The 144179-nt window shown below is 43.3% G+C and overlaps 1 protein-coding gene across 1 annotated transcript; it reads left to right on the top strand.

Moving 5' to 3' along the window:
- Positions 1-37774: 37774 nt before the first annotated feature.
- LOC148017929 (uncharacterized) lies at positions 37775-109704 on the top strand. Its single transcript, XM_087661988.1, has 7 exons — positions 37775-38099; positions 74285-74534; positions 104824-105267; positions 105373-105468; positions 108069-108176; positions 108310-108570; positions 108871-109704. Exons 1-7 carry the CDS (start codon positions 37951-37953, stop codon positions 108949-108951), a joined length of 1389 nt encoding a protein of 462 aa, XP_087518114.1. The 5' UTR covers positions 37775-37950; the 3' UTR covers positions 108952-109704.
- Positions 109705-144179: the final 34475 nt, after the last annotated feature.

Raw genomic sequence — 144179 nt, 5'->3', positions numbered from 1 at the left:
ATCTCTCATCATGCATTTCGTTTTGCACATCAATTTGATATCAAACACAAAAGTTATGGCCAAAATATTGAAGTGATATCAAGCTCCCACAGCTATCCAAAAAACTGAAGTGTTGTCAAGTTTCCATGTCTATCTATGACTTTTGTATGGTACTCTATATTCACTCAAAATGGAAAGAATGGCTCCCAAGTGAATGCTTGAAAGATATTCTCATTTTCTTCTCTGCTATACACACATTTGAGAGGAGGAAACTAGAAGAGAGTGCTAATTTCTCTTCTCTTGTAAAGCTTCAATCCTACTTACTCTCTCTAAGCATTCAAAAACAAGCTATTTGACATGAAAGTCAACCATCAATGCTCAATCTCTCCTCAAGCTAAAACATGTGTTTGAGTGAGATATAGAGCTCGATAATAAGAATAATACCTCTTTAAGATGCAAACAATAAGCATAAATGTCATAAGAAAAACACAAATCCTCAATCTTCTTGACAAAGTTTTTATGTTCCTTGCTCCCATCATGAGTGCAATCAAGTCCAAGCACTACGACCACAGAGTAGAGTGTAGTCATACTCAGAGCCGATATAGATGGACATCGATATCCTACAGTACAGTCAGCATTCGGTATATGGAACTTGACATAGTTAGAAAAATGGGAACATGTGCTAAAAAATACTCAACCAAAGAAATTCCCAAATGTGTATTGCTAGAAAAAATCTGTACAATAGTCTCAATAGAGACGAAAATGATAGTGGCAAAATACTCAACCAAAAAAATTTCCAAATGTGCATTGCTAGACAAAATTCGTACAACGGTCTCAATAGAGATGAAAATGATAGTGGCAAAATACTCATGAACAATCAATAGAGAGATAATATAGACTTAAGACAACCAATGATACAAAGATGATGGGAGTACTATTACAAAAATTTGTGACTCAAGACATAGAAAATAGATAACTCCACTATTGTTGTAGCATTTAGGACGCCAATCAAAGGACTAGTCAAAGGGACATACAAAAAATCTAATAATCAAGCCGTGATCCCTCGGTCCCTTCTACTTGGGCAAGTCTCTCCTTTATATAGCCTACTACTAGCTATAATATTATTTATGTCTATGTGTTGTGCCAATGGTCATAACTTCTCCTGCACCCATCGGCTCATTAATGTGCCACTAATGGCCCTTTCTTTAAATGCTGCTACTATTGTTGTCTTTAACACTGGCACACACAATGGACTTGGATCCACCAAAATTACTCACTTAATGTCACCTTCACCCTCTATCTTAGTGCATCACCTTGTTGGAGTTGGTCCTCGTGCAGAGGTGGGGCAATGAGGACCAAAGAAGGGACAATAGGTAGTAACGAGCAGGATGGGTTGGGATTTAGTGGAGGCTAGAGTCGCTGGGCTAGGTGGTTGGAGTCGCAATGGGGAAGTGGGTTGTATTGGAGGTGGTGATAATGCAGCTAGAGATCCATTCGGGTCCAAAGGGGAGGTTGCCCATCATTGTGGAAGATGACCTCAACTGCGAGCTTTTCCAAGTAGATGGCTTTGATCAAATTTATTGTAGGAGTTGGTCACACTCAAATGTAATCCTGGCAAGATGAGTTTACAATCCATTGAGTTCAAGTTTGTGCACGGATGACTTGGCACTCAAGAGGACATGGATGCAGTGCCATTGCTTGAGGGAGAGGGCTTTAGATTTGGTCAGGCGGGCTCGGAGCTAGTTAATACTAGCCAACTTCGTGATGTTTGGGGTGGGAGTGGAGGGGTATTTAGAGAATGGATCATCGGGTTTAGAATCTCCATCTCCCTGACCTTTGCTTATGTCATCAAGATTTGGAAATCCTTCTCCTTGATTTGGGCAAGGTTCCTTCTTGGCTCGATCTTTGCACTAGAGGTGAGTACTCCATTGGCATTTGGGTGAAGGATGTAGGTCTAGTGAATCCTGACCAAGATAGGGAATATTTACCTTCTTCATTTCCCTGACTGCTATGGCCCACTATTCCTCTAGAATGTGATGCCAAAGAAGGTCAGATTTTTCCTTCCACTCTTAGTTTAGGTCTAGCATGGCCTACATCAACACTTGACTCCACTCCCTAGTCTCATCACTTTGCTAATCCATCGCTTAGCAGTGCTCTACCATCATTTTTCACTTCAAATTTGCAGAGATAATGCCAACGGAGAAGTCAAAGAATCCCAGAGCCGATGGTTTTGGTGAAGCATCCACCTCGCTCATGGCACTGATGAGCTCCTCGCTCATGGGATTGACGAGTTCCTCACTCATGGGACTAATAGGCTTCTCCATGGCAATCTCCTTTCCTTTTCCTATGGGCATGGGGCACTTTGTTGCTATTCCTTGCTCCCTAGGAAATCGATCTATGAGCATTTGGATTGTGGGCAATTTGGTTTAGGGTAAAGCAACAAGTTTGAACTTAACAGTAGAGCTAGATGTAGAGTGATGGGCAGAGCTAGCAAGGAATGGGCTAGGTTGCCATGGCTAGGGGTTGAGTAGAGGGGGAGGACTTGGCATCAAATTCCAGCTCATCCAACATGTTGGGTAGAGGTGGAGCTTCGAGTAGGAGTCCATCATGGCAGCCAAGAGTTTCCATTTAAGATTTTCCCATCAATTGAGCCACTCCTTTTCATAGTCATGTTGGAGTCTCTCAATGATCTCCAAATAGAGTAGGTTGCACCATCCGAGTGCTCTACTCTAGTTGTATGAACTTAGAGAAAGACATTCTACCCTTCTAGTTTCTAGGCTCTTCCCCGAATGTCATGTACAAGGCTAGTTGTGCCTACTGGCATGTCTCTAGCCTTTGCTGATGTTGGCAAAGGGCAGCATCCTTCTAGCAGAGTTGATTGGAGAGGGCAATGTTGGTGTGCTTGAGGCAGTCCACTTGGGTGGTGGATTTTTCTGCTCATGCTACTATTGGGTCAAGAACCGATTGATGAAGTTCAATGATTGATGAGCCGTTTCCTAGCTAAAACTTGCTAGGATAAGAACAAGTTACTAGGATAGATTGGTGAGGAGAGGTGTGGCAGTAGAGGAGATGCCATTTGAACTTGTGAGATTCATTATAGTAGAGTTGGGTGGCGTGTTGTTTTTCTAAGGCTCCTTCTCCCACTAGTGCTTTTGGCCTTTAGACTTGAGGAGGGAAAGTTTGGCAAAGAGGCTAGTGGTGGTAGAGGTGGACTTTTTGGGTGATTTGGAAAGTTGGCATTCACAGGGTAGTAAGTCTTGCTCAGAGGTCTACTTGTCAATGTCTTTATTTGTTTGGTCCTCCTTTTTGAGGACTTGGTCTTCAAGGCATTCCTCCATCGGGTCTTGGTGAGGTTTGGGGCTAGGCTTGTGCAAGGTTTTAGTCTCAGGTCATGAAGTCATCGGTCATGAATGCCATATCACCATGACCGATGACTTCTAGATCCAAGTCATGGGCAACCAGTGGGGAACAATATATGGAATTCGATCATGAGGGAGTGATAAGGGAATTTGGCTCAATGGGGAATAGGCATTAGAAGTCTTTAGCATGATAATGATGTAGTTAGAATCCATTCACAAGATTTAACAACAACTTACCTTGTAAATCGGTCAGATAGAAGGAGTTAGTTCCAGAATCATGAAAGGCCTAGAAAGGACTACTTTAGCTAAATTTGAGCTTGCTCAAAATCTTACTCATCTAGGTCTTAAAGTCTAGGACAAGTTGGCCCTTGTGGAAAAGTGGTTTCTTGGAGAGCTTTTCCACTTGATGATTTTGCTAGGCTTAAACTTCAAATAAAATGTAAGCACTACAGATCGTCTTATTCCAATTGTGCGATGGCTTCCATCCAGAAAGGAAGAGAGTCCTCCAAGATGAGTTGACATGGTACTATGATCTCTAAACTAGGTACTACACATACTCTAAAGGTATAACGACTTCCAAGATGAATACTAATTTGTAAGGGATCATTCTGGTAGCGGCTTTGAAGGAGGTGCGGAAAGCCCATAGTGCCATCAGAAGCTTGCTATCCTAGTCTTCTTGGTTCTGATCTACCAACTTGGCTAAAATTTATGTAGCACCTTGTTGGTTGATTGTGCTAAGCCATTACCTTGCAGATAATAAGGGGAGGATTTTCTATGTACAATGAGGAAAAATTATATGAGTTCTTTGATGACCTTATTGACAAAATGTGTATCTCTATTGTCGTGCTGACCAATTCAATAGAGGTATCATAACAAGTGAAGATATCTCTGAATAAGCATTTAGCAACTGATTGGCAGTATTGTGTAGTAGAGCCCATGCTTCTACCCATTTTTTGCGATAATCAATTGTTATTAGGGATGTACTTGTTGCTTGTATAAGCAGCCACCACTAGTGAGATCAGACCAATAAAGTCCATACCCCATTTTTGGAAGGGCTCTAAAGGAAGGATTGGCTAGAGCGACAAGCGACCTTTGGTGTCAAGTTGACCTAGCCTTTGGCAAAAGTCACACTACTAGACCCACTTGCATGCATGACCATGCATGGTTGGCTATTGCAAGCCAGGTTGCTAGATTTTGTGGATTGTCACCTCCGTAGTAAAGTGGCCTTTGAAAATCCCCTGGTGAGCTTTCTCTAGAACTGCAAGCTATTCCATTGGAAGGACTACTGTTTGTAGCACTACAGAGAGGGTGCAATAATATAACTAGCCCATAATATCCTCAAAATGTCGACTTTAGGGAGCTAGTCATTTTCATTGATCCTTCTAGAGATGGGGCAGTGGGCTTCAGGAAGGTCATCCTTTCTTCATACCATGTCGAAAAAGGGTTAGGTGGCTCAGGCTACTTTGGTACATCCATTGTGGCTACAAATAAATGGGCATGTAGGAATCCATCTTCGATACTAGTTGGGGGTTCTTCAAAATCAAGGCATGATAGAAAATTTGCAATCACATGCTAGGCTCTAAGGTGATGTGTCACCTTATGTTCAAACTCTTTTGACATTAGAATCCATCTAGCTAGTCCTCTAATCACATTTGGTTACTTAACCAAATAAGCTAAAGTTGACTGATCCACATGAAAAACAAAAGCATACTCGAGCAAATAATGTCGAAACATTTTTATAAAATAGATCATGCCAATGCACTCTCTTTCCATGACTGAGTAGTTCTTCTCTGCATTGAACAATCTCTTGCTTGCATAAAATATTGGGCTAAACCATCCACATGCATCTTCTTGCATAAGCACACTTCCAATAGCCATATCAGAGGCATCAACAAATACATGAAATGTTTTCTCCAAATCTGGTGGGATCATGATGGGGGCTTTAGAAAGCAACATCCTCATGTGATGAAATACTAAGTCCACCTCATGATTTCATTGAAAGATAATTTTCAATGCATGTGCCAATTTGTTCAAGGGGATGGTCAAGTGTGCTAAGCTTTTATATTTAATTTATTCCTTTCCCCTTTTCCACTTGCCTTGGACTTTTGAGTTTGCTTCTTGTGCTTTTGGCTCTTTTCCTCCTCTCTTTTTTCATTGGGCTGCCTTTTTCCACTCTATCCTCTCCATCTTTTTAATTTTCTTTGCTTTCTTTACACTTTCTTTGCACCAGGGTTAACATTACCCCCCTCTTAGCTAGTGCCATGGCACTTGTTGGTGAGGGCTTGAATGGTTGAAGGTTTGCTATGGGTTGATGATGGGGCTTTGGGGAGATTGGCTATGGAGAAGAAGCATTAAAAAATGGATGAGAGGTTGTGGAGGCTAAGGATAGATTGAGTAGATAATGGGGGCCTTTGATGTTAATGGTTGATTGCAGGTTACCAAATGTACCTGAAAAGGAAAAGGAAGTGCACTACTTGGGGTGTGTCTACCTCATTGTGCAATGCATGGCGTTTGTACATGAACTGGGTCTTTTAGGAAGCCATGAATGGAGAATCCTTTCAGTGAAAATCAAGCTTTCTTCAGGGATTGAGGCATTTATGTTGTAGATCGGATGGAAGCCATATCTACCATGCATCTCCCAGTTGAAATCAACTCCAATCCTTCTTGGGTAGGGCATGTAGATATAGGATCACCTCGTTCATGGGGTAGGGTACTGCAGAAAGAGATCCAGGCCTCAAAGCTAGAGTCCCAGATGTTCCTACGCCACCTAGGCTATGCTTCATATCCCTCCACCCTTCACGGTACCTCCACTACCTTATCTTCTCAGTAGTTTGCAGGTTCCTACTACGACCTTGTGGGGTGTCTCATTCATTCCTCTAGCCATCTCCTTCCTAGACTTATTGAAAGTTTAACGACATCCTCCACCAACCTGAGAGATAGTACTCTATCCAATGTATGAGGGAAGGTGAAGGAGAACTCGAAGGGATGTCCATGGTTTTCCCATTGCTCTCACACGACTACAAGTTCCTTGCCCCCAATTGATAGGGTCACGCTCCTCGTTTTGAGGGATGGCCACTTGTGGAACTTGTAGTGTCTTGGCTTAAATCTTCCTGTAGGCATGTTCCACTTTCTCTTTGCATTTGTGCCTTATCTCCACCATCCATTCAGGTGGCCTAGCTTCCTCCCCTTCTTGCTCTTCTAGTTGTATTTATAGTTGTAGAGGGGGGTCCAGTTCCTGCACTCGTACTTCCTCTATTGGTTGATTTCAAAAATCAGGCCCTTCTTCCTAGACTTGCTCTAGTGGCTCTTGTTAATGTGGCTGCATTTACTGTTCTAGCTCCCCAAGCCCTAGTAGGGTGGGAGCAGGGTGAGTTCTTGTGAGGTTAAGCTAGCCCAGATTAGGTGAGTACATTGCTCCTCTACTCCCAAGCTAGTGCTAGGCTTGGTTGCCTTTGCATGGAGTCCATGTTGCAGCACCCTCCTTGATAGTTCTAGTTTTGCTCTTAGTTGGTCCAATGTCTCTTCTCCTCTCGACTGTGTAACATTCAATACTGTGCTAAAAATTATGTGTTGTTGCTCCAACATTCCTGTCTCGACAACTAGATGGCTTTGCTTTCCTCTAGGAGGCGTTCACTCTCAGAATGGACTAGCTTGTGAGCTAAGTCTTTGATTATGTCTTCATTCTTAGTTTCCCATTTCTCTCCTTTTTCCTTCATTTGCTCTCTAGCCCTTGATTTTGTTATTGGGCTAGGGTGGCAATCACTTGCTCATGTTCTCTCTACATTGTGTGCATTTGTTCTTGCTCCTGGTTTTTATGTTCTACATGTTCCCTCAATATGGCTTGCTTATGGAGAGTTGATTGAAGTTGGTTGTGCAGCTTGGTCATCTTTTTCGTAGTCTCCTCATCTCTTTGGTTCCTTGCCACCTGTAGCTCTATCCTTGCCTCTTCTCTTTGCCTCTTCAACTCCTTTATTTCAAGCTTTAGATGTCTATATTCTCCTAGAGTTGAAGGTGCATATATTTTCTAGAGAGATACGGTTCTCTCTTTGTTCATCATACAACCACTTTAGAATCTCTTCTCCCTCCCTTGCCTTTAAGGCCTCTTTTAGTGCAATTGCCTCCCTATTTATGATGGCCATCACTTTTGCTTGTTCCACCCCTATAGACTACAAATGCAATCTTCTCTTCTTTGATCTTTGCAAGTGCGGTATTTTTCTCTTCTTTTGCCTTGTTGAGTTGGCTTTGAAGCTCCTTTACCAGTTCATTCTGATCTTCATCGTTGAGCATGGCTGAAGACACCAAAATGTGGAAAATATTTGATCCTTGGCGTGATTCTACGTCCATTGGTGATGCTAGCCTCTTTGTTCCTACAAGGGGGTCTCCTTCGCTAGGTGTAGGGACAATTTCTTGTACTTTGCTAACTAAATACTGTGCCCAAGCCATGATGTTTCTTTCATTGACTGCCCCTTCCGCAATTCCTTGTGTTGGGGTGATTGTTGGTGTGACCATGACTAGTGGGATTGGGTGTAGAGGGGCTTTACCCTTGCCTTTGGCCATTGGTCTTGGTCCTACCTCTTCGTCTTGCTAGTTGCACTCGTGCTTGGCACATCACCTCGTGTTGGGCTTATCATTGCCAATTCTTGAGATCAGGAGGGTTGCTCCACTGATCTTTGAATGGTCAGGGGAATCTCCTCCTCCTCCTGTTGCCCCGATTGTTCTTTCTCTTCTTCTTGTCTCTTCTTGTGCTCTTCTTCTTGTCTCTTCGATTCCTCCTCTACCCTTTGTAGTTCTCTCTTTTTGTGTGAGTTGGACCAAGTTCTTCTTATGGGGGTTTTAAGAGTGATTTTTTTTCTCCCCCCTTGGCTCGACAACTTTGAGCCTTGTTTCTCACTAACTATCCTCTCGCTCGAGGCTTCTTGTTGTTGAGAGGGTTGATCCTTCTCCTTTTCATTAGCAACTCTTTCCATATTGTCCTACTGTTATGGACTTCATCTTCCCCATGTTCTCCTACTGAAGGTGAGATAGTCGAGATTGCTAGGGTAGGGGAGCGACGCTGCTCTCAGATAGGTGATGGCTCTAGGGTCTCCTCTACTACTTCTCTTTTTTCTACCCCATAGATTCTTGAATGATGGCCATTAACACTCCTCCAAAGCCTACAATCGAAGCCTTGGAGATTGGTTTTTTCCTTTTGGACTCCATTGAGATAGCTAGAGACTCTCCTCCTACTACTCTTGGTGATGTGGCTAGTACCTTTGCCGATGCATGTATTGTCTTCTAGATGTAGCTATTCCAATTCACCTCTTCTAGGGCATTTACTACAAGGCTCTCTAGCAATGGTAGGCCTATTCTATGCATGAGAGCATTATATCTCTGGCTTGAGAAAATGTTGTTGACTATTTTTACGTACAGTCAAATGGTGGGTTCTGGAATGTTAGCTGGGCTGATTCCATCATTTGTGTAGACCTTCTTTTTGTCCATTCCTAGTATTTCGTACACATCCCTCTTTGGCCTCTTCTCTGGCTTCTTTGTTAATCCCAATGCCTTCTCCACAAACTCTGGATTAAGGGCAACTTCCACCCTTCTAGAGATTTCGCCTTGCCTGATGGTCACTGTGCCACTGTTTCTTTGGATATCAAAATTTCTCACGAATTCTGTATATTTGATGTGGTCGATGACTTGTCCTACCTTTTTCAAGTACTTTGCAAGATTACATTATTCTATCATCTATGCCACTGCCTCTTTGGATGTCACTACTCCTTCCAGTTTGTGGATGTTGCGGTATTTTAATTTATTAAATGCTCAGATCTCCATTGCTAATCCATATATTCTATGCTCCTCCTTCGAGAAGGGGAACCTATTGGCTTTATCCTGTTGACCTACCATTTAGGTTCCTGATGTTGCAAAATATCCCACAATTAGTTTTCTTTAAGGGACATCTCTTGCACGGAGAGTAAAATGACTAGAAAGATTAGTGTTTGACAATGAAGAATATAACCCACAAAATGAGAATTCTCATATCAACCAATCCGCACACTTTTTACACATTCATTCTTTCCTTTTAAAATTCAATTTCCATTTTGAGTTTTCATCCATTATCCCCCTTCTCCTTGGAAAAGCTGAAAATCCTTCTTAGGATTATGGAAATCAAGGTATATGGGCATTTAGTGCGTCCATGTTGTGTCTCACTTTCTCAAGAGATAGGCGTAAAACTTGGGGTTATACTCAAGAGTTGCATAATGGTCCATATCCTATGGGTGAATGTCTGCTTGCATTATATAAGTTAATACATCAGTCAAGAGGTCAATGGAGTTGAGTCGACTTGTAATGTGGAGTTCCTTCTCTGTTAGAATCTTATCTTAGTATGGGTAAAGCATGATATTGTCTTCTAATGGCCGATTCCTAGTTATGACTAACACTCTAAATGAGGTGGGAGCCACATAGATCGAGTTGTACTCCAAAGTCTTGATGGCATGTCATTGCTCCACATTGGTCAAGATTTGGTAACCCTCTTGAGTCCATGAAAGGCCCAAATTATACCATTTGCATAAAAAATTGGACTCAGACTCAACTAGTCATTGGGGTTCAAAAAGTTCTTGTGGTCACATGTAAATTTTACTTTTCTTATAGGATGTGATCAAGCATTGGCTTGCGACCTTTTGTCGTGAAATTTCATTGCCAATCATCTCATTTGTAAGAGTGGAAGTCTTAATAAAAATGAATTTGTATTCTTTCCAAGAACATGGCAAGGAACGTACCTCATTTGCTATCGGTTTGCCAAGTAGGCCTAGGTCTAAACATTTGTAACTTCTAGCAAATAGTGTGAAAGTTGAATCCAACGATCGGATGCATGTTGCCAAGTCATCCCCTATGTTTATGGCCATGTTGGTGGCAGGCTTACTTTGCGAGGTTTGGCACTTAGGCCTATTGGATGAATCCTTCGCAGCCAAAGTTCAAACGATGCCTTGTTCTTGGGAAACGTTTGAATTTGCATTTGCAAAAGCCCCTACCTCTACTACTAAGTTGCTCAGCGGTGAGATCTCAAAAGAGCAAGTAATCAAACAACGCCTCATCACATCGTATGATCAGCGAACCACCTCTGCCATCACTGACCAAGAAGTGGCAGAGTTATCAAAACTTGCTGAGACAAAATCCTAGTTCTTAAGGCAATGGTACGATCTTAGACTGCAATGGGAAGTTGAAGGATGCCGAGTAATGACCAATACCGAGCAGCGACGCGCTATCAAAACGGCAGAGTACGACCCAACATACGTCACGCCGACATCATATCGAGTGTTAACCACGCTATGGGGCCGTCTTATAGAAGACCACATCAAGGGACACCCCTACCTCGACCACCTGTTGACCGAAGAGGAGTTACACATTGCTAGCCGAGTTAACTCGGGCAACTTCCTGACTGACGTTCTCACATACATCACCCAAGTGGGGATTAAACCCTCCGATCTGGATCGCGAAGCCCATTTGGAATACAACCCCAATTTCTATACTTGGCTCCTTCACAAGTAGCCCCTACACCTCCATGCCGAAAGCCCTACACCTTCTAACCCTCATCCTAGGGACTTTCGTTGAAGAAACCTATGCCCTCTCCTTCTAGGGTTTCAAGTTTTACATTTTCCATTCTATTGATATTGCAAACCTTGAAGGGTTCCAATCCTCCTTAAACTTTATTTTCTGCTTGTATCCATTGAGAGAGTTAAGCAAAACTAAGCCCCCTTGCCCAAAGTCTCATCGTTTGTCATATTTGTCAAAACAAATCTTACATTCTGCTTTTACATAAATTAGGGCATGGATTGCAATGAGACAAGTGTCAATTAGACGTTCCAACTCTACTAACCAATTTGTCCCTGCTTCTTGGCTCTCCCATCTCTCTTGGGTTGCTATTTTCAAGCTTGGAACAAAGAATTCCATTGGCCAAATAGCTTCAGTTCCATAGGTCAATCTAAATGGAGTCCGTCCTATGGCTACTTTGTAGGCTATTCTATATGCCCATAAAGGCGCCCTAAGCTTGTTGTCCCAGTCAATGCACTAGTAGATACCTCTTTTGTTAGAATACCCACCAAGATCTTGTTTGTGGATTTGGCTTGACCATTGGCTTGAGGATAATATGGAGAGGAATTTTTGTGGATTATTAGAAAAGTTGATAACAAGTGAGCAATCACTTCATTGATGAAATGTGTGCCTTGGTCACTAACCAACTTTGTGGGGCAACTAAATCATGAGATCACTTCCTCCCAAAGGAACTTGGCCATGGTCCTCGTGTCACTCTTACAAGTTGCTTGAGCTTCTGCCCACTTGGTGAGATAGTCTATGGAAACAATGATATACTTGACTTGGGAGTCTTGAGCTGCGGGGTTGATTGGACCGATGAAGTCGATTCCCTACTTTTCGAATGGTTGGCACACGATCACCAAGGTCAACTCCATTTTGTCTTATGAGTAGGGATTTTGTTTTGTTGAAACTCATCACAATGCTTCACAAAATTAGCTACATCACGGAATAGAATTAGGTCATCACTAATTCCCTATCCAATGGCTTCTCTTATAGGTATGCAGGATATATGATCTACCATATAATGCTACTTGCCCTTGCGTGTACGAGACCATAGAGAAGTCAAATTCCAAAAGTAGAAGTAACCATTGAGCAATGCATCCCATTGCATAGGGTTTTTTCACAAGATAAAGCAATGCTTGATGATCTACAAAGAAGGTGAAGGGTGTCGCTAAAAGATAGTGTTTCAACTTCTTTATAGCGAATACCATGGTTAACCCTTCCCTCTTTGTTGTGGACTAGTTCATTTTTGTCTCACTGAGCTTGCGGGAGCTTTCGCTCAACCGCCAAGACCCATGGACTGCTTATTGTTCAAGTATTCCAAGCGAGCTCTAATGGCTATCCCTTACCTAGCCGATGCACCGTTGATCCTACAAGTGTAGTAGCTTACCTTAGTGTCGATATGAGTTGCCTCCTCTCTTCCACACACCGATAGCTCCACGATCCTAGATGCTAGCTCAAGCATCCTCAAGCCTCCTCCACCTCCAAGCTCCATCCTCCATAGCCGTGCACACAAGAAGAGAGAAGGGAAGAGAAGAAGAAGAAGAGAAGATGGTGAAGAGCTTCACCCTCTTGATCCCTCACTCTCTCACACACTCACTCCCTCACACTCTCACACTCCCTCTCTCAAGAGCACACACAAGCAAGAAGGTGAGAAGGAGAGAAGAAGAAGAAGACTCCTTTTGCCACACACCAAAGAATGATCTCTTATTCACTTTTTGAACTTTATATATACAAACCCTAAAATCCCATGGGCACCCATCCCTTTTTTACATGACCGGCCCATTGTGGCAAGGTCCTTTTTCCATTTTCCTCTTTTAGCCCCGTGCCTCTAGCCTACACCCATCTAATATTTTACAATGTGTACAGGAGGGAGCCTGGCGCTCTTTTACAAGGATTTTCCGAGTTTTTTGAGGTGCCTTTTCTTCTAAGGTTGCGCTTTTTGCCTCAGTTCATCTTTAGAGGCCGCTTGCATGTCTTTGCTCTTTCTCCATCTTCCTTTGCTTTCCCTCCATTTTTCGCCAGCTTGACTTGGGGTTAACATTACCCCCTCCTAGACGGGTGCCAGTCCCATGGCACTTTGGCATGGGTGTAAGGGTGAGGGCCACATGTAGACTCAGGTGCTTGTGGAAGCTCAAGAACGAGGTTCGTTGGAGCAGCTCAGTGGATTGCATGGGTGGACAAGGGCCTCCGAAGTTGGTGGTTGGGCATTTGTGGTGTACCTGAAGAAGAAGGTGCGGTGCTCTACCTAGGGGGGGCGCCGTCCTCAGCGTGTTGGTGCAATGTGCTCGTGCTAGTGAAATGGGGAAGTGGGTCTAACCGCAGGCAAACTCGGGTGATGTCCCACACTTGAAGACCCCGTTTGTGTTAAGGGGGTGTGGTGCCAGTGGCTTAGGGTGACAGATTGAACCGTAGGTGAGTGTTACCTTCCTAGGTGTGTCCTGCCGTTGATTTGCCCTAAGCGTGACGTGGGGGATCAAAGGGCTACGGGGTTAGGAGCGGAGCCAGCCAACCAAGGTCACTGGACACACCTAACTTAAGGACCCCTAGGTGCAGTGATCGTGGCCTTTTGTGTGTGTGTGTGTTTTTTTTTTGGATACATTTCGGGATAGTATTACCTAAGGAGCAAGACAGCCAAGTCTAGTTCTCGTCGTTAGAATGAGGGGGGGAGGGCGGGCAGATGGATTTGCGTAAAAATTGGTGGCTCTGCATGTACCCTTTCAGGTTCATGTGGACATGGAGAGAGGTGGTGGACAGCAAGGGGTGATTGCACCTAGTGAATTGGCTATCGCTCATATCCTCTAGGAGCGCTAGGCAAAATGAAGGTAGTAGGCTAGCCCTCATCATTAAGTGGGTCATAGCGCAACTATCAATAGCGTTAGGATCAAAAAAGAGGGGAGGCAAGCCGCTTTCTTGTGGTGCCAGATCTTGCTTAAGTAGGAGTTTAAGGAGCCTAAGGTAATTACAGGTGGTTATGAATGCAGGATCTGGGCACGAGGAGAACTCAGCGAGGAAACGCGTCATGGAGGCGGGCAGGCTTCCTAGGTTAAAAAGTAGAGCGTCCTCAAAGGAAGTGGCGTTGGCATTGTAGATGACGGGGAAGTCATGCCTCCCATAGAGGGTGGCGACAAAATGCACGCCTACCCTACGGGGATACGCTATAAACGTGGGGTCGTTCCGCTCGTAGGGTAGGGTGTTACAAAATTCCATCTAGGCGAGCATGTTGGTATTACATATTCGCCTCCTCCAGAGGGGTTGGCAGTCGTAGCCCCTTACCATGTGTGGCACTTCGTATATTTTGTCTTGCAAGAATTCGGCCTCTTCCGTGCCCCACAAAGTGGGGGTCCTTGCCTTGTCCTCCAGCCATCTTTGGCCTAGTCGGCTACCAGCCGCGCGATCACCTCCTCCATCACTTTGATCAGTAGGACCCTTCTCAGGCTATCAGGCATAAGGAAACTGAAGGAGAAAGGGTCCTTTTCCATTTCTTGCCGTTCCTAGACCACTAGTTCTGCGTGGAATTGCATTGGGAGGTCTTCGGGGCATGGTGGGAGGGGGGCAGATGGCTGCACCACTAGCTTGGCCTGCAGCCTTTTTCTGGCCTCTTCCACCATCTTTTTCCGTCGCTCCTTGAGGATGGCCTATCTGTCCAGGGGCAGGTCGGGTTGTTGGTGATCTTGTTCGTGCGGCGAGGGGGGCTGCGGGATTACATCTTCTCTAAATCTATTCATGTCGATTTCGAATTCGACTTCCTCCCCCTGCCGGTTTTCTTTTAGTGTTCTTTCTTCAAAATCGAGGGCACCTATCTCCTAGGGGGTTAGGCCGGCCAGTAGTAGATACTTTCGCTGCTCCTCTAGGCCCAGCCGTACCTCTGCAAGTTGGGGTGGCATCTACAGCCCCACATGCAGGGCTCTGCGTGCGATGCTTAATTTCTTCTTCACCACCTCCAATGGCTCTGTTCCCTCTGGTTGAGTTGTATCCAGCAGCGTATTGGGGAAGGCTTGTTGTTGGGCAGTGAAGGCTGTCTGGGCGGCATCCACTTTGCTTTCTGCCAAGATTTTTTCCTTCTCCACCAAGGCGAGGCACCGTGCCAATGCCTTCACCTGTGCCTCGTTCTGCGTAGCCCATTCCTTGGCCCTTTTGCTCATTCCTTCCATGCTCTCCCCCTGCTTTTGAGCTAGGGTTACGAGCTTCTACTCCTGGTCCCTGAGCTCTTTGCTCATGTTGTCTTGTTCTTTCTTCCCGAGACATAGCTGACCAGTCATAGACTCGATCTTCTTTCATTGTTGCTCCCTCTCTTGGCTCCTCTCCTCTTCCTTGGCGTTCAGCTCCTCCATCATCTGCTCAATGGTGGTGGTCTTTGATTCTAGTTCCTTATACTTTGACTCCAGTTCCTTATATTGCATCAGGAGGAGCTTGTACTCCCGCTGCATCTGCACGAGTTCCTGATTCTCGTCCTCTAGCCGCTGCTTGTAACTTTCTTCCCTATCCTCTTTGGCTTTCAACTCTTGCTTGAGTTCGAATATTTGGCATTGCTGCATGGCGATGATGCGGGTTTTTTCCAATTGGAAAGCTGCCACTGACTCTTTTTCTGTCATCAACTCAGCCACCACAGCCATCCTTTTTTCCTTCTTCGCTCTCTCCATTTGGGAGAGCAGCTCAGCGACGTATTCATCGTAACTGGCTGGTGGCGTCATTGTTGTGTGGGTGGGGGTGGTTGAGGCCTCCATGCGCGGGCGCTTTTGATCCTGCCTTAATTCAGCATCTGCAGCTGGCCTTTTTGGTCCCGTGATTATAGTTTCCGTGCTTTTCCCTTGGGCCATTTCCTTGGTGCTGATGAAGTATTGCATCCAGGTCACCAGGTTGGACACTTCCAAGCTGGTGGGGATGCTAGGGGTGGGCGTAGTGGGTTCAGCGGGGGGTGCCATGAGGGTGGGGATGGGATGCAGAGGTGCTTTGCCTTTTCCTTCTAGAACTGCGGGGGGCATGGGTTCTAGGGCCTACATGCTGGAGCTAGGCCTCTCTTCCCTGGGCTAATTCCAAGCTTCTAGCTCATCCGCCCTGCACTGCTGCTCGATGGATTGGCGTGTAGCTTCGGCCAGGTCCTCCTCCTCTTTTCTTCTTAACTCCTCGTCCTCTTAGCTCAGAGCTAGTGACACAAAAGTAGCATCTAGTCGCTTAATGCAATCCACCATGTCATCCCCTATTTCCTCAACTAAATCAGCTGCTAGTGAGAGAAAGGATTTCCTCTCGTAAGAGGGCCTAAGGCTTGCGGGTGGTTGGGGTTTGGTAGGACTTGAGCCTTTGACGACGGAGAGTTGCTGAGGTAGGACTTCAAGAGCTTGCGATTGGGTCGCTGGGATAGAGGCTAGGTTAGCACCAGCCTCGAGTGATGGCCTATTGCTTTCAGCATGGATTTGGAAAGCCGGATCATTTCCTGCTTGTGATGATGCTCAATCTGGCGGTTGTTGATTGGTCCGACATGCTTGGCTGATTCATGTAGGTTCGCGCATGGATGAACTTGATGGTTGCGGGTCGGGGAAGCTCTACAACTTGTGGTTTTGAGGTCCTACAGTTTTTGGGATGATCGAGCTTGAGGTTGGCGTACGAGTGGTGCCTCTGGCCGTGTGGGGCTTAGGTATCCATAGCCAAGCATTGCCCTCATAGTAGCCTTGTGCGCGCAAGAGAGCCTTAGGGACCCATCTTTGACTGATTACACATCTATTCTTGTGACTGTGTTTGGGCCTCCTAGGTTTAGAGTTTCTAATCTTATGAGGGTAGGAGCGTCGACTCCTAGGCGACTGTTGCGGTTGTTTAGGCACCCATTGAAGGCGAGGCTGTGGGGCCTTAGCTTTGGCCGGTATGGGTTGCGGGCGATGAGACTCGGGGAGTGGCAGTCGCACACTACCCCCTCCTTAGAATTGCCTACAGGTGTTTCTATCAATGGTGGCTGGGTGGCCCGTGATGAGGTTCCATAGCCCTTGCTAAATCTGTAGCAATGCGAACGTTGCCTATTGCTAGGTGGATGCGCTGCGACGCGTAATCGACATTGCAGTGGGTCTGCTTTTTGAAGGTGCGCCCCAGCAGTGACTCTATGCTTGCGTTTTTAGCATTTGGCAGCACGTAAAAAATCAATGGAATAGTCTCAGACTCGATAGAAACAGATGCCTTGCACTTGTCGAGTAGTGCATAGGAATGAGCCCCATATGGGCTTAATTTTGCAGTGGTGGGTTGAAGTTGTGGCTGGCCAAGTTGAGTCCAATGATCATAGGTCAGGGCATTGAAGTCTGCTCCCTCGTCGATCAAGGCGGTGAAAGTACATACATGTTTGTTTTGCCATGACCATGATACGAAGGTATGTAGGCTCCACGGCCTCCTCGTCCTCGTCGTCGATTTCAATGATTGTGGCTACTCGTACCTTGACAGGCAGTTCTAACATCGATGGTTCGTGCAAAGGATGTGTAGGAGGGTAGTACTTCTTGATACGACTGCCATTGAATAAGCCTATTCTTTCACCGTTTAGGGTCTCGAGTTCGACGTTGCCTGTTTGGCTGATTGCACGAACTTTGAAGGGTCCAAGACCTCTAAATTTCATCTTTTGCTTATGCCCTTTAACTGAGTAGAGGAGCACTAAGTCACCCTATTCGAACTCGCGCTGCTTGACGTGCTTGCCAAACCAGCTCTTACATCGAGCTTTCTCACAGATCAGTGCATGGGTGGCAAGAAGACGAGTCTTCGAGAGACGTTCGAGCTCAACTAGTCATTGCGTCCATGCCTCCTTCCCTTCCCATCACTCTTGAAGCACTATTCTCAGGCTAGGGACGAAGAATTATAATGGTAGGATCACTTTTGTCCCATACGTCAGCCTAAAGGGGGTTTGACCGATAGCCGTTTTATAAGCGGTTAGGTAAGCCCACAGAGTCGCCATCAACTTGTTGTCCCAGTCGCTATGTGAAGCAGAGACAACCTTGGTTAGGACATTGACAAGAATCTTATTTGTTGATTCGGCCTGGCCGTTTGCCTGAGGGTAGTATGGCGAGGATTTGCAATGGATGATGAGGAAGGTGGACAGGAGATGCGCGATCACTTCATTGATGAAGTGTATGCCTTGGTCACTGACCAGTTCGATGGGGCAACCGAATCGTGAGATTACTTGCTCCCATAAGAATTTAGCCATCGTTCTAGCGTCGTTTTTTCGTGTGGCTCGTGCTTCTACCCACTTAGTGAGGTAATCCGTGGCCACAATGATGTACTTAGCCTGCGAATACTGTGTTGCAAGATTGATGGGCCCAATGAAATCAATTCCCCATTTTTTGAAGGGTTGTCGAGCAATAACCGAGGTTAATTCCATTCGATCTTTGCGAATTGGGACCTTCGTCCTCCGCTGGCACTCGTCACAGTGCTTGACGAATCGTGTTGCGTCGCGGAAAAGCGTGGGCCACCACAGTTGAGACTGCAACACTTTTCATGCTGTTGTGTCTCCGCTAAAGAGCCCTCCGACAATCCCGCCGTGCGCTTCTGAGAGCACATCGTGCGTCTCATATTTGCACACGCATCTGCGCAACAATCTGTCTTGCCCCAACCTATAGAGTTGGCCTGCAATCAATTGATAGGGCTAGATCTTAATTATTAATTGCCTAAGCCGGGCTTTTTCTATTGGTCGATCAGGTAGTCCGTGCTCAAGCACTTGGACTATGTCATCTACCCAATATGGCATTAGATCAGTCTTAAATAGGTCTCTCTCACTGGAGAGGTTAAACAGATGGGTGTCGGGCAGTTTATCAATAACACCTTGTCCAATGGCTTCTCCGGTGGGAATAGGAGACATGTGATCAGCCACGTAATGCTGTTTTCCCTTCCATACCACTACGGAGAAGTCGAACTCTAAAAGCAGAAGGAGCCATCGAGCTATGCATCCAGTAGCACAAGGTTTGTTTACTAAATATAGCAAGGCTTGATGGTCCACAAAGAAGGTGAAGGGTGTGGCTAAAAGGTAATGCCGAAATTTCTTTACTGTGAATACCATGGCTAATCCCTCTCTTTTCGTAGTTGAGTAATTCATTTTCGTCTCAGTGAGTTGTCTGCTAGCAAAGCTCACTGGATAGCCTAAATTGTGTTTGCAAGGCTGGCACAACACTACCCCCACGGCAAGCTTAGAAGCGTCGATATGAATGTGGAAGGTGATGGTCCAATCTGGGGCTTGTAGGATTGGTGTTGTGGTTAGAGCCTTCTTCAACTCTTCGTATGCCCTTTGGCATGCTTCAGTCCATTCGAAGACTATAAGCAACTTGTACAATGGTCTGGCGATCAACGCATGCGCCGATAGTACCCACTATGGCCTAGGAAGCATTGAACTCCTTTGCAGTTGCTCGGGGGTGGAAGGTCAACAATGACCCTAACCTTTGAGAAGTCAATGGCAATGCCGTTCTTCGACACCATGTTCCCCAGAATCCATCCATGCTTCACCCAAAACTAGCACTTTAAGGGGTTCAAGGAGAGACGGTATAACGACACCGCTTAAAGACTACTTATAGTTTGTCTAAGTGTTCGATCCAAGTCGAGTGGACACAGAGGTCGTCGACAAAGACTTCTAACTCCTTGCGAAGCATGTCCTTAAAGATGGTGCACATGAGGCATTGGAAAGTTGCAGGGGCATTAGTCAACCTGAAGGGCATGACTATGTAAGCAAAGACGCCCCACTCAGTGGCGAAGGCAGTCTTATGCTTGTCCGCAGGATCCACTTGTACCTGATTGTACCCTGAGAAGCCATCCAGGGAACTGTAGGCTTCCTTGCCTACCACTCTCTCAAGCATGTGCTCGGTGTACGGCAACGGATAGTTGTCCCTCTTGGTGGCCGCGTTTACCTTCTTGTAATTGATACACACTCGGATTTTTCCATTCTTCTTCATCACGATGACTATGGGCGATATCCAATCTGTATGCTCAATTTCATAAATGAATCCTGCTCTCATCAGCTTATCAATCTCCTCCTTGACAGCATGAGCATGTTTTGGATTCATAGGGTACGGTCGCTACTTGACCGGTATTGCATCTGGCATCATGGGTATGTTGTGGGTTATGACACTCGGATCTACCCCCTTAAGCTCTCCTAAGTACCAGGCAAACATGTCTATGTACTTTCGCAAGAGAGCGACAAGACTCGTTTTCTTCATAAGTCAAGTCATCAGCGATGAAGACTGGTCGAGGTGGTTCCCATTCTTGAGCTAGGTCCACCTCTTTGACCTTGGCTGGTCCCTCGATTGGTTCACTTGTCTGTGCTTGACGTTTGGCACCTAGCAGAACTACCACCCTATCCCCCTTTTTGAATTTCATAAATCATTTAGGGAGGTCCTGCGGTTTTTGTTGTTCTTCCGTTCGAGCATCCCTAGGTTGTTTTGCCTTTTCTTGTCTCAATTGTCTGCGCCTCAAGTGGACAGGTAGGTCCCCCTTGGTGCGTCTGGTTGTGGGCGGCCTAGGGATCTCTGGATCACTATCCGAACTAACTTCTGATTCAAAGTTGAATCCCCCTCCTTCACTAGAAGAGGTGGTCTCCCCTAGTGGGCACAGTTCAGATGGTGATTCAGTTCTAAATACAGATGTCATTCTTGGCTGGGCTAGTCCTGCTTGCTCGAGGTCTATGGCTCCTACATGTTCCAACCAGGAGCGGTCACATTCCACGCTCATGACTCCTCGCTCCATTCGGAAGATACGCTTTCTCTGCGGCTTGGAGTCTACTTGTATTTGCTCTATTTCTTGTCCTTCAGTGTCGTATTCCATGGTATCTACCTCACCCTCACTTTCATCACTGAAGGACTGGCAGTCTTCGTATTCGTCATTCGAATTTTCTTCATCAGACTACTCGTCATCTCCTAGGGCTCAGTCTATCCCTGGTCGTTGGTCAGGCACTAGGGCCCAATTATACATGAGGTTTAAGTCATGCACTCTAGTCCATTGCCACTTGGATTCATCTACGAGATCCTGGAGTGGTTTGAGATTTGCAGCTGGATTGCCAGCTAGCTTGTCCGATAGATATTTTAGTATCTCTTGGAGTTCCCTTTTGTTGGTTGGGACGTGGGAGTTGACGGGCTTCAGCTTCCCTTGAAGGCTTCCTGCCATCATGCAGACTGGCACAGAGGGTGTGTCGTCAGTCTTGCCGATTGTTTTGATGGCTTGCTCATATGCTTCGTGATCAGAGAACGGCAGGTCGATTGTAGCAAGGACATGCATCCAATCCCGCTCGTCCTCTAGGCATGGGATATACCTGGTCAAGGGCACGTAGGACTTCTTGACCTGAGCGTTACCCTTGAGCATAACAGAGATGGCATCTAAGTCGACGGATGAGGTCTTCTAGGTGTCCATCTCTACTCTCACAGCGTCTGTCCTATTGCCAAGGAAGATTAAGCCGTTACCCCAATCTTCGATGACCCTAGCGTTGCGCATCCAGGGACGGCCTAGTAAGATGTCGTAGTCTACTCCCTTCATGACTATAAAGTCAACGGAGAACTGGACACCTCCGATCTTCACTGGCCAATTCTTAAGCACCCTGAATGGCTTGACTCTCATACCATTTGCTAGTGTGACATTAAACCTAGCAGTCTCAACAGGTGGGTTTCCCCAAGTCTGAAGCACTGCATGGCTAAGCACACTAATCCCAGCCCCCGTGTCTACAATTCCCTTCCTCGTTGTATCGCCTAGGGCTAAGACTGGTAAGACTGCATGCATCTCGGAGCCTTCCCAAAAGGCATTGACGTGGACGGACTTAGGCGTAGAGTGCAGCGTCAAACTTGGTATTTGCGTTTCTGCCTCATGGTCATGAGGGTCTGTCGTGGCCTGCTCTTGTGACCCTTCAACCCACTGCTTAAGATCCTGCCATAGGGTGGGGTGCTGCCTGAGCAGATCTCCCAGGCTAAGTGTTACAGGGGTAGTCACTAGTGTGGTTAGGAGATCATTAGGCGTTCGTCTCTCTCCTAACCTGGATTGTCCTGGCCAGTGGCCGTGACTAAACCGCATCCCTGTAGCAGCACCGAGGCTTGGCCTTGGTGGCACCGCTTGTGGTGTAGTTGCTTCGCTGTGGGAGCGAGGTTGGCGTACTTATGCTGGAGAGATTATCAATCCCATCCTCTATGATGGGCTCAGCGTCTTTTAGGTGTTCTTGGGCTTCCCTCACCCATTCTCTCACCTTTTCTATAGCCTCTAGTTGTCGCTTCGGGTGCGGGTATTCCCCTACCTTAGCGCTTCCCTTTTCGGCCGTCTTAGGGACTGACGTCTCTGCTTCTACGTTGGAGACCTTCTTTCCAGTGGGCAGAGTTGTAACACTCTCCGTTTTTAGTGCGATTTTAGCTTTCGACTTCCTCTTCCGCCATCTACGACTCTTCTTCCCTATCGAGGCTACATCAAGATTGCTAGGTCATGGCAGAGAGATGCCAGCCTGCTTTGTTTGGGCACGGGTCATGACCCGCAAGGGGATAAGTGCAGCCTCCCCGTCATGGTTCTCGACACCGAACAGCCCCAATGGGACGGATGGTTCGTTGGTTGAGCTAGACGACGGTTTTCGCCTTGGGCAGTCGACGAAAAGATGGGTGATTCCGCACTCAGCACACTTTTGGTCAGTCTTATCTCTGTTTTGCTGCTCCCTCTCAGGGCAGCGCGATGAGACATGACCTAGGTGGCCACAGGTCCAACAGGTGATTGGATCGTGCGTCTGCCCTCCTAGGCCCTTACCTCGTCCTCTTCCTAACGCCATCACCGGGATGGGGTGATAGTCCATGAGGATAGCGTTGCCCTCGTCGTCATGCAAAACGTAAGGGCATATGTAAGCTTCCTCCTCGTTTGGCTCTTTCACATAGTGGATAGAAGCATCACTCGGTGGGTGGGTTACGTAAGGACCAGGCGGCCTAGGAATGCCTGTAGGATTTATTTCCATCCTAGGAACGGCCAGCTTAATGTCGTTGGGCGCGGGGAGGGCCAATGGGACTCCCCTTCCGAAAAATGGCTGCGGCCTATTCACTAGGTAAGGCTAGCTATACGGTTGTGAGTATGGAAGTCTCCTTGGCAGTCTACAATACTGTGACGTCATGACCGAACCTACCGCAGTTAGCGCAAGGTCGTGACCTAGGGTCTTGACACTCGGCTAGCAAGCGGTTTCTGCCACAATACATGCATTGGACGTATGGGCGCATTGGTCGTCTCAACATATCTTGCAACTTGGCTAGTTCCATTCTAATGTCAACCAAGTCTTGATTCGTTTCGGTGGTTTTCCCCTTATCCTAGGATAATGGTGCTAATCACTCACTCGAGGTTGATGCTCTCTTTGAGCTTCGCGAGTTGGTCTCCTCTAGGTTCGCGCTTCTGGAGCTCCGCTCCTTCAGCTGATCGTCAACTCGGATGGCCCCTCAAAGACCCTGGCTAGCACGTCTCCCTGCAAGCTCGAGTTGACATGTGGGTGTGTTTTGAGTGAGAAAAAATGGAATGCCTTACATGTTATTGAACAAGAGTCATGGTGATGCTAGGAAATTTGTTGAATGTCATGGATGTATATTATTTTATGTTGGGAGTGTTGCAATCCACTATTCTATGTCCCCATGATTGTTCATGAGAGATTTCATCAATTCTTGTGAAAAATGATATATTTGGTTATTTTTTTGTGATTTGAATCATGATTGATGGTGATCTTTTATGGCTAGTAGGCCTTTATACACAAAATGATTCCTCGCATCATCATGATTTATGGGCTCATTTGAAAGCACACCCATCCCTTGGTAGACTAAGCTAGATAATGGGTGACTTTAATATATGTGTTGCTTCTTGGTAGTCTAGCTCTAACCACTCAATATAGCGGATACATCAAGATTTAGTGCTTGGGATGATTTTGCATCGGTCATTCTGAAACGAGATCTCTGGTCTTGGTTTTGACCATTTGCTTTGGGTTTTACATTTCATTCAACATAGCATATAGCAACTTGGAGCAGTTTCAATCACGTGTATGTTATGCAAGATTATGCTTTCTCACTCAAAGAAGGTTTAGGACTCCTCATGGACTCTTGTAAATCTCTTGTTTTCAGAGACCATGGCATACTTCATGTTGTATTCATACAAGAAGAAATAATGTAGTATGCTAGTTTATTAATCACACTTGTACATTCTATTAGTGCTAGTAGTGAGAGTGTTAAAAGTGTTTTAAAGTAAAATTAAGCAAAGTCTATTGAAGTTTAACATCTTTGTTTGTATAGATTTTCATTCCTCTCATACACCATCACCTCCGTATTACAACCATGGAGGTCCTATGGTTAGTGTTATTTAATCTTATCTTTATTGTTTTGGATTCTTATAGCTAGGTATGTCAATAATACAATTATGCGTTTCACATGCACGGATATGCATCTCTAGTTGATGATGATGAGGTGCTATCTATGGTTGAGATGCTTGTTGTTCTCGCATACAACATGGTCAAGCAATTGAACAATTACAAATGGATGTCTTGCGACAACCTTTGCCTCCCAACCTTAAAAGTGAAACTCATGGCAATTATGTATTGCCCAATTGTCTGCAATCTCTAGTGCAAACATATAATTGCAGACACCATGGAGGATAGGATGGGTGAGAGCTTCCTACAAATGGAGAGGTTTTAGCTTTTGGGGAGCTTCTTACATGATAGCGCCTTCTAGCATTCCAGGCGCATGACATGGCCTATTCATTGCTAAGGATATCCAAGTTCCACAACATTCAAAGGTGACCCTTATGTGCTTATGTGGACCCATATATAGATGGGGTCCTTGGCATCATGTAACATGCTATGTCTGTAGCACAAGCACTTATGGTTTGTGTCTTAGCATAGTCTCTCTTTCAAATAGAGTCGTTATTCATGCAAAGGACTAGAGACTTTATGTAGATGGCAAGTCGTATACACAAGGTAACATAATAGGTCTAATAAAGAGTAGTTGAGAAAGGAGCGCAAGAACCAATTTTACATTTGTGGAATGCAATAATAACCATGAACCAGGATACATGAGCAAAGATGTTGCAAGATATATTCTTGTAAATGCTATTCCATCATTACATGTTGTTGATGAACTATTAATGAACTATGGATTTTGTAGGCCTAAAAGAGCATCTCCACCTCTGGACTAAAATTAAGCTGGTTTTTCTCTCTTGTGCTAGTCTTATCATATTCATTAGGACCTTGTGTTTGCAATGAATTATATTGGATATCATTTCATTATGAGTTGAAGGGATAGCAAGCTGTCACAATCCGCTATCAAGACCTTATTTCTTGTTCGAGCATTAGACATGAAAGTAGATAATATTTTTTTTTCTCTAGAATATTCATAAAGGAAACCCTAATGCATCCTTAATCATCACATCCTAGTTATTCAATAAAGACACCAGATATTTGTAATAGTGACAGGGTATTGGCTTCAGATTGGCTATGTCCATTCCTTGAGAAAAAGTAGCTTAAGGAGTATTTGAGCTATGTGTGTGTTGAGTAATCTCCTCTTACAAAGATTTGCATGATAACAAAATTTGGGACATGGTTTCTGCTTTACTAGTAGGATAGGTCGTATCATGATTTCTTGGACTTATTCATATGTCAAATCTTTATCATATTTAATCAAAATTGTTATTTTGAATGGGTCTAGCTTGTTTAACTTTGAGCTTGTAGTTTCAACTACTACATAGGAGCTTTGTATAGCTAATTTGACATTGAGGTTGAGATGTGATCATTATTCAATTCTAGCTTGTGCTTGAAACTAAGTTTTGGCTAGTAAGTAGAAAGAAGAATGTTGTATAGTATTATTAGGACCTCATAAGACCTATCACCATATTACATATTACTCCATCAACTATGCTTCATGTACATTACATAGATCATGACAAAGAGTAGCACATATCCACATCAAGGGAAAATGATAAAAAGTATGAGTTGCATGTCTAATTGATAAGTTTACTACTTAAGAGAGTCAATAGTAGCTAGTATGTATGTTCAAGTTTTAAACCAATTCATGGCAATAGGTAGAAAGCAACATGCATGTTTCAAGAAGAGTAGGTAAAAGTGGTAGGTCTGCTTAAAGTTCTGCAAAGCTACATACGAAGCATATAGTATTCAAAAGGTAGAAAATAGTATGCTATTCAACTAATGTTTATATTGAGCCCAATAAGAGAATGTATTTCAAGGAGTTGCGAATCTACATAGTCAATACCATAAGTTGTGTACCACCAACAAGGCCATAGGATGTGTGGGTCCAAGTTAAAGGAAAATGATAAAAAGTATGAAAAGCACATCTACTTATGGAGTGTAGTGCTCAAGACAATCAATAGTAGTTGGTTTGTATGATAAATTTTAAACCAAGTTATGTCAATAGGACAATATGGTGTGCAATACCAAAAGGACAATAGCCTCTTTTGATCCAAGTGAGAATCAAATGAGAAAAAGAATGGGCAGCATGTCTACTTGAGGAATTCATTATCTAGGACCATCATTAGCAATTGGTATGTTTGATCAATATTTATCCTCAAGAAGAAATCAGTTGGTTTGCTTTAAAACAATAGTTAGAAATCAAGAGGTTTGCTTAAAAAAAGCATTTTTTACCTAAGTTAGGGAGAGAGCATCTAGTCTACTTCAAAATAGTAGCTAGAAATCAGTAGGTCAGGGAGAAAGCTAAACAAATCCAATCATTGTTCTACTAAAAAAATAAATAGTTACATGATCATTATCAACAACCACATAATTTCCAACATGACATAAGAGCAAAAGTTCATAAGCTCTCACACACGCACACATGCAGCAAGAGACACTAACCATGCATTCATACAAGTTGCATCATCTCACTCAACACTCTCATGTGGCTCCATCCCACTCTGAACTCTCACTCTAGCTGGGCAATCATAGACTTCTTTTCAAGCTTTAGCTAGTGTTTGCATTGCAAGAAGATAGATAGAACAAGGTGATATTATTTTACTAGTATGTATTGCTATTGTACGTGGACTCAGGGAAAATAAAGCTCTACTAGGTGTCCCATGTATTGACGAAAGATCCATCCACCTTCAAGGGGAAAGATCCACCCATCTGCATTGATGCCACACGTGACTCCATATGAGCCCACCCAGGTGCTGAATGGTTTGATCTCATCAAAAGGCCCTACTGAGGGGTGGTAGACAAAGAGGGTGTTGGGGTCATAGATCAAGATATATGTTAGATATGCTCAATGTCCCACCCTCATACGGTGCCACCAATGATCCATGGTGCTCAAAGTTGTAAGGCCCCCATTATGAGGAGAAGCCATATGTGAGCCCGATATTGGTTGAGTCCTAACTTGTATGTCAGATGAGGTCTATGTGATTGGATGCCAAAAAGGTGGCCATTGTGGGTCTAATCTTTGGGTGAGACAGAGTAGTTAAGCTGGTAGCAACTCGAGGCACATTGCATTGAGTTGCAAGGTAAGGAAGTTATCAGGGGCCGCTATTTTGGGGTCTGGGGGCCTTGAAAGTGACCACTGGCCAGGGAGGGAAATTCCCCTGGCCTGACGGTAAAGGAGAATATTCCCTAGAATATTCCCTAGCCAACTAGTGGATGCTCATATGGAAGGTCAGTCAGGCTGACCTAACTGCCTTTGCGGGCTATAAAAACTAAACCCCTTCAGAGCCATCTATCATCTATCTTTCACCCAATTAGAGTGTTCCAGCTACCCTTAAGCTCTTCACCTATCTTCTGTCTAGGTCTCCATCTAAGCTTCACAATGGAAGCGCACGGGTGGATAGAGCTATCTTTGTATCAATTCTTTGGAGCTAAAGTTTTTTTTTTCTCCTCTTATCTATTGTGTACTCTCTATCTCTTTCTCAGATTCTATCCGATGCGCTGTGTAATGTTTACATGGTATCAGAGCCCAAGGGGCTCTAGGGATCAGAGAGTGTGCAAGAGGCAAAGGCTTCAACATCAAAGAGGAATGATGTCATCTTTCAGAAGAAGCGGTTCTGCGCATCAGGAAGCAGTGCAGGAGGTGGTGTTGATGTACCAGCTATTCAAACACTAAGGATTCATCCACCAACCTTCAATGAAGGCAAGTTAGATGGTACAAACTACACCTTGAGGAAGTTCAAAATTACAACTATCCTTGATTCTTATGAGCTTTTGGAGACTATGATGGGGACTCCACAAAACCACAGCCTACCCTTGACCCATCAAATTCTAGTGTGATGATTCCTCCGAATGCGGATCTTCTACAAGCTTGGAAATGAAGGAATGCAGATGCATTGTGTGCCTTAGTTACAAGCTATTCTAACTATGTTCCGGCATGCAAAAAAAGTATCAGAGGCTTGGAATGTACTGAGGAGTTAGTATGAAACACGAAACCAAACAAGGATTCAAAACTTGGAGAATCAATTAGCAGCAGATAAGTTTGTTGAAGGAGAGACTATTGAAGCATTCGTCACTCAGATTAAGGATATGCACGACCAGTTGGCTAATGTTCGGATACAAAAGACTAGCGAGGAACTAGCTCGGAGGTATCTTCAGATTTGTCCACAAAAGTTTGATGGACAAATAACTACCCTTAATACCCAGGTGAGACCTCAAGCTTTGACTTTTGAGGAGTTTTATGCATTATTGATGGAGGAGGAGTTGAGGCTGAAAGCCCGAGAAGGAAGCAACAATGGAGATGTTGCATTCTCTGCCAATGCAAAAGGCAAAGGTGGTTCCTCTACTAAAAATGATGGTGACAAAAAGAAGAAGGGCGGTAAGAAGAAGTTTCAAGGAGAGTGCTTCTATTGCAAGAAGAAAGGGCACGCAATTGGAGATTGTCGTGTTAAGAAGGTAGATGAAAAGAATGGTACCCTTAAAAGTAAAGGGAAAGAGATAACCAATACAGCTAAAGCAAAGTTGAAGTTAATCATGGTGACCATTGAGGAAGTGTGCTCCTCGATGCAAGAAGAATCTACCACTGACTCATGGGTGTTAGATAGTGGGGGCCTCCTATCACATGACCAACAAGAAAGGTCTATACAATTCTATGTAGTCTCTATAAGAATCCATCACTGTGGTAGTTGGAAATGATGCAAAATGCCTTGCTATGGGCACATGTATACTATTTCTTTTATTGCTGTAAATGGTGAAGTCAAAAATATTTCAAGTGTGTTATATGTTTCCAAAATTAGGAGAAATCTATTATCAGTTGCTACCATAACTGATCTTGGTCATGAAGTGAGGTTCAATAAGACATTGCATAAATTCTCGATAGTTCTGGCAAAGTTGTGGGCAAAGGAGAAAGAAGGAATAACCTGTATGAGCTAAGTGCTCTTAGAGCCACCGTTGGAGTGGGCACAAGTAAGCTTTGGCATGAAAGGTTTGGACACATTGGATTTGTAGTGTTGAAGGAGATGCATAAGCAAGGTATCGTTGCTCACCTACCTGCAGTGAGTGAATTGAAGGAACCATGTGAAGCTTTTATGATAGGCAAACAATAGAGAAAGGCATTTCCACATGAAAGCAAGAATAGAGCACAGGCTCCTCTAGAGTTGGTGCATGCTGACTTGTGTTGTAAGATGCCTACACAGGCCATGGGGGGATCTTCTTATTTTATGTTGATTGTCGATGACTACAACAGGAAGATGTGGGTGTACTTCCTTCATGATAAGGCTCAAGCTTTTGCTAAGTTTAAAGAATGGCTAAAACTTGTTGAGAATAAAATAGGAAAAAGTGTGAAGAAATTTAGAACAGATGGTGGTGGTGAGTTCAACTCAAAGGAGTTTGAAGACTTTTGCAAGAGCAAAGGGATCAAGCGTCAATTGACAATGCCTCACACACCTTAGCAGAATGGTGTTGTGGAAAGCAAGAATCACACCATTGTGGAGATGGCAAGATGCATGCTAAAGGGCAAGGGATTACCTAACCATTTTTGGGCTGAAGCTATTGATAATGCAGTCTACATTCTAAATCGGAGCTACACAAAGGCTCTCAAGGGAAAAACACCTCATGAGGCTTACACTAGTAAGAAACCATCTGTCTCACATTTCAAAATTTTTGGATGTGAATGTTATGCACATGTTCCAGATGAGAAGAGAAAAAAGTTAAAACCAAAAAGCAAAAAATGTATATTCTTGGGTTATAATGATGAGCAGAAGGCTTACAATTTGTATGCCCAAGAGGCAAAGAAGATCATCGTAAACCATGATGTGGTGTTCAAGGAGCAGTCGCATACAGTGGAGGAGAAGAAGGCGAGTCCTTCCACTTTATCATCAAGTGAAGTAGTCCACTATGAACCTATCCCGAGAGCTGTCTCTATCCTTAATGAGGAGAAAGCATCATCTTCAAATAATGAGGAAAAAGTTCACCAACCTGACATCACCCCACCAGAAAATCCATTGCTGCATTGGGTGAAGTAGCTCTATGGACACAATACTCATATGCCTACATCTGTTGAGAAGAAGGCAAACAGACCAAGGAGGTCTCAGAGAATAGAGGAGCAAAGGAGGCTTCTACTCACATAGTCAATATGGCCTTAATGGCTAAGATTATGAGAGAACTACAAGAGCCAACTGACTTAGAAGACACACTTGCAAATCCAACATGGAAGGCAGCTATGCAAATCGAGTATAACATAATGAAGAATGACACTTGGGAGCTAGTGGATCAGCTAGCAAAGTGAAAGGTTATTAGCACCAAGATCTAGAAGGTAAAGTAAAAGGCTCATGGTACCTTAGAAAAGTACAAAGCCAGACTGGTTGCACATGGACTTTCACAGGTTGAAGGGTTTGATTTTCAAGATTCATTTGCCCCAACTGCTAGAATGACCACTATTCACATAGTAATTGTAGTGGCCGCCCAAAAGCTGTGGCCAATTTACCAAATGGATATTAAGTCAACATTCTTAAACTGTGACCTCAAGGAGGAGGTGTATGTGGCTTAGCCACCAGGGTTTGAGGCTCCCCATTCTGAGAACAAAGTGTGTAAGCTGAAGAAGGTGTTGGATGGGCTGAAACAAGCCCCCAAAGCATGGTACTAGCAGAGAGATATGTTCCTTTTAAGCTTAAACTTCAAAAAGATGTGTCTCAAATGCTAACTTATATATTTACATGGATGGTGAAAAGTATGTAGTGATTGTCCTATATGTGGACGACCTTCTTATTACAGGTGACTATGAAGATATGATCAACCAAACTCAAAAGGCTTTAAGTTTTAAGTTTGAAATGACAGACTTTGGCTTGCTGCACTATTGTTTGGGGATTGAAGTCTGGCAAGAGCCAAGAAAGATCTTCATCTCTCAAAAGAAGTATGCACGGGAGATCTTGAAACATTTGACATGACCAAGTGCAAGGAGAGAGCTACACCTATGGAGGTGAATGCAAAGCTATCTATTGAGGATACATCAGCACTAGCAAACATTGGGAGGTACAGGAGGTTGGTCGGCAGTCTGATCTACTTGTGTAACACCAGACTAGATATAGTTTTGTTGTTGATGTTTTGAGTAGGTTCTCAAACAAACCTCATGAGAGTCATTGGAAAGCTAGGATGCGGGTGCTCAGATACTTGAAGGAAACTCTTGACTATGGTATCATATTACAGTTTTGGAACTTCTCTTTTGGAGAACTATGACTTAGATTGGGCAGGAAACAGTGATTCTAGGAAGTCAGTTTTTGGTTATTGTTTCTCTTTGGGTTCATGAATTTTCTCTTGGATTAGTAAGTAGCTAATAGTGGTATTGTCTTCTACCAAAGCAGAGTACAAGGCAACTTGTTTTACTGCATGTGAAGTAGTATGGTTGAGAAGGATCCTATGGCATACGGGAGTGCAGGATGAAGAACCAATTGTGTTGAGATGTGACAATCAGAGTTACATCGCCATTGCCAAAAATCCAATATTTCATGCGTGCACCAAACATATAGAGATCCAATGTCACCGTGTGCGTGATTTGATCAAGGATAGGATAGTGGAACTAGTCTACTGTCCAACAGAGAATAATGGAGCGAATATTTTCACCAAAGCACTTATGAAGGATCTGCTTTAAGTTCATCTTCAGAGACTTGGCCGAGGAGATAGTTCACCTACGGGTGGACATTGAGGGGGGTGTTAGATATGCTCAATGCCCCACACTCACAAGGTACCACCAATGATCCATGGTGCTTAAAGTTGTAAGGCCCCCATTATGAGGAGAAGCCATATGTGAGCTCGGATATTGGTTGAGTCCTGACTTGTATGTCAGATGAGGTCTATGTGACCGGATGGAAAAAAGGTGACAGTTGTGGATCTAATCTTTGGGTTAGATGGAGTAGTTAAGCTAGTAGCAACTCGAGGCACATTATATCGAGTTGTGGGGTAAGGGAGTCATTAGGGGCCCCTATTTTGGGGTCTAGGTCCAGGGCCCCTAGCTGAGGGGATGGGTCCCAGGGGGGACAATGCCCTTGGCCCAACAGTAAAGGGAATATTCCTTGGCCGACTAGTGGAGGCTCATATGGTAGATCGATCAGGCTAACCTGACTACCTTCGCGGGTATAAAAGCTAAACCCCTTCACATCCATCTATCATCTATCTTTCACCCAGACAAAGTTATTCCAACTAGCCTTAAGCTCTTCACCTATCTTTTGTGTAGATCGCCATCTAAGCTTCACAGTGGAAGCACATGGGTGGACAGCGCCATCTTTGTATTAGTTGTTTGGAGCTAAAGATTTTTTTTTTATTCTTATCTGTTGTGTACTCTCTATCTCTTTCTCAGATTTTGTTCGCTCCACCGTGTAATTTTTACAATATAGTCATGAAGGTCTATCATCATCATCGGGAAGACTCATTATACACATGAATAAACAAAAAGATAATTAGAAAAAGATTGTTTAGATCATTATATGTCAAAGTAGTTATAGATAAAGTCCTAGCGTGTACCAGGGTCCTACTAAGTGACATTGCCTAGTGGATGACCCTACTTTGTCATGTTGCCAGGCTTTGAAGAGGAGTCTTGTTAGATCCATAAGTTACAATTTAGGAAATTGGATATTTCTATACATATACATACAAATAATATATTTTTAATGCAAATTAAGATTGAAAAATTTTTGCTTGTAGTCTTACAAGTGATCTCGTGACAAGCCCTCCTCTAGGCATATACGCCTCAATGCCTAATGTTGTGCTAGTGGTCTCCAAATCCTGGGTGGGGAGCTACTCATACTCGACAAACTCTTCCCATATCTACTTCCTTGGAATGCCAACATCTCGTAATAGGCTCTTCAAGGGCAATAATAATCCCCCTTAGTTTGGGGCCCTAGCCATAGAAACGATATTTGAAGAGAGAAAAATATTTAGCACAAATTGGGTAGTTTGTTTCGAATCTTGCAACTACTTTAATGGGCATATTAATATAGTTTCAAGATTAACTTCAAATCTTGATAAATTGGTTTTCTACAGTTGACATTCAAGAATACTTCATCAAGGGGAATGCCTCATTTTTTCCTTATGTTCACCACAAACAAGGTCACCAGTCCTAGGTGGGCCGAGATCGACAAGTTGGAATGCATCGTAAAGGAGTTCAATCATGAATTCTCATGGAAAGATTGTCCAATTGAGTGCAGTAGCCTCTTTCACACTAGGTTTCATCTTTTCTTCAGCCAATAATCCTTGGAAAACCTGTATGCGTTGGGCACATCCAGCACCATGTCATTAGGTATGAGATCCAAACATAGGGGCTCCTTGCATGCACACATAATCCTATGGCTACATGAGGTAGACGTTGCAAATACGACTAACGAGATATGTGTGTACATTCCATCCAATGATGATTGGTGCAGTTTGACAAGAAAACTAAGAGCCCTCATCATGGCAAAGCAAATTCATAGGTGTCATCATGCCTGCTACATAAGCAAAAGTAATGACCACGGTAAATACAAGTACGGATTTTCGCACACCTCACGTGATGATCCGAAACCAATAATAGACCCTGAAACTCAAAGATACATCTACTACAGTCATGGAGATGAGCACCAAAATGTTATGCCTTATCACCCAACGTTACTGCTCCTATGGAGAGCGCACATGAATATTCAAAAGAGTAACAAACTCTTCCATCTCTTAATACTTGCTCAAGTACGCAATGAAGGCGAAGTTGATCACGAAGATAAGCATCCAGACAAAAGATGCCAATAACTTGGATTGCAGGACTTGGACTCAAACAAGTAGAAATTAATTTCCGCCACAATATTGTGCAAGCTAGTGTCATCCCACCAAAGTGGTGCTGAATTGCTTACAAATTCTAATAATCACAAGAAGCGAGTCCATCGAGTATATTGATAGCTCCCCTCCACAAATACGACAACAGAAGCTCACAAGGATAGTGAATATCGTCATGCACCCTATAGACCTTTATTGTGCCTTGCCATCGAGCTTAGAGCATTTAACATTCTACTACTACCACAAAAACTACAACATCACCAAAACCACTACTACGTTTGATCATGAATCCACTCTCCACAATGCTTATGGCAATATAGTGTAGGAGCATACGAGACTGGTATGTTTCATTGATTTTCACCCAGGCAACCAAACTAAAGGTTTCTTCTTCAACACATTACTGCAATGAATAACTTTCAAGTCAAACAACGAACTAATAAATGCCAAGAACTCAGCACAATCATACTACATCGAGTGCCAAGTCCATGGTCTCATGTCTGACGAGGAAGACCTCAAAATGTACATCACGGACTACATGCAAAGAAACTTGCTCACCTTGGACTAAACCCACCAACTGATGAACACGATCATTCAAAAGATCCCTTTCATCAAAGACAACCCGACATTCACATTACCTCCAACAACTTCTGACTGCAAAAGTACCGTCACATCAATACGGTTAAAGATGTTACAGCTTATGAAAGAGTTTTGAACAATTCCTGAAAGTACTCTAATAATAGAATAATAAGCTATCTACAACCACCTCATCAATGCAACATACTGCCTACACATCGTCAGCGGCACACCAGGCAATGGAAAAATTTTCCTCATACGTTACTACAGCTATAACCTCATTGCCAGGAATAAGAGCGTGTATTGTTGACAACAAGCACAAGAGTAGCTACAACTAGACTATGGAGTCTATCCACCATGGTCCACTACTAGTTCAAGCTACCACTACGTGCACAACAATATCTAGTACAATTGCAAGAGATGGATGAATACTACATTGCAATAAGAGAAGTTGACACAATCATCATCGATGAGATGTCCATGTTAACAAGAACATCGTTCAATATATTAGTACGTCAGATAGTGAGCGTCTACTAAGGCTCATTGCTCAATCCATTTAGCAAGAAGCTCATGATACTATTTGGTGATCTTACACAGTTACTGCCTATTTGTAACCATCAAATCGAGTTCTGCAAACAATGTCACATTACATCCTCCTCATACTGGGCACATGGAAAGCAACACACTCTCCAAACCTTAGTTCGGTGGCACACACGCGACTTGCTGTTCCTATAGTTCCTACGAGTGATCATGCATTGTTGTCCAACAAAGCGAGAGATACATGAATGCTTATGTCAATGCATGATCGACAAGAAGGATGTCCTAGATTTCATTGACCAAAAAACAACAATCATATGCATACACAAGGAAGATGTTCGTAAGTACAACAACCAAATTCTACATAAATACTACACAACTGAACGGATTTGGACCATTAACGTTCAGATGAATGAATACAACGAGCCAGCATTACAGACTTGGCTACATGACAATAACTTCCATGAGATAGAGAGATAGCAGTTGAGGCAATTGCAATGAGAAACCGAGAGCATTGACCTCACCATAGGTGCAACAAATAGTGAGATGTGTAAGATCAATAGTATCGACACAACAAACGACAAAATAATATCAGGAATCCAAGTCACGATCCTTTCAACAAACCAATAACTCACCTTGCAGCGTAGCAAGCACCAACGTAAGGCACTGAATAGCAAGTGGTACCATAAATCCACATTCTCATTGACCCCCGCATATGCGATCACAAGTCACAAATCGTAAGGAGCCACTATGAACCAAAAAATACTTCTACACAATATTAGAAGCATGTATGCATCAGGACTAGTGTATGTAATGCTCTCTCGCATAATCGAAAGAAGAAATTTACGTATCATCAGCCTTCCAGATCTATTTGCCTTTGCTTTGACACCTTTCTTGATACCATGACTCAAGTAAAGAAACAACATAGCTCAACCAAAAAAAAAGAAGAAGATTGAACACAACACATTCTATCACACAACAATCTCATACAGTTCTTGTAGCAAGTAATAAACCAAACTTCTATACCTTCTTTCAAACATTGTTTGTTAATATACCAAAAATCAAGTCAAAGATGACTCCTGCAAATACACAGAATCGCAGGTACGTAACAACAAACCAGATGAGAATGGAAAACGTCATTGGGCAAAAGCCATCAACATGTGTCAATGGCTTCGCAATGTACAATGACCTCAAAAAACTGATGGCCACATGCACTCAAATTTTCGACAACGAACGACATCTCACATCAGATGACAAGCTTGCAATTGGTACACAACCTCCACAAACAACAATGCTAACTCACATGCACTTAACATGTTGGATTCCTTAAATACATACTTGACAGACTCGAACTTGAGTACAAAGACATGGTTGACAATCCATTACAAACAAAGCATGGCCCAAGTGTTACTGGACACAAGAACAAATGGCATCAGAACGTACCCAATTGAGTTGCTGCATTACAGATTTAACATCTCACTCACCTAGTTGGTAGAAGTCACGAAAAAAGAAGGCAAGGACATGCTAGAAGATTACATGAGAAAAAACCAATACAATCACAGTTGTGACAATCATGCAATAACCATCTAGAGGGTCACATATCTACTGAGTAGAGAGATCTACACCTAGAAACACGGTTCCAACTCCGATCCATTTAGTGACATAACCTACGTAACATGCAAGTTCTCAAATACGACTTTTTCTTAAACATTTAAAAAAAACTAACAATATCAACTTCTCTCGTTGTAGAAATGCAGATAGAAGCAAACCAAGAAGAAACCAAACTTCTGCCAGCGCCAAACTTCGAGCCTCAACCACTGCAAGTCTAGCCACCAGCTCAAGTACTTCCATATCATCTAGTACCATCTGCAACCAAGACCCACGATCCAATCCAAAAACGCCAATGCAAAGACACAAAAGCAAGTACTTCATCTACAACATAAGATGTAAGAAAAATGGGAAGGAGTACGTAGGATAAATGACAAACATCGAGAAAAGAATCCAACAACATCGAAGAAATCCCGTCAAGAAAATGAAGAAAGACATATAAACATTCCAGTTGTTCAAGGATAACTTCAAGGTTAACATAGAAGCAATAGAGTTGATAGCATAGACAAGGCTAGGAATTTTGAGCAAGCCACCATGTGTAAGAAAAATGCAACCGTGTCAGGGTACAATAGCCTATACAGATACCCAACAAGATGTGAAAAGTATTATTTTTTGAAAAGAAAAAACCTCATTCAACATACCAAAAGAAATGTGAATGTTCAAAATCATGACAAGTGACTCGAATTACGTATGCATACATATTCTCCTTTCGAGATTCACCATGAATTTAAACAATGCAAAACCTTATCTACAAATATACTTCGCTTTGAAACACGTCACATATCTAAACACCAGTAGTAAAACTGCTACATAAGAAACATGCAAGAACTACATATAGAACTTTATACTCCTTTACCGAGTTGCAACTATCAACCTAGTTCCAAACTCAGAATATGTGGGAGAGGAAAAAGAGGAGACACAAATTTGCTTACCTTGCAAATTGCAATGTCACTTTGCGCTTGAAGCGGGTTAGCGAAATCTGTCACCCAAAGTCTTCACGAATCACCGCGGAGCTTTTTCGTGGGAGAAACAGTACATTCCCTACAAATACAAAAGAACTAACCTCAAAGCCTGAAACGTGTGAAATATCGATGCGAGTCTTCTTGGATGCGCAACAAATGCATTGATTGATGATACAAAAGAAGATAACAAGAAAGAGGACGTGGTGGTGGTGGTGGGAAAAGGGCAATGGCGGATAGCGGTGGCTCAGTCATAGTAGGCGGAGGGCCTTCTGGGCTCCTTCTAGCCCACTTGATATTGGCACAACCACCCCGACCGGACCTCCTCCCTGTGCGCGTCTTCGAGTCTCGTTCCGACCCATGCATCCCTCTGCCCCTGTAAGAAGTCAAATGTTTAACTCCCTGGTTGAACTTCGCAATCTGATTAATTTGGACTGACTTGTTATTTGCGTGCCCTTACATAGCTTTCCTTGCTGATACATTACACCTCAAGACTAGTCATCTTTGGCTGAGACAATTGTCTCGAAATGCTTGCATCTTTTGAGTTCATTATGACAGATTTGGTTTTGTATAAGTGCCCTTGCGTACTAGATAGGCCAGGAGAGTATGGGAGAGACGGACTACTGGAGTGCAGTCTATATACATAGCCACATGCAGGCATTGATGTACTCCCGCTGGGAGGAGCAAGAATGCCACCTCTTTTTTGGCCTGAGAGAATTAGTTTCTATCAATAACACCTCAAGAAAAAATCTTCCTTGAGGTCAAATACAAAGTACAACATTAGTCCCACAAAGGACCACAAAGTACATCAGAAATACAAGGGCTGAGTAAACTGCCAGCCCAGTAGGGGGTAATGCCAAATGTCTCGTTACTCTTCAGCATCTAGCTCCTCATCCTTCAGCTGCCACTGCCATAAGCATGACTGCCCCTGCAGCCCTTTTGACTGCTGTTGCTGCCTAGCAGAAGTAGCATCAGCTGCTGCAGCATCATCCACCCTGCCACACTGCTATTTCTGATCAAAATGTACTTGCGACAGAGGAGGCCTTCATAGCCTTGCTGGAGGGTTGGAGTCAGAGTTGGAAGACAATGATGACGATGATGACTCATCAGAGGAGTCCTTACTCTTCTTCTTCTCTTTTCCTTTGATTGCTGCAATGCTGCTAGTTCTTTGCATTCCTTTCGGAGATGCCTCTTTTTGCCAAAATGGTAACATTGTGTTTTCTCCTGCTGTCAACCCTTTCTGAAGTTGCAAATGCTTCATGTTTGTCACCTTATCAAGATGATAGCCTCCCTATAAATGCAAAGAAGCCTCATGATCAAGCATCATAGAGGACATAGGCTCAAAACTAACAAATGCTGCCGATATCTGGATTTGTAAGGTGTTGGCCACACCATCAAGCTTTGGAGGAAGCTCGTAGAGAATAGTCCCTGCAAGATGTGTTTCTGGAAGGGCAGATTCCATGTGTTGAAGCAGATTTTATATTTGTGTCACACAAACAAGGAATGAGAATTGTATCAATCGCCTTAAAGTTTCAAACTTGATGGTTTGTAGTTGATGGTTTGTAGTTAGTCATAGAGGGTTAGAGCTTGCATGGTTGATAGAGTCTCGTATATAACATGTAACTTCTCCCATGCTTTTGAAGCCATCTTATAGGAGGTAACCATTGGAAGAACATCTTTAGACATGAAGTAGAGAAGAGCAGGATATGTGCTGAGAATTGCTTTCTCATAATTGTCTCTGTCCCAATCTTTTGGAATAGGAGAGGGCATTCGGGGACATAGGATGTCTCTTCAAATAATGTACTGTAAGTGCTTTTGTACAAACCAAGCTTTCATGATAGCACTCCAAGTGAGATAGTTAGGTCCCCTAAATTTATCAATATTAGAGCAACATGGAGGTGCTGTTTGAGAGGAGTTGCAAAAAAGATGAAATAAAGCAAGAGTTTGGAGGGAGAGAGGACATGCCAAGACTCAACCCAAAACCACGAGTTCAACTGTGCAAACAATAAAGCTCAAAAGATAAGAGGAACAAAAGTGAAGAGAGTGTAGTCATAGAAGCACGATGATCGACATGTGTGGTCCATCCCCTTAAGTGTGTCCAAAGCAGGCCGAAAACGCAAACTTGTTGAAGATCTAGACTACCAAAGAGCATATCTGAAAAAAAAAAGGGTTTGAAAATGGTTGTGCAAACAACAATATCTCAGCTGTACCAGCAAATAGTCAGCGAATCAGTCAATAACATCAGCTATCTTGATGAAAATGGCAGCAAATCTGATCCAAACATAGGCCAAACTGATTTTGCAAAATCTGCTGCAAAAAAGGCAAAACACAGGTGTAAAGAAATACTCAAACCCAGAATATAGACGAAAATGCATGACAAAGCACAAAGTGAACAATAGAACTTAGTTGTGTAGAGTAACTCAGAGACAATAATGATGGAAGAAGAATGAAGAATGAATAATATAATGTTCAATGTAGTAAATACACTATGCTAAGTGAATGCAAAACCTTGAACTCTCATGTCTTTGAAAAGACTAAAGCAGAGAGATGAGTTGGAGAGTGTGTCGTACTTTGAATGGATCTCGAATTGCAGCATATAGTCTCCAGACTGTCTGACCAATTGCTGTGAATGGCTAAGAACAGTTATACAGGCTACATTGTCTCAAAAACCATAGGGATGAAGATGTCGATGACTAATCGGTAGCAAATATAGTAGCAAATGGACATTGGACAGCGCTTTGAGACATTGTGGATGTAGGGCAGGAGCTGCAGCTTAAGAATGCAGCAATCTAGGATGATGAAGATGGCTGGTTGATTATGTGGCAGGAACATGGAGATGGCTGACTGCAAAGTGCAGCTTGTATTGATGGTGATTGGTTGTAGACAAGTTGCCAATGGATAATTTGTTATTAGAATAAGAGGTATACTCCGATACCATCTTAAGAAATGATTGTTGTGAAAACAAACGAGAGAGATGGTAGGGTTTGCAGGGAGAAACACAGAGTGTGTATGGCAAACACTAAGAGAAAAGAGAAACTTAGAAAACACAGAAGAAGAAGACGATGAAACACTAAATCATACTATCACAAGGACATGAACTTTTATTGTTTTGCTTGCATTCGATTAAAAGCTAATCAAATGTGCATATGTGACTTGCACATATGAGGTGTACGCCAATTATTTCAGAGTGTGGGACTTAGGATCGTGAGATAAAAGTGTGAGAGTGCGCAATGGAAGAAGAACACGAACACGGAGGAGAGGAGAGAGAAAGCAGAGAATGAAGGAAGAAAATCTGCACTGACTGTAATGAATGCTGAATACAAAACTGTGGACTGATCAGCCCCTGCACGCAGCCCAAAGCGTCAGTGAGGGCACCAGATCAGGCTGATGACGACGGCAGCACCGAAGACGGAGGAAGATGACGGAGTCGGAGTGTGCACCTGCCAAAGAAGGAGGGAAGTTGATAATACAACTGATTGCCAAGTGGGAAATGGCTATAAATAGCCAAAAAACCCGCAAACTGGCCGACCTGAAATTTGAGGCCATAAATATGTCCGACCAGCATTTAATGCTGATCTGACCAGCATTTAATGCTGGTAAAAATGCCAGGAATGCTCAGAAAAATCCCGGAAAGGGTGGACAATGTCCGGCAGGTGAGGCAGGCTGAAGAATGCAGAAACTGCCCCGGGAAATGCACATCTGAGTGCTCTAGAATGAGCTACCTCCTCCGTCAAAACAAGTGATAGACAAGTCAGAGCTCCTAATGTCCTCGTCTGACTCAGACTGAGGCTCACAGGCAGGAGATGACAAGGCATGACAAACATGACTGCTAACACCCCCTCTCAGATCTTGGATGTGGCGGAAGGCCAAGGGAGAAACGGATCCTGGGGTGGCAAGAGGAATGCCAAGGTCGATGAAGTCCGTCGATGTAGACTGCTGCTGAAGGAGCTCCTCACGATCCTGGGAATCCCCCTCTAAAACACTAGGGGCCAGGGAATTCACAGCCGCATCACCGAGATTGTCCCCCTCTAAAAGGGATGGGGGGTACGAGGGAACCACCGGAGGAGAGGGTGGGGGATGGGAAGGAACCTGTGGAATAGAAGGTGCATAAGCGGGAACGGGTGTAGCAATAGACTGCCTCGGAGGACCCTGCATCAAAGAAGGGGAATGGAGCCTGTAAAGCCCGCTCTCCTGCCAACCTGTAGATAAGATAGCTCCTGTAAAAGAATCCTCAATAACAACGGCATGCTCGGTGAAGATCACTCGTGTGCCAAGCCTCGTAAGGCCATAAATTGAGAGGAGGGGAAGGCCCAAATCCGGAACATGTAGGGCCTGTGAAAAGAAGCTCGAAGGTCGGTCGGTAAACAAAGGCAATGTGCCAACACCACTAATAGGCACTGATAAAATGTCACCAACAGTGACTGAACCCTCTGATGGACGGAGATCCTGTAACAAATCACCTCGGGGAGTCATATGACTCGAAGCACCACTGTCCACTAACCAAGGCTGCGCAGAAGACACTGCAGTCACGGAAGAAGGATCCTCCTCCACAGCATGGATATGAAGGAACACTGACTCATGGGTAACAGCTGGTGTAGAGGTAGAAGAAGGCTCCGATGTAGATCCACCCTTCGCTCCCGGACGAAGGTGAGGGTACTTCTTCCAACATTTCTCCTCTGGATGTGTCCCTTTCCCACAGTGTGGGCACTTCGGTCTCTCTGAATCTGAGTCAGATCCTGAAGAATTGTCCTTCTTCTTAGCCTTTGACTTCTTCTTCTTCTTCTGTCCTCCCGAACCTGCAACAAAGGCTCTAGTGGAGTCGGATCCACTAGCACTGACCTCTCTGAGTCGCTCGTCATGCTCCAAGACAAGCGGGGATAGCTCCTCCCATAGAAGCTTCTCACGGGTCCTCGATGTAAGAAGGCTGGTGTAGAAGACATCAAACCGAGGCGATGGCAACTGAGTCAAAACAATCATAGCCATGTCTTCAGAAGATATCGTCCAACCGAGGGATGCAAGCTCATCGCTCATATCCTCTAATCTGTTGATGTGGTCCTTCATGGAAGGACTATCATCAATAGCGAGCATCCGCAACTTCTTTTCGAGAGATATCCGGTGGGCAAACGTCTTCTGTTGATAGAGAGACGCGAGCTTTCTTCACACGTCTGCTGCAGTCTTCAACCTGTGAACATGAACAAGGACAGAATCCTGCAAACTCAGAAAGAGGAAAGATCGGGCTCTAGAATTGAGCCGATCCCATAATGCTGCACGATCCATAGATGTCCCATCTGCGGGATCCACCTTAGGCCGGGGAATAGGAACAGAAACAAGCTCCCAAAGATCGAAGGAGCCCAAGATACACTCCACCTTGCAGGACCATAGAGAAAAGTTGGAGCCATCCAACCGGTCCTCTTTGGGCAGCTGAGGAAGTATGGGTACCTGTACAGGGGGTACCAAAGGCTGCATCTTCGGCCCACTGGAAGAGGCTCGCCGAGATACATGAATAGAAGGGGGACGGGAAAGAGGAATAGACTCCGGACGACGGTCCTCGTGATAGAAATCACGCCTCCGTTCAGATGAATGTCGAGACAAAAGCTTGTCATCTGAATCATCAAAACCTGTAGACTGATGATAAGACATCTTCTAAATCTGCAAAATACCAAACACCAAAGAAAACTGTGCCGATGCCGAAGAATGACCACCAGAAGGGTCACCAACCACTAGAAGAACCACCAAACTCCAGGAAATCAGGTCGCCTAGCACCAGAAGGTGAAAATGCAGCTGTGTAGGGCACAAAATCCGGAGGGAAAGTTGCCAGGCACCAAAACGCAGCCAAGAAAAGAAGCGCCAGCTGGAGATGAGCCGCCAGGAGGGAATACGACCACCTTGGATGCAAAACGCAGGCTGTACTGGAGGCGCCCAGCTGAAAAGAAGGCCACCCAGCTGAAAATGCAAGGAAACAGGGGCTGGTTGATGACGTGGCAGCCTCTGGAAGGGGCTGATGCAGCAAACGCAAATATATAGACCACCTGGAGGGGCCGCCTGGCTGTTGGAGAGAAGGGGGGCCAGCAACAGATGATAGGTGTGGTGTCTCTCCAGTCGATGAAGACCTCCGTGCTCTCAGTTTGGCTCTGATACCATGTGAGAGTGCGCAACGGAAGAAGAACACGAACACGGAGGAGAGGAGAGAGAAAGCAGAGAATGAAGGAAGAAAATCTGCACTGACTGTAATGAATGCTGAATACAAAACTGTGGACTGATCAGCCCCTGCACGCAGCCCAAAGCGTCAGTGAGGGCACCAAATCAGGCTGATGACGACGGCAGCACCGAAGACGGAGGAAGATGACGGAGTCGGAGTGTGCACCTGCCAAAGAAGGAGGGAAGTTGATAATACAATTGACTGCCAAGTGGGAAATGGCTATAAATAGCCAAAAAACCCACAAACTGGCCGACCTGAAATTTGAGGCCATAAATATGTCCGACCAGCATTTAATGCTGATCTGACCAGCATTTAATGCTGGTAAAAATGCCAGGAATGCTCAGAAAAATCCCGAAAAGGGTGGACAATGTCCGGCAGGTGAGGCAGGCTGAAGAATGCAGAAACTGCCCCGGGAAATGCACATCTGAGTGCTCTAGAATGAGCCACCTCCTCCGTCAAAACAAGTGATAGACAAGTCAGAGCTCCTAATGTCCTCGTCTGACTCAGACTGAGGCTCACAGGCAGGAGATGACAAGGCATGACAAACATGACTGTTAACAAAAAGTTGGTGCCATAGACAAAAGTTGTAATAAGTTATGCTTGATAGGTACTAGGTGGTACTAGGTGTCAGAACTTGGCCTAGAATATTTAATTATTCATTAGTGTTAGTGGTGACACTAGGGAATTGGCATTACTGCAGTAATGCTAGTTCCGAGCTAATGAGTGCTCAGGATCACTTGGGTGATAAATTGGCCTAGCCAATTTAATTGTTGGCTAGTTAGATTATTTTTCTAGGCATAGAAATAATTATCAAAATTTATATTTTGAAAAATAATATAATGGGTTGGATAATGCTGGAAATTCAGTTTATAAGGTTGCCACTTGGCAAAACTTGCCCATGTAAGTGCAGTGGTCCCCCCTTGGTATAAAGCAATCCATGAGTCCTAGTATTTTGCAAGTAATGGAAAACATGCTTAACAGCTTGCCAATGTAAGTTCAGTGGTCCCTTCTTGGCATAAAGCAATCCTCGAGTCCTAGTACCCTGCAAGTAACGGAAAACACGCTTAACAGCTTGCCAATGTGACATGTGTGGCTGATGTATATATCTGCTTAGGGCGGAAATTGCAAATTGTCTGTCTGGTCTTGTGTTGCATAAGTAAATAAGACATCCAACTGCTGGAGCATATGTATGGATATCAAACAAATCATTGTCATCATGCAATGACAGCTTCAGTCCAGGTTCCATTGGTGTACAAACTAGCTTGAAATCTTGTAAGCCATACCTCTCAAGAAGTTTAGCAATGTATCTAGACTATGATAATCCAACATCTCTAGCATCATGAATGAACTGAATGCTCAAGTAATGGCGCAAAAGCCCTAAATCTGACATCTCAAAAGTTTATCGCAAATTTTGTTTGAATGCTGAAATCTGATCATGATGTATCCATGTAAGCAAAAGATCATCAACATATAGACATATGACCAGCAAGGATCCCCCTTATTTACATACGTAAAGGGTAGACTCTGATGAGCTGTTTATGAACCCTTGGCTGATTAAAAAGGCATCAATCTTTGCATACCAAGCTCGAAGTGCTTGCTTCAAATCATATAAAGCCTTTTTTAGCTTGCAGACCAAGTGTTTGGATCCCTCAATTGCAAAACCAATGGGCTGTTGTACATACACTTTTTCTTGAAGTTCCCCATGTAAAAATATAGTCTTTATATCAAGCTGATGCACACTCCATCCATAATGGGCAGCCAAAACAACTATAGACCTAATGGTAGTTACGCGGGATGTTGGAGCAAATGTCTCCTCACAGTCTATGCCTTTCTTTTGTGCATAGTAGCCCTTGACCACAAGCCTGGCCTTATTTTTGTTGGTGGATCCATTTGCATTCCTTTCCAGCTTATCGACTCACTTTGTACCAATGGCTTTCTTCCCAATAAGGATATTAAATCCCATGTTTGATTCTTTATGATGGAATTAAACTCAACTTGCATTGTTGCCATCCAATGCACACTATGTTGTGCATCCTCAAAACACTCAGGCTCCTCATCATCAAATGTATGTGCTGCCATAATAAACCCCATGGTATGTGCACCATCATGCATATCAGCTTGCCTTCTAGTACGACAAGCAATAGAAGCATCCAAATGACTATCTTTCATAGTCTGCAAATACCATCTAGGCATCTGCCTAGCCTCCTGATTGTGTACAAGCTCTTGCTGAATTTCAAGTTCAGCACCTTGCTGAATATTTAGAATAGCCATGGGCTGATTTTCTGTGTTACCCAACGAAGCAGCTGGCTGAACATTAAGTTCAATTGTTGAAGCTCCAGCTGTATCATTGAAAGAAATGGGCAGCAAGTTAGCAACCCTTCAAATACACAATTGGTAGCTTGATATGTCTCAAAACCAGCAAGGGATAATTCTGATTTTTCATCGAAAACCACATCCCTACTGACAAGTACCTTTTTAGAGACAGGATCATATAATCTATATCCTCTTCTCTCATTGCTGTACCCCACAAAAATTCATTTAACAACCTTGCTATCTAACTTCTTCTTAAGTACCTTGGGAATGTGTGCATATGCAAGACACCCAAAATTACGAAAATGTCCAACAGAAGGTTTCCAACTGTTCGAAGCCTCAAAAGGTGCGACATTCTTTAATGCCTTGGTTGGGCATCTATTCAAGTCATGGCAAGCGCACATAACTGTTTCCATCCAAAAACTGTGTGGCAAGCTCTTTGCTTTCAGCATACATCTTGCCATCTCCATGAGTGATCGATTCTTTCTCTTTGCAAACCCATTTTGCTGCGGAGTATAAGCAGTAGTCTATTGATGAACAATGCCTTTCTGCTTCAAAAAGGAATTCAGCATAGAAGTCATGTATTCGTCCCCTTGGTTTGAACGGAGATCTTTTCCCTGTAGCCAGATTGATTTTTAGCAAGTGCTACAAAAGTAAAAAATGCATCATTTTCACCAAAGAGTAGATCATAAAAAACGAGTAAAGTCATCAATGAAAGTGACAAAATAGTAACAGCCACCCAATGACTTGTCTACATAGGGCCACATACATCCGAGTGCACAATCTGTAATTTGGCAGTTGCTCTAAAAGCATTTTCCCAAAATACATCTCTCGCATATATGCTTTAGGAGGTCTCTCCAAGAGAGGTAGAACATCAAGCATCTGTGTACACTACATAAGCATCATCCTACTGTAGTTTACATGCCCCATGCAAGTATGCCATAACTCCGCCTGTGATATAGCAGGAGTGAGAGTAGATGCTAGATAGACCGATTGATCAACTGAAAAAGCATCCAACTCATATAACCCATGACATAGAGTGCCAATCAAAACCAAAGTCATGTGTTCCTTATCTTAGACCATACATTTGTCATCATTAAAGGTAACCTGTAAACCACACCTTGCCAAAGAAGAAATAGATAACAAATTCTTCTTTATGTCTGGCACAAACAAGTCATCTTGCAAGCGGAGAATAGAGCCGTCAATGCCTGTTAACATAATCTCCCCAATGCCTCTAATAGGGTATGATGCATTGTTGGCACATTGTATAGACTTGCCAATCGGGGTTGCAATAACAGAAGCAAATAAATCTCTGTGAGGTGTGCTTGGAAGCAAGAAGAGTTGTAATTACATGTGTAAAAACAATAGTTCTATCTGTAACAAAGGACGTGGACTCAATGGCAGCAGAAGGTACATAAGAAAATAGACATCCCTAACTCCTTTTTCTCCTTGGCTATGTGCTTTCTACATTCAGTGATGTGTCGTGGCTTTTTGCAATAGTGGCACTTGCCCTTCTTTGTTTCGTGCGTCCCCGCGCCCGCCTCCCCCGTTTCTTGCTACTTTGTGAAGCACCTGATGTTCGAGAGCTCTGAGGAGTATTTTTAGCTTGCTGCCCTTGCCCTTCTGCCATGCCATGAAAGCCTGCTGAGAGGCTATGACATCCACACCACTATTCTTTCTTGTCTACTCTTCCTCTGTAGAAGCGAGCTCAAGCTCAACTGCCAAGATTCACGGACCGCATATTGTTCAAGCATTTCAAGCGAGCACCAATGGCTACCTCTCATATAGCCGACACACTATTCCTCTCTACGAGTGTAGTGAGCTTACTTTGATGCCCGAATGAGTTACTTCCTCTTTCAAGCACTTCGATAGCTCCACGATTCGTGATGCAAGCTCAAGCATCCTCAAGCCTCTTTCTTCAAGCTCCACCCTCCATAGCTACACGCGAGACGAGAGAAGAGAAGAGAAGAAGAAGAGAGGAGATGGAGGAGGGCTTCACCTCCAAGATCCCTCATCCTCACACACTTACTCCCTCACTCACACTTCCTCCCTCAAGCACTCATAAGCAAGCAAGAGAAGAGGAGAAAAAGAAGAGTCCACTTTGCCGCACACCAAAGAATGAGCTCTCATTCACTTTTTGAACTTTATATACAAAACCTAGATCCCTTTTGGGCGGTCATCCCCTTATCCCCTTTTTTACATGGCCGGTCGTGGCCTAGGCCCTTTTTTCCATTTGTCATTCTCTCTTTCTAGCTTGGTCCTCTCCTGTCCATTCATGGTAACAAATTGCACAGGAGGGAGCTTGGCGCTCTTTTACAGAGGTTTTGGCTATGGTTTTATATTTAAAGGTGCGCTTTCTTGCTTTTGGCTCCTTGCAGCTTCCATGGTTGCGTCTTGGACTCCTGGTGGTTGTTCCCATGCTTTTAGATTTCCTCTGAGCCCACTTTTTTGTAGGGCGCATTTCCTTTTTTCCGCCTTACGCTTTTCCTCTTGATGTCTCGTTTTCCACTTCCTTCGCTTTGCAATATACATTACCCCCCTTCTTGTTGAGTGCCAGTTCCATGGCACTGCTGGGTGGTGAGTCGAACGGTGTTGCTAGAGTAGTCGGGTGGCTTTTTGAGTTTGTATATGAGCCTTGGTGGATCGTGTGCTGGAGAGATTTATGGATCTGGAAGGCCCTTGAGTTTGCAATGAGCCCTAGTGTTGGAGGGATTTATGGACATGGGAGGCCCTTGAGTTTGGAATGAGCCTTGGTGTTAGAGGGATTTATGGAACCGAAAGGCCCTTGAGTTTGGATTGAGCCTTGGTGTTGGAGAGATTTATGGAACTGGAAGGCTCGTGAGTTTGGAATGAGCCATGGTGTTGAAGGGATTTATGGACTTGGAAGGCCCTTGAGTTTGGAATGAGCCCTGGTGTTGGAGGATGTGTTGGGGGGATTTATGCCTTTGAAATTGAATATCGTGTTGGACGGATCCCTCTGTTGGCCCTCCATGCTTTCCGTCTCTTGCATTGTTCCAAATGAGCTTCTTCATTCACTTTTCGACTGGGGCTGTCGCGTTCGCCCCTTGCTTTGTTGTGCTTGCATAGGGGCATGTCGCATAAGATGGGAAGTGCATTGCATGGATGATGGGGCCTTTGGAGCTGGTGGTCGGGGCCTTTGTTACCTGGAAAGAAAAGAAGGTGCACTACTTGGGAGTGTTTTTGCCTTATCGTGGAGTGTGTGGTGCCGGTGCTTGTGGAACTTGGAGATGGGTTTAACCTTGGGTAAGCCCTCAGTGGTGTCCCACACTCGAGGACCCAGTTTGTGCATAAGGGAGGTGTGGTGCATGGGGCTTAGGGTGACAGGTCTAACCATAGGCAAGAATTACCTTTCTAGGTATGTCCTGCCCTTGATATGCCCTAAGCATGTGTCGTGGGAAATCCAAAGGGCTCGAGGTTTCTGCCGACCGAGGCCACCGGACGTACCTAACTTGAGAACCCTTAGGTGTAGTGACTATGATTTATGTGCAACTTGCAGGTTTCGTGTGGGGTGTGTCTTTGTGGGTTTTTTTTGCCCAAGTTACATAGTCGTGACAGAAGTTAGTCTTCGTCATCAGAGTGAGGTGGAGAAGGGGGCTTAATAGAGTTGTTAAGGAATTGGCGGCTTTGGAGATACCCCTTTGAGGTTTAGGCGGACCTGAAGGGCAGTGGTGGAGAGGAATGGATGATTGTAGCAGGTGAAGGCGGGGTCATTACAAGTAGTAATGAAGGCGGGGTCAGGGCATGAAGAGAATTCGTTAGTGAATTGGATTAGGGTATTATACAAGTTCGCTGATGTGAAGATGAGGGTCTCTTCATATGTAGTACAATGAGGATTGTAGATTATAGGGAAGTCGTAGTGGTTGTGGATACTGGAGTCAAAATCCACTCCCACCCTTCGAGGGTAAGGCAAGTGTCTAGGTTGGAGTCGCAGACCCTTCTTCTCCATTTAGGTTTACATTTGTAGCTGACCACAGACCTTGGCACTTCAAAAACCTTATACTGCCGAAACTCGGCATCTTCAGTGGCCCATAAGGTGGGATTTTGCTCTCTCTCCTCCAGCCATTTCTTTCCAAGCTTGCTTCCGATATTAATCACCTCCTCCACCACCTTGATGGGCAAGACTCTACGCAAGGTGGTGGGGAATTGGAGGTTAAAGTCGAAGGGGCTCTTGGACATTTCTTGCCTCTTCTAGATTACAAGGTTGGTGTAGAAGCTCACTGGGGCATCATCCTCGCATGGTGGGATAGGTGCATGGGATGCCCTCACTCCCTTGGCATTCCATTTTCTCCTTGTGTTCTCCACCATTTGTTTTCTTCGTTTCCTCAGTGCCACCTTTCTTTTTGTGGAGCTGTCTGCGTGTTGTTGCTTTCTGGGCCGTGGGGAAGGAGGCGGTGGGACAAGCTCTTCTTCGTGCGATCTCATTTCAAAGTTCACATCCACCTCCCTCTCCTGGCTTGGCTCTTGCTACTCCTCTTTGAGAAACCCGAGTGCGTCTACTTTTTGCGAGGCTAGGCTTGCCAATAGGAGATAATGGCGTTGCTCTTCTAGGCTTGGGCCAACTCCACTAGGTTGTGGTGGCATCTGCAGTCCTGCTTTCAGTGCCCTACGAGCCATTTCCAGTTTCTTTTTCATTTCCTTTATGGACTCTCCCTTCTTTGCTTGGGTGACGTCCAATAGGGTATCCAGGAAGGTGCGTTGCTGGGTTTGGAAGCTCACTTGGACGGCTTCCGGTCTGCTTTTAGCAAGTATCTTTTCTTTTTCGACTTGAGCAAGACGGCGTGCCAAGGCTTTGACTCTCTTTTCGTTTTGATTAGCCCATTCTTCTGCCCTCTTGTTCATATCTTTGAGGCTTTCCCCTTGTCTCTGAGCCAGCATTGCTAGCCTTCGTTCTTGATCTTCCATTTCTGTCCTTAGCTTTTGCTGCTCTTTCTATGCCGAGGCAGCCTCTTGGATTAGTTTCTCCACCTCTCTCTCATACCTGTGAAGTCTTTCCTCCCTTAGCTCCTCCAATTCTTTGGTGGCTTTAGTGATTTTCTCCATTTCAGGTTGCAAATTTTCACTTAGCGTCCTTTCGCTGGATTGTGACTCCTGTTCCTTGTGAGGTGGCGACCGACTTGGCGCCTCATCTACTCCTTCTCCAGCTTCTTTCTACCCTTGTCCCAGGGCTTCCCTGATGATCGCGGTGAGGACTCCACTGAATCCAATGGTTGCAGCCTTTGAAGACGAAGCTTTCCTTTTAGCCTTGGTGGCAGGAGATCCTCCTCCGGCAGGTTGTTTTCTTGTTGCTAGAGCTTTTATCAAGGTTTCAAATCACAAAACCGTTGAGGTTCACCTCATCCAGTGACCTTGCTGCGATGCTCTCTAGGAGGGGGACGCTGATGTGGCTCATGATGGTGTTGTATCTTTGACTAGAAAACAACTCGTGCACCATCTTGGCTTGGAGTTGGATTTCGAGGTCAAGAATATCCGCCAAGTTGATGTCATCGTTGGTTTGGGCCATTACCTTGTCCATTCCTAGCAATGCATATACATCTTCCTTTGGCTTCCTCTCTACTTTGCTCACTAGGCCCAATGCGTTTTCCACTAGTTTTGGGGTCAGTTTAATCTGCACCCGCCAACGAATTTCCTCTCCCTCATGCACGGTTATGGTGCCTCAGTTCCTATGGAAAGTCCTAAAAAAATTTGCACAGTGGAAGCAGTCTATCCCCTGGCCTACTGCTTCCACATATTTTTGCAGATTGCATTGCTCGATGATCTGCCTCACAGCCCGTTCTTCGATGGCCATGTCTTCTAGGTTGAAGATATGCGAGAACTTGAACTGGTTGAAGGCTCATGTCTCCATTGAAAGGCTGTACTTTGCCTGCTCCTCTTCTGAAAAAGGCAAATTGCCAGCCTTTTCTTGGCTTGCCATGATGGGTGCCTGTCATGAAACCATAGTCACCATTAGTGTTATTCAAAATAATCACACAGAAAAAGGGAACGATTACTTATTTGCTGAACCGAATTGCTTGAGTGCAAGAACCGACTTTTCTCTCAATTAGTCTGGTGATTGCAAATTTTATTGACCTTTTCTGCACTCACAAGTTGTTCCATCCTACTAATATGTGCCTTTCCTTAATTGTTTTCCTTGTATGTTTGGTTTGACTTACCTTGTATGTTTGGTTTGATTTACCTTGCCCTTACCTATTTTACTTTCGGATGAGCCAAGCATAAAAGTTTGGATTATATTCCATGTGAGCATACTAGTCCATGTCGAAAGGTGGGATGTCGAGGTGGGTGATATAGGTAAGGACACTGAGCAAGAAGTCACTGGAGCCCATGCAACTAGCGATATGGAGTTCTTCCTCGGTGAGGATGCGATCCAAGTAGGGGTGTCCCTGAATATGTTTTTCCATGGGTCGGTCACGAATGGTCATTAATACCCTATAAAATGTTGGAGCAACATAAATTGGGTCATACTCTGATGTTTTGATTGCTCGTCGTTGCTCGGCATTTGACATGACCTGGCATCCCTCAAGCTCCCATTGGAGGTGAAGAGTGTATCATTTTTTCAAGAAAGGGGAGTTGTTGGTTGCAAGCTGTTTCAAATCTTCTATTTCTTGATCGTTGGCACAAGCTGCGCGCTTGTTATATGTAGTGATGAGGCGTTGTCACTGTGCTTGTTTGCGGGAGACCTCGGTGGCAATTAGCTTCGCAACTGCTTCTGAAGCTTTAACAAACACGAATTCCGATTCTTCCCAAGAACAATGGAGTGTCCGTATTTCCGTCGCCAAAGGTTCATCCAAGAGCCCCAAGGCTAGGCAGTCATAGCTTTTAGCAAGTGACATGAAAGTCGTGCCTAAGCGTCTAAGGCAAGCAATCAAGTCATCCCCTGTATTTTCAGCTAAGTCTGCGGCCAAGGTTAGAATTGATCGCCACTCATAAGAGGGTCTAAGGCCGGTGGGTGGTTGAGGCTTGACAGATCTAGAGGGTTCAGCGGCTACTGGTCGCAGCTTGGTTTGCTCCTTAGGTTATAGTTTGACCTCATGTTCAATGCGTTTGGTTGTAGTTGCGGTTATCATGCTACTAGATACATTTGAGATTTGAGGGGTATCATCAGTGCTAGATTTGGGTGTTTTATTAGTAGTAGGCTGCGATTTTAGGTGATAGATTGGTTTGGGCGCTACTGGGCTAGGTTTGATCAGTTTTATGGACTTGGTGGCCCGCTTCTTTTGTGGTCTGAGGGTCTCTAATTCATTGTTTTATGTGGCCAAGCTTGAGGGTGGCGTTTGAGTAGCAGTTTTGGTTGTTTTGGCTTTAGGTAGCCAAATCCAGGGATTACCCTCATAGTAGCCTTGCGCTCGCAACAAGATTTTGGGGACCCATCGCGGTTTGACCGTGCATCGTTGGTTACAGTTTCATCTTGGCTTTCTCGATTTTGAGTGTGGGCCCTTAGCACCACAAGGGCGTGGGGGTTTGCCTCCAGGTGGTAGTCCTTGATGCTTAGGTACCCATTTGAATTGGGGTTTCTTGGCATCAGTGTTGGGTTCAGTAGGTTGCCAGCTTGGAGGTTTGGCGGGTGGTGATGAGTCACGACCCCTCTCCTTAGACTTGATGGTGGGGTTCTCTACCAGTGGCTTTGCGGACTTGGAAGGAGTCACGCCGCCCTTGCTGAAAGATGTAACTATTCAGACGTCACCTATGGCTAGGTGGATACGTTGCGACTTGTAGTCGACAGTATAATGAGCTTGCTTCTTGAAGGTTCGTCCTAACAACGATTCTGTTTGTGCATTCTTAGTGTTGGGCAACACATAGAAGATTATCGGCACGCTTTCAGACTCCATAGAAACTGGGTCGATAGAAGATTATCGGCACGCGTTTGTGTCTTGCCTTCTCGTATATTAGCGCATGAATGGCTAGAAGCGGGGTTTTCGATAAGCACTTGAGTTCAATCAAGCATTCTGTCCATGTCTCCTTCCCATCCCATCTTTCTTGAAGGGCTATGTTGAGGCTTGATACGAAGAATTCTAGAGGAAGGATTGCCTCTGTATCATATGTCAATCTAAAGGGGATCTATCCTACACCTGTCTTGTAAGCCGTGCGGTAGGCTCACAAGGCCACTATCAGCTTGTTATTCCAATCACTGCATGAAGCAAAGATGACTTTGGTCATGACGTTTACTAAGATTTTATTTGTGGATTCGGCTTGACCGTTTGCTTGAGGGTAATAAGGCGAGGATTTCCAATGGATGATTAGAAAGGAGGACAAGAGGTGAGCTATCACTTCGCTGATGAAGTGTGTGCCTTGGTCGCTAAGTAGTTTGATGGGGTAGTCGAATCGTAAGATCACTTGCTCCGATAGGAACTTAGCGGTGGTCCTAGTGTCATTCTTTCTCGTAGCTCGTGCTTCGGTGGCCACAATGATGTATTTGGCTTATAAATATTGTGCCGTAGGACTAATGGATCCGATGAAGTCAATCCCCCATTTCTTGAAGAGTTGTCGTACGATAATTGGGGTTAGCTCCATGTGATCCTTATGAATCAGAACTTTAGTTCGTTGGTACTCATCACAATGCTTCACAAATCATGTCGCATCTCAGAAGAGGGTAGGCCACCACAGCTGGGATTGCAGCACTTTGCGGGCTGTCGTGTCTCCACTGAAATGTCCTCTTGCGATTCCGCTGTGTCTCTGTCAGTACGTCACGCATCTCATGCTCACACACGCATCTGCGCAGTAACCCGTCTTGCCCTAGCCTGTAACGTCAACATGCTATCAACTGATATGGTTGAATCTTCAGGATGAGTCGCCTAAGTTAAGCTTTTTCTATCGGTTGTTCTGGCAGTCCGTGCTCAAGCACTTGAACTATGTTATTTGCCCAATACGGCATTATGTCAGCTCTAAACAAATATTTTTTGCTAGATAAGCGGAATAGATGCGCGTCTGACAGTTCATTCACAATGCCTTGTCCAACCGTCTCTCCCATGGGGATACAAGACAGATGGTCAACCATGTAATACTGCTTTCCTTTACGCATCACTACGGAGAAGTCAAACTCCAAAAGCAGAAGAAGCCATCTAGCGATGCGTCTTGTAGCGCATGGTTTGTTAACGAGATACAACAAGGCTTGATGGTCAACAAAGAAAGTAAAAGGCATAGCCAAAAGATAATGTCGAAATTTCTTTATGGCAAACACCATGGCCAAGTCCTCTCTCTCCGTTGTCTAGTAATTTATTTCGGTCTTAATGAGTTGTTTGCTAGCAAAGCTCATTGGGTAATCCAGGTTGTGTTAACAAGGTTGGCACAACATAGCTTCTATGGTAAATTTCGAATTGTTGATGTGTACATGAAACATGAGTGTCCAATCAGGAGCTCGTAGAATTGGTGTTGTGATCAGAGCCTTTTTCGGTTTCTCATATGCACGTTGCCATTCCTCGGTCCATTCGAATATGATCAACAACTTGTATAGAGGTCTAGCAATCAATGCCTAGTTTAACATGAACCATCGATAATACCGTGTGTGTCCTAAGAAGCATTGAACACCCTTGAAATCAGTTGGGGGTGGAAGATTGACAACGACCTTGATCTTTGAGAAATTTGTGGCAATGCCATTCTTCGACACCATCTGCCCTAGGATACATCCATGCTTTACCCAAAACTGGCACTTCAAGGGGTTCAATGAGAGACGGTATAGTCGACATTGTTCAAAGACCGCTCGGAGTTTGTCCAAGTGTTCTCGCCAAGTAGAGTGAACACACAAGTCGTCCATGAAGACCTCCAACTCCTTCCTTAGCATGTCTTTGAATATTGTACACATCAATTGTTGGAAGGTGGCTGGCGCGTTAGTCAACCCAAAGGGCCTGACTATGTATGCAAAGATGTGGCGAATGCGGTTTTATGCCTATCGTTAGGATGTACTTGCACTTGATTGTATCCAGAGAAGCCGTTCAGGAAGCTGTAGGCCTCTTTGCCAGCCACTCTCTTGAGCATGTGCTCGGTGTACGACAGTGGGTAATTGTTTCTCTTTGTAGCTGCGTTTATCTTCTTGTAATTGACACACACTCTAATCTTTACATTTTTCTTTAATATGATGACTACGGGGAAAACCTAGTTCGTGTGTTCAATTTCGTAGATGAATTCTACTCTCATTAGCTTGTCGATTTCTTCCTTGACAGCACGGGCGTGCTTTGGATTCATGGGATACGGTCGCTGCTTGATTGGTGTTGCATTCGGTGTCATGGGTATGTTGTGAGTCACCACACTCGGGTCTACCCCTTTGAGCTCTTCTAGGGACCAAGCAAAGACATCTACATACTCCTGCAAGAGAGCAATGAGACATGTTTCCTCTTCCTTAGTCAAGTCATCGGCTATAACGACAGGTCTTGGGATCTCCCCTTCCTTGGCTAAATTGACCTTCTTGACCTTGGTGGGTCTCTCAATTGGTTCGCTTGCTTGCCCCTGTCGTTTGGCTCCTAGCAAGATCACTACTCTATCTCCCTTTTTGAACTTCGTGAATCGTCTTGGTAGGTCTTGCGGTTTTTGTTGCTCTTTTGTCTGCGTTTCTTCAGGTAGCTTCCATCGTTCCTTTCTTAACCGTCGATGTCTTAGGTGGACGGGTAGGTTCCCCTTGGTGCGTCTAGTTTTGGGAGGTCGAGGTATTTCGGGGTCACTATCTGAGTTGACTTACGACTCAGAGTCGAACTCTTCGTCTTCGCTAGAAGAGGGGCTCTCTCCTGGTGGTTGTAGCTCAGAAGGTGAGTCCGTGTGGTGCGTCACTCGGTTGGGCTAGGCCTGCCTGCTTGTAGTTGATTGCACTTGTGTGCTCCAATCAAGTTCTATTGCAGTCCTTGTGTCTGACTTCTTTCTGTATTCTAAGGGCACTCTGCTTGCGTGGTCTGGAGTCTACTAGTATTTGTTCGATTGTACGTCTCCCAGTGTCGTATTCTATGGTATTGATTTCCCTTTCGCTCTCATCACTGAAGGAACAATAGTTTTCATATTCATCATTAGAGTTGCCCTTGTTCGGTTGCTCATCATTCTCCCGGTTCAAACATTTCTCTTCTTGCTGGTCTAGGATTCAAGCCCAATTGTATCTCAAGTTTAAATTGTGCACTTTGGACCTTCGCCATTCAGGCTCGTTTAAGAGGTCTTGGAGTGGCTTGAGATTTGTGGTTGGATTGCCATTCAATTTGTTTGTCAGATATTCTAAGATCTCCAGAAGCTCTCGTCTATTGTTCGGGGCTCGGAACGTGACTGGGTTGGATCTTCCGTATAGGCTTTCGATCATTATGCAAACGGGCACTGAGGGTATATCCTCGAGTTTGCCAATTGCCTTGATGGCTTGTTCGTACTCCTCAATGTTTGAGAACGGTAGGTCAATAGTAGCAAGAACATGCATCTAGTCTCACTCGTCCTCAGGGCACGGGAGATACTTGGTAAGCGTCCCGTAGGATCTCCTAGTCTGTCCATCGCCCTTCAGCATGGTGAAGATGGTATCCAGGTCGACAGGCGTAGTCTTCCATGTGTCCATCTTTACTCGTACGGCCTCTATTCGATTGCCCAGGAAGATAAGATCGTTGCCTCAGACCTCCATGACTCTCGCGTTGCGCATCCAAGGTCGACCTAGCAGGATGTCGTAGTCCACTCCCTTCATGACTATGAAGTCAACAGAGAATTGGACTCCTGCAATCTTTACTGATGAGTTTTTCAACACTCCAAACGATTTCACCTTTATTCCGTTAGTCAGTGTGATGTTGAATCTAGCAGTCTCGACCTGTGGGTTACCCCAAGTTTGGAGTACCACATGGCTTAGCACACCCACTCTTGCCCCCGTGTCCACGATTCCCTTTCTGGTAACGTTCCCTAGTGCTAAGACTGGCAGGACTACATGCATTTCCGTGCCTTTCCAAAAGGCATTAACGTGCAAGGATTTAAGCGTGGAGTGCAGTGTCAGACTTGGTAATTGAGTTTCTGTATCATGCTCAGGCAAGTCTATGGTAATTGGCTCATTTGGTTCTTCAACCCACTGCTTCAGCTCTAGCCATAGCGTTGGATACTGCCTAAGCAAGTTGCCTAAGCTTAGAGTTACAGGGGTGGTCACTAGTGTATTGAGGAGGTTGCTAGCCACTTGCCTCTCTTCTAATTCTGCGGTTCTTGGCCAATGGCCCTGGCTGGTTTGTTGGCCCGGAGTATTAAGACTTTGTCTAGGCGGCCCTGTTTGTGGTGCCATCGTCTCCCTTGATTTTGGTCGTGGGAGAGAGATTGGCGTGCTTATGCTTGAGAGATCATCGATCTTGTCTTCGAGTATGGACTCAACGTCCTTTAGGTGCTCCTGGGCCTTCTTCACCCATTCTTTCACCTTCTTGATGGCTTCGAGTTGGCGCTTCGGGTTGGGATACTCTCAACCTTAGCACTTCCCTTTTCAGCTGTCTGTGGAGCCGACGTTTCTTCCTTTGCATTGATGAGTTTCCTTCCAGCAGGTAGTGTTGGCACTTTCGGTTTTGAGGGTGATCTTAGCGTCTGGTCTTTTCCTTCGTCGTCGACTCTTCTTTCCAACTGAGACTGCGTCAAGGTTGCTGTGCCTTGCAATGATATGCCGGCCTGCTTCGTCTGTGCGTGGGTCATGACATGCAATGGGATAGGTGTGGCCTTCCCATCGAGTGTCTCAACATTGAACAACCCCAATGGAACCGATGGCTCGTTTGCTGAACTAGAGGATGGCCTCCGTCTAGGGCAGTCAACAAAGAGGTGAGTGATTCCACACTCAACCCATCTCAAGTCAGCCTTATCTCTATTTGTTTGCTCCCTCTCGGGATAGTACGAAGAAATGTGTACTGGGTGACTGCAAGTCCAACACACGATTGGCTCTTGGGTCTCTGCTCCTAGACCTCTGCCTCTCCCTCTTTCTAACGCCATCAACGGTATTGGTCGATAGTCCACAAGGATAGCGTCGCCGCTAGGCTTGTCCACATAGTGGACTAGATCGTCACTCGGTGGGTGGATCACGTAGGGTCCCGGTGGTCTAGGGATACCTGTAGGATTTATTTCCATCCTAGGGGTGGACGGCTTGGCGTCGTTGGGTGCCAAGAGAGCCAATGGGGCTCCCCTTCCAAAGAAGTTCGGTGGCCTATTTGCAAGGTAGGGTTGACCGTAAGGCTGTGGATATGGGAGTCTCCGAGGTAATTGAATTAGTGCAAGGTCGTGACCTAGGGTCCTGACACTCAGCTAGCAAGTGGTTTCCGCTACAATGCACACATTGGACGTATGGGCTTGTTGGCTGTCTCTTCATCTCCTGTAGTTTGGCTATGTCCATCCTAATCTTTGCTAGCTCTTGTCCCAAATCAGTGCCCTTCCCTTTGTCCTGTGCACTTTGGGTTTGCTCTCTCACTCGGCGTTGAGGCCCTCCCGAAACTCTTGGCACTGGACTCTTCTCGATTCGAGCTTTGGAGCCTTTTTGCTTGAGCTGGTCATCCACTCTAATAGCTTTTTCAAAGACCCTTGCCTGTGCGTCTCGCTGTAAGCTCAAGTTGCCGGCCAAGGCTTTGTAGAGCTCTTCACTTCGTATTCCGTTGATGAATACCGTGGATATCGCTATCTTGTTTGGTTTCTCGCCCCTGGGGATTCTTTTGGAGAGGCTCCTCACATGGGTCACATAATCTCGAATATTCTCTCTTTTTGCTTGACGTTCATGAGTCACACTAGTAGGTTGTCGAAGTACCCAGGTTTGGAAAATCTCTTGATGAAGAGATTTTTCAAGCCATTGAAATTGGCATGCTGTGCAGCATTTTAACTTGTGTATCAAGTCCGACCCTTGTCACCTAAACATAGTTCGAAAGCTTGGGAGTGTTGAGCAAGATCGGTGAGGCCGTTGGTCTTGCAGATCTGCTTGAACTGTTCCACAAAGCTGTACGGGTCGTTGTTTGCTTGGTATTTGTCCAGTTGCTTTGCCACCATAGGAATTTTCAATTGGCTCCTAGAGTCTTGGTTAATCCCTAATCCCGCTAGTAGCGATGGTGCTAATGCTGCATGCTTTGTTTTACTGTTGTGTTATTTAGCAACCGCTTCGTCAGGAGCTCGCTTAGTGTGAGGTTCTCTTCTAGCACTCTCTCGCTCTTCGGTCGATTGCTGCCTGCTAGGGTTGGCACTCTCTGGATCTCTCGCATTTCTAAGTTCTAGTGCAAGCTCCTAGTTTGCTGGTCTTGGTTGTATGCGGCTAGGCCTTTCAAAGCCCTGCGAGCCAGCTTTCTCTCTTCCTCGAGGTTTGCTATGATGTCCTCTATAGGTCTACTGCACTGTTCTAGCCAGGTTTGAGCATCGTATTTGTTAACTAGCTGATGGACAGCTTTAGGTAGGTCTCCTAGGTAGAACTCCTCGTAGTTTCTACGGCCTGAGCTGCCCTTTTCCATGTCTAGGACTTCCTGTTGCGGCAAGTTGTCGATCAAGTTAATGAGGTCACGTAGATCCACTTCCTTGATAGGGTCGGGTCCTTGCTATGTCTGGCTTTTCGGTCACGTTATTCGCTTGGTCCTACTTTTGGAGATTTAATCACCCTTCTATCCTGGGATCTTCTCCTATTGGTGGGTTCCTTCAAAGTTTTATTTCTGAGTGAATTCCTTATTAATTGCAACCAATTCTCAACTTATCCTCACTCCATGCGTGTGCATGTGGGTGTATTCTTTTAAGTGTACTATGCGCAACCAAGCTTTTTGCTGTCCTTAAGTGTGTTTCAAGTGTTGGAAGCAAAGTGAGTGAGAAATTAAAGTGTGTGTAGCTTTGGCGCTCTTGTCTATAGGTTGACTTGATAGGGTTGTGTGTTCGGTTTCTAGCTGTTCTGGCCGGCTTTTAGGGTATTTCGCTACGCTATTCTGTTCAGCTCGTTCAGGGTCAAGTTGGGGTCTTACAATCAGCCCACAACACCAGACACAATTCCAGACTGTTCGGCCACGATTACTAGGTCTGTAACTATGTGTGAGGCGTTTAGTGGGTTCTTCCGACGCGGATTACGCTTCTCATTAGCTGGGGTTTGTCAGTTTTTCAGATTTTCTTTCTCAGGTTGTGTTCGATTTCGAAAATCGGATGTCCAATTTACTAGTGTCCGATTCTAGGTCGGGTCTGATTGTCACAATTAGACAGGGTCGGGTCCTATTGTCACAATCGGACAAGCTGTGTCCGATCGGGCGGCTTGAGTTGGTCTGATTGGGATATGTTTGATTCTCGGAATCAGATTGGCGTGCTTGGTCCGATTCAAATGTATGTTTGATCGGACAGGATACTGGGTCTAATTCTGTGGTTTGATTGCAGCGATTAGATAGTTGAGCGTGCGATCAGATGGGGTAGTGTGTTCGATTCTCGGAATTGGACAGGGGTGATGTGTTTGATAAGGAAGTGGTCCGATTTGGAGTTGGTCGATTTTCAAAATGTTCGATTTCCAAAATCGGACGGTTAAGTCCGATCGGATTGGCCGGGCTTGTTCAAGTCCGATTCTGGAAATTGGACTTGTCACTAGGTCCGATTTTGGAAAGTGGACACGGTGGAAAACGTTCGATTCCACTGGCCGAAACGTGTGTCGATCACGTCTTGCCAAAAATCTCAACTTTGATGTTGCCACTACCTACAAAAACTTCCAAGAATCAAGTAGAGGTGTAGGCCAAGGGCATCCTATACTTGAATCTTGCAGAAAGCCTTGATATGATCCGATCAATCTGACGTAGACTCGTGACCTGCAAGCTCTCTCTCTCTCTCTCTCTCTCTCACAAAGCTAGGACTGCAAATGAGGCTTTCCTTGGTCACCCAGGACCTTAAACCCTTGCTGGCCAGCACCTTAGCCTTCCCGATGACTCCTCTTGCGACTCCTATACCTTTGAGGCACTCTTTTTTTTCCCTTTTTTTTCTCCTGCTAGTGCCCTGTTCAGGATTGTTTTACAGCAGTGAGCCTTAAGCTTTCCACTGTGATTTCTCTCTTTTATCTTACTAAATGCGACAAAAATCAGAAGCAAAGTATTTAATTGATTTCTTCTACTTAACTAATAATCAAAAATAAAAAATACTTGTAGCACAGATTAAAAACCCAAAATCTCCTATCAATCTCAAGCTTCGGTTCGGGGATGAAACCCTTACTTCGATGCTTCGATTTGAAGCGCGCAAGCACTCGAGCTTGAATCCGTTGGTCCTAGCAACGGAACCAAAATGTAGAAGCAAGCTTAAGCTCAACCGCCAAGACCCATGGACCGCTTATTGTTTAAGCGTTTCAAGCGAGCACTAATGGCTACCTCTCATATAGCCGACACACTATCCCTCTCTATGAGTGTGGTGAGTTTACCTTGATGCCCGATTGAGTTGCTTTCTCTCTCAAGTACCTCGATAGCTCCATGATTCATGATGCAAGCTCAAGCATCCTCAAGCCTCTTCCTTTAAACTTCACCTTTCATAGCCACGCGCGAGACGAGAGAAGAGAAGAGAAGAAGAAGAGAGGAAATGGAGGAGGGCTTCACCTCCAAGATCCCTCATCCTCACACACTTACTTCCTCACTCACTCACACTTCCTGTTAACCGTCAGACGAACAAGGTGGAAAATCTGGAAAAGCTAAAGCAGAAGACAAAGGCCAAGGCAAAGTGGAAAGGAAGACGAAGGCGTGCCAAGAAAAATATAGAAACACAAGAAGCGCAAAAAGGTCTAAATAAGGAAAAAAGGCGCACAAGAAAAAGCGCAAGTCAATACTTTTGCAAAAGAGCACAAGCGCATCATGATTTAATTTAAGGAGCGCCGGGCTCTCACCCGTGCAATTTGTAAATGTAGATGGACGGTGGAAAGGAAGCTAGGAAGATAGGACAATGGGAAGAAGGGCCTAGGCCACGGCCGGCCATGTAAAAAAGGGGATAAGGGGATGACCGCCCAAAAGGGATTTAGGGTTTTGTATATAAAGTTGAAAAGGGAATGAGAAACTCATTCTTGTGTGTGGCCAAAAGTGGCTCTTTTCTTCTTCTTGTTCTTGCTTGCTTGAGCTTGTGCTTGAGAGAGGGAGTGTGAGAGTGTGAGGGAGTGAGTGTGTGAGGGTAAGGGACCGGGGAGGAGAAGCTCTCCATCTTCTCCTCTCTTCTTCTCTTCTCTTCTCTTCTCTTCTCTTGTCTTGCTCGTGGCGATGGAGCTTGGAGCATGGAGCTTGAGAATGGAGCTTTCTTGAAGCTTGCACTTGGATCGTGGAGCTACCGGAGTGCGCAAGAGAGGAGGTAACTCGATCGGCATGGAGGTAAGCTCACTACATCCGTAGATATGGATGGCGCGTCGGCTATGTGAGAGGTAGCTATTAGTGCTCGGCTTGGAACGCTTGAAACAATAAGCGGTCCGTGGGTCTTGGCGGTTGAGTGAAAGCTCCCACATTTTGGTTCCGTTGCCGAGACCAACGGATTCAAGCCTTGAGCACTTGCGCGCTTCAAATCGAGCATTGAAGTAGGGTTTCCCCTGAACCGGTGCTTGAGGTAGATAGGTAGGAGAGTTTGAAGAGATATTCGATCTCCTTAGCAAATAGGTTTTTGTTGTTTTGGACTTGGGAAAGCATGATGGAGTAGTGTAGGTATTTTCCTTAGTTTTTTCTTGCATTTAGAAAGGATAGGAGAAAAACGTTGGAGCAAATAGTAGGGTTTTCTGTTGCTGTATAACAAGCTGAAACAGGAAAAAGAAAGGCAAGAAATGAAATTTTGGGTTAAATGTTAGTAAGGGAAGCAAGATTGAGGTGAGTGCAAGCCTGGACAGGGTGATAAGGGGCCAAGAGTGGCAAGAAAGGCCACATTGTGCATTGCAGGGTTTCAGGAGACCAAGAGAGAGGAAGAAAGCTTCATTGAGTGGATCCGCTTCGATCTGGCCATCCGGGAGTTATTTGCCCAGCCTAGGTAATTCTACACATTCCCCTATATGAGTAGGTTGGATCTGGAGCTGCTCGACCAGTGGGAAGGTCTCCAACGCTTGGCGCGGCGAATTTTGTGAAGTCCGGTGAAAAAACGCGCCGCGCTCGGACCGCTCGGAAATTCGGCCCTCGGCCCTGTCGACTTGACCCACTACCACTCGGACCACTCGACTCGGCCCATGCGACTTAGACACCCACCGGTCGGCCCGTCCGAATTGAGCATTCGGACCAACGTTGAAATTCGGCCCAGCCCACTTGACTCGGCCCACCTGACTTGGCCCTCGGCCCACTCGGCTCTCGAACAACTAGACTCGGATTGGCTGAATTTGACATTCGGACCAGTTACATTCGGCCCTTTCAACTCGGCCCTTGGACGGGCCGAATTGGGCACTCGAACCCTGCAATTCGGACCTGTTGGGTCGAATTTAGACTTTTTCAAATTTTAACCTGTAGACCCTGAAACTGACCAAGAGACCGTATAGAGCCGAAACTACCTCATAGATCTATCACTGGGCTGAAATCTAGAGCAAGTAGTTCGAAACTTGATAAAAACGGTCCTTCAAATTGCGCATGGCATTTACCATAATAGCCTTGCGGGCCGGGAGAGACTACCTCCTTCCCCGGCCCCCCCCCCTTGCCAGACCCCCGCAAAGGGGGCTCTGCCCCCTCTGCACCTCCCCCAAGTAGGTTGGAGAGAAAATGCGTGCTGTGACAGGTCCTCCAAATTGGACTCTAGTGTAGTAATGGCTCTACATGAGCATGGATTCTCACTTGCAAAAGAGCAACCAAAAGCCCATACCCGAATAGAGACAAACAGAGACCCTAGAACCTCAATGGGCCAATCTAGCCAACAAGGGCAAAAAGGCCACACTACAAAAACACGTATATGTTGCATTCGGACTGCATCTAGTCAAAGCGGAAAGCAACAACATCAAGCTATAACAGCGAGAATCACTGGATATGATAGTCCTGACGATAAAAGCTCCTTGATTAGCACTGCACTGACGATCCAAGACATAAGTGGAAAATCTACATCTAGTCGTGTAGTCGGGGACTCAAAGGCATTTGTCAGAAGGCTTAAATTTACAAGCCAAGACTCGGAAGACGAAGACATAGTACCACCTGCTTATCTTAGGGTCAAACTCACTGCGAAAAGAAAGCATACTATTGATGCTCTGATTGATGAAGGAGCAGATTTTAATATCTTGACCTATGAATCATGGACCCTACTAGGCTAACTAGAGCTCACACCGACTAATGCACCTCTTAGCCCTTACGGGGGACACCCACAAGCACTCATAGGGAAGTGCAAAATCCTTGCGACAATTAAAACTGAAAGCTTGCCTATCCTCTTTCATGTTCCTCCAAATAGTGCTAATTGCGAGAAGGGAATCCTTCTTGGAAGACCCTTCAAAAGGGCGACCAAGTGTGAGGCCGACTATGTAGCACAGAGGATACACCTGACACTATCGGGTGTGAGGATAGTCACAACCTAATAGCAAGGGTGACCTCATCAAACCTTGAGGGAAAGGCAAAGAAGGTGCTGACATAACAGTCAAGCCTGCTGATGAGAGTAAGGACTTGTTGGAAGAGTTGATACAAGCTCAGGTTGAACAACGAGAACCAATGAGTGAGGCCATACGTGAAACAAGAAGGTCAGGAGACAATGCCAAAGACGGGCTTTGGACTTACAAACACCGTAGAAAACCCCAAAAGAAGCCCAAGCCTTATAGGCAAAGACACCGATGGAGGGTTAGCACAATGCCACGATGGATATCCAAAGCGTTGCTACGTGCTCAAGGGTATTACGCAGATAACCGATGGATTTGGGTGCCAAAACCCCCTGCTAAACCTCCTCTGTCGATTAAAGGCCAGTTCGTATCAAGAGCAAAGAAGCGTAGGAGGAGATCTAGACTAATCGGAGGGTAGATCCTCAGCCTAGCGTGCTTGATAAGCAGATATCAGATATAATCATTGAGGATACACGAAAGCCACTAGTGCCCAAGGAGCCTTTGATTCCCCAAGAGGATAAGGAGCATGAGAGGCACAACGCTGCTTGTGAGAAGGCTAATTGCTCAACAAGGCAAATGGGACAATCGTCTAATAGCCTCGAGCAAATCATTCAGCTAGTGCCAAGTCTACCTAAGAGTCGTAGATCTCCTACACCCTCTTTTTCCAAACGGACACAAGAAGCACAACAGCAGTCGTCAAGGGCGGCTGCTCAATCCCAATCTCTATCTCCATCTAAGCTTCAAAATGTCCAAGAGGTGGGACATGACACAATCCGTAGCTCTCGGTCCAAGGATATGCCTGTGCAACCCAAGGTGACTAGATCAACTCATGCTCGATCTACACAGGTGAATGCTCAAAGGGCAACAAAAGACACGACCACTTCCGATCGCCCTAGGGACTTGACACCGTAATCTACCAAGAGTAGCCAGTCCACTGGACTATCCGCTACTACTTCCAATCAGGGATCACAACAGTCACAGCCCTTGGCCGTGACAATGCCCCTTGCGGAACGTGTCCTTAGCAGTTTACCTGGGGAGGAGGTGCCGCAACCAGTGTCCTTGATAACTCCAGCACTTTCAAAGCACCTAAAGCCTAGGCTTGAGGAGAAATCTCTTAAAGATGTGGCCAAGGAGATGGTGCATCTAACCAATCAACTTAGCAAGGCTGTTCAACAGGTCGCAGCTACGTCCCATGAGGACACACCAGAGAAATGGAAAGCTGAGGCCCAACCAAGCACAACAACGGGTGACCTAGTTCAGGATCCTGAGTCATTAAGTTATGCACCTTCACTGACCAAGAAAAAGAGGAGAAAACAACGAAAACAACAGCAGCTACAGGTGATTGTGGACCCCAAGAGCATTGAGACCAAGAGCGTTGGAGAGTTCAGGAATAAAGCATCGAGTTCATCCACCAATGAATCCATCGATGTCTCTCCTAATAGCGGTGAAACCTTAGACACATCCGTGCGCTCTGAAAAATCAAAGCAGTCGTTACCATCAACGGTTGCTTGCAATACTCAATCCACCGACAATAGAACTCGCATTGACCAATTAAGAGTGGATACAACGCTATCACAACAGGGTGACAAATTTATACCAGTCACATCCAAGGAGAACCATGACGCAATAACAAAGCCTCAGGAGGAATATGGAAACCCCGAGAGCATAAGAAATCCTAGTGTTGACCAATCTTGCTCATTTAGGTTTGAGCCCTCAGCTATGCTAAAGCCTAGGCAAACTTCTAGAACCTTGCATGAGATAGCAACCGAGCAAGCCCTCGTTGAAAATAGAAGTGTCGTAGAATGCTTAACCGAGTTGGATGGTAAGCTCAAAGTGTTCGCACGTGTCTATGTCTTGGCAGACATGGGCGCATTCCCTAAAGAGCAGCTTGAAGAATACTTGCTATTTCCCTTATCTTGGGAAGAGCAAGAACATCTTGATGAGCACTATAACAGGCTCCTGTATGAACGCATGCGACTCATCTTTGACGAGGAAGCCGACGAACTATGCTTAACTGTAACATTCAATGATGTGCTCTGCTAATCAAATCTCTTAGAGATAGAGCAACTAAAGTGACAATCAGAGGGTCGAAGTCAATTGGTTTGAAAACCGCGTTGCAATGGCCGAATTAGGAGCCCAGATCATGATAGTTTCAGAGGAGCGATTGGCCAAATGGCGGTCTCAAAGAGACCCAACCTATGTGGCACCAACTTCCTTTCGAGTGCTGACTGTCATTCGGGGTACGGACTTAGCTGAAATTAGCCAAGAGAACTCTCTGTCTGATAAGGTTCTCACTGAGGAGGAGTTACATGTTGCCAGTAGACTCGGACAAGGTTCCATGCTACTCGATGTTGCAAAATATCTATCGGTATTGAGTAAGCTGCCACGAGTACTAGATGCGTATGCCACACTTCAGTATAATCCGAAGTTCTACAATTGGCTTTTATCCTCGTGAAGTGATATGGATTCGTAAATATTTATATAATAAACAATGACTTTTGTGACCTTGTATAGACAATATCAACACACACAAGCAATGATAGTCAAGTGTAGGGAGAAGAGTTGGGTTTGACAGGCTAAGCTCCTCGGGTCCTCCTCTCATTACACATTTAGAAGTCGTGTGACCATTCCCACCTCCAAGTGGAGGGCATGCAACCCTCATTACCGCCATAGGAAGCCTTGACCAACAACTCTGATGGTGTAGACGGGGTACCGTCCCTTTCTATGCAAAGAAACGAGGCCCCAAGAAACACCGCTCCGGATGTAGGCCAAAAAATCCCTAGGCCAGGGGAATAGAAGCTCAAGGGAGCACATGGAGCATGGCAACACCGGTCGTGTAGGCTCCCACTAGACGCTCGGGCACCAGGTGCTCAAAAGAGGAGAGGGCAACTCGAGACAAGCAAGAATTTGACGCATTGTTTAAAAGCATTCTGGAAACAGTTGCAGCCAGGGACTACACCATTCAGGTTTCGGCCGACATTTTCCCCGCTCAGCCTCACAGGAGCCCCTCACTAGCACAGCCTCAATCGCCCGACCACTCAGACTCGCCCCGCCTCGTATAAATAGAGTAGTCCCATGTTGTATAAAAGGGTTATCAAATGCTACCTGGCCATGACTTTTTGTCTTTAAATGGTTAAGTGCTGACATGTTCCCCAATTGTACAAACTTTTCATATTTGCGTTTAATATATTTCACGTCTTTAGTAAAAGAAAAAGCTAATCAAGCGCAGGTGATAAGTATCTAAGCCAATACCATGGAATTCAGATAAGTGATGTCTCCTTGCGTTGCACTGGTTTATTATAGTTGCGGCATATGCCGTGCATGTACTCTCATGAAGTGACAAGTGGATGCAGGATGACGCAGGTTTTTATGCGAAAGTGTTCAATGTCCAAGTCACCGCAAGACCATCGACCCCACAAAGAGCCGCGACAAAGCCACGCTGCTGAAAGCAAAAAATCACCCGTGCGAGTGTCTACGTCGCATGGCCCAAAGCATAATCTTAACCACTTTCTCTTTCTGGGTTACACTCTGCACCGGGCACTCACGGTAGCTGTTACCCTAATTGTACCACCGTCGCATGTTCCAAAGAGGGTTGCAATATCTCAAGTGTATCTCCCCATCTCAACGGCTGCTTCTCTAACAACGAGGCTAGGGCATAATCATCACTGTAATATCCATTTCCTAAGCCTTCAAAGCTTGACATTTCCCAACCCATTGAAAGGCTAATAGCCTCAACATATTGCAATGGTTATACGTAGGAAGTCCAAAAAAGAAAGAAAGAAAGAAAGAACAAAGAACAAGAAAAGAAAATGAAAAAGAAAAAGAAAAAAGAAAAAAGAAAAGATACGAAGCACTCATTATCACAGCACAGCACCTAGGGGTCCTTAAATTAGGTACGTCCATTGACCTTGGTCGGCTGGCTCCGTCCCTAGTTCCCTAGCCCTTTAGCATCACCCACAATTGTTTAGGGCACATCAAGGGCAGGACATACCTAGGGAGCTTGTCTTACCTATGGTTAGACCTGTTACCCTGACCCATTCGCACGAGCTTGTCTTGCCTATGGTTAGGCCTGTTACCCTGACCCATTCGCACGATTTCCTCTTGCACTCTACCTTAATACCATTGCAATCAATTGTGGTAAGCACCGCACGAATGGCCATGAAAATACACCGTCCTTATCAAGCAAGTCCCATAGCTTCCAGCTACCGAAAGTGCGGTGTCCCTGTGTTCAATTATGCTACGTCATGTAGTCACAATGCAAAGGATGTTTTATACACCTTCACGTGTACTTCTTCTCAACATGGACAACTTTGCTTTATCCACACATTGTTACGAGAAACCAGCCCGTGGTCTTCTAACTACGTAATATATAAGTATGCACGAGCACTCACATAATATCTGCACCGAAATATATACACAGTTTGGGTCCTCAAGTGCAGAACAATACTCTTAGCTTGCTTAGAGTTCGACCTGTCTCCCAAATTAATTGAACTATGTCTTGTGCACGATAGAGAAGACTAGCACTACCCCTAGGGAGAGACCACCTATGAGAGGTTTTCAATCGCAGGTATTGAATACTCCAATGAAAGTGTCGTTCGCTCTTCATTGACACCCAACTCTGATTTCTTATCCTTTATCATCCTGCAAGCCTGCCAAGAATCGTCATGTGCAGAATCCCCAACAAACCAACACTTGTGTTGGCCATTAGTGTAATCCCCAACAAAGAACAACACTACCACCAGCCACCTAGGCCACCATCGTGCCCCCAACGAACTTCCTCCACACCACCATCAACACTCCACGGCAACCACTGATGTCCCTTCCACCCACGTCTTCAATGCAGGCCAAAGCCTGCTACCTATGACAGTGAGTGCCATGGGACTGGCACTCGTCTAGGAGGGGGGTAATATTAGCCGTCAGACGAACAAGGTGGAAAATTTGAAAAAGCTGAAGTAGAAGACAAAGGCCAAGGCAAAGTGGAACGGAAGATGAAGACGTGCCAAGAAAAATATAGAAACACAAGAAGCGCAAAAAAGTCCTAAATAAGGGAAAAAGGCGCACAAGGAAAAGCGCAAGTTAATACTTTTGTAAAAAAGCACAAGCGCATCATGATTTAATTTAAGGAGCGCCGGACTCTCACCCGTGCAATTTGTAAATGTAGATGGGCGGTGGAAAGAAAGCTAGGAAGATAGAAGGACAATGGAAAGAAGGGCCTAGGCCACACCCGGCCATGTAAAAAAGGGGATAAGGGGATGACCGCCCAAAAGGGATTTAGGGTTTTGTATATAAAGTTAAAAAGTGAATGAGAAGCTCATTCTTATGTGTGGCCAAAAGTGGCTCTCTTCTTCTTCTTGTTCTTGCTAGCTTGAGCTTGTGCTTGAGAGAGGGAGTGTGAGAGTGTGAGGGAGTGAGTGTGTGAGGGTGAGGGACCAGGGAGGAGAAGCTCTCCATCTTCTCCTCTCTTCTTCTCTTCTCTTCTCTTGTCTTATCTTGCTCGCGGCGATGGAGCTTGGAGCGTGGAGCTTGAGGATGGAGCTTGCTTGAAGCTTGCACTTGGATCGTGGAGCTACCGGAGTGCGTAAGAGAGGAGGTAACTCGATCGGCATGGAGGTAAGCTCACTACATCCGTAGATATGGATGGCGCGTCGGCTATGTGAGAGGTAGCCATTAGTGCTCAGCTTGGAACGCTTGAAACAATAAGCAGTCCGTGGGTCTTGACGGTTGAGTGAAAGCTCCCACACTTCCTCCCTCAAGCACTCATAAGCAAGCAAGCAAGAGGAGAAGATGAGAAGAAGAAGAGTCCACTTTGCCACACACCAAAGAATGAGCTCTCATTCACTTTTTGAACTTTATATACAAAACCTAGATCCCTTTTGGGCGGTCATCCCCTTATCCCCATTTTTACATGGCCGGTCGTGGCCTAGACCCTTTTTTCCATTTACCCTTCTCTCTTCCTAGCTTGGTCCTTTTGCCCATTCATGGTTACAAATTGCACAGGAGGGAGCCTGGCGCTCTTTTACAGAGGTTTTGGCTACGCCTTTATATTTAAAGGTGCGCTTTCTTGCTTTTGGCTCCTTGCAGTTTCCATGGTTGCGTTTTGGACTCTTGGTGGTTGTTCCCATGCTTTTAGATTTTCTCCTGGCCCACTCTTTTGTAGGGCACCTTTCCTTTTTTCCGCCTTGCGCTGTCTGAAATGCACAGTGTCCAAGGTGCAATAAATGCTTAGTAGCACTAAAAATGCAAAAGCCCCAAACTTTTTTTGTCCCAAAATGCACGATATCAGTCTATTTCAGATTTTCACAGATGTACATTTGCCAATCTTTGAGTTGATAGCAAAAGCCCCAAATCTCTGACCCTAAATTTCCAAAATTTTTGCAATAATTGTGTCCCAGACATGTGTTGGAACAGAGATTGCATGTCCAGGCAAAAACCCCTTCCAGAGGATTAAATTTGAATAAAAAATTAATAATTTTTTCTTTTTACCTCTACTTTAGGTGGTGGTTGAGCTCTTGTGAGTTGGCAGTGGTCGCACACTGGGTAGGTGGTCAGGGACTGGCGTTTAGTGGCTAACCAAGGCTAGGGGCGCAGAGCTGGAGTGGTGCCTGGAGCGTTGGCAGACTAGGCAAAGGGTGGGCGCAGGTAGATTGGTGGTGCCTGTTGGAAGGTCGAGTTGGAGATGGACAGGTGGCGGGTGCTCGTGGCGTAGACAGAAGCATTGCTTGGGGCAACTGCGCAGGGCATAGGGAACTGGTGGCGTTTCTAGGAAGGAGCGCATAGAGTTGGAGCTACGGGCTAGCATTGACGGACTAGGAATGAGTAGGAGTTGCCACAGACACCTGGAGGGCAAGGCAATATACAAGTTAAAGAAATACTGCAGGGAGTGACAAGTTTTGGGATGAACAAGTTGTCCAATGTCCAAGGTTAAGTTGTAACATTTGCACTTTCAGCTTATGTGAATTTTATACTTAGTGTAATTAGCGTTAAATCAAGGTAATACCACCCGATCTGAGGAGGAAGGTTGGTTTCGCATGGTAAGTGAACAAAGTTGATATAGTGGGGCCAAAGCTCTGAAGATAATTGCATTGTCTTGTTTGAAATCAGGCAGCAGCACCTATAGGAAATTTGCATAGTGGAGGGAGCGAAACATAGCCCTCCGACAATAGGATGTCGAAGATGTATGGTGAAGGTGAAGGACAATTGTCGAGTGAGTGGAACACAATCCTTTGATGTTGTGAGAGTCAAGGAAGAAGATCACCAGCTATGAATGGGTACTCTGGAAGATGAGGATCAATAGGATGGATCACAGCTTGCCGGATGAGGAAATCCAGCCCTTGATGTAGCAGGAACTGCAAAAACATAGGTGTTTGAGGTAGTAGGTGCCTGCTGGAGCCATTGCCAATGCTAGGGAGGTATCAGAGTGTGAAACACAGATGGAGAGGCTAATGCCACGTGGAGAGCACTATCACTAGTTAGAGAGGTGATTTGGCAGAAAAAACGTAGGTGCTTGCTGATGCCAAATGGAGGTGATGGTTGCCAAGTGGAGATAGAGAATTTTGCAGCCAAAAACGCAGGCACAATCTGATGCCAGGTAGTGGAGATGGTTGCCAGGTGGAGGAAGAGAATTTGCATCCCAAAATGCAGCTTGGAAGGTGTGGAAAATAGGGTGCTTGGTGCAGGGAGAGATGTAGACCTCAAACTGCAATGTCGGAAGGAATGAATGTGGGATGAATAAATGGGTGGAGTCAATGCCGTATATATAGGCATAGACTATCTAGAGTGTCACCCACTAAAGTCTCTTGGGTGGTGCCCCGACTCTCTCAGAAGGCGCCCAAAAAGCCTTTTTGGGGCTGTAAAATGGAAACCAAAAATAGAAATGGAGGGAAACCGTAGTGAATGATTTGGTTTCTCACCAGTTGCAGTACGCACAACAAGGATGAAGGCTGAATGCAGGTGCCAACTGATACATCAACTCCAAGATGAAGTACTATTAAAGATGATTATGGAGGATCTTCACTCTTAAAAGAGTTAACATCGTAGGCAAGGTAGTAGACCATAAGTGGGAAGTTTGACAGTCTGCAACATGATTGCTGTGGACCAGGGCTGCCTCCTCTCATCCCAACTCTTTGGACAGATTGTTGATAACATGGACTAGTTATCAACACTATACTGTAGTCACATGGTGCTTTTATTTGGCCCATATTTAGAAATCATGAAGGAAACCATTAATATGAGATCATTTAAAATAGAATTGTTTTTGAGATGTACTATCAAAACTTTGCAGGTATTTGCCTACTCACTTTTCTATAAAATGAAATTTGTAGAAGGCTTGTTGCTGAGTGATGTGAGAACTTTGTGAGAGGTTTGAAAAATGAGATGCTATATACCTTGCCTCCCAAATCAATAAACTCTATGCTTATTTCAGTGTGTTAAAGTTTGTAGCTTGACAGGTTTGATTTCTGATGCTTCATATCCCCTTTTTGTACTTGGCATAATATCAATATGTATCAGATTTGTTTGGATCAGTGTCATTCACAAAAAATGAAGTTTCCTCAAAATCTGTTCTGCAGCATACTCTTTTTTAAAATACGATTTGTCTGGATGCACCTGTTATGCAAATATGATGGTGACAGGCTGGTATGTATGCAGGTATAAAACACGGCAGTATTGTGTCGGGCTCAGTGCACGGGGTCGTGATGCTATAAATAAGGTGGATGGACTGTGGGAGGAAGTACAGAAAGGAGGAGTTCCAACTTCTCAATTCATTGTCCATGTTGGCTCAAAAAGTATCCCATTGAAATGGAATCCTGACAAACCTTCTCTACTTATCAATCAGAGAACCTTAGCTGCAATACTTGTGTCTGAGCTACAAAACCGATATACCAAGGATAAGGTTGAGGTATGCTTAAAGTTTTACGAAATTTTAGTTATGATTGTTACAGAGACTATCAGAGTCAACAGCCTGAGTGTATCCCAGCAGATATACAGCTGAGAATGTGGGCTGTTTGAACGATCTGCTAGATTGTACATGTGCATCTTAAGGTAAAGTATGCAAGGAAAACTATACGAAGTGGTAATGACTTAAAAAGGAGAATCCAAAGAGGCAAAGCACAAAATGCAAACTGTAAGAGGTGGTTGCAACTTACATAGGACAAAAAAAGAGGCAAAGAAATGCAAATCCAAGAACTTCGAATCCCCAAATAAGACAGGAAAAAGATTCGAGATGCTTTGAGTTTTATGGGTTGATTGGAAGAGATGTAATGGAAGTGTGTACACACTAGACAGCAGGTGGGTTAGCTGACTAAATGCACAGTTGAGAAAAACCGAGATCTGCAAAGTTTAAATTGGCCTGCTGTTTGTGTGGCATTTGTTACCAGCAGTCTGTTCACATCTGTATTTGTTTTCTTCCAGTCATCTAGTCCATAATAGTTGGGGATCTCCATTTCCCCTTGTTGGGAACGAAGCCAAATATGATGGATTGTAGACTTTGTGGAACAGGGTGCCAGGCAGCAGACAGCCACATAGGATTGTCCATGATCTCAGATGTCCTCTGGGTAGGGGTATAAACGGCAGTGGAGAGGCTGGGGATACAGTGAAGACTGATGGAATAGAGTAATCTGTGGAGAGGGTCAATGAATGAATGTGTAGAATGAAGGTAGTCAGTGCCCTATTTATAGGCACAGACAGTCTTGCGTGGCACCCGAGAATGTGATTGGCCAGCCCTTTGTGGGGCTGTAACAGTGAAACCAGAACGAATTCATATAAGAATATGAACTTAATGAATGGGTTCCTCAACACAGTGGTGGCAATCGCCTCTGCCAAATTCCAATAGAAGCTGTGGTGTCTTATGATGCTCCAGCATAGTCCTCCTCATTGCAACCATGATCCTGTTTTCTGTTCCAAGACACTGCTCTTGTGTGGGGTATTGGTGTTTGCAAAGTCTTGATGAATCCTTTGCTCTGGATAGAAGTGAGCCATTTTGTTGGAGGTGAATTCCCCTCCCTTATCAGCCCTAATTTTCTTCAGCTTCTTCCTAGACATATTTTCCTTGAAGATGAGCTAGTCTCAAAAATACGAGAAGGCTTGTTACTTAACTTGCAAACCCCAAGTCATCTTGCGGTAGTCATCCACAATTAGCATGATGTATTTGCTCCTCTTAAGGGAATCTTGTCACAGTACAAGCTTGAGCCTTGGCCCTTCAAGAATCCTTGTTTGGGATGGCTCCACCTTTCCCATTGGGAATGACCTGCATTGGATCAATGCTGTGAATGGGGACGGAAGAGTTGCCTCCAATAAGATTATGCACGTGCATTGAACAAGTGCGCAATGCCTTCCTTGGATGGAGTCATGTAGCAAGAAGTGCCACCGTTCACCATCCACTCTCAAGCATGAGGGGCCATTAGCATCGCTTTTGATGTAGGTGTCTCCATCACCTCCAAATGAAGAAATGCAGGTGAGGATATAACAATGATTGCCCTTGATGACTTGGAGTCCTTGGGATTCTCTTTGTCTTTGTTCTTGTCCTTGTTTGGGCAATCCTTGTCCCAATGACTTGTCTTGTGAAACCAGCCTTCCTTCTTGGCAAGGGTGGTAGGTGAACTGATTTACCACAAATTACAGCAATCAATAAATACACAAATTTGAAAATGCAAACTTTACCACTTAGCCTTGGACAGTTGACACCTAATTGGCTCCAACAACTGGCACCCCTTGCCGTATTTCTTTATCTTGTATTACTGGAAGGTTGAAGTACACTTAGACATGGGCTGATCTCCTTCAATATTCAATACAATTGCTATCAAGAATAACCAGCATTTCATAAAATCAATTTACCCCTTCATTGTACTACAATTTGTACATAGTTGGGCCTTAAATCTCTCACATGCAGGCCACAATAAATTGAGAATGGCTACCTTTTGAATCAGCTGCAAATTTCTTGCCTTTAGCTGCTACACCCAGTACAAGCTCTTTAGTAATTAGGCACATATCTCGAGGTGGCTATGAAAACCCTAATTTCTGTTGTACATTAGGGATTTGGCAGCAATTTCTTCAATTGCTCTTCAGCTAATACTGGGATTGGCCAATAACTATTGAGGGATTGATGAGAGATGAAAGAGAAAATTCTGATTTCTATCGCCAGAAACTGCCTAAATCAGCTGCTGCCTGCTGTCCAGGACCTGTACCAGCAGTTGCCTACTTTTTTTGCTACTCAAATCAGGTCGCCAGCAGCCCAAGCCCCTATAGATGATGTCCTCATCAACCTGGTCAGCTCAAGATCCGTGTCCTGGTGTTGGTTTGCTCCCTCCTCGTTGCAAATGGCTTCTTCCTGTCGGTGTTTGCAGTCTACAGCTTCTCTCCTCTCTCTCCTAGCCTTCACCTGCCTTTGAATGGTTGGAATGACCCTTAGACAGCCCCAACAGCCTTCTCCTAGTCTTGCATGGGAAGAATTGCCACTTGACAGCCTCCTAATTGAAATTTCCATCATAATAGCTTACAAAATTTAAATTTTGAGAATTAATTAATTAATCCTTTGTCCTTGCCCAAGAATTGGTTGGTGCCCATTCACAATTAATGTGCTAATTCCCATGGGACATTTAATTGTCTCAACATTAATTGGTGGTCTTGGACTAGCATTTATTTATTAATTAGTACGTAGTCTCCCAATATCATCACTAGGTATTTTAATGGCTCAATTAATGGCGTAGACCTAAATTGACACTAGGCACTCACAAGTACTTGTCCAACATAACTTTATACAACTTTTGCCATTGTCAGCCGCCATTGCTCATTTGGGGTACTTAGACCATCAATGTGACTTAATTGACTTGCACTTCACATGTACACTTCACATGTGCACAACTTAATAATTGCAAAGATGAGCATTAAAAATACACATCCCCGTAACAATTGCCACATTCATGGCAAGTGGTATTCTTCTTCTTTGACTTATCATCCTTCATCTTCTCCTTCATCTTCTTTCCCTTCTTTTTGTTTTTTGCGTTGATTTGTAAGAGCCTCCAAATTTTCTTTTTGGGGATTCTAGACCTTAAATCAGTTCTATTTTTCAAAATCTCGGGAATAGCTTTTCCCACTTCATGGTGTTGGTGCACCTTGAGGTAATCAAAGAAGAGTGGAAACCATTGTTTCAGGGTGTCAATTGTGACAGAGAGTCATGATCATATCCTCTAAGGAGATTGTCTTTTGAGCATTTTGGATCTCCATTTGCAATTGTTAGAGTTTGTTGAAATGATCCCTCATAGACACAGACTTGTTTAGATCCAAGATTTGCATCTGTACCTCCAAGGAGACTCTCTTCATGGGCATCATCTTGTTATATAGTTGATCAAGATGCTTGGGAGTCTTGGGAGTTAATGACCATGTGCTTTTGAGTGGTGATTAGTAGTCACTTAAGTGACTTGTTTTGTGGACTATGTGGTGGAGAATGAAGTATGAGATCAAAAAGACCATTTAGTAAAGATTGAGGGGCATCAACACGACTAATTCAGCGGCTGCTGTCCAACGTGGCTACAAAGATAAAGGCAATGGCATGCTAACTGGAAGAGGGCATAAGGGAAATGTGAGGACAAGAGCCAAAGAAAGTAAGTGGGTTGGAGACTCATGCATTGGATAAGAGAGAGGAGAGTATTGGGACTATTTTGAATAGGGAAATACAAAGAAAGAGAAGGCAATAAGTCGTCCATGAAGATCTTCATCTCTTACAAGGTCTTTAAGGTGATCTCTCACTTGATTCTTGGTCCTAAACATGAGGGGAGCCTTCCTTGAACATCAAAGAGGAGTTTTGATGGGTGTATGCTCTTCATGTGGACTGTTTTGGGTTGTGAATAATAGTCAAGAATAGGGCAATAAGCTGGAAATGGAGATTTGATGCTCAGACAGGGCTTCTCTTGAGTTTTGTCGCTTGATTCTTGATGTGTACCTTTGGTAAACCTAGTATAGACAACAATGAGTTTTTCTTGGATTTGAGGCACATCTATACCATGTTTTACTGCTATAATAAAACTGTAATTATAGGGCTGAAGTGCTTCTGAAGGCCCATGGAGGGTGTTTATAGGGATTTATGCATTCCTATTCATATGTCTTGTCTACAATAGTGCCACCTATCATTTTTTTTCAGCAGATTGATGTATGCATGAGATTTTGAGATGCTACCTATAGCTTTTGGATTATGTTCAATAGAGATTATTCGTGTATTAGTGTGTATAGTAAGCTATACTCTCAGTTTGTATTGGGCTATTGTCCCAGGTGTGTGCATGTGCCTTTGTCTTGGGCATATCTATAAGATCTATCAGATGTATTGTAGATTGATTGCTTCACTGAGTTGCACGAAATAAATTCACTTGGTTTCGCCTCTATTTGTCTCCATAAAATCTTTCAAATTCTAAATTCTCTTTCTTTTATCTTATTCCATCTCTCAATTCTCTACACCCTTCAGTCTCTCACCCAACCCTACACGCTTTGATGTTGGTGAACTCGACGTGAAGGTTGGCAAAAGCAGTGTAATCATGGGGGATTTATCAGGCATTGGTTTAGGAGGTATTATGCATCTAGCGGTATTGCTATTGCAGTCATAGCAGTAGCAAGCTCAATAACAACAAAGAAGACAAGATTATGAAAAACTTGATGCTGCAGCTGTGCATGCTTTGCAGGATGTGGAGCATGAGATAAAGTAGTTTAATGGGCAGAATGTATCAGCCTATCTACGAGTATATATAGATAAGAGGATTTTTCATAGGATCGCTGAGTATGCATGGAGTTGGTTTTTTTTTGTCTTGCTATGCATGCATTGCAATAACGATTGGTTAAATTGTATTAAAGAGATGCTGATTGGGTTGCCTTTAAGAAGGCTCTCAAAGAGAAGTTTTTGCTCGAAGACACATGATCAATTATACGGAACACATTTACAAATTGGGTGGAAAAACCTAACAAGGGTCTTGCTGCTATAGTCTTGTTGCATGAATTTAAAAGCTGCTATGCTCAGTTGGATATGGATTACCAACAATCGTTGGAAAGTCAAAAAGTTGGGTTATTCTTGAAAGTTGTTGACCCTATGTTGCAAGAGAAATTGACTGATCAGCTAGAAGATGAAACCTTAGAAATCGGGCTGAAGTTTGAGTGGGCACAGGTCGCCGATACTGTAAATATGATTGTGAAGTAAGAAAGGATGAGACCGAGGTTGGGAACAGGGTCTACGCCTACAGTTTCTATGCAAAGTCCTAAGACTGCAGCAAAGCCATCTGTATCTATAGTTGAACAAGTTGTTATGCCTGCTGGTCAGACCCCAAAAGGAGATGTTATGGATGAATTGGTGAAAAGCTTGCGTAACCTGTATTTGAATATAATAGACCTTCACTCAAAGGTTGTAAAATTGGATGAGAAAGTGGAAAAGAAGGGGTGGACAGGAGCCGAAAGGCTTGTTAGAGAAGGGTTTAAGAGATGATGTATATGGTGTGATAGCTTGCAGTATGAAAAGTGGGAGTATATGGCTTATCATGATGCAGAAGCAAAGAACTTGGTGTTTTGGAAAGATGGAAAAATTCATGCAATTGAAATAGGGTTACCTCTTGAGCTAAACTTTGGTAAAGGGGATATACAAAAGTGGTTGGAAGAATTGGCAGTAAGAAATGCATTTGCAGTCGTACATGCTGTCACATATGGATTGGAACTTGAGGAATCATATTTGCATGTATGTAAATCTGATGCAAAATCTGCGATATGGTCATGTGCTTTAGCTTGTGTAGAGAAGGGGAAAATTGCTAGGACTGAATTGATAGGTGCTAGTTAGAGTATATGGGATAAACTAGATGGGATGCTCCCATTGATTCATTTATTGCCTATGCATATTTGGCTAAGGTGCATAATATGGATGCTATTGTTGAGAAAAAGAGAAGGGATTTTATAGATCCATTATCTTTGGGCAATAGAACTAAATCCCAAGTATCATTCCGATACAAATATTTCATTTCTTCATGCATAGCTAGCTCCCTCTTTTTCTTTAACTAACATGATAATGCCTCTTTATATGTGAGAGGCTCACTCTCACTTGTGAGTAAAATGCAGTTCAAAGAGGGATTAACCTCTGTATAGATCTCTTGACACGTGTAGACCATCTCATCCAATGATTTGTGTTATTAAGCAATGGATCCACATCCAAAGGAATGTCAATGACCTCATTATTTGGCTGCTGAACTACATTTTCAGGTTGCTGTAATACATTTTTAGGTTGCTCTAATTCATTTTTAGCATGTTGATTTTGTTGCCCAAGCTGATTTTCAGCATCCCTTTGCTGCCCATTGTCATGTGGCTCTGTAATGATACGTTGATTATCAAAACCAACATCAAATGGAGCTAAATTTTTAGTGGTTGATGGCAATCCAAGTGGCTGATCATGCTAAAATTTTACTTTCTTTTTGTCGAAATCACTAGATGTGGCATTTTTCAGCAGCTTTGACTCATTAAATACCATATCTCGTCTGTATAGTACATTTTTCATGCTTGGAACCAAAACTCTATAACCCATTTCACCTTCATCTTCATAAATCATGAAGATGCATTTGTGGGATTTCATGTCAAGTTTGGTTTTGCTATCAATTGGTACATGTACATAGCATCCGCAACCAAGGATCCTTAAATGGTCTTATGAAGCAGGTTTGCCAAACCAAACCTCTTCAGGGATGCTACTTTCAAGTGCACAATGTGGAGATCGGTTGCAAATATGCACCGTGGTTTTAAGTGTCTCTCCCCAAAACGATTGCGGGAGATTAGTTGTAGACAGCATGCACCGAATCTTCTCACGTAAAGTGCGATTCATTCGCTCAGTCACACCATTAGATGATGGATTATAAGGAGTTGTAAGCTCCCGTTTAATCCCATTGATATCACAAAACTGATTGAATTCTTTAGATACACACTCTCTCCCATTGTTTGTTCTTATGCATTTTAAATTTAAACCCTTTTAAGTACTAACAAATGCATAAAACCTTTTAAAGGTGTCTAATGCCTTGCTTTTTTGCTTAAGCAAGTAAACCCATAGCTTTCCAGAATGGTCATCAATAAAAGACACAAAATAACGGAAATCACTGAGTTTTTATTGGCATGGTACATATATCAAAATGGACTAAATCCAAAATACATGCCTTTCTACAGGCTCTATGAGAGTATGAACTCTTTACATGTTTTCCCAAAATACAGCCATCACAAAAGTCAAGCTTTGAGTTTTTCACATCAATTCTTTCAAGTGAAGAAAGTGCATGTAAACCCTTTCGGCTTATGTGTCCAAGACGCTTGTGCCATAACTACATGTGTGACTGCACTTCTGCAACTGCAATAAACTTTCCAGAAAGTGCCTTGTGGTGAAGATAGTATAGAGTTTCCTTTTTACCGCCTTAGTGACTAGTATGGATCCTTTTTGTATCTTCCATATTCCGCTATCCAAGCTAGTGAAGTAATCCCAAAATGACACATGTCCTATTCTAAATGCCACATGTCAAAGCAAGCTCTTCTTAATGCCATGTACATACCTAACATCATGAAGAATCAATTTCTGACCATTTTCAAGAGCTAGGTGTATGGTGCCCATTCCTTCAATATCACCTGCATGATTATTCCCTAGGTAAACTTTCCCAAGATTACGTGTTGCATAAGAAGAAAAACACTCCAAAGATGGAGCTACATGAAATGAAGCACCACTGTCAACAATCCACGATTGTGACAAACCATTAGAGTAGACAACAAAGCATCTATCACATCCCTTTTAGTGATATACATGTCTTTCATTGTCATAGCATGTGGATCTGAAGATGCAACCAACAAATTAACATCTTTATCTTCTTGTATCTCCTTGAGCTGCCATTCTTCTCATTTCTTTTGCCTTTTGCATTAGCTTGCTTCTTACATTCTTGCTCCTTTTTATAGTACCTGCAATTGGGCTTTTTATGCCCTCTACATCCACATTGTTAGCAAGTGATATCTTGTTGTTTTTCCTTACTTTTGTTGTGATTTTTGTGCTTATTTGCAACATTTGACCTCTTTTCAGTTCATCCTCTTACATTGTAGGCTGATGCACTATTTTCCCCACTTTTCTTGCGTCTAATCTCCTCATTGCGAATATAACTACGCACACCATCAAATGTTAAGTTGGGGTTGTTGCTCAATGACACAACCAATGCTTCCCATGAATCTGGCAAAGTCATGAGCAAGCCCTCAACTTGGGATCAAAAGCCGGCAGGCTTGCATGCTCTAATCAACTCAAAATACCAGTGAAAGCATTCAAATGCTTTGAGGTAGGCTTAGACTCATCAAGCTTCAAGTTGACCAACTTTTGCATGAGATGTACTTGATTGACATGAGTCCTATTTTCATATGTAATCTTGAGTTTCTCCCCAACTACATAAGCAGTAGTGAGTCCCTTGATATCAACCAAGATATCATGTGTGACTGCCATTTTGATGTAAGTAATGGCTTTCTTATTCATTTTAGCCCAATCCTCATTTGACAAAGTAACATGCTTATGTTTTGCCAAGGCATCATCTCAATCCTTCAGAAAAAGTATACCTTGTATACGATCTTTCCAAAAATCAAAACCATTGCCGTCAAATTTGTGATTCTCAAAAAGAATACATTAATAAGTTTCAAACAATAGAACTATGTTTATACATCCGGCACATGCCAGTTATTTCATTTGCGGGGAACCAGAAAATACTGGAAACAACGAGAATAGCCATCATGCTTTTGCCATATCATGGTGCGGCTTCAGATGGAAGTAAAGCCAAACAGTCAGGCACCAATAGTGCTGCAATGGATAGGATGATCTTTGCAACTTTGGGAGGCAATAAAGTAAGGCAAATAAGTGGAAACGAGAGTACGGATAGATTGTAATGCCCCCGGATACACTAAGGAAAAACCAGTAAAGCTGGCCTTATTTGCAAATACACATTGTAAAAACTTGGCCTTATTATTGTTTATTTGCTAGCATTATTTCTGCTTATTTTAGGCCTTATTTTTCGATTGTTGGATACACCAAGGAAAAACCGTTAGTTTTTGCGGAGCCGTGAGGATTCAAGTCCCTCTATCCTCAGTGAATAGTATAGGGGCAAAAGTCACAAAATTTCTGGTTTGTAAGAGTTCGTTAGGAAAGAGTATTCTTTGTGTGAGATGTAGATGCACTGCTAGCCATTTTTAGCAATAAAAGACTGCAATAAAATGCTGAATACTTTCAGCAAGGTTGCTGAATATAACAATAAAGTCCACACACTTGTACTCCCAAAGGTGTCCAAGAAGTAGATATTTTGCTGCAATTTCAGTTCCAAGAGCTGATTACAGCATGTACATGAACCAAATCTGATACATATGCATGAATGACAGCTTCCACTTCAATAATACATCACCGTAATGCCCAAATGCAATAACCCAAGTGCTGTATGTACCATTGTTTCACTGTATCATGAGCATTCAACAATACATGTACCAAGAGAAGCTGTCCTTTTACAACATTTAATACATCCCAAGCCCAAATTTCTCCCACTCAGCACTGAGTTTGCTATAATTTCATTGTCAAAGCACAAATCGGCTCAAAATGCATCACCGATGTGAAATGCCCCAAATTTTTTGCAATAAATCTGCCCCAATTGTACTAATACATCATTCCGAGTGTCAAATGTGGGCAAATGTTGCAGAAATTTCACAAATTCTGCAAAACCCCCAAATTTTGGGGTCCAAATGTGCACAAATTATAGTGAAATTGGCTCAACGAAACAAAATTTCACTTGTATAGGAAAAGCCCCAAAATTTCCGGAGCAAATGCGCACAATGCCTGCAATTTCTGGATCAGATGTCACTTTTATGTATGACCAGCATCAAATCTTGGAGAAGCCCCAAATTTTTATGGCATAAATCTGCATAGATCTGAGCATTGCACTTACGCGCGCGAACCCCTGTCAATGAGCAGGGGGCAGATTGCAGAAAAGAAAATTGACGAATAAAAAGCTGACGAATGTGTTGTCGTTGACTTGTAGCCGTCGCCTGCTGGTCATTGTGTGGAGTCATGTGTTGTTCATGGCCTGCGCCTGGTCGTCGCAAACCAGTTCGTGCCTTGCTGCTGCTGACAGCCTATTGAACCTGTGTTTGGTGCTGACAATGTGTTTTTGATGATGCTCGACTATTGCCTGCTGAAAATGCTTGCAACTAACCTGCACCTCACGCTTGCTAGTCAAACTGACAATCGACTGGTCTCGATTGCCTGTCTCCTTATGTGCACGCATAGATTGACCCATACAATCCTCAAGAAGTGCACACACTCTTGCTGCAGCTCTGATACCAATTTGAAGGGCGGAAGAGGAAGTACTCAGGTAGTGTGTTCGCAAAGGAGGTGAATTTAGCAAGCAGAGAGTGTGCACAGAGAGTGGAGATTCGAGATGGGTGTGTACCACTATGGTGTACACAAAGAATAAAAGAATGTATTTATACTTAGGATACGGTACACTTACACCCGCAAGGGTGTGTTCACATGTGCAAGTGAATATATACATGGGACTAGCAAAAAGGGCCTTTACACTCAACAAGATGCTCCAAACACACGGCTTGATACTGGAATAGGGTGTCTGAAGTAGAAGAGGAAGAGTGAAGGCAGCCACGAGCCACAAACCGCAATGTCCTCTTGAAGGGGTGTAATGTTGTCAAGAGTGCACGAGGATCGAGACAAGTACAACGGTTTCTTAGTAAAAAGAGAGAATGAGTGTAGAGTAGAGAGTGAGGAAGAGAGCTTGACACTCAATGTGTGGGTACAATGACGAAGTGTACCACTGCAAGTTTTTGATAATATATATATAAAGTACAAGTGTAAGGGTGCATGCACACCCGAATCATAAAAGGCACGGTGAGCCTTTGTTCCCAACAATTTCCCATCTAAAGGCAACATGCCTGAAGGTAGAGGAAAGAATCATATAAGTCTATGTATGTATAAAGCTGAAATACACATATACTATCCAATCCTCATCATTTGGCAGCAATGAGCAAACCGCTTTGTTGGAAGACCCTTTGTGAGAAGGTTTGCAGGGTTATCATCTGTATGTATCTTGACAAGCTTAATGGTCTTGCTGTCAAGTACATTCCTAATAAAATGATACTTCACCTGTATGTGCTTTGTCTTTGCATGAAAGATAGGATTCCGTGCTAGCATGATAGCACTCTGACTATCATAGTGGAGGATAGGAACCTCTGTAATGCCAAGCTCTCTCACTAGACGTGAAAGCCATGAAGTCTCCTTGCATGCCTTAGTGGTAGCCACATACTCTGCCTTTGTAGTAGACAATGCAACACACTTTTACAGCATGGATATCCAAGAGATTGCTCCCCTTGTGAATATGAACACATATCCGGAAGTAGACTTCCTGCAGTCAGGATGACCAACATAGTTTGCATGTGTGAAGCCATCAATAGATCACTTCTACTTTCCAAAGCAGATACACAAATCCTTTGTGCCCTTAAGGTATCTCATGATACCCTTTACTGCTTACCAGTGCTTTTTTGCATCTGCTAACCACTCCTACCGCAAATGCAATGTTAGGACGTGTAGCAACCGTAGCATACATCAAGCTACCAACAATTGAAGCATAAGGAATCTTGGGCATCTTAATCTTTCCATCATCAGATGTAGGGCTGTCATCTGCACTAAGTTTTACATATGGAGATAATGGAATACCAATGGCTTTTTCCCCTTCCATATTGAAACACTGTAAAACCTTAGTAACATACTCTTGTGTGATAGATAGAGAAGACCCTTCGATTTGTCGTGTCCCAACTGGCTATGCCACAAAGAAACTCTTGGCTGCTTGGTTATGGCGACTACATGGTCATGCACGCTAGATACATGCAAAAGATACAAAGTATTACTTTTGGAGCCCTTGGTAACAATGCAAGAACCCTTACAAATTTTCCATTTGCTATCCCCAAGGATGGTGTGATAGTCTTCGTTATTTAGCTGCCTTATGCTTATCAAGCTCTTCTTAAGCTGAGATACATGCCTCACATTATGCAAAACAAACACGGAGCCATGTTGAAATTCCAATTTCAGACTGCCAATATCCACAATTTTACATGCCTAGCTATCCCCCAAGTGGACAATACCACGTGCACCACCATTGTAGTAAGAAAACTACTTATGATATGGTGTAACATGAAAGGACTCACCTGAATCAAGTATTCAAGTGTGAATGTTATTCCCAGAATCTGCAATCAATGCACGTGCAATCAAAGAAGAAGCAAGTACATCACCATCACTGTCATTCTCAATGAGTGACTACATTTAACTCCTCTATCTTCACACTGCTCTTCTTTGTAGGTTGGTTGTCCTTTTCCTTAGTCTTGTTGTCTTCAGTGTTTTTGTTTTTGCCTTTCTCTTTCTTCAATTGAAAACAATTCTGTTTATAGTGCCCTTTCTTGCCACAATGATGACACTCCACATTTTTGCCACGAGGCTTGTTGCGTGCTCTATTTTCCGAACTACCTTTTTACTGAAACCTGCCCCTAGTGTGCAATGCATTAGAAGACTTGTTTGCTGAATTATTTTACCTGTTGAGTTCTTCCACCAGCAAAGAAGTCTCCATATCAGAGTATAACAATTGAGCATTTGAGTTACTCAAAGAAGTTGTGAAAGTATCCAAACTTTTAGGCAAAGTGCATAGCAAGAAAGTAGCATTGAACTCATCATGAATGCAGAAATGCAAAGCAATTAGTTGATCGAAAATCGAGTTGAACTCATTCAAATGTACAAACATGGGTGCACCTTCCTTCATGCGAGAGTCCATCAACTTTTTCAGTCAATAAACCTTGTTGGTTGCACTTTTTTGAGCATACAATTCTTCAAGTCTTTGCCACATTGCACATGCTGAATTCAACTTCTCAATGTTAAAGAGCAAGTTGTCTGACACTGAGAGCTCAATGGTAGAGTATGCAAGCTCATCCAAATCATCCCACTCTTCTTGTTCCATACCTGTTGGTTTTATTCCCTTTGCTTTGATGGGCTTTACCTGCTTCTTTTGCACCAAGACATTGTAGCACTTTTTTTGCCATATTGCAAAATTGTGTGCAATCTCAGGCTTCTTGATGTGCACAAGATTGCTGCTGTCATAGTTTCCAGCCATGATTTGCAGCACTAAATTGACTCAAAAGTCAACAAATGCAAGCCCAAATGTCACACGAATGACCACAGTATACTTTAAGTACCAACCAACAGTGAAAATCAAGAAATTGCAGAGATTTCAGATCTGCAAATTGATTTCCAGAATTAGAGAATGTTCGCTATTGCACTCCTCAAGCAATTCCAACCACATTTATAGTCCAATGCAACAATTACATGTGAAATCCCCAAAATTTTGCTGCAATTTCTACTCCAAATGCATTCTTCGGTACAAATTTGATGATTTCGGTCAAAAGCCCCAAATTTTCAAAAGGAAATCCATCCAGATTGCATTAATATATGCACCCAAGTGTATATACTAGGCAATTCTTTCACAAATTGATGAAAATTTTTAAAAGCCCCAAATTTCTCAGATCCAGTGTGCACAAATTTAAGTGAAATTGAAAGTTTTTTACTAAAATGTGAAAAGCCCTAAACTTTCCTGGGCAAATGTGCACTGATTTTGCAATTGTCTTGTTTTGCATCATAGTTTCCAAATCCGAGAAAAGCCCCAATTTTTCGGGTCAAGATTGCACATTGTGCATGTGCATGCGAATGCCCATCAGTGGGAGAAGAAGAAATTGCAAGAAATAATAAGAAATTGCTAAAAATGTTTGTTGCGTGCTGCCTACTCGGTTGCAACGTGTTGTGTGCGTCGGCCTGTCGACTGACTGCTCACCCCATCTCTGTTGACTGTTGGACCTGTTGACTGATTGCCCCCCCGTCCTCGTCGACTGGTGGACTTATGCCATCGCTTGCTCACTGCTCCCACGCTGCCTTTCAAATTTGTGCTCATTGGTCCTGTGTGTTGACTGCATTCTTCAAGCAATTGCCTGCTCACGTGCTGCCCACTTGGTCATGTCAACCTGCTCTACTAGGTGTCCACTTGACAATCGTTGTTTCTCTCGCCTTACTGCGACCTCGCTACTTGTTTAGCTCACACTTTGATGCTAGTTTGTTGTCAAGAGTGCATGAGGATCGAGACAAGTGCAGCGGTTTCTTAGTAGAAAGAGAGAGAGTGAGGAAGAGAGCATGACACTCAATGTGTGGGTACAATGACTAAGTGTACCACTTTAGGTTTTTGATAATATATATAAAGTACAAGTGTAAGGGTGTGTGCACACCTGAACACCGTAAAAGGCATGGTGAGCCTTTATACCCATTATGTGAGGGCAATGGAAGGGTTTGGTGAGAGAAGGGAAGTGGTGGTGGTGACCAAAGAAGGTGGTCAAGAATGATTGAAGAGAGAGAGGTAGGTGGTGTAGAATGAATGAAGTGATTGCCTATTTATAGGCATAAACTGTCTAGGGTGGCACACCATTGTGTGGCCACCCACTGATAAAGTGGCCAAAATGTGGACATTTGGGGCTGTCAGTGCAAAACCCTAAATGAAGTGTGTAAACTAAAGAAGTGGTTTCTCAACAAAATCAAGGATGGAAACTAAGGTGATAGAGGATGGTTCTTCTTATGCTTGTGTGCGAAGTAAATATGGCAAAAGGGCAGTTCAATTTTTAACTGTAGCTGAAGATGGAGAGTGTTGTCCACCAAATATGGATCTTGAGTGTTATAACCACTAGTCGGAGATGTCAGAGAGGGGCAGGCAACAAAATGCAGCCTGTAGGAGTGTGTTGGTTATGATGGAGACCTCCATGAACAGGGCAGCAACTGTATGACCAGGTTGCGGCAAAAATGCAGCAGTTCCAGCACCTCGCTGATCAGGGTGGCAGCTGGAACAGGTAGATCTGGGGTAGAAAACTGTCATGAAGTTTGTTTGGGAGGCTAGAGAGGTGTAGCTGCTTGTCACTTGGCTGTAGAGGCTGTAAAAATAGGCCAATCTAGTGTTGTAATGACATTGATAGCTGGTGCTTGCAGTGGAGTAGCAAACATAGTAGGAGGGAGCCTTCGGAGAGTAGGGTGATGGCTGAAAACAGGTCGCTTTGGGCTGGAAGGTGAAGGGCTATAGTTGGTAGGGGCTGGACACTTGGTAGACGGGAGAAGGATGGGGCTGAATGGTGGGAAACTTGTCTATTTATAGACATGGAAAGATCCTCCCAAATTAGGGTTTTGCATGTGGGACAAAAACTCTCTAGAACCACTTCCCGTTTGATGAAACTTTTGGTAATTTACTGTTTTGGGGCTATATTAAAGAGCTAACCAGTGGGTATGAATTTTTAGCTCAACAAGAACCACACTTGAAATGATCCTATGCACAACTAAGGGTATTCTACCAACACCAAAGCTAACTCCAATCCCAATTCCCAAATCAACCTCAACCCCTTCCGGCAGTCATAGTGCCAATCCAAGGTAGTTGAGAGGCAATCTTCCCTAGTGAGGAAGCATAATTTCTCCACCCCTTGGTATCTATGTTCATTAGTGGCTTGCCGACCATTGGTGTGGTGGATCCTGGATCTCCCCCTCAGTTAGTACCTTAGGATATCTTTGACTAGTTCAATCATTACCTCCCACTAGGCTAGTTTTTAGGAGTACTAGGTCATCCTTACGAATCTTAGGTTAGTTAGACTCTATTTCCTTTAGGCTTAGCTATACTTTTACCTATCATTTACTTCCGCCGCATTCCACACACACTCGACTTTCTTTATCACTTATTACAACATCTAAAGTATCTCATCATGAAACATCTAGTATGCACGTTCTTTTCTTGATCCTTTCATGCCGTGCATTGTATTTCAGCTCAGGACTAACGTTGTAGGTATTTGAATGGTCCTAATTGGGTTAATGGTTGTTTTTGGCTCTTACCTTGGTAACTATTGCCTTCACAACCTGCAGATTGAGATGATATCTGCTCTCTTGAGACCAGATATTGTTTTTCTTATCTAAGGCATTCGTCTTTCTTTCCTTTCAGCTAAGGTGTGTTTTTATCAAACCATCATTTACTACACTCCTAGTTTGTTTATTTTTCATCTTAGGTGGACTGCTATCTATAGGCCATCTCGTGGGCTACGCATTGGTGCCCTTTGATCCATGATCCGGGTTCCCTAGGCATCTAAACTATCATTAAATGCAATTGTTGCTCCTAGTGTCCTAACACTAAGTGACACTAGGGTCAATGATTATTTTAGGGTTTCCTATGATGGTTAAGCCGTTAGGGTTTTATTTTTTATTATTTAAAGACATCTTGTGCCTCATTTTGAACAAGTGTGGTATTATTCAATGTGATTGCCTAGAGCATTGTACTTCTCTCTCTCTCTCATTAATTCATTGCTTCTTATTTATGATCGAGTATTGTTGTGCACCGACTAATTCTTTCATTCTCATTTATTTTCCATTAAATTAATTGCACAATCACTCCATGCCAGGGCCAATAGTGGTATTAGTGCGGTTTTTGTTCACCACCCTCGCCATTGCTCACGATTATTTTCTCACAACCATTGCCATTGAGCACCACACCTAGGCTGGCTGCCCCATGAGCCATTGCCATTGCCATTGCGTCGGCTCAAGTTTCATTGGCAATTGCACACTGTGTGCCGCCATCTTTGCCCAATCGACAAGACTTGATTCGTTGCTCTTGAAGGCTCAACTGTGCCATTTTGCACGAGCGCTCTTGCAGAATCGTCATGCACTTGCAATCCAGACGTTGCTGCCACCTCCAGTTCATCAACACGTCAAGAGCTTGATGCTGTTCGGCAGACAGGAGCTTTGCCTAGCTGTCGTTTGAGAGCCGACATACCACTCTGCCTTGTCCCCACGTTGGTCGCCAACCTTGTCCGTGACCTGCGCGTAGTGACCGATAGCCTGCGCCAGAACATCGCTTGGAGCGCTCCCTCGTCTATTCTGTCCACCGAGTTGCCTCGACATTTGCAGCCTTTTCGCCAACCTACCGCCTCCTCATCCAACCAGTTGCCGCCTGCTGTGCCTCGTCACCATCCTACCTGTCTACCACGCGCCGCTGACTTGCCGACATCGCGTCACCTACCGCCAACCCCGCTCACATGCCGACAACTTGTCGGCTCCAACCCGACATTTTGACATTTTTTTAAAACAAAAAGACATTATTTTATTCATTCTTTTATTTTCAAGCAAGCCCTTGTTTCTACACTTTTGCCCCTCTTAAACACAAATTGAGCCAAATTTGGGGGTTTTCATCGAATTGACCCAATTTGATCCAAATTTCATCAAAATTTGGAGAGTTTCTATCAATTCACCAAATTATTCATCAAATCGAAGAAATTTGGTGCCAACATCAACAAATTTGGGGCTTTTCACCAGATTGGTCAAATTTTGATCAAATTTCATAGAAAAGTTTGGGGCTTTTCGAGAATTCGACGTTCTTCATTGATAGTGAGGCAGAATTCATTATTGGGTGTAACATTCGCGTGACGTTGGACATCTTTCGAGTAAAAATTCTACAAAAATGATCAAGTTTCTCTTCAATTCCTGATAAAATTTGGAGCTTTTCGTTATTTGAGCCCAATTTCACCCCAATTTCATAACAAAAATTGGGGCTTTTCTTAAATTCATCAATATTGCGGCTCAATTCATCTTCTAATGTGGAAACCGACAATGTTTGGGTACAAAAATTATCCAATTTTTTCGATTTCTCTTCATTTTTGGGGTAAAATTGGGACTTCTGCCCAATTCCACCACCGAGGTGCCCAAAATTTGGGGCTTTTGCCTCAATTCATCTTCTTGGCTCTCAAGTGCTCCAAAATCATATTATTCAGCTGTTGGCCTTATTCTTTCCTAACAGTTAAGACAACTTTGATCATTTTGGTGTATTATTGGGCGAATTTTCAGTATATTCAGCTGCTGTCCACATTATTGGAGCATTTCCAGCCATTAATCTCTGATTTCAGCATATTGTTGATTACCTCCTTGATCGGGTAATATTTATTTCTGAAATTAGTTATTTTGTGCAATTTTTTCTCTCTCCTCAGCAAAAAAACCAGCAAGAGAAATTATTATACTTTATATTATTTGACTTCATTGAGGGGGGCAGCATATCTTCTATCAGTGATTTATTATTTTTTGGGCATCTATTTTCTCTCTTCTCACTTGGAAAATATTATTTTATTGCTAATTATCACTCATGGCCAACAATAATAATGATTTGTTGGGCATGCTTGGCGCCGACGACAAGCTCGACGGCACCAATTAAACAATGTGGGCTTACATGATGCGACATGTTCTTGTCATGAAGAATCTATGGCATATTGCTAATGGCATCGAGCAAAGGCCGATCTCTCCAACACTGGCACCTCTTGCTTCTACAACGCTAGGTGGCTCTCATGATACCGAATCATCTTCTTCTTCGACGATGCCTCCCACTCAAGATCAGATTCAATGGGATGGCTGTGACACCCAAGTGCATGCTCTAATCACTTTATCTGTGACAAGAGCCATCATTTCATACATCCAATCGTGCAAGACATCCAAGGAAGCATGGGATAAGCTTGCATTATTATATCAAGTGCGCAATGAAGCGCGCATTGCTTACCTGCATAAGCAATTGGAAGACGTTCTGATGAAAGGAGGTTATATGGATGTATATCTCACTGGCGTCAAAGATCTTATTGAGTAATTATTATTGATGAAGTTATTCTTAATAACCGGCTTGTTTCCATCACTCTTAATGGTCTATCGGAGTCATATCAAGGTTTTGCTACCACCTTGTAGTTGTAACTATGCGGAACCAAGTTACCTACAGCTTCAACCAACTTGTCTCTTTTGTTACAGGAGGAGAAAAGCTGTCTCAACCACAACGCTAACATGGCAAACATGCCTTTTCCACCCATCATCGTGGAAAACCCAAACCCAAGCTAAAAAGCAATGTTGTTGATAAAAAATCAGCAAACTTTCATGCTCGTCATCCTTTTTTCTCCACTCTTCTACATTGAAGACACCTTTCCATGCTGGTCCATCCTCTTCCAATGCTTCCAAGGGTCTAGTCAACAAAGCTAAGAGGTGTAATTATTGTTGGAAAATAGGGCATGACATCACTGAATGTCATAAGCGCATTGCATCAGAGGAGTCCGGTCTTGCTCTTAAGAACACACGAGATTGTGAACTATTCTCAATTCAAGGATTATACCTTTTTCATTTTGTGTCAGTATAATCCTCTTATTCATGATATTTGTTTTTCTGTTATTGATACAACTTCTACTTGGTATTTCAACAGTGGTGCATCTAAGCACATCACCTCTTGCCGAACATTATTCTCATCCCTCTTTGATGTACCTAAGGGGGGGTATAGTTATGTGTGCTAACAATGCCTCTTATGCCGTTAAAGGCACTGGACGTGTAGGTTGTCTCTGTCTTGGATACTCCTTTGACATTGCATGATGTTCTCTATGTGCCTGACATTAAGAAGAATCTTATCTCCATTTCGGCCATTGCTACTTCCGGGTTTCACAACATTTTGATGCTCCCTGTTATGCGGTATATGGTGATCAGATTTCTTCTTTCATTGTCTTGACAGACACCCTCACTAAAGGTCTCTATTGTCTTGATACTTATGATCAACAACTTGCTGAAAATCCTATTGATAGCGCCTTATTAACAAAGGAATCTTTTCATGATACACATTTGTGGCATCAAAGGCTTGGTCATATAAACTATCGAGCATTGATGAAGCTCCAATCAGAGAATATGGTCAAAGATCTTCCAAAATTCACTTACCATCAAATCACATTTGAGAAGGTTGTTTACTTGGTAAGATGCATCGATTTTACTTTCCTAAGGATTCTCATGTTCATTCGCTATCTATTTTGCATCTCCTTCATAGTGATGTGTGTGGTTCTATGCGGGCCAAATACATTGGTGGATTTTTATATTTTGTCACATTCATAGATGACAAATCCCAATTTTGTTGGGTATATGGGCTGAAATCTAAGTTTGAAGTCTTCTCTTGCTTCAAGACTTTTATTGCTATTGTGGAAAACCAAATCGGCTTTCACATTCGAACCCTTCAAGGGGGTGAATATATTTTCAAATAGTTTTTAGAGTATCTTGTATCTCGAGGAATTCATAATCAATGCACCGTTCCTTACTCTCCACAACAAAATGGAGTAGCGAAGCGGAATAATAGGTCACTCATGGAGATGGCAAGATGCATGCTAAAGAGTAAGAATTTACCTTATTCCTTTTGATTTGATGCTATTCTATGTGCTGCTTATGTTTTGAACAGGTGTCCCACAAAAGCTTTAGGCACCATCACTCCTTATGAGGCATGGATTGGCTCCAAGCCTTCTCTCTCTCATATGAGAATTTTCAGATCATTGCCGTATGCTCCCTTCTCAAAATAGGCATAAGCTGGATGGTAAGGTTGTTCGTTGCATATTTATTGGATATAGTCTTGAAAGTAAAGGGTACCATCTTTATCAACCCTCTACAAGCGAGGTTAGTGCTAGCAGAGATGTTATCTTTGCTGAAAATGCTTCTCATCCCTTGCTGGACTGTCAAAAATAGCGTAATATTGATGCTTCAAACATCTATGACAGCTTACTATGGGACCAATGCTGGTCAAATTGCAGCATTTAAGGTTGTTTACAACAAACATTTACTTCAATAGATCTTACTCTACTTCACTATTATTTGGGTATCAAATTTACTACCATTGAGGGGGCATCATTATGACACAATCCAAGTATATTGGACAGCTTCTTCAACATTTATAGTTTGAGGATTGTAGGCCCGTGTCTACTCCCTTGGAGCTTGGTTTTAGATTCACTTCTGATGATGGTAGTGGATCCTTTGATACTACTTTATATAAGTAGGCTGTTGGATGCTTGATTTATCTATGTCACACGAGGCCCAATCTTCAGTTGGTTGTGTCTCAATTGAGTAGATATATGCATAGGCCTTCAATACTTCATTGATAGGCAATGAAGCGTGTCTTTCGGTATCTTAAAGGCACTCAAGATCTTGGTCTTTTCTAGAAGGTTGATTCTTCACTCTCTTTGCATGGATATTCTGATAGCGATTGGGTTGGATGTTCATATTTTTGTGTCTCTCATAGTGGCAACTGCTTCTTCTTGGGTACATCTCTTGTTTTTTGGTTCAATAAGAAACAAACTACAGTTGCTACTTCCAGTTGTGAAGTTGAGTACAAAGCAATGTTCACAGCTACAAGTTACTTGTAGATCTTCATGTCCACCAGATGGCTATGACACTAATCTACATTGACAGCCAAAGTGCTTTGGCCATTGCATGGAACCGAGTGTTCCATGCCTGCACAAAACATATAGTTCATTATCATTATGTTCATGAGCGGATGTCGGCTAGAGATATAGTGTTGTCTTACATACCTACTGAAGATAACTTGGTAGATCTTTTGACGAAGGCTCTTCTTTGATCAACGTTCTAGGCTTTTCGCTAAGCCTTGAACTTGATTCCGTTTGTTCCATGATCTGTCATACTTTGTATAGGTTGCTATATCCACTTGGATGAACTTGTGTAACCGTGACCTTATATTTTTCTAGGATTTTGCTATTTTTTCCTAGATCAGTTTGCCCATTTCATGAAGGGGGATTTGTAGGCCATCTCGCGAGCTATGCGTTGATGTCCTTTGATCCATGATCCGGGCTCCCTAGGCATTTAAACTATCGTTAAATGCAGTTGATTCCCTTTGATCCATGATGCGGGATCCCTAGGCGTTTAAACTGTCATTAAATGCAGTTGTTGCCCCTAGTATCCTAGCACTAAGTGACACTAGGGTTGGGGTTTTCTTTTAGGGTTTCCTATGATGCTTAAGCTGTTAGGATTTTTTTAAAAAAAAATTTAAAGACATCTTGTGCCTCATTTTGAACAAGTGTGGCATCATTCAGTGTGATCACCTAGAGCTTTGTATTCTCTCTCTCTCTCTCTCTTTCGTAAATACTCTCTCTCTCACACACACACACACACACACCCACACACACACACACACACATTAATTCATGTCTTTATTCGTGATCGAGTATTGTTGTGTATCGATTAATTCTTTCATTCTCATTCATGTTCCATTAAATTAATTGCACAATCACTCCACGCCTGGGCCAATACTATCTTGGTAGTCCTGTCTTTGCATTCTTGATTGGCACAAGAGCCATCTCTTGAGGTCAATTTTCAGGTATGCCTATGATACTTGGTCAACATTGGAGCTATCTCCTAAGATCAAGTACAAGCATGCCCCCACTATCTTGGTGGTTGCCTCTTCTCCTGCTCTTCCTATTGGGGAGTGTGAAGTCTTTCTTCTAGATCCATTAGATCCATTTGTATGTGGATTGCTATCTTGGCACTTCTTAACTAGCATTGAAGCCCTCTCCTGAAGTTGAGATTCGGGCTTGCCTACATCACTTGGTTAGCACAAGAGCCCTTTCCCAAGATTGAGTACAGGCATGTTTTGCATAAGTAGATGGTTGATTCTCTTTTTGCTCTTTCAGCTAATGGATGTTAGGTCTACCTTCATCTTCTAACTGCATCATTTTGGTTCTCAGCACCTGCATCAAATCCTCCTTTGCCTTTGACATGGACATCCATGCCTGAGTGGGCTTTTCTATCCTTCACACTTGGTATCTATAGGTTTCGACATTTGTCTTTGACATCAGCCTCCCTTTCTTATTGTACTTACCCTTTGCATTGCATGATCATCGTTATGCTTGTAAAAGGGTGCTTTTGCAAGTGAACAATTTCCCCATGAGGGGCACTACCCTAGTGGCACCTTGCTGCATGTGCATTCTCATCAGGTAGCATTCATCTATGCATCTCATTGTATAGAGCACCCTTGAGCAGATCATGAGTTGTCCACTGGCGGTTCTTTTACCACCATTCTTTTGTGCCGCTTTACTACTTTTGTCCTTTGTCACCAACCACCTTGGACAGGTGGTTGGATGTTAAGCCAAAAAATTATGCATTAAATATTAAATCTTCATTAGCTCGTTAAAACAGTCCTAAAACTAAAATTTTACTAAAGTCTCTGTGTCCCAAAAGCAAACACCCTAGCTTTGGGAGGATCCACATCTATCGATAAGAGGCTGCCCAACTACTCTCCTCATCTCTTGTTTTGCAGATTTCCACCATCAGCTCTTCTTCAAGTGGCTGTCCACCCCACTATGAGTGCTGCCATGACATCACCAGCCCTTGGCACCCTGTCCATTGCTAATGCCTACTACCTCCAGTTGCTGGCGACATGTTTTGGAGCCTCTTGAGATTTGCATTTACAGGTGGAGTAGGCTGCCTTGCTGTCCAGCCTCTTCTTAAGCATCATATAGCTTGCGTTTATTGCAATGCAGGTCCAGTTGCATTCGATTCACTTTCTTCAATTGTGGCCTAGCCTCTTATTGCTGCCAATGATTAGCTATCATCATCCTTGAGTGGTTCCATTGCTACATTTACTAGTTCCACCTTGAGAGATTGTTGTGTTTTGGTTTGTAGCCTATTTCCCTTCCACTTTTTTCATCTTCTCAGCTTTGATTGGTGGTTACAGCACTTGGGATCTGTCTTCAATGGATGACACACGTGGACACTCCCTCAGCCCGTTCCCACGAGAGCCACCGGTTGTTGGATAGCTCTCTCCTTGAGCATCTTATATACTCTTTCATTCAACTACAACATTCATTCATTCACTTCAGATTTCTCTTTCTCCTTTGTTTGTGCTTTTGTGTTTTGCATTTTTGCATTTGTGTTTGAGTTCTATGTATTTTAGTTGTGGTCATATACTCAATGTTTTCTGTTGCAAACCCTAGCATATCTCCATATTGTGTGTAGAAGGGGGATTCCCCACACAACAAAACAAGAGGATAGAGAGTGATGTTGAGCTAAAAAATGCATTAGCTTTACTTAAACAACCCCAAAACTTGCTTAATTAATGAAGAAACCTTGTTTATTTAAAAGAAATGCGATTCTAGAGAGTTTCTGTGTCCCATAAGCACAAACCCACTTGGGAGGGCCCAAACTTTCTATAAATACGTATGCTGCCCTCTATTTAGTCCTCAATCTCGTTTTTGCAGATTTCAGGTGTTTCAGCTTGCTAGCCATACCCAAAGCTATCCATTGCTGTCCATTGCTGTCTACATTAGTTTCCTGCATAGACCTGTTGCCATATAGCCTGCCACGTCATCACAACCTTGCGTTTGCTGTGTGCAGGTTGTCGCTAATTGTCTTGCCTGCGTTTGGCAATTTTCTCTCTCTTCCAGTTGGCTGTCACCAGGTTGTCCTGCTTGTGTTTTCAATCTTTCTCTCTTGTAACCTGCGTTTTTAGTCTTTCTCTCTCTTGCTTGCATTTTTAGTGTTTCTTTCTCCTGCAACTTTCGTTTTTAGTCTCTCTTGCAGCCTGCGTTTTTAGTCTTTCTCTCTCCTCACTTGCATTTTAAGTCTTTCTCTCTCCTCACTGCCGTCTGCATCAGATCCAGCTTCTCATTGCTGCGTTTGTTGGTGTTCGATATCCGGAGGCTGCCTTGTTGGATTCGGGATCCATTCGGAGTACGACACACTCTCCAACTCATTACCCTTGCCCTGATCCTTGAGATACAGGAGTTCAAGGTTCAGCATTGATTCACTACATAGTGTGTTTGTTGCATGAGCATTGTATATTCAGCAGTTTTATCACTTCATTTATTTTTTGTGTTCATCGTCTCTGAGTTACGCTAACCCTAATTGTGTTCTTTTATCAGTCTGTGCTTTGTCGTACGATTGTTATTTGTGCTTCTGTGTCAGAGTATTTCTTTACATGGTATCAAAGAATGATACTCTCTGAGAAACCCAGGCTTTTGATCTCAAAGCTCTCCGTAAGAAGCAAGAATAACAGTAGGTGCAAATGACTTCAAACACATCAACACCAATTTAGTCTCCAGAACAACATATGCCGAGAATCAAGCGAGAGTGGGCAAAACAACTTGCTCCACAAAGTTTCGACATGGTGGAAGGCACTTCTGACAATACGGAAGAAAGGCTATACAAGCTTTCCACTGAAGAATATCATGTGATCATGGACTTTAGACGAAATAAGATTGAGGAGCTCGATCGAAGGATTGCCCTTGAGGAGAAGCTACTCAATGAAGATATGCATGAATTTCTCTCTTCAGATGTTGCACGTATATCTAATGATATTGCAAGGCCATCAAGACCTCCCTCAAGGATGGGCCCCCTTGTTGGAGAAAGAGATCCGGAGTATGTTTCATTCTTTCATCCTCTTCCGTCCACTCTGGTGCAAGGTACTTTAGATTCATCTTTTGTTCCTTCGTCTTTTATCTCGTCTGCTTTGCAATATACCGGTAGAAAGCATGAGGAAGATAGAGTACAATCCGTTGACTACGAAAAAGGTTCTCTTGAGGACCAATTCTTATATGTTAACACACGTCGTGGGGATTATGAGAAAAAGCCAAGTACCTCTTCTCCTAACCTTCCTTCTTTTCAGTTTACTTCTCAAAATCAGAATGAATTTGGTGTTCCTATTTCTACATTGCATGGTGTATCATTATCATCATCATTTCATTTTCAATCATTAAATGGTAAAAATAAACTAAATGCATCTGCACCTTTCACACCACAAATTCAAAACCCATCCATCCCACCACATTCTTCCGCTACTTCTCCACTTCCTTTTACACCATTTACATTTCCCTATCAAACACCTCATGTTGCACGTCACACCGCACTGGGGGGTTATGGAAACATAGGCACCGCCTTCAGGACCTCATCCTTTCCTCAGTCGGATGGTGTTTCACCTTCTTCTCACACATTTTCGGGATCATTGCAGCCTGGGTGGTCCCCCTAGTCTCTCTCAAGTGTGGATCAGTTAGTACCATAGCTTGACTCTATTGCATTATCTAGTGGACCTTCTAGTCATGCTGCTGCGTCCTAGCCAAGCTTTGTGGGCCGACATCCACTGCCGCCTTTAATGGTGCATTGTACTTATTTTTTATAGTAGATGATCATTCTCGATACATGTGGGTGTACTTCCTCAAGCATAAGTCCGATACTGTTACCTATTTTTCTGCTTGGGTGTTGCTGGTTCATAACCAGACTAGACTTGTGTTGGTTGTATGAGGAGTGATAGAAGTGATGAGTTTATCTCCCACGAGTTTTCAAAGTTTCTATTGAAGCATGGCATCTCTCGCCAGCTCACCTCTACTAACTCTCCCTCTCAGAATGGAGTCGTAGAGCATAGAAATCGGACAGTTGTGGAAATGGCATGCTCTATGCTGTTCATAGCAGAGTTTCTTGAGCACCTTTGAGTTGAGGCTGTTAACACTTCGGTGTACATCCTCAAGCGGTGCCCAATTGCGGCTCTTGCTAAGACGACCCCTTACGAGGCATTTTTTGGCTCTCGGCTTGTCATTTCCCACTTCAAAGTCTTCGGTGTTGTACCTACATACACATGTGTGAGAATAAGATAGGAAAGCTCACTGCCCAAGCTGATCTGCTTATTTTTATCGGATATTCCTCTGAAGCGAAAGCCTATCGTTTGTGCGGTCCTCAGACAAACAAGGTAATCATTAGAAGGGACGTTGTTTTTTATGAGAGGGATATCGCGGAATCCTGTGCACCGGATTCAAATCCTATTCCTCCTTTCATATCATCAGAGATCGTTGCTACTGAGCTTGGTCTACTTTCCGTTCGTGACATTCTTGCAGATTCTTCATCTCCCAAGCCCCCTCGCAAGACTCGTTACCTCGTTGGTACCAGCAGACCATGTGGGATCTGGGGACCCTACCACCGGATTCCACTCTGGAGGGACCTAGAAGATCTGTCCGGTTTGCTCCTCAAGCTTCATTTGCATTGCTGTTTACAGCCGAGTACATAGCGCATTCTAAGATGGATATATGGCAAGAGGCTCTTCAGCACCCTCAATGGCGAGAAGCCATGGAGAAGAAGCTAGAGAGTATTGATTGAAATGAAACTTGGACATTGGTGGATCATCCAAGCCACAAGAAAGTCATCGGGACAAAGTGGATTTTTAGGACTAAGCTAAAAGCTGATGGGACTTTAGATAAGTACAAGGCTTACCTTGTCGTGCAAGGGTTTCAACAGAAGCATGGCATTGATAATGAAGAGACCTTTGCTCCTGTTGTATAATTGACATCTTTTCGGTTGCTTCTCGCACTAGCCGCTCACTACGGTTGGCCGATATATCAGATGGATGTGAAGAGTGCCTTGTTGAATGGTTATTTAGAGGAGGAAGTCTATGTGGAGCAACCACCGGGCTTTTCTTCAGGGAACCTAAGGGATAAGGTATTCCTCTTGCAGAAAGCTCTTTATGGATTGAAGCAAGCATCGCAATCTTGGCTCCATAGGATGAATGAGTTCTTACGGACTCATGGATACCATTCTACCCCTTACGATCCGAACTTATATGTTCGATCTACTGCAGAGGGGTCAGCTATATCCTGCTATACGTTGGACAACTTACTCATCACAGGCTCAGATTCTGTTGCCATAACAAACATCAAGGCAAAGCTCAGTGCTACTTTTGAGATGACATATCTTGGTTTGTTGTCTTATTTTTTGGGGATGGAGGTAGTTCGTTTTGGGGGATGCATTTTTGTCACAGTAGAAGTACGCACTTCAACTAGTGGGATCAGACACGATCAGTGGCCACATCTCTTGATCCTACTGTCCACTTGTCGAAGGATACCCTAGGATAGCCTTTCGATGAACAAATTTGTCCGGAGTGGATAGTCTTCCCTTGACTGAGAGATTATCAATCTTGTCAGCGGAGTGCTTCAACTCAGATGTACCTTGTGAAGAAAGATGAGAATCTTATCAGCAGAGTGCTCCAACTGAGATGTACCTTGTGAAGGAAGATGAGACGAAGAAGAGCTAGGCCTTGTGAATAATCCCTAGAAGAAAGGTTAGTAAATTGAATGTTACCCTTCAAATTAAGACTACAATGCCCCAACAGAGCCTCCATAGATAGTGTAGCTTGGGAAAGCATTAGAGGATCTGAAGATGGAGTGATTTGAGCCATTGTGAATCGGTATGTGACGTATGGTGTAATCAAGAACAAGGCATGCAATCCAGGATAGCCTAAAGTAACACTCTTTAGAAAGCACCGGCTCTGATACCATGTGGAGATAGGCTGGGGTTTGAAAAAGGAAGCACTAAGCATATGACAGGATACAAAGAACTCAAACACAAATCCAAAATTGCAATACGTAAAACCACAAACAAACAATAAAGAGGACTCTGAATTGAATGAATGAATGCTTGAAATGAAGGAAAGAGTGTAGAAGATGCTCAAAGGCAAAGCTGTCCAACAGCCAATGACTCTTGTGGAAGCAAGTCAAGGGAGTAGTTGGAGAGTGATATCCACCAATGACGGATCCTGAGTGCTATAACCACCAGTCAAAGTTGAGATGATGCTGAAAGTGGAAGGGCAGCAGGCTGGAAACTAAAACACAACAATCTCTGGGGCTGGAGCTGGTAAATACAACAATGTAACCACTTGAAGATGATGGCAGCTGATCGCATGCAGCTATTTGGAGCTGGGAAACAGCTGGATAATGGTGGCCTGATCAGCTGCAAAATGCAGGCTGAAACAGGTGTCTGATGATGTCAGCAGGCTGGGGCAGCAAACATAGATTGTAGGGCAGCTCTAAGATGAAGGCGACGACTAGTAGATGACGTGGGCAATAGTGATGATGAAGACGATTAGCAAGTGGGGCAAAATGCAGGCTGTGAAGGCACCCACGATGTGGGTAACAATTGAGGATGGCCATTGCAAGAGATGGAGGAGGTACTTGATAGCTGGAGGGTGCCAGTTGATGGAGAAACTAGGGTAACCTGCAAAACAAGGGGTGAACTGAATGGCTCGCTAGCCTCCTATTTATAGATGTGGATACTCCCAACATTTGGGTTTTTGCTTATGGGACACAAACTTTGGTAGTCTTTTAGTTTTGGGGCTGTTTTATTGAGCTAACGAAGTTTTTATGTGTAGTGCATCTTTTTTAGCTTAATAGGACCTTGATAGAGAGTACTGTATTCTCCAAGGGAGATGGGAGAGGTTCTAGGGTGGTTCTGAGAGGAGTGAGGAAGACATGCCTTCTTGCAGACGTGGAATCATTGCACCTTCTTTCACCTAGCTCCCCCGTATGGTCTATCATTATAGCCACCAGATTAGTCGTTTACACAACAGTTGTATCTATAATACTCAGCTACTTTTTATAGGGATCTTTTTACTTTGTATTTTTACCTCATGGGATTTTTCTCGAGGTGTTATTAATAGAAACTTTCTTTTCTCAGGGAAAAAACGAAATAGACTCTTGAAGGCACCAAATGTAAAAATGAAACAGCACAAGCACCATGGTGTATTAAAGATTCTGAGGCAGCTTAATAGGACCTTGATAGAGAGTACTGTATTCTCCAAGGGAGATGGGAGAGGTTCTAGGGTGGTTCTGAGAGAAGTGAGGAAGAGACATGCCTTCTTGCAGATGTGGAATCATTGCACCTTCTTTCACCTGGCTCCCCCGTATGGTCTATCATTGTAGCCCACCAGATTAGTCGTTTACACAACAGTTGTATCTATAATACTCAGCTACTTTTTATAGGGATCTTTTTACTTTGTATTTTTACCTCATGGGATTTTTCTCGAGGTGTTATTAATAGAAATTTTCTTTTCTCAGGGAAAAAACGAAATAGACTCTTGAAGGCACCAAATGTAAAAATGAAACAACACAAGCACCATGGTGTATTAAAGATTCTGAGGCAGCTTGCAAAAAAATATCTGCTGTATTTGAAAGATGGCAAAATTATACAGTAAATAATTCACTTGGTGAGGTAGAGATCAATATGCATATTTCACATTTTCTTCTTAATAGTGTCTTTGTGCATTGCATCAGCAGTACTCTGCATAAGCCTTTAGAGTATTTACCCTATCTGATTCTGGGTAATGTGTCTATGGTCTCTAAATGCTTGTGGTGATAGTTTAATATTTATGCCAATATGAGTAAATGAAGAGAGCTGAATTTTATTGATTCTGTTGACTTGAGTCTGTTCATCCTTTTTGAAATCTGCTGTGATTCACATATAAAACTATTGCAGTCATTTGTTATTGTTGCAGATACATTTTGAGGAAAGGTGCATAGGTGCTAATTTTGACAATCACACAGTAACGTTTGAGGGGCCCAAAGTATCTACAATTCCATATAATCTGCTGGTAGGTGCAGATGGTGTACGTTCTGTAGTTCGCGAAGAGTTTATCCGGCAAAGGGATTTTGATTATCAGCAGATCAATATGCCATACACTTTCAAGGTTCTTCATGTGTCAAGGCCACCTGAACTGTCTCCAAATGCTGTCCACACTTTCAGGAGGTCTAAGAATGATGCAGAAAGGAAAAGAAGCTGGGTGCCTTTTTCGAAATTTTCATCACTATTCTCAAGAAGTGATGGTTCAACTGTGAGATACGGATGCTTTCCAACACCAAATGATGGAATGTCAGTGCTTGTTGAATGGACTCCTGAGTCCCAACCACAGGATCTACTAGTCATCCAATCAGCATCAGAGGTCTGGATTGCTTGAATTGTCAATGTTTTATGTGAGTCCTAAATGGATGCCTCAACCAGGCAATGTTCCTTTCTGAAAATGTGTAAACCTCTCTTGGTGCTGCAGTTTAAAGCCTACGTTGAAAGGTACATGCCACCTTTGAAAGTATCCATAGAAGCTGCTGAAGCATTTCTTGAGCAACGACCAACTTCCTCAATGCGGGTAGGGGTTTTGGGCTGCAGATTAGGTTTCTTTGCCTTTTGAATGTTGCACAAAGTAGAACAATCAATCACATAAATCTGCTTTCAATATTTCATTTTGTTTTGGAATCTTTTCCCACTTTGTTACCTCATTCTTTGAATTGTTTTGGTTAGACACTTAAAGTTTTTCAACTCAGATCACCTTTTTTTCCTCTAACATAAACACCATAAATTTGGAGGTGATCAGTCTGATGAACATCAAAGTGGAGTGCCTGGCCCTTGATCTCTTCCATTTTCTTGGTTACCATGACTACATAGAGTTTGTGAGTTTATGCAGCTGTAATTTTAACAGGTAGACATTCAAATCATACAATACAGGTAACACATCTATATACTTCTGTATTCATGTCAAGAACTCAAAGAGAATGTGGTGTTCTCATGGGAATCACCCTGCACAATGCACATGCTTTCTTAATACAAAACAGCAAAGAAAAACAAACGCATGTGTCCCCCTTTCTTTTGCATAACATTCAGAATGAAACTATCTGTCAACTATAAATGGATTGAGTCTCAATGTTTTTCTTTGTGAAAAAAGATGTGTCTAATTGTATTAATTGGAAGAAAGTACAATGATTCAGAATGAAACTATCTGTCAACTATAAATGGATTGAGTCTCAATGTTTTTCTTTGTGAAAAAAGATGTGTCTAATTGTATTAATTGGAAGAAAGTACAATGAAGTATAAATGCTCAACAGTCTAGCTGGAGCTGTCTATAAATCAAATCAAATCATTTATACAAGGCCTCTCAAGGGGGGGCCTAGGGGGGTTTGGGAAGAGATGCCATGGTGTAGTACAAAAGCATTACGGATCGCCATCTTGCAACGTGAAGAACAGGCCATGGCCACCCCAAAGGTGAAGGAATTGCTGCTGGAGCTTCCATTGGTGTCAAGGGTCGCCTTGTACTTGCTAAGTAGTATCAAGAGTTCCCCGTGTCAAAAGTTCTAGACACAAGGTAGGTGCAAGATCATGAACAAGGCTCCTTTTGCAGGTGTTAGAGGTGTACAAAGGTGTCAGCTTGAGGTATTCTTCAACAATACCTTGAGTTTGCAGGCATTAGAGTTCCCTTTCTCATGACAATGCCCCAAATCAAACTACAAGAAATTTTTGATGCTCAAACTATGCATGGCAATCAAGTTCAACAAAAAATTCCAGTTGAATACATCAAACCCTGCTGCAAAGCTGATTAGTTGCCAAGTAGAGTTGCTAAGTGTATAGTTTGACCCCAGAAACCTTATGCATGCAGTGATAAGTTCAAATTACAGAAAGTTGAAAGTTCTCCAACCCTATTATGAGGATTATTTGAATCAAGGCAAACAACAAGCTATGGAGCCAAGACAACAGGAACTAGTCAAAAGTACAAGTACCAAGATGCTAGTTTGGATTTCTACAACTCAAGAAAATGATCAATGATGCTGAATGGATTTTAAGGTCCCAAAATGGTTAAGCTCCTCTGATTTTCGGAAATCTCTGTTATCAAAATACCGATCTTTGCAGCTCCTTATGCTTACTCGTGCATAATCTATCATTGTCCTCTCATGACTGCTAATGTTCCATACATGATGTAAGAGTTTTAATGGTTTAATTTCTAGCTTTTTCTTGACGGTTTTGGTAATTGCAACCTACCTTAATCCATTCCTTCCAATCTAATCCTAGGTTCAATGGACCGTTTGCCTTTTGATCTGGCCTTCCTGATCTAGTCAGATAGGTTTCCGAGAGGACCATGCATCACAGCAAGAGAGTGGATTTGCATCCTCTTAATCTCTTACTAGCTCATCATCCTGATTCCTCTACCTGATAGGAAATGGAATAGCTAAGAGAACACAATTTCTGGCCTTGGTCCTACCAATGCAACCAAATATATAGTGTCACCAGGAATTGCTAAACAGTGATCGTGAAGATAGGAAAGAAGCAAGAGAAGATGTTGATGATGAAGGCGATGGTGTGGAAGATGACAAATGATGGCCTCAACTGCATCCTCGATCCCTCACTTTCTTTTAGACTTTCTCAGGACTATTCTCAGGACTAATAACTGAATAGAGATACAATATACAGGGATGCCAAGGCCTCAGACTATCTCCAAAAATTAATGCACTATTTTTCTAGGCCCTGCCTTTGTCTCTTCTTGCTATTTTCCAACTGCCAGCCAGCACTACTTTTTGTAGTTACTATGTTTGGCAGTTGCTTTTATGGTAGCTGGTAAACTTTTTGCTTGTAATAACTCTTAGTGCATTTGGCAGCTTCCTCAATACTTTGAATTTTATTAGTTGCTGTTTTTGGCAATCACAATTTTCAGCAGCTGCTATTTTTAGCACTCTCTAAAGTTGGTTAACGGACAAAGTGTTTTGTGTATTTATGCTTGAATGTTTTGCCAAAAGTTTATTGTGCCATGCTTTAATATTACATCAAAGATAGGAATGACGTGTTTTCCTAAAAGCTATACCACTCACACACATGCTAGACTTATTCTGATTGGGCAAAATGCCTGCTGTAATGAAGTCCAAAGGGTTCTTTTACTGATTAACCAAGTTACATCTGATAATGGAAGCGGTTCGTTATTTTCAGGTGAAGTGCAGCAGGTTTTATGATTCAAAAGGAAGGGCTGTGCTGATTGGTGATGCTGCTCATGCAATGTCAAATGCACTTGGACAAGGATGCAATTCTTCACTTCAAGTACATAATCTTGTAACTCATGCTTTTTCTTGTTTCCTTCTTGTAAATATTAAATCTTTGAAAATGTTATTTTGCTGTTTATGCTTCCCAGAAAAGTTTTCTATTTCAGGTCTAATGCAATTTTGTTTTTCAGGATGCACTTGTCCTTTCCCATTCCCTCAAAAAAGAAACAAGTTTACTTCTTGCACTTGAGAATTACTCAAAGGAGCAAGTGAGGGAAGACCATGCAGCTGCATATTTGTCGGAGCATGCCTTTCCACAGGCACCCTGGCTACTCCCCTTCTTCTTTCTTGGAAATCTAACATCAGCCTTACTTGGGAAAATGTTACCTCCATCAATTTTGAAGCCACCAATTCAAAGTCTGTGCTCTGAAACTCTTACACCATACTCTGAGGTGAGCATGCTGATATGATTTGCCCTTCATCAATTTGCAAATGAAATGAGGTGGTATATAGCATACTGGCATGTGTTTGTCTTGAACTTAATCTTTTGTACTTAAAGAATATTAGAAGATTTCCCATTTTAAACTTGGTTTTTTCTTTGATTCTACTTATTGAAGTGTTAAGATTAGCAGGCTGGTTTTGTATGTAGTTCTCAACAAAATGTATCTCCAAAAGCTACTTCGTGGTTTTGATTTGATTTGGTTCCTTTTCCAATCTATGGGTTCATAATTTTGTGAAGGATGTTCTTGCAGATCGTTCGGATGCATCAACAATGGCTTGCATTTGTGGAGTTCACAAACCGCTTGGCCAAAGTGAAGGGGCCCAGCAGCTGAAATATGCTTTCCAATGGTTCCTAAATGGAGCGAGTCTTCATATGATCCAAGATGCATTTGAGCAGGTCCATCTGTCTGTCTTGTCACCAACCCAATATTTTGAACGATCATACAGCTTATTTCTAAATAATTCGTCTCGCCGCATGCAATATGACTCTCCATCCATGCTGATTATGTTAGCCCTCCTAATAACTGCATTCAGGAAATGGGCTGATTTGGCAAGTCCCTGATGTCTTAGGAGATAATTTTGTTTGATCGATGGATTACTGGAAGTGTCAGCTCCCTGATGATATTGCAGAAAAACTAGTGAAATATAAGGAAAAACTTGCACATATATTAGGTTGAAGGTTAAGTATGGGCTCTTATGAATGTTTTCCATGAACACTTACTGGAAGATGCAAAAGGCTGAGGCAGACCAGCATACTCAAGGTCATGTATACAGGGTGTGGTTGAACTTGCCATGTATAATATCATAGCATATAGTCTACAGACGTGGGTTGACAACAACTAATACCATTGGAAGCACTATTTTCAATGCTTAAGATCCTTACATGCATTATTGTGCTATTTGTTTTCCATTGAACTCAATGTGGTAGATGTAGAGCTTCGTCTAGCTCTTCAGCGGATCTATTGTGACATTTGGAAGCACCTACTCTAACTTCACTAATGGTCTATGCTAATATCAACAACAATTGTATTATTGGTAGTTTCTTATGAACACTAGTTAAGTACAAATGCAATTGCTATTGATTACCCAATTGTGTTGTTGGCACTTATTTGTGCGCCTTTTGATTTGTATGAAATCATGAATTTGCAATTATTGGAATTATTAGGAATACTATCGGCTATGGATTCTTGAATTTCTTCATGTCCTATCACCGCAAAAATTGCCCAAAATGGTGCATTCTATTAAAAGATTAGTTTTTAATCTATTTCTCTTCTTATTCTCTCTGGCTATAATAGTTGTTCATGCGTGCTTAGATAAAAAGGGAAAAGGGATATCGAAACATGATATGATATGAGGAATACAGCGAGAGAGCAAGAAGATGGTTGGTAGCAGTTGTGTTAAGATGAAGTATGAAGGTGGTTCCATGACATGGAGATTGCTTTAATGTGGCTTCTATAATATGTTAAGATGCGTTTTTATGCAAATTTTTTCATTTCGTTATATACTTAAGAATATGATAATGCTTGCAAAACTCTATTGATAGGGGGTGGTGAGAAGGGAAAAATGAGATTAAACGCGGTGATTTTTAAATCTTTTTCATATGCATGTAGATAGATTTTTTTAGTGTAAGAAAGATAGTAGTATGAGTTTTTTTTTGTGTTATCTTCTATATCTTCGTAAAAGTATAGTAAAAACCATGAAAATATATAATTATGTACATGAAACATGATTTTTCCTATGCATGTTAGAGCATTTCACATTGCATGAAATAAGTAAAAAAATATACCATCATAATAAATCTTCTAGATGTATAATAATTGCTTGAAAAATCCGTCAATCTACATAGAGTTGAAGAGGAACCCTAGTCGTAGGTTAACGTGTTTATTCTTGGAAAAAAGATTACGTGAGGTTATAAAGTCTCTTGGAATGAAAAATATCAAGAGAAATATGTTACAATGTTTTATATGTTTCAAACAATGCAGTTTGAAGTCAATCCTTCGGATGTAGGAGAGTCGTAGAGGCTATTCCAGTCGGTTAGGGGGTGTCTTTTATGTATGTGATTTGAGGTGAGATAGTCACTTACATGTGGGAAAACTCCTTTGCTTGGAGTTGAAAATGGTAATTAGTTGGACTATATTTTTAAATTACATCTATAAATATAATAGTTAGAAGAATCTTTTATAATACCCAAACGCTCTTGGCCACAGGGTCATGTGGAGTCATTTGTTTAAAAGTTCATGATGATTAGAGCCACTATTGGGTCTATTTTAGATCCTGACAAAAGGTGGTATATTTGTCGAGAGTCTTTAAGATTCCTGTAAGAATTTGACTTAGTTCTTGAGTGTATGACTCTTTGCTCATAAGTAGAGAAAGGGCTATTAAGGCAACAACATGCGCACATGCTAGAGGTCTCTCAAATCTAATGAGAGTGATGCAAAAATTTGTTAAGGAAATATACATAAATTTTTCGCAAATACTCTTTGAACCATACTAGTCTAGTATCCTTTAAAGGTAGGGGGGTTACAACCCCTTCTAGTATCATAAATCCTAGTACATGCAAAAGTGGTAGTTTATCCTTAACACCTAAGGCTGGGTGGTTAACTCCTTGAACTAGTCGGAGTGGTTTATCAACACTTATTTCTATATTCGTAGGGATGGCACAATCACCTTTAATGCGGTCACACTAGCTCTACCCGCTTTATAGTATTTGTTAGCGGCCACACTAGCTCTACATGCTTTAGAGTATGCGTTGCTTATCTTTAATAGAAGTTCAAACGAAGATGTAGAAGTACACATTAAGGATTTTTAAAAATTTATGTTTAACTATCAAGTCAAGGAGAAAATACATCATTTGATGTTCTTTGGCATGACTTTGAAGGGGAATGCAACTCAGTGGTACTATCAACTTGTGGCAACTTTGATTGCCACTATGCAAGTGTTCTACATTGTGATTCATAGAGAGTTATCTCTTGGAAAAGGAAGCCAATATTGGCTGTGTGTCCTAAATGAGATTGTACATGAATTCAATGAGAACATATGCTTTGAAGCTACACAAAGTCTCTTGGTATTTGGATAATACTATCGAATGATCCCTTGTTGCTTAGTTGCAATTCTTCTGTAGAGGGTTGGATTTCACGATCCAATTGCACTTGAGTAACATTGCACTAACCAATCTCAATAGGCATGTCTATAACAGCAACAGATAGAGTCTCAAGCATTCTAGCTACCAATATGGCCAGAGCGCAAGTCCTTAAAATGTGGTACTAATAGGATATAATTCAATACCATCACCACCTAGTAATATCATGGGCCAAATTCAAGGACCTTCAAATCAATGATCGTCTCAATTACTTGCATATGTAGGGTTGAATGTTGCCCAACCAAGGCCTATAAGGTCTATGCACAACGGGCAAGATGGCATCGTAAACCAAGGGTCTACGCAACCACCAACCCTTTTACAGATCGTTAAATCTAATGTAAGGTGGCTCCAAATACCATTGGTTACAAATCCTATACATCAAATATTATTGAGGGAGTTAAGGACACGATGAAACATTACATCAACACGATTACTAAATAATATTGGCAGATCATTATGGATATTAATTTCCTAAAGCATCAACAAAATCTGATGGGCACTAGAAAGCCTAACAATGCAGATCCATCAAGGTTTAGCTATAACAGGTGGTAGTCAACACCTCTCTCGAAATTGTCCCAATGTTAAATGTGATATATGTGAGAAGTCCAACCACTTAGCCAATACTTACTGGAGCAAGATTAGTTTCCTTCAACAAGGAAGTAGATAGCCAAGTTGTATTAATCACTAAGGACAAGAAAACAATATTTAGGAAGATGAGGAACCGAAGTAGATTTTGTAGAGAGGAAAGGGTGTTGTGGGAGAATTGCTTGGTAGTAGCAATGGTGTAAGTTTGATTGAAGCAATGTGTGTTAATGCCATTGATGCTTCTAATTTATGAGTGATTGCGAGAGGTCAAAAGGCCAAAGAGAGAGATAAAGATAATGTGAAACATATTGAGAAAACCCCTAAATACGATGATAAGGGCAAGTAAATCCTTAGCCATGATTACAAGGTGATCCTTTGAAGGCTGTTGATGGCAAAGCACACCTAATTAAAGAAACTCCTAAATAGGATGATAAGGGCAAGCAAATCCTTAGCCTTAACGTATAAGGTGGTCCTTTGAAGGCTACTGATGGGGTAAAGCAGACCAAATCAAGAAGCTGACGAAGAAAAAAGTGAAGGCCAAGAAAAAGGCATCTAAGCCAGTGGGAGCTTTCGCTCAACCGCCAAGATCCACGGACTGCTTATTGTTTCAAGCGTTTCAAGCTAGCTCTAACGGCTCTCTCTCACCTAGCCGATGCACCGTTGATCCTACGAGTGTAGTGAGCTTACCTTGATGCTTGATCGAGTACCCTCCTCTCTCTTGCACTCCGGTAGCTCCACGATTCTTGATGCTAGCTCAAGCATCCTCAAGCCTCCTCCATCTCCAAGCTCCATTGTCCATAGTCGCACGCACAAGAGAGAAGAGAAGAGAAGAGAAGAAGAGAAGAGGAGATAGTGAAGAGCTTCATCCTCTTGATCTCTCACTCCCACACACACTCACTCCCTCACACTCTCACACTCCCTCTCTCAAGAGCACACACAAGCAAGAAAGAGAGAAGAAGAAAGGAAGAAGAAGACTCTTTTTGCCACACACCAAAGAATCAGCTTCTCATTCACTTTTCAATTTTATATATAAAACCCTAAATCCCTTTTGGGCGGTCATCCCCTTTTTCCTTTTTTCACATGGCCGACTGTAGACTAGGCCCTTTTTCCCATTTCCCACCAATCTAATTTCATCCTATTTCCAACTAATGCATACAATTTGCACAGGACCGAGCCTGGAGCTCTTTTACAAGGAGTCGGGAGCGCTTCCATATTTAATGGTGCGCCTTTTACTCTTTTGTTGCCTTGGGGCGACACTGAGACTTTCTGAGGGTCGTGCCCGAACATTTAAATTTTTTAGGGTTTGGTTACCGGTCAAGGCGCCTTTTTCGCTATTTCCTTTTTTCCGTTTTCCACTCCTCTGTGCTACGGGAAACACGTTAATATTACCCCCTCCTAGCCAAGTGCCAGTCCCATGGCACTACGATGGGAAGTAGTGGCTAGTTAGGTCTGTTGCGAGGCGGAACTGGTGGGTGGATGGCACCTCTTCCAAGGTGGTTGTGTGAATGAGAGTTGATGGAGTTTAGTGACGATGACTAGGAGAGGTTCCAGCGTGCTTTAGGCTCCATGAAGATGCTCGACATCTTTCACACAGTTGTGGCATCCATTATGTAGCCGGTTGTTCCTTAAGCATCAGAAACACTTGAAGCAATAAGCAATCCCTTAGGAGGATGGTACTGGAGGGATTTATTCTGGATAAGCCCCCCTCCCCCCCCCCCCCCCCCAAAACTTTGTCTTGACCAAGATATGGTTTGTCTTCGTATTGAAAATCTGTATCGTTGATTTGAAGGTCTTTGTCTTTGAGTTGAAGGTCTTTGTCTTTGAAGGTCTTCACTTCGGCATTGAAGATCTTCAACTCTGCATTGAAATTCCTTAGGCTTGTGGAATCAATAAGCGATCCGTATATCTTGAGGCGTTGGGCATGCATCTTTGGAAGATGAGGTTCCAAGATCTATGCCAATGGTAGATCTATCTTGACTTGGTTCAATCATGGTAGCCATCAGCAGGCAGATGGCTGGATGCCAGCACATAGAAAAAAGTTTTGGTCATTAAAGGATGCCGTGGGTGATCCTCTTTAGCGGACTAGCCATGTCTTGAAACTCAAACATAACATGCAAGAAAAGTTGTGCACTCCCTAAGGGGTGTGTCTGCCTCTCTGTGTAGTGTGTGGTGCCCGTGGCAGTGGAACTGGGAGATGGGTCTAATCTTGGGCAAGCCCTTGGTAACATCCCACACTTGAGGACCTAGTTCGTGCGTCGTTGGAAGTGTGGTGCAAGTCTTAGGGTGACAGGTCTAAAAGTCTTGCCCTTGATGTGCCCTAAGTGTGAAGTGGGAAGGGGGCTAGGGAAAACCCTAGGTGCAGTGTGACTGTGGTGCATTAAACTTTTTTCTTTTTCTCTTCATCTTCTTTTTTGTTCTTCTGCTTCTTCTTCTTCTTCTTCTTATTCTTTTTTTCTTTTGGAAATGATAAATAGGCCTAATTTTCTTCATCGGAATGAGGAGGGAAAGGGGGTCGAATAGATTTGCTAAAAAACTGGTGACTTTGCATGTAATCTTTCAGATTCATGCGGACGTGAAGAGAAGTGGTGGAGAGGAAAGGGTGATTGCACCCTAGTGGATTGACTGTTGTTCATATCTTCTAAGAGGGCTAGGCAAAAAGAGGGAAGGAGACTAGCCCTCATCATAAGATGAGCCATGGCGTAGTTGTCTATAGCGTTAGGATCAAAGAATAGGGGAGGTAGGCCGCGCTCTTGTGGAGTCGGGTCCTACTTAAGGAGTAGCCTAAGTAACCTAAGATAATTACAAGTTGTTACAAAAGTGGGGTCAGGACATGAGGAGAAATCTGCAAGAAAGCGCATCATAGACTCATCTAGGCTTTCAGCGGCGGTAAAGAGAAGGGCATGCTCGAAGGATACTACAGTGGAGTTATAAATAATAGGGAAGTTATACCGCCCGTGGAGGGTGGCATCAAAATCCACCCCTACCCTTCGAGGGTACGCCATGTAGGTAGGGTTGTTCCGCTCGAATGGTAGGGTGTTACAAAACGCCATCCAGGCGAGCATGATGATGTCGGATACTCGCCTCCTCCACAAGGGTTGGCTTTTATAGCCCTGTACAGTGTGTGGGACTTCAAAAACTTTATTTTGCCAGTAGTCGACCGCTTCTGTACCCTAAGAGGTCGGGGTCTTTTCTCTCTCTTCTAGCCATCTTTGCCCCAACCGGCCACCGACCGCGATTACCTCTTCCATCACCTTGAGCGGCAGGACCCTCCGCAGACTGTTGGGCAGGAGGAAACTAAAGGTGAATGGATCCTTTCCTTGTTCCTGTATCTCCCACAACACCAGTTCTGCGTGGAATCCTGCGGGAAGATCATCAAGGCATGGTGGGAGAGGTGCGGATGGTAGCACGACTGGTTTGGCTCTCAGCTTTTTCCTGGCTTCCTCCACCAGCTTTTTGCGTCTTTCCCTAGAGGCGGATTTTCTTTCCGTAGATGGGTCCTCTTGTTGTGGCTCTTTAGACTACGGCGAGGGGGGTTGTGGGACTACATCCTCCCTGAATTGATTCATATCGATTTCCAATTCTACTTCCTCCCCCAGTCGTTTTGTGTCGTGTGCTGTTTCTTCCTCGAATCCGAGGACGTCGATTTCTTGGGGGGTTAGGCCGGCCAGCAATAGGTATTTCCGTTGCTCATCCAAGTTTAGCCTAACCTCTGCAGGTATCTGCAGTCCAGCATGTAAGGCCCTTCGTGCCATGCCGAGCTTTTTCTGCATCACCTCCAATGGCTTTCCTTGCGTTGCGTGGATGGAGTCCAGGATGGTGCCGAGGAAGGCTTTCTGTTGAGTTGTGCTGAAGGCCACTTGGGCTGCTTCTGCCTTGCTCTTTGTGATGATTTTCTCCTTCTCTGCCAGAGCAAGGCACCGCGCCAGTGTCTTTACCCTCTTTTCATCGTGTGCAGCCCACTCCTCTGCTCTTTTGTTCATCACTTCCCAGCTCTCTCCTTGCTTTAGGATTAGCATCATGAGGTTCTGCTCATAGTCTTCCAATTCCCTGACTAGCCTCTCTTGCTCTTCTTTTTCAAAGGTTAGCTGGTCTGTGAGGCGCTCGATTTCCTCCTGCTGTTCCTTCATGCCTTGTTTTCTCTCTTCGTCCTTGGCATTCAGCTCAGCCATAAGTGCATCAATCTGAGCAGATTTCGCAGCAAGCTCCTGGTATTGCACTACCAGGACCTTGTGCTCTCTTTGCATTTTTACTAGCTCCTGTGTCTCATTTTCCAGCTGCTGCCTCCAGTGCTCCTCCCTCTCATCCTTAGCCTTCATTTCTTGTCTGAGATCTGCGATCTGCCTTTGTTGCATGGCTATCATTCTTGTTTTATCCAGCTGAAAGGCGGCCACCGATTCCTTCTCGCCTGCCAACTCAGCCACAGCTATCTTGTGTTCCTCCTTAGCTTTCTCCAATTGGGAGAGCAGCTCGGCGACATATTCGTCGTAATTAGCCGATGGCATCATCGTTGTGTGGATGGGCGAGGTTGAGGCTTCGACTTTCTGCATTTTGGGCTCTTGTCTTGACTCCGCATCTGTAGCTGGCCTCTTCTGTCCTGTGGCCGTGGTTTCTGTGCTCTGTCCCTAGCCCATCTCTTTGTTGATGAAATACTGCATCCACGCCACGAAGTTTGACACGTCGGCATTGGTTGGGATGCTAGGGGTGATGGTGGTGGGTTCAGCGGAAGGCACCAGGAGGGTAGTAATCGGATGAATCGGGGCCTTGCCCTTGCCCTCGGGGACTAGAGATAGCACAAACTCCGACACCTATGTGCTAGACCCTGGCCCCTCTTCTCTGTGTGGGCTTAGGTTTCCCAGTTCATCTGCTCGGATTTGTTGCTCGATGGACCGGCGGGTGGCTTCCGCCAAGTCCTCTTCCTCCTTCCTTCGTAGCTCTTCCTCTTCCTCCTTCCTTCGTAGCTCTTCCTCTTCCTCCTTCCTTCATAGCTCTTCCTCTTCCTCATCCGCTTTTCTCTGCTCTTCCTTCTTTTTTCCTTTTTCTTCTTTTTCCCTCCTTTTCTTCTCTTCTGCTTCTTGTTTCCACACCTTCTTTGCTCTATGTAATTCTTCTTTTTCCTTCTCCTCCTCTTGTCTCTTTTTCCTCTCTCTCTCCTTTACTTCTTTTAGGGACTCTTTCTTTGCCCTTTCCAAGTCTTCTCTCTTCTTCTTTCTGCCTTCGTCATCCTTCTTCTTCCTCTGCGTCGTCTTCTTCTTGGGTTTCCTGGTTGTCTTTTTGCTAGTGTGTTCCTCCCCTTCTTCTTTTGTTTCAGTTCTGTCGGTGGACCTATCTTTGTCCTGGTGAGGAGGCGACCTCTCTAGCGTTTCTCCTTCTCCTTCTTCCACCTCTTGTGCTTTCTTCACTGCCTCCTGGATGAGTGCATTCAAGACTCCTCCATACCTGATGAAGGAGGCTTTGGAGGAGGCTTTCTTTCTTTCCTTAACTTTGGAAGCCGGAGATTCTCCTTCTCCTAGGGCCAACGCTTTCGCCACCTGATCAATCGTTTTTCGCACATACCCGTTCCAATCCACTTCGTCTAGGGTATGGGCTGCTACATGCTCCAGCACCCGTACACTAATTCGATGCATTAGTGAATTATAATGCTGGCTAGAGAAAAGCACATGTATCAACTTGGCCTGCATCCTGGCTTTTGTGTCAGGGATGTCCTGGATGCTTATGCCGTCATTTGTGAGCACCTCTTCCTTCTTCATTTTCAGCATGGCATAAACATCCCTTTTTTGTTTCCTCTCTGTCTTTGGTACCAATCCCAAAGCCTTCTCCACCAAGGCTAGGTCTAATCGGACCTGTACATGTTTTGCATCTTCTCCTCTGCCCACTGTTACAATACCACATTCTTGATCCGGGTTGTATGTTCTGAGGAACTCTACGCACTTCAGGTGGTCCGGCTCCTGCGAGAACTTTTCCAGATACTTCGTGAGGTTGCATTGTTCCACCACCCTCCTAGATGCTTCCTCGGCCACCACGACTTCTATGTTGTGGATGGTTCGGAATTTGAGCTGGCTGAAGGTGCGGTTCTCTATATGGATGCGGTATTGCTCCCTTTCCTCGTCTATAAACGGGAGTCGATGGGCATGGTCTTGCTGTGACATTTTATGCTCCTGCCATAAAGCGTAACTTTCATTAGTATTTTCCACATATTAATTCACTGGTTGCGTGAAAATAAAAACTCTATGCTTTTTTTTTTGAATGAATTTCTTAGGAAGCCATGTAGATTTTCCTTTTTAGACTTGGACTTTTACCCTTTACTTCAAAGTTTTTCCTGCCCATTTTCCTACCCCGTCCATTTTTTTCATACTACATGCTTATGCTTTTCACTACCTTTACTTTACTGTATCCCTTTTGATTCATTTCCCATTTGATTCATTTCACCCTACCCCCTCCCCTTCCATCTTGAAAAGAATCCTTCCTAGGATTGGGGGTCAAAAGGTAAGGGGATTTTGGCATGTTGGGGTAGGAGTTACTTGTGAAGGAGCCAAGTATAGAAATTTGGATTGTATTCCAGTTGAGCTGCACGGTCCAGATCAAAGGGTCGAATTCCTACGTGTGTGACGTATGTGAGGACATCTGTGAGGAAGTTACCAGAGTTGACCCGACTCGCGATGTGGAGCTCTTCCTCTGTTAAGAGGCGGTCAAGGTAGGGATGCCCCTTGATATGCTCGTCTATGGGTCGAGCCCGAAGAGTGGTTAACACTATATGAGGTAGGCACGAAGTAAGTGGGATCATACTCTGCCGTTTTGATAGCTCGGCGTTGGTCATTATGCGACATCCGTCAACTTCCCATTGCAACCTAAGAGCGTACCATTGCCACAAGAAAGGTGATCCAGTGTCAGCAAGGTGTGATAACCTTGCGATCTCTTAGTCAGTGATATCAAAAGTGGTCCGTGGATCGTATGACATGATGAGACGTTGTTTAATGGCTTGCTCTTTGGATATCTCACTGCTAAGCAACTCAACAGCAGAGCGAGAAGCTTTTGCAAATGCGAATTCAAAAGTCTCCCAAGAGCAAGGCATATTGCGCACTTCCGTTGCAAAGGGTTCTTTTAATAGACCCAAGTCCAAGCGGTCGTAGCTGAGGGCTAGTGACACAAAGGTGGCATCAAGTCGTTTAATGCATTCCACTACGTCATCCCCGGTGTCCTCCGCAAGGTCAACGGCGGCTAGGGCCAGAAAGGATTTTCATTCATAAGAGGGCGTAAGGCCGACAGGTAGTTGAGGTTTGGTAGAACAAGCATTTTTGACAACGAAGATGGGCGGTTGGGAGTTTCCTTGAGCTTGCGGTTGGGCTGCTTGGGATATGGGTGGGCTAGGGTCAGCCTTAACAGATGGACTGCTACATTCAGCTTTGCTTTGGGGAGTCGGAATGACTTGGTCAGGTGATGCCTCCTGTGACGGTGGCTGTTGCTTGGGCTGATAGGTTTGTGCGACTCTCTTGGGCCAAAGCGTAGATGAGTCGAATGGTTGGGGCTCTAGAGAGCACTGCAGCCTATGGTTTTGATGTATTGTGGGACGTGGGCTGGCCAAGTTTGAGGGTGGCGTATGAATAGGGTGTTTGGCTGTGGGGAGCTTAGGGATCCACAGCCAAGTATTTCCCTCGTAGTAGCCTTGCGCATGCAAGAGGGCTTTAGGGACCCATCTTTACTTGATCACGCGGCGCTTCCTGTGATTGCGTCTTGGCCTCCTAGGTTTAGAGTTTTGGGTCTTATGCGGATAGGCGCGTCGACTCCTAGGAGGTTGTTGCAGCTGTTTAGGCACCCACTGGAGGCGAGGTTGTTGGGCCCTTGCTTTGGTCGCTGCGGGCTGCAGTTTATGGAAGTCGGGGAGCGGCAGCCGCACACTACCCCCCTCCTTAGTCTTGCCTACGAATGTTTCTACCGGTGGCCTTGCAGACGGTGATGGTATCGTGCAGCCCTTGCTAAAAGCTGTGACGATGTGCACATTGCCGATTGCTAGATGGATGTGCTGCGATTCATAATCAACATTACAGTGAGTCTGCTTTTTGAAGGTTCACCCCATCAGTGACTCTGTGCCTGCGTTTGTAGCGCTTGGCAACACGTAAAAAAGCATTGGAACAGTCTCAGACTCGATAGAAACAACGACTTTGCACTTGTCGAGAAGTGCGTATGATTGAGCCCCATATGGGTTTAACTTGGCAGTTGTGGGTTGTAGTGGTTTGCTAAGTTGGATCCAGTGATTGTGGGTTAAGACATTGAAGTCTGCTCCCTCGTCGATCAAGGCATTGAAAGCACATGTTTGCTTGGCAGTGACTGTGACACGGAGGTAAGTGGATTCTACGGCTTCCTCGTCCTCTTCGTTGCTTTCGGTGATCGTGGCTACTCGTACTTCGACCAACGGTTCTAACAATGGTGGCACATGCAAAGGATGCATGGGAGGGTAGTACTTCTTAACACGACTCCCATTGAAGAATCCTATTCCCTCACCGTCTAGTGTCTCAAGCTTGACATTGCCGGTTTGGCTGATCGCACGAACCTTGAAGGGTCCGAGACCTCTGAATTTCATTTTTTTCTTATGCCCTTTAACTAAGTACAGGAGCACTAAGTCACCCTATTCAAACTCGCACTGCTTGACATGCTTGTCAAACCAGCTCTTGCGTCGAGCTTTCTCACAAATCAGCGCCGCGTGGGTGGCTAGAAGACGAGTTTCTGATAGGCGTTCCAGCTCGACCAGGTGTTGCATCCATGCCTCCTTCCCTTCCCATCGTTCTTGAAGTGCTGCTCGTAGGCTAGGAACGAAAAGTTCTAATGGTAGAATTGCCTCAGTCCCATAGGTCAGCCTAAAGGGGGTTTGGCCGACAGCCGTTTTATAAGCGGTGCGGTAGGCCCACAAGGCTACCATCAACTTGTTGTACCAGTTGCTTCGTGAGGCTGAGACTACTTTAGTCAGAACATTGATAAGAATCTTGTTAGTTGATTCTGCCTGGCCATTAGCCTGAGGGTAGTATGGTGAGGATTTGTGATGGATGATGAGAAAGGTGGATTGGAGATGTGCTATCACTTCATTGATGAAGTGTGTGCCTTGGTCGCTAACCAGTTCGATGAGGCAACCGAAGCGCGAGATCACTTGCTCCCATAAGAACTTGGTAGTCGTCCTAGCATCGTTTTTTCGTGTTGCTATTGCCTCTGCCCATTTTATGAGGTAATCTATGGCCACTACGATGTACTTGGCTTGTGAGTACTGCGCCACAGGACTGATGGGTCCTATGAAGTCAATTTTCCATTTTTCGAAGGGTTGGCAAGCAATAATTGGGGTCAACTCTATTTGATCTTTACGAATCGGAACTTTTGTCCGTTGGCACTCGTCACAATGCTTGACGAATCGCTTGGCGTCGCGGAAAAGTGTGGGCCACCATAGTTGAGACTGCAGCACCTTCCGTGCTATCGTGTCTCCACTAAAGTATCCTCCCACAATGCCACTGTGCGCCTCTGAGAGCACATCGTGCATCTCATGCTCACACACACACCTCCGTAGCAATCCGTCTTGCCCCAGCCTATAGAGTTGGCCTGCAATCAGCTCTGGTAGGGCTAGATCTTCAGGATCAAGCGCCTAAGTCGGGCCTCTTCTATTGGTCGCTTAGGTAGTCCGTGCTCGAGCACTTGGACTATGTCGTCCGCCCAATATAGCGTTAGATCAGCCTTAAATAAATCTCTCTCGCTAGAAAGGTGGAATAAGTGGGCGTCAGGTAACTCGTCAACGATGCCTTGTCCATCAACTTCTCCTGTGGGGATGTGTGACATGTGATCAGCCATGTAATGCTGTTTTCCTCTTCGTACTACCATGGAGAAATCAAACTCTAGAAGTAGGAGGAGCCATCGAGCTATGCGCCCTGTAGCACAAGGTTTGTTTACTAAATAGAGCAGGGCTTGATGGTCCATGAAAAAGATGAAGGGTGTGGCCAATAGATAATGCCGAAATTTCTTCACAACGAACACCATGGCTAATCCCTCCCTTTCTGTTGTCGAGTAATTCATCTCCGTCTCAGTGAGTTGTCTGCTAGCAAAGCTCACTAGATAATCTAAGTTGTGCTCACCAGGTTGGCACAACACTGCCCCCACGGCAAACTTAGAAGCATCGACGTGCACGCCAAAGGTAATGGTCCAATCAGGGGCTCGTAGAATTGGTATTGTTATTAGAGCCTTTTTCAATTCTTCGTATGCTCGTTGGCATGCCTCGGTCCACTCGAAGACAATCAACAGCTTGTACAATGGCTTGGCGATCAACGTGTAGTTCAGCACAAACTACCGATAGTATCCTGTATGGCCTAAGAAGCATTGAACTCCCTTGTAATTAATTGGGGGTGGAAGGTCAACAATAACCCTGACCTTCGAGAAGTCAGTGGCAATGCCGTTCTTCGACACCATGTGTCCTAAGATGCATCCGTCCTTTATCCAAAATTGACACTTCAAGGGGTTCAAGGAGAGACGATATAAGCGGCATCGTTCAAAGACTGCGCGGAGTTTGTCTAAGTGTTCGATCTAGGTCGAATGGACACACAGGTTGTCGACAAAGACCTCTAACTCCTTGCGAAGCATGTCCTTAAAGATGGTGCACATGAGGCGTTGGGAAGTGGCAGGGGCATTGGTCAACTTAAAGGGCATGACTATGTATGCAAAGACGCCCCACTCAGTGGCAAAGGCGGTCTTGTGCCTGTCTGCAGGATGCACTTGCACCTGGTTGTACCCTGAGAAGCCATCCAGAAAATTGTAGGCTTTCTTGCTTGCCACCCTCTCAAGCATGTACTCAGTGTATGGCAAGGGATAGTTGTCTCTCTTCGTAGCAGCGTTCACCTTCTTGTAATTGACGCACACTCGGATTTTTCTGTTCTTCTTCATCACAATGACTATGGGTGATACCCAGTTTGTGTGCTCAATTTCGTAAATGAATCCAGCTCTCATCAGCTTGTCAATTTCCTCTTTGGCAGCATGAGCGTGCTTTAGATTCATAGGGTACGGTCGCTACTTGACTGGCGTTGCGTCCGACATCATGGATATGTTGTGAGTCACAACACTCGAATCTATCCCCTATAGCTCTTCTAAGGACCAGGGAAACACGTCTATGTACTCTCGCAAGAGAGCGACAAGACTCGTTTCTTCTTTACCAGTCAAGTCGTTGGCAATGAATACAGGTCGTGGTGTTTTCCCTTCCTGGGCTAAGTCTACCTCCTTGACTTTGGGTGGTCCCTCGATTGGTTTGCTCCTTTGCCCTTGACGTTTGGCACCTAACAGCAGAACTACTACCCTATCCCCTTTTTTGAATTTCATGAAGCGTTTAGGGAGGTCCTACGGCTTTCGTTGTTCTTCTGATCGTATATCCCTGAGTTGCTTTGCCTTTTCCTGCCTTAACCGTCTGCGTCTCAGGTGGATGGGTAGGTCCCCCTTGGTGCATCTGGTCATGGGCGGCCTAGGGATCTCTAGATCATTGTAGGAAGTAACTTTCGATTCAGAGTCAAACCCTCCATCTTCACTAGAAGAGGTGGTCTCCCCTGATGGCCACAATTCAAATGGTGATTCAATCCTAAGTATTGACGTCATTCCTGGCTGGGCTAGGTCTGCTTGCTCAAGGTCTATGGCTCCTATGCATTCCAACCAAGCGCGATCACATTCCATGCGCATGACTCCTCGCTCTATTCTAGGGGTCTGCCTTCCCTGCAGCTTGGCGTCTGCTCGAATCTGCTCAATTTCTCGTCTTTCAGTGTCGTATTCTATGGTATCTATTTCACCCTCGCTCTCTTCACTGAAGGATTGGCAGTCTTTGTATTCGTCGCTGGAATCCTTATCATCCGACTGCTCGTCGTCTCCTAGGGCTTGGTGTGCCTTGTGTCGTTGGTCAAGAACTAGGGCCCAGTTATATGAGGTTTAAATCGTGCATCCTGGTCCATTGCCACTTGGAATCCTCTAAGAGATCCTGGAGTGGTTTGAAATTTGGAGCTGAGTTGCCAGCTAGCTGGTCCGTTAGGTATTCTAGTACCCCGTGGAGTTCCCTTTTGTTGGATGGTACTTGGAAGGTGACAGGCTCAGGCTTTCCCCAGTGGCTTCCTGCAATCATGTAGACTGGTGTAGAGAGTGCTTTGTTAGACTTGCCGATCGTTTTGATGGCCTGCTCATATGCCTCATGATTTGAGAATGGCAGGTCGATTGTGGCAAGAATGTGCATCCAATCCCGCTCATCCTCTGGGCATGGGATATACTGGGTCAAGGGCCCATAAGGCTTCTTGACCTAAGTGTTACCCTTGAGCATAGCAGAGATGGCGTCTAGGTCGACTGGTGAGGTCTTCCAAGTGTCCATCTCTATCCTTATGGCATCTGTTCTATTGCCAAGAAAGATCAAGCCGTTACCCCAATCTTCGATGACTCTAGCATTACGCATCTAGGGTCGGCCTAATAGGATGTCGTAGTCCACTCTCTTCATGACTATAAAGTCAATAGAGAACTGAACATATGCGATCTTCACTAGTCAATTCTTCAATACCCCGAATGGCTTCACTCTCATACCATTTGCTAGCGTGACATTAAACCTAGCAGCTTCGATGGGTGGGTTTCCCCAAGTCTGAAGCACTGCGTGGCTAAGCACACTAACCCCAGCTCCCGTGTCTACGATTCCCTTTCTTGATGTGTCACCCAGGGCTAGGACCGGTAGGACCGCGTGCATCTCAGAGCCTTCCCAAAAGGCATTGACGTGCAAGGATTTAGGCACAGAGTGCAGCGTCAAACTTGGCAATTGCGTTTCTACATCTTGGTCCTTAGGATCTGCCGCCGTGACTTGCTCTTGTGATCCTTCGACCCACCGCTTAAGATCTTGCCATAGGGTAGGATGTTGCTTAAGCAGATCTCCCAGGCTAAGTGTTATAGGGGTGGTCACTAGTGTGGTTAGGAGATCGTTAGGTACTCTTCCTTTCCCTAACCTAGACTGTCCGGGCCAATGGCCGCGGCTGATCTGCGGCTCTGTCATGTCTAGGCTTGGTCTCAGCGGCATTGCTCGTGGCGTGATTTCTTCTACCACTTAGGTTGAGGTGGTGATATCGGTGTGCTTACACTAGAGAGGTCATCAATCTCATCCTCTATGATGGGCTTAGCGTCTTTGAGATGCTCTTGAGCCTCCTTCACCCATTCCTTCACGTTTTCTATGGCCTCTAATTGTCGCTTCGGATGCGGGTATTTCCCTACCTTAGCGCTTCCCTTTTCGGCCGTCTTAGGGGCTGAAGTCTCTGCCTCTGTGTCTGAAACCTTCTTTCTCGTAGGCAGAGTCATAGCACTCTCGATTTTTAGCGTGACCTTAGCTTCCGATCTCTTCTTTTTCCGCCTCTGCGACTTTTCTTCCGTATGGAGGTTGCGTCAAGATTGTTGGGTCCTGGTAGAGAGATGTCGGCCTACTTCATTTGGGCTCGGGTCATGACCCGCAATGGAATAGGTGTGGCCTCCCCATCGAGGTTTTCGACACCAAACAGCCCCAATGGGACAGATGGCAAGTTGGCTGAGCTAGAAGATGGCTTTTGCTTTGGACAATCTATGAAAAGATGGGTGATTTCGCACTCTGCGCACCTTTGGTCAGCCTTGTCCCTATTTTGTTGCTCTCTTTCAGGACAGCATGATGAGACATGATCGGGGTGTCTGCAAGTCCAACAAGTGACTGGATCCTGCGGCTTCCCTCCTAGGCCTCTACCTCATCCTCGTCCTAACGCCATCACCGGCACGGGTCGATAATCCACGAGGACCGCGCTGCCCTCGTCGTCGTGAGAGACGTAAGGGTATATGTAGGTCTCTTCATCATTCGGCTCCTCCACATAGTATACTGGAGCGTCGCTCGGTGGATGGGTCACTAAGGACCAGGCGATCTAGGAATACCTTTAGGATTTATGTCCATTCTAGGGATGGCTGGTTTCATATCGTTAGGCGCAGGAAGAGCCAATGGGGCTCCCCTTCTGAAGAATGGCTGCGGCCTGTTCACTAGATAAGACTGGCTGTAGGGTTGTGAGTATGGAAGTCTTCTTGGTAGTCTACAATGCGCGACATCATGGCCAAACCTACCGCAGTTAGAGCAAGGTCTTGACCTAGGGTCTTGACACTTAGTGTGGTTTTCGCCACAGTACACGCATTGCACGTGCAGGCGCGTTGGTCGTCTCAACATGTCTTGTAACTTGGCCAATTCCATCTTGACCTCAGCCAAGCCTTGGTCGGTAGCCTTCCCCTTATCTTGGGATGACGGGATTGACCGCTCACTAGAGGCTGACGTTCTTCTAGATTTGAATTGGGTTCTTCTAGATTTGAGCTCCTAGAGCTTCGCTCTTTCAGCTGGTCATCGACTCTGATAGCTTCTTCAAACACTCTAGCCACCACATCCCACTGCAAGCTTGAATTGCCTGCCAAAGCCTTATATAACTCCTCGTCCTAAATTCCGCTGATGAATATAGTCGAAACTACTCAGTCAGTCGGTCGCTCGCCTAGAGGGATTCTCTTAAAGAGACTCCTCACATGGGTCACGTAGTCACGAATGTCCTCCTTCTCTTTCTGCTTGATGTTCATCAAGTGTACTATCAGGTTATCGGAGTATCCAAGCTCGACAAATCTCTTGACGAAGAGATCCTTGAGATTATTGAAGTTGGCACGCTCTACAACGTCCAAGCTTGTATACCACGTCCTACCCTTGTCGCCTAGGCAAAGCCCGAATGCTTGCGAGCATTGAGTTTGGTCGTTGAGGCTGTTGGCTTCGCACACTTGCTCAAACTGCTCAACAAAGCTGTATGGATCGTCATGCGGTTGGTACTTATCGAGTTGCTTGGCAACAATCGGTATTTTGGCGTGGCTTTTTGAGCCTTGGTTCGCTCCTAATCCTGCAAGCAATGATGTCGCTAGTGCGGTGGCACTCTGCTCTATTGCTATATTATCGAGCAGCCGTTTCATGAGAAGCTCGCCCAACGTTAAGTCTCCCTCCAGTGCTCTCTCATGGTCCATTCGGTTTCGGCCAGCCAAGTTTAGCACTCGCTGCACCTCATGCAGCTCCATGCTTTGCCTTTGGTTCCTAGCCTGCTGATCCCTATTATACTCAGCTATTCCCTACAATGCCTTGTTGGCTAGCCTTCTCTCCTCCTCTAGATCTACAATGATTGCGTCTGCTGTCTTGCCGTGGTGCTCGTACCGGGCGTGCACGTCGTAACTGCTCACCACCTGCTAGATAGCATCTGGGAATACACTCAAATCGAGCTCCTCATTAGACCGATGGTCTGAGCTTTCTTTCATCATGGTCGAATTCTTGTGCTCCATTACGTCGTCGATCAGGTTGAATAGACTTGACAGATCCTCGTCCTTGGCGTTCCTTGCTTGGTCCTACTCTATGCTTTGATGGTTTGTCTATGTCTTGGGTCCTCTCCTATTGGTGGATTCCTTGAGTGGTTTATCTAAAAGAGTTCCTTTGGGCATTGAATACAAACCTCAATTTATGGTCACTTGATGCGTGTGTCGTTTCTCATGCACTTGTGTCCAATCAGGCTTTCAGCTTTCTTAAGTGTACTTCAAGTGTAGAAATTCAATGTGAGTGCAACAACCAATTCCTCAACATCCTACACACTCTCGCTTGTTTTGGGCCTGATAGGCTTGTAGATCCATTTTTGGCCGTTTTGTCAGAGTTTAGGGTTTCCTTGGATGTTGCCTTGTTCGCTTTCGGTCGATCAGGTTTTACGGTTCAGTGGCTCGCGTCTAAGTCCTTGGGTCTCGCAACTGTCCACTTCTAGCCGCTAAGCGACTGCGCACTACAATTTCTCTTGTCACGTGTGCCAGAATCAAGTTTTGAGCGTCTGAAGGGTTTCGACACTTTGCGCTACTTCGTATTTCTCGGGTCAAGTCAAATTTTTAAAAAAGTTGACAAAAAGTTGCACTCGGACCCACTGGTCCGAATTGCAGGGTCCGAGTAAGTCACTCAGACGGGCCGAGGCATAGGGTTGAGGGCCGAAATTTTCGGGTTTGACTCGGACGATTTTGATTCGGACCGGCCCGAATGGCGACTTCGAACAGGGTGATTCGAACGGGCCGAACGGCGCTTGGCCGAGGGCCAAATTTGGGATGTGGCCGAGGGCCGAATTTGAGACGCGGACGAGTCGATCGGACAGGGCCGAGGCCGGATATGCCACGTGGCAAAAAGCTTTGACTCAAATGGCCGAGTGGGTTGACTCGGACAGTTGCCTCGGACGGTCCGAGGGCGTCGTCGGAGGGCCGACTAGGGTTTTGGCCGAGTGGGCCGAGGGCCGATTCTGGGACTCGGCCCAGGAGGGGCCACTCGGACGGGCTGAATGTGACGCACGTAACCCGTGCGAACGCGATTTCGATCGTTTCACCAAATGTAGACCGGCGCCATGGTCATGCACTTCCAGATCCTATCTAGGGAAGTAGAGGGAGAGGTTCATATACTTGAACGGGCCGGTAAGTGCGTCGGTGATGCGATCGAATCGACACGGGCTAGAGCTCTCTATCTATCTCTCTCTCTCTCTCTCACTGAAATGGCACAAATGAGCTCTCTTTTGGCCTCATGGCTCTTATATGCCTTTCCAAATGTGGGGTTGACGCCCCTGATCACTCACTTGCCGATCTTGGGCATCATTAGCGAGCATTTTACACATTTTGCACGATTTTTGCCCTATTTTGAAATAGTAAACCCTACCCTTTTCCCGTTCGATTTCCTAACTCTAACCTATGCTAAATGCAACAAAGATCGATAGCAAAAAACTGAAGTAGATTCTCCATGCTTTCCAATCATCAAACAACCAAAATATCCCAAAATACTTACTTGCTTTGAAGATCAAAAACACCCAAACTTCCTACCTATCTCAAGCTCCGTTTTGGGGATGAGTACCCTACTTCGATACTCGATATGAGGCATGCAAGTGCTCAAGCTTGAATCTGTTGGTCCCGGCAACGGAATCAAAATGTGGGAGCTTTCGCTCAACCGCCAAGACCCACGGACTGCTTATTGTTTCAAGCGTTCCAAGGAGCTCTAATGGCTATTTCTCACCTAGCCGACGCGCTGTCGATCCTAGGAGTGTAGTGAGCTTACCTTGATGCTTGATCGAGTACCCTCCTCTCTCTTGCACTTCAGTAGCTCCACGATTCTTGATACTAGCTCAAGCATCCTCAAGCCTCCTCCATCTCCAAGCTCCATCCTCCATAGCCGCACACACAAGAGAAGAGAAGAGAAGAGAAGAGAAGAGGAGACGGTGAAGAGCTTCACCCTCTTGATCTCTCACTCCCACACACACTCACTCCCTCACACTCTCACACTCCCTCTCTCAAGAGCACACACAAGCAAGAAGGAGAGAAGAAGAAAGGAAAAAGAAGACTCTTTTTGCCACATACCAAAGAATCAGCTTCTCATTCACTTTTCAACTTTATATACAAAACCCTAAATCCCTTTTGGGCGGTCATTCACTTTTTCCCTTTTTCACATGGCCGGCCATAGCCTAGGCCCTTTTTCCCATTTCCCACCACTCTAATTTCACCCTATTTCCAACTAATGTGTACAATTTGCACAGGAGCGAGCCTGACGCTCTTTTACAAGGAGTCAGGAGCGCTTCCATATTGTTGCCTCGGGGCGACACTGAGACTTTCTGAGGGTCGTGCCCGAACATTTAAATTTTTCAAGGTCTGGTTACCGGTCAAGGCGCCTTTTTCGCTATTTCCTTTTTTCCATTTGCCGCTCCTTTGTGCTGCGGGAAACACGGTAATAAAGCCTATGAAGCAACCAAGAGAGTGGATGGTATGGCGGGAGAAGAGAGCTATTGCTAACTTTTAGGAATTCGATCTAGCAAGTTCTCTTTATGAGGTCAAGAGCCAGATATTAACCTCTTGCATCCTATTAAATTATATTGGGAAGTGCATAATGAGTTTAAGAAGATCCTTCACATTGGATATATTGTCGAATCCTTGGGTATAGCAGCGAGATAGCAGCCCATGTTGGTAATGATTAGTTTGAGCATGCCGAAAAACATTTTCCAACGATTCCAACTTATGTTAGTACATTGGTGTGCCATGCCATTGTGGATACAAGATCCTTTGTTAACATTATGAGCTCCAAATTGATAGAGAGGTTGGGATTATAGATCTAGAATAATGCTTCCACAATTCTAAGAATGGCTGATGACAATTTAAGACAACTAGAATATTGTATTACTAAAGTCCATGTAACTGTTACTAATGTCAAATGTCTCGTAGACTTTAGGGTCATTAGATTTGCAAGATTGCCAAAAGCTACTAAGTGACGACACTTGGCCACCTCCTTATGTAATAAACTATGAAGCTTAAGCTCATCGAGATGTGCTAAGGTCATAAAGGGTTCGAAAATTGCATCTTCATCCCCTAGAGGATGATTGATCACAAATCTTATTGTAGGTAACTCGACCTAAAGGGATAATGCACACCTCTCTGCAAACTAGTTTGAACGTGGTGTGGCCAGTAGCTTATTTAAAGATCGTGTTGTACACCCATACAACCACATAGAATTTCTCGTCCCAATCTCGTTTCTTTTTTTAAATGATATTTAACAAGATTTTCACAAGCTGCTTATTGGTGCTTTCAACTTACCCATTCACTTGTGGATTGTAAGGTGTCATTTTACTATGCTTAATTTGCTAGGTCTCAATTGATCGCCTTATTCAAAAAATGAGTTCCACACCAACTCTTGTGGTGAACCAAACCACTAGATTATTTGTTTAAGAATGAATCTAGCAATCTCCTTTGCATCATCGTTCCTTGTCACTCGTACTTCTAACCATTTGGTAAAATAGTCGCTACTATGATATACCTCTTGTGTGCAGAGGACAACAAGGTAATTGGACTCACAAAGTCAATGCCTCACTTTTTGAATGTAATAAAGCCATAATAGGAGTCAGTGTGGGTGCTTCTCATTCTCTTTATTATCATGTCTCTAGCATACATCATACCTCTTTATATATGTCAATGCATCCTTGAAGATGGATAGCCACCAATATTCAGCTCTTAAGGCTTTTTATGTAGTCAATTGTCTAGCAAAGTGTCCTCCACAAGTGGAGACATGACACTCTTCTAAGATGAACATAACTTCATTAGGCATAACACATAGATGATAAACATAATCTATCCCTTGTCAATGTAGAGTTCTTGCAATTAATGTAAAATTTAAGACTTGATGTTTAATTGTCATTTTCTTAGCCTTAGACAATAGACTGTTGTCTCTCCTATGGATAGATAATGCATTATTGCAACATGCCACAATGGAATAGAGGATGTGTCTATTTTAAATAGACTCTCAAGGTTGCTAGTTTCAGCCAATACTTCGTTTAGTTCCTCGGACTCTACAAGACACTTTACAATTCCTTGTAATCTCAGTAGCTTACTCTTAATCTCATAATCAAATTCTTACAAAGTGATTAACCACTTTGCTAGGTGATTAGACAGTTGCAAGTTGTTTAATAATAGAATGAGCCCTTTTGCCTTTGTATAAAATACTACCTTATTGTACAAAATATTGTGCCTAAATTTCTTCACGGCAAAGACTATCCCAAGACATAAATTTTCCATGTAAGTATAATTAATTTCGGGCACACTCAATGTATGACTTGTGAATGCAATCAAGTGGTACCATTTCTCATACCATACCTAAGCTAAGTAGTAGCTAATATTATACATTGTGGTTGCCGAAAACACATAGGGTGCATCACCTATTTTAGGTGCTTTTAGGATTGGTGGTTTAGCCAATTCTCACTTGACATCCTCAAATTATATTTTATACATATCACTCCAAACAAACGAATAATTGAAGGATAATAAATTTGTTAGCAACAATGTCCTTTCAGCTAGTGCATTACTATATCATTTAAAAAAATCAACTAACAATAGGAAACTATGCACTTCCTTAGGGTTTCATGGTGGACTCATAGCAACAACGACTTTAATCCTTTCTAGATAATTTGCAATTTTGGTCGAACTAACTCCATGGCCTAACAATAATCCATAGGGTGCTCCAAATACATATTTCCTCTGATTTAGAGCCATACAAAACTTTATGCAATGCTCAAAAAATTTCCTCAAAATAATTAACTGTCTACCCCTAGTGGTAGTTGCCTCTCGATCATCAATGAAAACTTTAGCTCTTCTGGAAAAATATCACTGAAGGTTTTGTTGGTTGTGCATTGCCAAGAATCTATTGCATTACATAATTCGAAGACCATGGCATGATACACAAAGGTTCCAAATATAGTTACGAATGTCATCTTTAACCTATCTTCCTTTGTGATGGCCATTTGATTCTAGCCGAAAAAATATTCCATAAAGGAGTATATATCCCTACCTTCTACTTGATCTAAGATTTAATCAATAAATGGCAATGAATAATAATCGTTAATTGCTTGTTTATTGAGTTCTCTAAAATCAACACAAAGTTAGATTTGATTATTATTATTTTTACTAATAACCATCGACACACACCATTCCATGTGTCGTACGAGAAATATTAGGCCATATCACGATGAACTTAGTTGCCTACCTTAGGGTAGGATTTACTAACAATATGGTAGAATATAAAGGCTTGATAATGGAACTAAACATTGCTAAGAAAGGTGGTATTTGCCAATTATTAGTAAAGGGAGATTCCCAATTGATATTGAATCAACTAAATGGGATGTACACAGTATGCAATCCCATCTTTCGTATGTATTATCATCCTGATACAGACCTAATCATTGAGTTTGAAAGAGTGTCTCTTTAGCTAGTTCCGTGACATTTGAACCCATTTGCAAATTCATTAGCAAATTATGCCTATGCAGAAGACATATTTTTCAATTGTGCTCCTAGCTTAGATATATCTCTTGATGATAAGACGAGACCTAGTCAATTATGGGGACTCTTATCTGAACATGCTTTATACGATAGGCAATGGCTAGTTTGGGTAATGCAGAAAGTAGCTAAGAATTATCTACCATTATTATCCCGAACCCATAGGCTTGTTAGATGACATGTTATGCGTACGCCTCTTACTGTATATACAAGAGATATGGGTCATAATTTGATGCACCTCGTTTAGGGCACGGAGCCCTATTTTCTCCTTGAAATGGAGTATCTTGTTGCATGTCCAATACCACTCCAAGGGGGGATGTGATATAAGATGTGTTGATTTATTACTTTAGGATGTAAATAATATATTTTGTTAAGCTAGGAGGGCCATTTATTTTTTAGTGAAATGATTTACTTTGTTGAGCAAGAGGGCCATGTGTTTGGTTAGTGCAGGTGCATTTGATGGTTCATTATTTTAGTGTTTCACTAAACATGTTTGAAGAAGCACTTGGAAGGAGCCAATTGCAATATGGAAGCTTCTTGTGGCTAGTCTAAATGGTATCTTTCCTTTTCGAGTTCTTTTCTCTTAAGCAGACTATATATACATACTTGGGGATGTTTCTTTCTTTGTTGGGGATTGTCAGTCAAGGCATGAAGTCCTACGATTAGGTTAGATACCTTTAGGGAGGTTTGAGCAGTTGTTTGTCTCCTATGAAGATATTATCAAGCATACAAAGATATGTCTTAGAGGTAATCTTGGTGACCTTGTCCTCCTAGCCTCCTAGGAAGTTGGTTCTAGGAATTTGTGCTAGTTGTGAGGCAGTTAGGGGAAAAAAATATATGATAAATGTGTCTGAAATACATACAATATGAAGATGTGTAAAAATAACACAATATTAGTGAGTTTGGGAATCTCCCAACCATTTTTTGAATACTAAAAGGTGGCACCAGGATAGCATGCCTATAAGTTTCTCAAATCCATATGATGTGACCTATAATTGGAAAGCACTTGAAAAATGGAATCTATTGAGCTATAGAGCACTCGATTTGGAGTTATAGTGTTCAAGTTATGACAAATCCAAAGATTTGACCACGTGTCCCAAACTTATGGGAAATTCCCATATTCCCCAATATGGTGTTAAATGGATTCTAACCCCTGAAATAAGAATATTAAGAGAAAAATAAAAAAAGCAGATGGTCATCGCATTGTGAGAGCCAGGTAGGTTTCCTGGGACAAGTCAAAGGCCAATGCCTTGCCTACTTAGGGATAGCCTCTAGCCCAGAGAAAATAAGAAAGGTTGGAGCAAAAAATAAATGTGAGTGGAAAAAAAGATTCAGTGTTGTCTTGTGAGAATTTGGTAGGTTCTTGGATACTAAGACTGGACGTGAAGCCAATGCTCTGATCTCCTTAGGCCATAGTACACTCAGCTTCCTCCTTTCTACATGTTTGAGTACCAAATAATGAAGGATTGAGAGTGATAAAAAATAATGAATTTATGTGAACTAGGCTATAGAAGTACTCGCCTAGTAGAAGTTCTTAGTATCGTTATCCTAAGCTATATGAATTCAAGTGGACTAGGATGACCTCTTTGATACATCTTTTAGCTGGTTTGGTGTTGGAGGAGTTGGTTAGCAACTCACTCTTGATCTCTTTGTTAGATTAGGCTTTCCCTATCTCTTATGGAATTCATGCCTTAATCTTTATCAAAGGGTAGTATGAGAGTTGTGTTGTGTGTTATATTGTATATTTTATTTGAAGCAGCTTGATCCTTGCTATGTTTTATTTGTGTACAAATCAATCCATGGGTTTGATGGCTTGAGTTATCCTATCTTGTGGTTGCCAATGAGAGTGCGACTAGGTATTAAAACTAAAGCAAAAAAATAGCATTTGTGGTAAAAATGAAGAGGCATAGAAATTTTCTAAGAAAAAGTGAGTGGCAACTCAAAACATGTTGGAAACATGCATACATTAATTGAAGTTTGTCAGATGTCCCATTTAAAGATGTATAACTTTAATGTTACAAAGCAACTACCTGATATAGAGGCTGGAAATAACATCTAGGAGCCCAAGTAAAAAAGGAAATGACACTAGAAACACAACTATGCTTTTAGATCTCGAATCTAAGCTTGTTTGCCCCTCTCATTTTAGTGAAATTGCTTGTTAGTAGTGTGAACACATGAGAGATGAAGTGGTTATTTGTTAATGAGAAGCTTAAGGGGCTTAAACTCTCAAATTTCTCACAATTGGGAGAGGGGGAGCACTTTTTTTTTGTGCCTCGTGATTTACATGAAATCATGAATAAGCAACTACTGGAATCATGAGAAGTACTCTTGACCATGTAATCTTGAATTTCTTCACTCTCTAACGTCCTAGAAATTGTGCAAAATGATGCATGATATCAAAAGATTGTTTTTTATTTCTCTCTCCTCTTTCTCTCTCACCAAATGGCTATTCATACAGACTGAGAGGGAGAGAGGAAAGGGATGCTGAAACGTGATATGATGCAAGCAATGGAGCGAGGAAGCTTGGATATGGCACCTATGTGGAGTATCACTGAGCTATCTAAGTGATCCTAAAAAATAACAAAAAAAAGTGATGTCGAGAAATATTTTACGATAAATTTTATTTTATTTGAAAATGAGAAAAAATGAATGGTATATGTCCATAGAAAGTATTCTTATTGAGAAAAAAAAATTAAAAATGATTTCTAAATGCTTGATCAATACACTTTTTATAATAATAATCGGTTTTTAAAATGCGCTTATATGTGTAAAATTGAGTAAAATTATGAAAAAGTGAGTTTTGAGGGAGATTGAATGATTAGATGGATCTTGATATTATGGAATTATAAATATATGTTTGTGCAATGTTTGAATGGGTTCCACGACATCGAGATTGCTTCAACGTGGCCTCATATTGTGTATTATGGTGCATTCCTATGTGGTCTTTTCCATTTCAACACATACCTAAGAATATGAAAACACTTGCAAAATTTGTCAATATAGGGCCTAGTGATGAGAATGAAAAAATGAGATTAAATATACTAATTTTAGAATCATTTCTATATGCATATGGGTTAGCTTTTAGTGTAAGGAGGATAGTAGCAAAAGTTTTCTCGGTGCTACCTTTTACATCGTCATAATATGTATGGTAAAAAGCACGAAAAGATATGATTGTGCACATAGAATAGAATGTTGTTTTTCATTTTTTTGTGCACATTAGAGCATTCCACCTTGCATGAAAATAGCATGAAAGCATGCTATCAGACTATTACAATGTTTTATATGTTTCAAATGGCGCAGTCTCAAACCAATCCCTAGGGTGTAGGAGAGTCATAGGGGCCACAATAGTCAGTTGAGGGGTGCCCTTTATATATGTGATTCAAGGTGAGATACAAAAATAGTTAGAAGAATCATTTATAATACCTAGATGCTCTTGGTCATCAAGGCCATGTAGGGTCATTTGGCATGTTTAAAAGCCTAGTCCTTACCATGAAGTCAGCTAAATGATAGTGGTTCTATCATAAAAAGAGTTTAGGATGCCTTACATATCAACCATTCCAATGGGAATCTTTGATATAGTTGATTTCATAAAATAGATTGAGGAATAAAATCAATGCTTGGGCTCCCATCTTGCTGGAAATGACTATTGGTTTTGAGTCATACATCGGGCTAGAGCCGTCAGAGCTAGTGTCAAGGAGCCTCTTTTAGATCCCAACACATGGGTTTGACTCTCTTGGGTTGCAATTAGGCGTAATTGTTAAATGGTATCTAGATTAGGGAATGCTCTCTCCCTTATGGATTTGCATATTAAGGGGCCTACTTACAATCTATAAAACAATGCAAATCTTAGTAGCACTAATCATGAGCAAAAGGTAAACTAAGAATAAACATTGATTGCTTCCTATTCCATAAATTTTCATAAAAGACACAAGGACAAGAACGACCTCAAATGCATGGGGAATCCAATGGATCTTGTGTGCCTTGTGTCTTGAACTATAGGTGATAGGAAGAACCTGAAAACTCTCTCTCTCTCTCTCTCTCTCTCTCTCTCTCTCTCTCTCTCTCTCTCCAACCAACAAACTTTAGACATATCTAACTATTGAATATATTCTGCCCATTCGGGCAATTGACACAAAAACAAAACAATGGTATTAGATTAACTATTTCTCCTACTCTTTCTTTGATGCATGTAGCATACACAAAAGTCATATGCTAAGGTCCTAATATACTCTCTCATCGACTCCAATCCTTAGTGTCTTGGTTACAATTTATATTCATGACCGTTTGATAAGCAATACTGAAACAATGTAATAATACTCAAGTTAAAATAGTCCATATCTCTAATTTCTAAAGAGATACTCAAGTTAAAATAATACATATCTCTAATTTCTAAAGAGAGAAGGTGCTATGTCAAGGTATTTGTGGTGTTGCGAGTAAGCATAAATGATGTATATCGACTCTCCCTCCTCCCTCTCTGTCGACTACCCTCTGCCTCGCTGGATGCACGTGCTTCTGCAAATGCACGTGCGTCGGCTGACGCTTGTGCTTCAAACATGCATGTACAGGCGTTGCACGTGGAGTACCTGCAATTGAGGTTTGGACATTTGGTGTTTGGAAAGCAGTGCCAAGCAAAGACGTCAAAGGCGTTCCAAACATGACGCTGAACACCTCATCTGTTGTGGAAAAGTAGCCAAGGTGTCTAGTCATCTCTCCCATGAAGTCTTCCTTACTAGGAAAACTTTCAAAAAAAGCATTGACCCCTCTGCTGAACAAGACTAATGTATCATTCATGCGCTCCAAATCTGGGTCATTGCTAGATGAATCAAGATGCGACATCTGCAAATAAAACATAGGAATAAGACAAATTTGCTAAACTGCAATATTGTGTAAACTGTACTATTGTGTAACATGTTTGTACAATTCCAAAAATAAAAGCTTGTCTTTTTTATAAGAGCTAGCGCGTGTATATTCGCGTCTAAGATGCATAATAAACGCACTCTCAGACGCTTCCTCCAAGTCAAAGCCTTTATTTTCTGAGTAGACCTTGTGTATTCTTGCGTCTAGTATGCAAAATAGAAGCGCTCAGAGATGCGGTACCACCATGGAAAAAACTGAGCATGGCATGTATATACTCGCGTTTATCATTTAGAATAGACGCACTTGGAGACGCGCCTACAGACGCGATAACAGAAAACACAGCTGCGCGTCTATATTTATGTTTGCTTTGGAATCTACACGCGCTGTCAGACGCGCTAAGTCGACCGCTCTCAGACCGACAACTGCCATGATTTTTTTGTGATATAAAAGCTTTAAATTCATAGAAAGAAAGATCCTAATACAGAAAGAGAGAGAGAGGGAGGGGAAAGAGAGAGAGAGAGAGAGAGAGAGAGAGAGGGAGAGAGAGAGAGAGAGAGAGAGAGAGAGAGAGAGAGAGGACTCACCTTGGGTCTTTGGTGTGGATGGGTGGTGGTGCTACTTCCTTCCCCTTCTTCCTCTCCTTGGTGAGTTGTTCTTCCTTGATGCTTACTGCTTGTCTCCTCTCTTTGCCTCTTGTTCCTCTTGTTCTTCTCTCTTTTGTTCTCTCTTTCTTCCTCTCCTTGGCTTTCTTCTCTTTAGCTATATTCTTTCCCTTTTTGTCTCTTTGAAGTGAAAGAAGAGGTGAGTCATGAGAAGGTGAGTCATGAAGAGACTAGTGGAGGTAGACTGCATGTCAGCTGAACTCAAGCTCTAGAACGCGCAAAAAACGCAGGAAAGGTGCAATTTGAAAAGAAATCGCTTATATCTTTTGAATTTTGAAGTTTGCGTCTATTTTCGCGTGTATATGCACGTCTAATTTTATATAAACACGCTAATAGATGCATATTTAGATACGCATTTAGCGCACTTGCATTTTTATCATAAGTTTTTGTATTTAAGATAAGTTTTGATAGTAAGTTTTTATTATAAGTTTTATGTATTTATGATAAGTTTTGTGTATTTAAAATTGAATATCTTAGAATAATTAATATGCCTTGAAGTTTTTATGTAAACATATTAATAACAAATTTGATGTTGTCATGAATTAAGTTTAATCATGTCGTCGTCATCACCTAATGCGATGCATGCTGATGAGTCAATGAGCACATCCTCAAGTGAGGATGAAACATTACGTCTTCGTAATCAAGATGCATGGCTTATACGATAAAAAATTAAATACATGTGTGATCGTTGTCGAGGGTGTATTTTTCGAGCACGTCGAGTTACAATGTCACACCTCAGCATGTATGAAGAATGGGACCGAGAAAAATCACCGGTATTCATTGTTTTTAACACTAAGATTACTAGTATATGTTTGAAATATATATCAACGTACATGTAACTCCCTTTTGTAGTTGAGCAGGATGCAGTGCCACATCCTCAGATGCTCCTTCCTAGGCGTCGAGAGGTTGTAAAACGTCGACGCAATGAGGCAAAGTCTTCAAGAAGAGTGGAGACTGACGACCATGATAGTAGCCCTCATAAAATTCCCCATCAAGTTGTAGAGGATGAGATTTTGGACAACATGGTATACAATCTATTTTCGCAACCGGTTCCGAGAGAAGGTTACTCGACGAAGCCAGATGACCCACTATACGTAGTGTCATCTACTCCGTTGTATGAAGGTTGTACGTATTTCATTCTTCGTGCGTCCCTCGAGATACTTAACTTGCAAACAATTTATGGATTGAATAATGTCAGTTTGAATGCGTTATTGAAGTAGGTATCAATTCATTTTGGCTTATGAATCATAATATTAATTGTTCTATTTTGAAATCAAACACAAATATATGTTGGTGGTTTTTTAACTCACTTTAAAAATATATGTAGGTTATTATCACAAATGCTTCCAAAAGGAAACAAATTGTCAACTAAGAGAGAGCAAGCAAGACATTACTTGACATCTCTGGGAGGCCTTGATTATGTCAAGATCCATGCATGTGTCAATGATTGTCTTATTTCGTGGGATTCATGAGTTCGCACGAGAGTGTCCTGTTTGTGGTGAATCAAGATACGAAGTGGAGATGAAGTCAATGGATGTGTCTCATAAGGTTTTGCGACATTTTTCGATTATTTCAAGTATTTAACTTATGTTCAAGTGTAAGTCTATTAGAAAGCTCATCTCATGGTATGCTAGTCATCGTTCAAGTGATGGAAAATGGAGGATCCCTGCAGACACACTAGCATGGCAACATATAGACAATTTGTGGCCCGTTTTCAAAGAAGAGCCAAAAAATTTGAGATTTGGTTTAGGTATGGATGGAATCAATCCATTTGGCATCAAAAGCACATCATACAGTGTATGGCCAGTGGTATTGGTGAACTATAATATTCCTCCATCCATGGCATTAAAAAGGGACATGTAATATTGTCCCTTCTGATTTCTAGAAAGCACAAGCTAAAAAACATGGACATTTACTTATAGTCTTTGATTGAAGAGTTAGAAATGTTATGGGAAGATATTGAGGTACAAGATACAAGCGCATCTACATCCTCTAGAGATTTCACTTTGAAGGACATGCTGTTGTGGACCATGCATGACTTTCTAAGATATGGAGTGTTTAGGTACATGTATATAACTCTATTTGAAATTCAAGACTTGAATCAATTGCATGTTATTAATGCTAACATCCACCCTCCACTCGACATGAGCTGGTAAGAAGTATATTTCTCTCGATTGTCTTTAAAGTATTTAACATGATGAATTATTTACATAATATATTGTTTGTTTGTTAGGTTCTCTATATTTTTTCGTCTTTTGTATTGGACTGAACTCAAGATCAATTACCTATTGCATCCCATACACATATTAAAAAATGTTATATCTACATTATGGGATCACTTGATAGGGGCTTGTGATTCAATCAATGTAAGGGAGGATTTACATAACATTGGTTGCATGAGACGAGCCTGGCCATGCATTGGACCCAGAGGAAAGATTGAGCTATCCCATGCACCTTGGATGCTATCAAAGAACGAGGAAACTATAGTGAATGAACATATATGTAGCTTTTGAACAACCACAGGCCATGTATGAGATGTCTCAAGGGAGCCTTCATAAAGAAAAAGAAAAGAGGTGTAGAGCAACTATCTGGTTTAAAGTCCCATGATTGGCATAAAATGATTCAAGTAAAGGTATCTCTAACCATAAATATAGTAATTAGTGGAGTAGCTATGTGTAAACTTTGATGTATAATGAATTTTTTCTCAACTAATCATTTGATCTATGAATATTATTTACATTTAGTTCGTACTTCCTACTAGCATATCCCATTGTGTATCCAAAGATGTACGTGATATCTTTTACAAGATGGAAGAGCTTATGAAGTGTGTATACATTGTATTTTTTCATTATATATTGTATACATCATGTAGTGAACCTCTTTGAATTCCTACACAAAAATAAACAATTGTCGAATACATCTTGACAAATACATGATCTCGAAGGAAATTGATCCAAACACATTGCAAGATGCTCGAGTATTATCTGTTGAGGTGGCTTGTTTGGTGGAGGAAATTTTTCCTCGCTCCATTTTGACTACTCAATTATATTTACTCCTACATTTGATTGATAAGATTGCACTTTGTGGGACAGTTCATGCAAGGTGAATGTTTTTTCTTGAGCGCTTCATGAAAACCTTGAAAGATTGTGTGAGGCAAAAAGCATGGCCTGAGGGAAGCATGGCTGAGGGTTGGTTAGTGCAATCATCCCTTGTTTATATCTCTAAATATCTTGCTGAAGTGGACCCCTCTCAACCACGACTATGAAAAGACAATGAAGACTTGAGGATAACCTCTATTATACCTCAAGAAAAAGGAATGAGTAAAGTGCTAATAAAAGAACTTCGTAAGTTAAATAGTTTCTGTGTGCTCAATAGTGATGTAATGAGCAAATTGGTGACACTATATAATGAAGCAAGGGCAAGAAGAAAAAGCAAAAGACAAGCATTTCACACGAGATATGGACGTAATGTCTCATTTCAAGATCATCTAAATGCGCTCCCATGTCATATTGATATAAATTGGTTACATGAGAAAATGGAGAGAATGAAAAAAGAGGAGAAAATTAATATATCTCAAGAAGAGTGGGAATACGCACGAGGTTGCTTATCAAATGTGAGACATACTATCAATTAATTTGTTTCTAGTTATATTTTATATAATAAATTGACATGTTTAATCTTAAAATTTTACTACTAGTGCACATTATTCAATGCTATTTAGTGTGAGAGTAAACATCTTCGAACTCAACGTATAGATGAAAACATAAATACCCAAGATTGTGGTGTCCTTGCTCACTTTGAGGATGCCAATGGTACCATGGAAGGTTATTGTGTCTTGATCCAAGATATTCTGAAACTTGACTTCAGACGATTCTTTGTATATGTACTGGATGTGAAGTGGTTTAAAGAAGTGATAACAAATGGTAAGCATTACACAATCAGACATCATCCAAGTGGTTTTGTAGTAATTGACTCTACAAAATTTCACCAAAACAAGAATGACACATTAGTACTACCTCAACAATGCGAGCATGTATATATATGTAAAAAGCTAATTTTTTAATATGTATACATGTGATACATATACACAATATAATAAATATTTAAGTTTCTTACTTTTAATGTTTTTCAAATACAAGTTGTGTATCATCCAATGGTAAATAATAACCGATGGTGGTATGTCATCTCTATATCTAATCATTCAAAACCAATATATAGTAATATTACCAACATAGAGATAGTACATGACAATCCAACAATTAATTATGATGTACATGATGACACCATAATGGATGATATGCATGATATAGTATAAGATGAACCTCGCAAGGATGTTCAAGGAAACGCAAAAGAGGACAATAATGTGAAAGATGCGGGATCTAGAGCATGGCAATGAGTTATGGTGGATGGAAGGAGAAGTGTGGACTCATGATGGAGAAGACAAAGATACTATTTGTTACACAAGTGAATTAGGTTCCAAGATTGAGACTTGGACTCATAAACACAATCTTGTGTATGTGGACAATGACATTGACACTTCACTGAAAAGAAAAGAGTACTATCGTTGCATTAAGAAAAGGAAGCAAGTACAATGCTTTATAGGAAAGTAGGAAACTGCAGTAGGCACCACTGTGCATATGGGATAGGTAAGCCTGCATGTCCTTGGCCCTGAAGCTCCATACAAAGAGGCTATCAATGAGTGTGATTGCTGAATCTCAACACCCCTCCTCAATCACAACTAGAAAGGCACAAAGTGTGTAGAGGCTGTAATGAGAACCACCTGCAAAGTGTGGGCACACCACAAACATGGTAGAGACCAGAGGCTGTCGCAGAAAAGGCCAAGTGTAGGTACCAAAACATGATGGACATCAAGAGGCTGTAACAGGGGCCTCACAAAGTGTACAGGGACTGTAATGCCAAGTTACATAAGGAGTTTACAAAGCTTATGGTAGGAAGCATTAGGGCAAGGAAATACAAGGCTTTTTAAAAACAGTCTAGCAAAGTAATGAGAGTAGAAGGACTGATGCGACTTATCCTTCCGATCCTGGTGATCTTTATCTTCATCTTCATCTTCATATTTTGGTCCATGGTCTTCTTCTTCTTTCATAGTTGCAAGAGAGGCCTTTTGGGACCTCTTTCTAGCATGACAGAACTTCTCAGTGTGTCCGGTCCTTTGCACAAGTCACAGAAGAGCAATTCCTTTTTGGCTTTGTATCTGTTGTTTACATATAACATTTGTTCATCCTTTGAAGTGCTAGGCTCTTCTTTGCTTTTAAGTTTCTTTTCTTCCTCTAGCAGAGAGGCTTTAATGTCAACAAGTTGAGAATCATGCATATTGGTTAGAGTGGTTGATACATTATCATAAGCAGGAGAAAAAACTTTTTAACAAGACACCAATACAAACATCTTCATCCATTTTTAGCTTTATTCCTGCAAGTTGAGTAAGCAGGCT

Source organism: Lygodium microphyllum, chromosome 21 (assembly GCF_053477565.2).
Source record: "Lygodium microphyllum isolate KBCC chromosome 21, Lygodium_microphyllum_v1.1.10, whole genome shotgun sequence".
Classification (NCBI taxonomy): domain Eukaryota; kingdom Viridiplantae; phylum Streptophyta; class Polypodiopsida; order Schizaeales; family Lygodiaceae; genus Lygodium; species Lygodium microphyllum.
This window is presented reverse-complemented; position numbering and strand designations above follow the sequence as displayed.

Bases quoted from the DNA above. Each gene is read 5' to 3' on its own strand.
- LOC148017929 (XM_087661988.1), top strand. From the start codon at position 37,951: ATGGCGGATAGCGGTGGCTCAGTCATAGTAGGCGGAGGGCCTTCTGGG. The intron at 74,535-104,823 runs GTATGCTTAAAG...TTATTGTTGCAG, and splicing joins ATACCAAGGATAAGGTTGAG to ATACATTTTGAGGAAAGGTG. The intron at 108,571-108,870 runs GTGAGCATGCTG...ATGTTCTTGCAG, and splicing joins CTCTTACACCATACTCTGAG to ATCGTTCGGATGCATCAACA.